Genomic DNA, 144,179 nt, shown 5'->3' with positions numbered 1-144,179 from the left:
AGCAGTTAGTGCAACACCTTTACAGCGTCAGTGATCGGGACTGGACTGGGGTTCGAAACCTACGCTCTCTGTAAGGAGTTTGTATGTTCTCCCCATGTCTGTGTGGGTTTTCTCTGGGGGCTCTGGTTTCCTCCCACCATTCAAAACGTACTAGGGTTGTAGGTTTATGGGGTCTAAATTAGATGGCCTGGACTCATGGGCTGAAATGACCTGTTACCGTGCTGTATGTCTAAATTTAAATTTAAAATGTGTAGAGTCCCACAACTTTGACCTTTGCCGACCTTTCCCAAATAACCACTTGACTACAGGTGGAATATCTTGCCTCCAAGAAGTGACCTTCAGGCAAATCCAATGTGTCCTGAACAGAGTCCAAGCTAAAAGTGTCAATTCAGTTACACACAACTGTGACACTGGGTCTTCCCATTTGCATTCCAGTCACTTGAGATAAGGCAGTCATTCCACTTAGCTTTTCGATCACTGGAAGCTTTCATGAACTGCAGTGGATAGAAGTTTTGAAGAGGAGTCAAGCGAGTTTTTTTTTTTAGCTGGTATGGCTAAATTTAGCTGCCCAGCTGTGTTCAACCTACAGCACAAGTTGAACCAGGGTTCCCAGATCAGTTCACCATTGCCTTAATTTCCTCACTGCCATCTTACTGTTTCCATCATTCCATGGCATCATCCCATTCAACCTTCATAATCTCTGCTAAACCTGACCAGACTCTTGTGCATCCCTGATCCCACCTGATGGCCCCAAGATCTTGAATTTTCTCTCTAAAGCTTTCTAACTTGTTTTCCATTCAGCAAACCTGTTTGCTTTGGTCCCCTGGCCTAATATCTCATTTTCTCTTCAGTAATATTACTTTGAAGTGCTAGAGATTTATGGAATACTAAATAAGAGTGAAAGGCTCGTCATTATTTCTTTACCTACATGCCTATATGCTCTGAATTGTAGAACATCAGTCCAACTTAATACCAAGCATTGTGTGGTCTGAAATCAATTCCACTAGGGACGTCAATGCCCTTCAAGTAATGGGTTGAAAGAGCTTGTGGATGTATTTATCTCATTTTTTGTTAGATTTTTCCACATTATTGTTTTCAATTTTATTTCATTTTCTATGGGCACAAAGAAATGTTCCTTGTGCATTAAACAGAGATTGCAGAGATGGTATGTTAGTTGTGGGTGGGAAGGGGAAGTAGAGTCCGGCAGTCTATGTTAATAAAAAGGATCAAGGAACAAAATGTAAAATATGTCAAGAGGAGGAGAGTCTGAAATTGGGAGAGAGGGATTTTCGGTGGCTGAGAGTGGGGAAGTGGGAGGGATTGAGGCTGCGACAGGGAGAGGAAGGTGTCGTGACTGAGACTGGAACAAAGGGAAGTGTCGAGGCTGAGGCTGGACTGAGGGAGGTATTGAGGCTGAAAATGAGAGGAGACTGAGTTGGAAAGAAGGCAGATTAGAAGAAATGGCCATTGATGCACTCATGGTTGCACAGGCACAATTTCCATCTAATCTGCTGAATTTGATGAAGAAATATACATGCCAATTCCATTCATCGCTGCCCACTGCCTTCCTGTGAAAGTCTGGTTTCTGACCTGTGCTGCTTCTGTCTCAATTCTTACTACATAGAGAATCTAGACCCTATTACAATCTTCAAAGAGCACAACTGTCACTCTTCTAACTTTGAAGATTAAGATTTTAGTTGGAGATGGGACAACCAGTCCATTAGCGACGGTGCGATTTGTGCAACCTCTGCATTTTTTAAGATTGGGCAAGATAACCGTCGTGCCTTTGGTTCCGTCGGTAATTTGCTTTATCTTTAGGGAATTGGACAGAAAGATCAGCTCCACACTCCGCCCCCCTCATTTTAAAACTCCAGATCACTGTTAACTGGATCTCTATCCCTCACACCCTCCTCCCTTGCAATCCAAAATTCAACAGCAATTCTGCCATTGCCCACAAATTGTTTTCTTTCGGCCTTTCAGTTGATTCCATTCCTCCCTCTCTCTCTCTCTGCTCCCTCTAGTCAGCCTGTGACTCTAATCAGAAAAAGCCCCAGAGGTTAGTACTAGATACAGGCTTGTCCTTTTTAAATTGAATTTTATTTCTTTAAACTCGCCTTTGGCTATTCATTTCCCTTTATCAATCAGCAAGCATTGTATTAGCATGGCTCTTCAGATCTCTGCTGTTGCTAGGCAGCACCCTGACTCATTCAGCTGATGACATTGGAGTTGTACTCCTGAGTGCTGCTCTCTGTCAACCTCCAGACTCTGTTTATTTCAAGAGCCCTTGTGGGATTCAATTCACCAGCCTGACAGATGCAGTGATTACCAGAGGCGAAAACCCTGAAACCTATCAGTGAAAGGTGTTAGAGAGGTGACTATGTATCTGATTGATGGTAAAATTGACTCTAATTGGATAATCGGGTGATATCCTTAGGTGCAGATTGACCATCTAATATTTTAATAATTGTATCTGAATGTCAGATTCAGCTCTGATTGTGCTGAGAGGGTTAAGTACAAGAGCTAGGAGAATGCTTGTGTGGTAACTAGTTGGCTGAATGATTAATCTTTACACTGTAGATTCCAGAATCAGAATTTATTGTCATGACCAAGTCATGAAATTCGGTGATTTGTGGCAGCATCATCGTGCAAATAATCACTTGATAACCATTTACAACATCACTATATTAAAAAAAATAACAGTGCACAAAAAGTAAGGCCGTGTCTTTGGTTCATTAATTATTCAGGAATCTGATGGCAGCGGGGAAGAAGCTGTCCTTGTGCTATCGAATGCTCGTCTTTAGACTCCTGTACCTCCTTCCTGATAGTAGCAGAGTGAAGAGGGCATGGCCTGGGTGGTGGGGATCTTTGAAGATACAGGCTACATTTTTAAGACACCGCCTTCTTTAGATGACCTCGATGGAGTGAAGTCTGGCTCCTGTTATGTCGCAGGCTGAGTTAACAACCCTCTGAGTTATTCATATCCTGAGCATTGGCACTTCCATACCAGGCAGTGATGCAACCAGCCAGAATGCTCTCCATTTAGAAGTTTACGAGAGTTTTCAGTGACGAACCATATCTCCTCGGACACCTCACAAAGTATAGCTGCTGGCAAGCCTTTTTTTGTGATTGCATCAATTTGGAGCCTCCAGGACTGATCCTCGGAGATGTCGACACCCAGGAATTTGAAGTTTTTGACCCTCTCCATTACTGAGCCTTCGATGAGGACTGGGTCATGTTCCCCTGATTTCCTCCTAAAGTCCACAATCATCTCCTTGGTTTTGCTAACATTGAGCGCAAGGTTGTTGTGGTGCACCATTCAACGAGCTGATCTATCTCCCTCCTGTACGCTTCTTCATTGCCGTTTGTGATTCTGCCGGCAACTGTGGTGCCATCGGCAAACTTGTAGATAGCATTGGAATTAGAATTGTGCAAGGCCACACAGTCATGGGTGTATAGTGAGTCGAGTGGTGGGCTAAGCGCGCATCCTTGGGGTGTGCCTGTGTTGATAATCAGTGAGGAGGAGAGATGTTGTTCCAAATTCATACTGACTATGGTCTTCCGATGAGAAAGACATAATTCAATGCAAATTCCTTGCATCCCTTTTTCCTACTTTTTCTTCTTCTCCATATTATATGACCTATATCATGCTACAGCTACATTTATACATTTTGGAAATGATCTGCCCCTTGTAGATTAGGAGATGCAGTTTTTTTTCCCCAATTCCGGTTTGTGTCACTGCTTCTGACCTGAACTAATCTCAGTTGTGGCAGGGCACAATTACCAATCTGTTCAGCTCCTTTGGATGACGTTGAACTACTTGAATGTTGTTTTCTGGAACGTATTTCATCAAAGTTGCTGCCTTGTGTCTTGTAACTCATGAGTGGTGAGTCACTCATGATAGGAGCTTCTTTTCATTGCCACAAGATTTAATTGACTGCTCTGGTTGAGTTTCTAGTCAACAGTCTCTCCCAGCAAGTGATGATGAAGGAGTTGGGAATGCTGATACAGTGAAACCCTGATTTTGCGTACCCCGATTTAAATGAATTCAGATATTAGGCAAAGGGTCGTTGGACTCGGCAGTCAGCTCATCATGTGTAGAAAAATGCTGGGAGAAGGGTCTGGGACCAGCCTTTTCATCACACCAGTTCACTGTGGAAGATGACGAGCCAGATTTGTACAGCTTCACAGAGGAAGAGGTGCGTGAGGCAGAGAAGCTGTCTGAATGGAGCTACACCAGTGGAACTCTGCCGGAGACGAAAACCCGACATATGAGCACCTGACGGCCGTCTGTAACGTGACTATAGCACCAGCAGAGGCGAGTGTACCGGTTCTTGAACCACAAGAAGATGATAATGAGAAGCCTCCACCCCCACCCCCAAAAGTGTTTAAAGCCATTGAAGCCTCAAGGCTAGCCTCCACTGGCTGGAGACCCAGGACGTGGAGCACATAAAAAGCCTCCTACACAGAAACATACTACTACATTCAAGCAAGGAACACTCGATCTTTTTTAAGAAATAAACTGTAAATGATGATTGCTAATATTTCTTGAATGTTCTTGAAAATGCTGATTTTCTTGAACCCTGATTTAGCACGACCCTGCTTTTTTCACAATGTGGTCCTCAACGATGGCATTATAATATGGCCATACTGTACTGAGGCTAAGTGGTTGAATTTTCTCTTTTTGGAGAAATGTTGGTATGAAATTCTGGCTGCCTCATAACAGGAAGGATGAGGAGACTTTGGAAAGGGAACCAAAGAGATTTACCAGGATATTACCTGGAATAGAAGGTATGAGCTATAATGAGAGGTTGGACAAACCTGGTTTGTTTTCTCTGGAGTGTCAGAGAGTGAGAGAAATTTATAAAATTACAAGAGACATTGATAGGGTAGCAGGTTGGAATTTTTTCCAGGGTAAAAAATATGGTTTAATGGAGATGTGTGGAACAAACCTTTTGCGTGGCGAGTGGTAGGTGCATGAAATGAGCTGCGAAGAGTAGTGGCGGAGGCAGATACACTAGTGGCATTTAAGAGGTTTCCAGATGGATATGTGAATATTTAGGGAATAGAGGGATATGTGCAAGAAACAGAATTTTAACTTGAGCATTGTGTTCAGCACAGACACCATGGGCTGAAGGGCCTGTTTCTGTGTTGACATGTCCCAGCTCTTGCCCGAGTATTCCCTGGGGTCTCGATATTTCCTTTTAGACAAACAGCACAGTTACAGGCCCTTCTGGCCCAGGAGCCCATGCTGCCCAATTACACCCAATTAACCTCCAACCCCAGTATGTTTCAAAAGGTGAGAGGAAACCAGAGCACTCAGAGGAAACCCATGCAGACACTGGGAGAGCGTAAAAAGAACTTGAGGACAAAGCGGATTCGAACCTCGGTCGTTGGCATTGTAATAGTGTTGCGCTAACTGCTATGGTAACCGTGCAAGGATGGATTACTTCATTTGCTGAGCAATTGTGAATGGAAGTGAACATTGTACATTGTCAATGAAAACCCTCACTTCCAATTTACGATTTAAGGAAGGTCACTGAAGTAGCTGAAGATGGTTGGGCCCAGGTCTCAGTTATGAGGAACTCCTACAGTGATGTCTTGGTGCTGGAGTGATTGATTTAACATTACTACATTCATCTTCTTTTGTGCAAGGTATGATTCATAAAAAAAGAATGCTTTACCCTTGATTCCCATTGATTTCAGATTTACCAGGGCTCCTTTTTTTAAAAGTTTTTTTTAATTAAATTTTTAATTTTTCACACCATAAACCACATTGATCAAGATACATACATTTTTCTTTTCAAATATATACAGTGTCATTTTCTCCTCCCCCCCTCTTCCCATCCCACCCTCCCTACCTCCCCTCCCATTCATTTAAAGTTCAGAATCTAAGATACATTAAACCCGTCAATGTTGTCACTCAATAAAAATAAACAAGAAGTTCCACTGAGTCAATTCTTTTCATTTCCTTCTCCTTCTGTCATTTTAGGTGGCAGATGTCCCCGGTAGGTTTTCTCTATTGTGTTTCATGTATGGCTCCCATATTTGTTCTTCTTAAATGTCACACTGATTAAGTGCTCTCCTAATGTCAAAGACAATCACTCCTATCATACAGATAGAATTACCATAAATGCTGTTGTACAAGACGACCCAAAATTCTGCCTAAAACGATGTTGGTTTTGAGCATTACCCTTTGAATAAGATGACCCCCCCCCTCCCCCAAAAGAAATCTGGCACTTTCCGCTGACAGGTCGATGCTGTTAAAAGAAAATCACATTATTTTATTAACAAATCAGTGGTTTTCAAACTGCCCCCTCAAAACTCACATTCCACCTTAAGCAATCCCTCTGCCATCGGTGCTCTGTGATTAAGGGATTGCTCTAGGTGGGATGTGAGTGGGAAGGGAAGATTGAAAACCACTGCTCTAGACCCAATTGTGACTGAAATATTTTGCTTGAGAAAGATTGTCAGTGGCCCATTTCCTTTGGAGTTATGAAACCGTGCACATAACGAGTCAATTAGGTATGATTAAAACAGTGGTTTTCAAAAGGTGAGGGAGCAGTTTGAAAACCACTGATTTAAAGGTTTAAATTTTATCTGGATATTTTCAAATAAACCACTGTTGGCTCCTGTAACAGGTTGTTTAAAGCCTTTTCAGAGCCAGGCAGATGGACCCCATGGAGGAGCGCTGAAACTTTGCAAATAACTAACGGGGCACGCAGGAGATTTGGATCAGAGCCGGCAGGAAGTCAGTGGTGGTGTTGTGACTTCATCATCAAGGTAACAACTTTAGACTCTTTGTTCAGGGCATCCCCGATTTTTAAAGTGAAAATTTTAAGTTTGGGTGCTGTTCCCAATGGCATATACACCTCTTTGCCCTGAAGTGAGGTCTGGGCAAAAACCAAATGAGTGAGTAAGTACCATGTGATAGCATTCATGTCAAAACCTTCCATTACTTGGCTGATTACTGACTGTTGGTCGATTTGTTAACAAAACATACCTGGGCAATTTTCCATATTGTCAGGTGGACACCAGTGTTGTAACGAGATGAACTGCTCTTAATTCACATCTTAAGTATTACAGCTGAGATATTGTCTGGTCCTTTAGCCTTATAGCCTTCTCTGCATCTTATGCTCTTCAATCCCTAGTACTGATCAATTATACTTCAGCAGGTCACAGTGATCATGGTGGAGAGAAAACAGATTTCTGTAGTACTTTCTAGAATTCTTCAAGTCATTCTGAAGCGTCCGAAAGCCAAAAAAAGAACAAAGGCCATTGATAAGATTACAAGTGAAATACCGCGTACAACATTAGTATACCTAAGGATATTCAGGGAAAGGGTGGGTTACGTTTTGAGGAAAGTTTGGACTGGTTAGGTTTTCATCTATTGGAATTTGGAAGAATAAGAGGACACTTGATTGAAGTATAAAGATCCTGATGGCTCTTCACAAGAGGGATGGCGATGAATGTTTCCTCATGAGAGGTTCTGGAACTAGGGGACATTTTTTTAAAAGCAACAGGGTCACTCGTTTAAGGCATAAATTGTTATTTTTCTCAGAGGCATATGTGTCTTTGGAAAAAAATTTCCTCAAAGGGTGGTGGAAGAGAGAATAATATTTTTAATGCTGATGACAAATGGGCACAAAAATCCTGAATAATCAGAACGTAGACTTGAGGTTGTAATCAGGTCAGCCACATTAAAATTTCCCCAAACATTTGCCAGGATGTTGTAGTTAGTTTCTCTGTTATACTTTGAAATTGTGCAAGATATTTTTTGTATCTTTACATGTGGAATTGATGGTGCTTTAGCCTATCAAATGGAAGTCAACACTATGGTATCAGCCTGGACTTTTCCAATAGTGTCCGGCGCTTGAACCCTCAACCATAAGCCATGGTGCTTGACATGAGGCACACCCTTCAATATCCCACCTACCTATTATATACTCTTAAAATTGGATCAGCCAGGAATTTGTTGAGTTTCAGAATTTGAGACCTCTACCAAGGGAAAGGTCAATACAGAAGCTGATAGGGATGCCACCAGCTGCAGCCATTCCTCTAGGTCAGCCCAACCTGGAAATATAGCATATTTCCTTCTTCTGATGTAAAGCATTGTATCTGGCCCTCCATAAAGAAAAACCAACAGGCACACCACCTCACAAACTCCCCATCCATCTGCTCCATCAAAAATCGATGGTTAAAATTGTCAGGAAAGATTGAATCGGCATGAGTTCTATTCCCTAAGAAAAACACTGAGGGTAATCTAATAGAAGTCTTAAAGAGTAATTTTCCAATTTCTTATATAAAGAAGCACATTGATGCTCCCAGTGTGCGGACAAGGTTTCTCTCCAGGATATGGTCTGATAATTCAGTTTTAATAATAGAGCTATTTTTACTCTTTGCTTTGTTTACCATGACAGATCCAAACAGCACAGAAACAGGCCCTTCAGCCCATTGCACTTTGCTGATCATCAGATACTAATTCCATTTAGCGTACATTGAACACAGAACATCACAGCACAGTAGAGGCCTCTAAGCCCATGATGTTATACGACTATATTTACCTACTCCACAACAATCTAATCCTTCCCTAATTCACACCCATAACTCACTACTTTTGGTAAATCCATGTGTCTTTTCTATGTCCCTATTGTACCAGCCTCCACCACCACCATCGGTGATGCATTCCAGGCACCAACCACTCCAGTCACCCTCAACAGATATCATCTGGCGTTTGTTATTGTTGCCTCAAAAAAGTGATGACTGTTCACTCTATCTATGCCCCTCATAATCTTATATACTTCTTTGTCGCCAAAGAAAAAAAGTCCTAGCTTGGTCACTCTTGTTTCATAAGACATGTTCTCCAATCCAGGCACCCTCTATAAAGTCTCTACATCCTTTTGTAATGAGGCAACCAGAGTGAACACAATACTTCAAGTAGGGTTGGATCAGTTTTTAGACCTACAGGCTCGTGAACTTAATTCCATGACTAATGAAGAACTTGGCCTATAGTCTATATCTTGGCAATTCAAGTGTTGATCCAGATGCTTTTTAAATGTTATAAGAACACCTACCTCCATCTTCTTCGCAACCAGGGTCTTCCACATTTCAACTACTATTGGTGAAAGCAAATCCTTTCTCAAAGCCCCACTAAACCTCTAACTCTTCACCTTAAACTTTGGACATCTCTGCCATGGGGTAATGTTTCTTACCTCATAATTCTGTGCACCTTTATCAGAACACCTTCCCCCCCCTCAGCCTCCTCCGCTCCAAGGCCTATTGTATCTCTCCTCTTCAATGAAATATTCCACACCAGGAATCATCCTGGAGAACCTCATCTACACCTTCTCCAGTGCAATCACAGCCTTCCTGCAGAGAGGCATCAAGAACAGTACACTATAATTCCAATCAATGTTTTAAAAGCTGTTCTCTGCTCTTGCATTCTGTGTCCTGTCTTAATGAAGGTAAACATTCCGTATCCCTTCACCGTCCTATTTATCCTGAGGACCAGGTGGTTATCAGAAGTATATCCATTTATATACTCACTCTAAGCACAGTTAGGTATGTAGTCATCATTTTATGAAAATCATATTTTTCACAGAGATTATTCAGATATCAACAGGCTGTCCTTGAAGATCCTCTGACATAGTCATATGAAAAATATCCATTTATATTTATAAATTTCTGTTTTTTTTTTGTTGTCATTGTCTTTGAACTTTCTCATTTCCAACATTGAATCCCATTTGTGTTTATTTTCCTTTCTCCTCTGCCTTGCTTTCCCTCACTCTGTCCCCTTCTCTCACTTCTTCCCACATATCTCTTTCCCCTCAAATATCTTTTTCCCTGTTGGTGTAGTCCTACTTGTCCTCTCAGGTGAATCTAAAAGATGTCTTGATACTACTTAGAGAGAAGTAGAGAGATAATTACATTCTATTATCCTGACGAGAATGTCTCTCTTTACAAACACCACTGAAATGTACTTTAATTGGTGTTTTATATTCTTGCTCTTTGTGGGAACTTTCATTATGTGGCACATAATATCTGCGGGTTTCTCTGTATGTTGGGGAACATCTAGGGTTTGTGATGCATGCTCGTTACATTGTTCTTTGGAGGCAAACTATTTTAAACTTTCGCACAAAGTTTGCTGCTGCAGGTTTGACTACCTGAGCTACAGATGAACTGGAACAGAGACACGTAATAAGATTAATGTATCACATTACTATCGGACCGTTACTCAAGCAGTCAATAGTGCTGTTTCACTGGCAGCCTGATTTAAATGTTAAGTTCTGGAGAGAAGGAATCAACAAAAAAGGTTATTGCTATTTTAAATCCAATTACCAGACCTGTCTGTGAAAGCTTATTGACTTTACAAAGGAAATACTGATTCATTGGTACATTGTCCTTTCTCTTCATTACAAAGGACCAAGCTTCCTTAAGCCAGATAGATCAGATCAGATACTATTTATTGTCATGTAATTAAACAGAAATGTAATATTACATGAAATTGCCTTTAACAGACAAAGATTTTCCATTCACGTTGCTTGGTGCCCCTTACAGTCAGAGAAAGAGAAGCAAAAGCGAATCCATTCAGGGACATTGAGTGTCTGTGGATTAGCCTCCAGCACTCCCGCAGCCTCTGCAGCCACACAAGTCTCCACGCCATATCAAACCATTGCCAACCAAAGCTCTGATCCAAACTCCAACACAATGAGAAATCCTTCAGTGCCCAGGGCTCTCACCCTCGTGTATCTTGGATCCAGTACCTTGTTGTCATGAGATCAGCTCCAGCAGCTCGCAGCCTGGAGTAGTTCCTTTGAACTCAAGTCACCAGCAGCCTGAAACCTGTGTGGGTTCCTTGACTGTAAGCTGCCAATGGCTTGCTGTCTGTGTGTGTCCTTCGACGGCAGAGCCTTGTGCCGGTCTCTCTCCGTGGTCACTGTCCTTAGGATCGACTCCTCTGCTTCGCTCCTCAACAGGGGGTGTTCTCCCCTGTTACTGAACGCCAATCCACTGCTCCCCTTGTGGCCACTGCCGAACACAGTCGCTGCCATCAGAATGGGCTGTACTCATGCAATCGGATGATAAATAAGCTTGAACTGGAATTTGACTCTGCAGTCACAGGTTTTTAAATAAATCACGGTCATCTCCTTTAAAAGGCTGCTTAAAGCCTGTACTGAGCTGTCAGCAGAAGGACTGGACAGTAGGACCCTGCAGGGAAGTGCTGTGCCTCTGTTCCCCAGTCTCCACAGGTCCGCACCAGCGGTAGTACTGCTGTAACAGCAGTTCCAGGAGCACCACCTTTATTTTCAAATGGAAGATAATCTGGTGGTCTTGATCTTGCGGCCTAAGTGCATGATTGGTGGATGGCTGATGTGCAGATAAAGCGAACAGAATGTCACTGTTTACTGCTAGGGGTATTAAACTCAGAGTTAGGGAGGCCAGGCTTGGTGAGATTACTTCTGGAATACTGTGTCAAATGTTGGTTACTTTTTTGGGGGGAGAAATGGACAGATAGAGATCCACTGGCTGCCACATAGAGAGGGGCAGATAGAATTGGGTGGTTTTCTGACCCTAAGAGAGGTATTGGATATCCTCCCACCCCTTGGTCTGCTATGACAAACCAGTGATGCAGTGAGACCCCAAGTGTTCTACTGCTCCATCCCCGAATGATCCTGAAATTGGGATTTACTTGCATTCCACTGCAACAAGAAGGACTTCAATGCTCTGAGGCAGCATTACACTTCATTGAAAAGGGCTGTACTGCACCACAGTAAGGGAAGGGGTGCATTAAACTAGTGGATGGTGACCTACAGTTTGGCTGCTCTGCACTGTGTTATACTGTATGGTGCTGCAGAAAGAATGCACTCACTTGGTGGACTGGAGTCAAGTCAAGTTTATTGTCATCTGATTGTACAAATACAACCTGACAAAACAGCGTTCTCCAGTCCTAGGTGTAAAAAGATGTAGACACCACAACCAGAGATAACACACAAACAAATAATACATATGCAGGACAAATATTATATCTGTCTGTGGGAAGAAGCTGTTCCTTAGCCTGGTGGTGCTGGCTCTGTTACTCCTCTATCTCTTCCCCAATGGGAGCAGCTGAAAGATGCTGTTTGCGTGCTCTTTTCACACAATGATCCCAGTAGATCATGTAGATGGGGGGGGGGGGGGGGGGAAGGGAGTCTCCATTGATCCTCTCTGCCACTCTTATGGTCCTATGGATTGACCTCCGATCCATTGTCTGCAGCAACCATACCACATTGTGATGCAGCCGGCCAGGACACTCTTGATCGAGCTCCTGTAGAAGGGTGACATAATGGTGGCCGGTAGACTTGCCCACTTCAGTCTTCTCAGGAAGTGCATTCACTATTGCGCCTTCCTGACAAGTGAGGAGATGTTGACTGTCCACACTAGGTCACTAGTTAAGTAAACTCCATGGAACTTGGTGCTCTCCACTCTCTCTACTACAGAGTTGTTGATGTGTCGTGGAGGGTGGTCATTCCTGGTATTCCTGAAGTCCACAATCATCTCCTTCATCTTGTCCACCTTGAGACTCGGGTTGTTAGTCTCGCACCGTTTCTCTGCAGTGCGACTCATTGTTGTTCCTGATGAAGCCAACGACTGTTGTGTCTTCTGCAAACTTGTTGACACTTTTGGAGGTGGATCTGGCGAGGCAGTGGCAGATCTGTATCAGGAGTAGGCTGAGCGCACAGCCCGGAGGTGCGCCAGTGCTCAGCGTGACAGTGCTCGATATTCTGCTGCCGACACGGACAGACTGTGGTTTCTTCGTTGGGAAATCCAGGATCCAATTACAGATAGTGCACTACACTCTGGTGGACATGTGCAAGGTACTAAAATCAGCTGGTATGAGAGATTGCACTGCGCTGTGGTGGAAGGTGTTGGACTACAATGTAGCAGAAGGAGTTGCATTACACTGCAGTGTGAGAATTGCACCATATTGCAATTGACTGGAGTGGAAGTGGTTGTACTGGATTATGGTGGAAGAGAGTCCAAGGATTGAGTTGTTCACAGCTTGAGTTATAAACCAATAGTTGTCTGTTTTAGTAGCTGCAGGTCAATTCAAATTGCAAATCATGAAGGTCCAACACGAACGAAAAGTGGCCTTTCAGATAACGTTTTCTTAGCAGAGCACCAAAGCACACTTCTTTAATTCTACCCCAAATCATCCTTGTGAAGATGAAGGTCTCAGAATTATAATGGAGACTCGTTTAAAGTTACTGGGATCACCCCAGTCACTTATCAGCTTCACACTTCTTACTGGCAGTGAGCAGAGAATGAGTGGAAGATGAAGTGACACCTGAACTTGCAGCACTTTCCCTGTGTCATGTGACCAGAGAGATCCACCACCATGATATTGACTTGTCATTGCAGGTTAACTTAGTAGTCAAAATGTTTCCTTCTTCTGTTTTCTGGCAGATAAGCAGGAAGAAGAGCATGAACATGACACTGATTTATTTATTATAAGTGGGCCCGCTGGGTCATCCCAAATCGCAGAATTTGCTACAAATCTCCTCATGTCTGAACCTCTTGGCAATCATTAATTCAAATCCAGCAATTTTATTCAAAATGTATAAATCCATCATCAACATTTTGCATCAACTCAATGTCCAGAGGGTTGTAACATGAGCAGCCAAAAGATAGTGTTTCGTGTGATATTGAGTTGAATTTCATTCGAACAGTGCAGGAGATAAAAGAGAGAGCTCAGAAGGGGTGTTGGACAAAGAATTAAAATGATAGGAGACTGAGGTAGCAATGGAGTTGTGGGGCTCAGCAGTCATCCAACTTCTGCCATCTATATTTCCACTCCTTGTGTTTTCATTTTAATTTCTATTTCCTGCTGCATTTTGCACTCCTCCTACCTTTTACACATGCTGTGCTGTGACCTTCAGTATATTTAGGTGTATCTGCTGCCCTCCGATGGTGATCTATTTGTCTTCAGAATGCAACAGCCGAATTGGGAGGTTGGGAGCAGGTGGAGAACTAGTTCAGTGATTAAAATTATATTGTTCAAGGTGATTCTAATGGCCATTTGTAATGCGAGTGTTAACAATAAAATATCGCAGTCAAATATCTGGAAATCGATCAAAGCTGGAATCCTAATTAAAAACTGCACCATAATTACACTGACTTAAACAAAAGTCTGCAGCTGCTGGGGTCGAGTGCAACACCCCTTGACCTGCTGGAGACACTCAGCAGCATCCATTGGATGTAAAGAGTAACCAATATTTCGAGCCTTGGCCTTTTGTGAGGTCAATATTGCCCCATTATTACACTACTGACACTATTAATAGACAGACGCATTTAATAAATTGACATGTAGAGAGATATAGATAATTCATGTCAGTGGTCCAGAGCAGTGCTCTTTCATCGGGTTGTAGATCTGTGCTGATGTGCTATTACACCACTAGGCCACCAGGGGCCACCACCTGACATCCTTGTAAATAAAGCGGACTGGAGCTAGGCTCCTCCATTCTGATCTAGGCTTGCACAGAGGCAAGACCTAGCTTTATATATAAGTCTATTAAAACTAGCATTTAACTTGCACTCTGTCTCGTGTGGTTGATGTTAGTCACAATATGTGCAGTCAGATGATAAAAAACTTGATCTTGAACTAGAGGTGTGATCTTTGGAAAAGATAGATCCATGGTAATTCAGTAATCAATGAACTTTTTGCATTTTTTAATTGTAGAATACACAGGCACATTATTTACTGAAGATAGTTAATTTCCTGCACATCTTGTTCATTGCTTATTTGAGTGTCATCGTTGATTGCTCTGTGCACCATCTGTAGTTCTTCATATCGAATGAAACCTGCTGCATCATCACCCGACAGTCTGATATTGATTGCAAATACAACGGAAAGGAAGGATGTCATTCCTGGCGAGAGCTTGCTCATTGTAAGATTGCTGTGCCCTAAATTGTTTTTATTGTCTTGCACTCTGCAGCCAGCTAAGCCTCTCGTATCAGGGCACAGGGATGTCCACATTACCCAAGGAAAAACGTGCCAGACACCACAGTGAGGGTAAACAAGAAAACCGGCAGACACTGGGATCTAAGGCAGAGCACAAAAGTGCTAGAGAAACTCAGCAGGTCACACAGCATCCGTAGGAAGTAACAGGCAGTCAATGTTTTGGCCTGAGCCCTTCAGGAGGAAGTCTTTTAGTTCTTATACGTGCTGTGCGACTTGCTGAGTTTCACCGACACTTTTGTGTACTGCACCTTGAGAAGTCAGTTTGTTGACGCTGCCAGCAGTGTGCAGAAGAGCATCATGGCTATGAAGTCAATCAGTGAGTGGGTGATGGTGATTTGAAGTCTCTGCTCCCATATTCCAGCACCCTGCTACAGCTCTTATGCTTGCACAGTTGAACACAGTATTAGAGGTCATGTAATGAGCGATGAATGGCGAAGTCCACCAGCCACGGCAAATAGGGAGCACCATTCCAAGCACATTATCTGCATGGCTTTCAACTTCAAAGCAAAAGACACCAAAGCAATCTCAGGCTGTTGCAGATTAAAAAAAAAGAAATTCCTAGGAGAATGTCACCTCCATATTCTGAATAACATTCTGCACTGGATGGCTGCTGAGGATTTAAGATCAGGGCAAGCATTCAACTTTGATGCATTCCTTAATCATCATTAGGTAAGTGCTTCTGGGTTCACAGAGCAAGATCCCACAAGCAAGAGAATCTCTGGCAAGTGGGAGGCTTTTAAAAGTGGGATAGGGAGAGTTCAGGGCCAGCATTATCCTGTTAGAGTGAGGGTAAAGGCTGGCAGGATTAAAAAATCCTGCCTGGTGGTGGATATTAAAGGTCTGGTCACAAAAAAGGAGGAACCTGTCACGTATAGACAGCTGGGATCAAATTAATCTCTTGAAGGGATGTAGAACTACACTTAAGTGGAAACTCAGAAGGCCTAAAAAAGGACATTGGATAACTTTGGCAGATAAGGCCAAGGAGAGTCTTAGGTGGATAACTTTGGCAGATAAGGTCAAGGAGTGTCCTAGGTATTTATATGGCCATCTATGTGTGGAGCCACAAAAAATGGGCAAGGTCTTAAAGGGGTATTTCTCATCTGTGTTTACCATGAAAAAAATCATGAAATCTGGGGAATTCAGGGGAAAAAAAAAGATAGTGATGTTTTGAAACAGATGCACATTACACAAGAGGATGAAAATGGTTTTAAAGTGCATAAAAGTGGATAAATCTCTGGATCCTGACCAAGAGAATCCTTGGCCATTATAAGAAGCAAGGGAAGAAATTTATGGGGCTCAAGCAGATCTTTGTATGATTGTTAGCCAAGAATGAGATAGCAGAAGATTGGACTCGGGCTAATGTACCCTTATCTATGAAGGAATGCAAAGACAAGTCAGCTCCAGTGAATCTAATGTCACTGGTGGGAAAATTACTGGAGGGGATTCTTACAGACAGGAACGATCTGTGTTTGGAAAGACAGGAATTGGATCGGTCAGTATTGTTCTGTGTGTGGGGAAAACGTCTCACAAATATGATTGAATCTTTTGAAGACGTGACCAAAAGAATCACGTGAACTTTAACAAGGCCTTTGATAAGTTTTTGCATGGTAGGGTGGTCTGGAAGGTTGGATCTCATGGGATCCAGATGAGCTAGCCACTACAAAATTAGCGTGGTGGTAACAGTCAGAGGATGGTAGTGGATTGAAGGCTTGTAACCTGTGGTGCTCCCAGGCATCAGTACTACATTCATTGTTGCTTGCTATTTGTAGTAACACTTTGGATGAGAATTATAGGAGGCATGGTGCTAAATCTGCTGATCACACAAAATTGTATATTCAGGATTATGGGTTATGAAATTATACGGCTATATGAGGCATTAATGCAAAGAGAACCAGTCTTCATAAAACGTGTCCTAATGTATATTGAAGTTGCAATAATCAGCTCAGAAATGAAAAGGTTAGCTTTGTAGCAAGCAGTGCTGACTATAAAGCACAGGCTGCTGGCCCATATTGGTAAGTTGGCCACTTAACATAAGGGTTATTTATCCATAAGGTGCTGGGTTATTTGACTTGGGTGTCAACCTCTGGGTGTCAACATCTCCAAAGATCTGTCCTGAAGTCTTCATGTTGATGCAATCACAAAGAAGGCTTGCCAGCGGCTATACTTGGAGAGGTGTCTGAGGAGATTTGGTATGAAACCAAAAACTCCTGAAAAGCTCTACAGGGTGTAGCGTGGAGTGCATTCTGGCTGGCCGCATCACTGCCTGGTATGGAGGCGCCAACTCTCAGGACAAGAATAAATTCCAGAGGGTTGTTAACTCACCCTGGGACATTACAGGCAGCAGACTTCACTCCATCGAGGACATCTCCATGAGGTTAGCAGAAACTGGAAAGGTTGATATTAATGCCATCTGGTTGGAGAGTGCCCAGATTCTGATGTGCTGCAGTGCTGGCAAACAAGCTCAAAATACGAAGGCTGTACCACAGGCTTCAATTAGCTGAAAACTTGCACACAAGGTTCAGGATCCCTTCTGGCTCCATGTGCTCTACTCCTACCCAAGGGCCAGCGTGAGCCTTTATGTGGGGCCGGTGATACGCAGGGAGTAGGTGGAGCCAGCTGTAAATGCTGGACATTCCAGAGGATAAAATGTTGGTTGCAGAGGTTGATGGGGTGGTAGGTGAGGATGAGGGCGATTCTACGTTTGTTGCATCTGGGGAGGAGAGAGGGCCTAGGCAGATGAGTGCGAAATGAAGGAGATACGGATGAGGGCTGAGTTGATGGTGGTGGAGGGCAAGCCACATTTGTGGAAGAAGGCAGACATTTCAGAAGATCTGGACTGGAAGACCTCTTTATGGGAACAGATGCAGCGGAGACGGAGAAATTGAGAGAAGGGGATAGAATCCTTGAAGGGTCAGGGTGTGATGAAGTGTAGTCAAGGTAGTTGAGGGAGTTAGTGAGTTTGTAGTATATGTCGATGGAAGGTTTGTCTCCCAAGATGGAGAATGAGAAATCCAGGAAGGCGAGAGAGTTGTCAGAGATAGACCAGGTGAGTTTGAGATCGGGGTGGTTGTTGGCCGTGAAGTGGATGAAGTTGATAAGCTCATCACAGGTGTTGAATGGTTCCATTTTACCTACTGTACGTACATGTGTAATAGTCAATACCAGGTAAAAGTCAACCCCTATTTTGGCCGCAAAATCTGGTATTTTCCATATAGTGCAGGTAAAGGTCAACTTCTCCTTCTCCCCCCCCCTCCCACTTATTTTTGGCCTCATGCTCCTGACACCCTGAATGTGGATTTACTACCTGGTCCTGACCACCCGCCCGTCCATCTGAGCTTCCGAAACCATGAACGAGGCAGGTACTTAATGTGGTCAAAAGTATTATTGTGTGTAATAGTCAAACCCCCTAAAATTTATCCTAAAAATTGGTCCACAAAATTCAACTATTACATGCGTATATACAGTAGGTAAAATGTTGAAATAATGCCATTTAGGTTATATGAAACTTGTACAATAAAGACCTTTAGCACCTTTACAGCTTCAATCTCTACAAAAGTTGTCAATGAGAAAGATTATCTGATGTTACCAGAAAATCTAGATCAAGTGAGAAAGTGGTCCAAGGGATAGCAGGTAGAATTTAATCAGACGAGTGTGCCATGTTGCATTTTGGGAAATTAAACCAAGGCGGGTCTTGAATAATAAATGGCAAAACTCTGGAAAGTGTTGGAGAACAGAGAGATCTGGGGAAACCGAGACATTGTGACACAGGCGGACAGTGTGGTGATGAAGCTATTTGGTACACTTGCTTTCATTGGTGAGAGTTGGGATGTCATGCTACAACAGGACAAGACGTTGGTGAGATCATAGTTGCAGTTCTGGTTGCTTAGCTATAGGAAGGATGTTAATAAGCTGGAAAGGATATAGAAAAGATTCACGACAATGTTGTTGCATTGGAGGGCTGAATAGGCTGAGGTCTGACCATATAAAATCATGAGTGAATGGTCACACTTTTTTCCCCAGGGAAGGGGATTCTCAAACTACTGAGCATAGTTTAATCTGAGAGGGCAAATCCAGAGGAGCAACTTTTTCACACATATGATGACGAGTACATGGAACGAGCTGCCAGAGGAAGTGATAGAGGTGAGTACAATTACAATATCTAACAAACATTCAGGCAGGTTTAGAGAGATAGAGGGAAAATGCAGCCAAGTGGTTCATGTAGGCAACTTGGTTAACCTTTTGACAAGTAGGACCTGGTCTCTGTAACTCTATGACTCCATAAACTGTATCAGCAAGATCAATGGTAAAATTACAATTTCTTTCAATGGCCCATCACTGCCACATAGCAGTGCCCGTCTGGTTTCACAGCACTTGGAGTCGGTCTTTGGATTTAAAAAGTTAAGAAATGGTAAAGTTATCCTTTTAAAATGGGTGTGTTCATCTCATGAGTCACAAACAACACATTTGTTTTGTTAAAGGACTTCATCTCTTGTGCTATTTAATAGGATTATGAAATGATTTTTAAAAATTGGATTCAGAAATTCAAAACAATGGGGGTATAGTGTGGGGTTTAAGAATGAATGCCTTGCAATTTAATAGAGGTGAGCAATGTTCTGGGTCAGACAGGGTGGGAGTTCTGTGTTGTGGCCTAAATAGAGACAGCATTTTCTACTAAACCTTATTGAAGAATAATCCAGGGCAATTAACTCAAACTATCCTTGGCCACATTGGGAATCAATGTGCAGCTCCTCTCAGAGGTTGTTCGAATATATAATTGCAGAAACCAGTGGCATTTACACTATTTTCTTTCTACATGTTTTTAAAAAACAACTGTTGTTTGTTGACTATAGATTTATTTGGATTAATCCCACCCTTGTCCTGAAACTCTACTTCAGATGGAGCAGAGTCCTGGAGAAAGTTCACCTCGAATATCTGTGATTATGACACTGGGCCATTTACCTCCTGATGATATTTTCCAACCCTAGAATACCCTGACTTAGTTGCAAGTTTGCATCAGCTGTTGAGATTTTTTTTTAAATCATATTGAAACATTCTACTAGCTTTATCTAATTGTCCCAAATCCCTTTTCCCCAATGCCTCATTGCTGGCAAAGAATGACAACCAGCAACAGCTCAGTTTAAAAGTTTCCATTCTTGGTTCGGATGCACTCCATCATGCCCACCTCCCTATCTCTGTGAACCTGCTTTTGTACTGCCATAATCCAATATCTCTTCACTATTCCAACTCAGATCATTTTCATAACTTTTCCCTTCCTAAATCTCTCTTTACCTCTCCAGGTGATAAAGACAGAGGTTTGATCATCTTTTCCAATATCTCTAGATATGGCTCAACTCCAAATATTATCTGGAAAACAATCTGGAATTTTTTTAATCAAGTTAATTGTATAAGTTAAATGGAAATTATTGCAAAGATGTCTACAGTTTTCTATTTCTAATTTAATTGTAATAAAATTGGGACAGGAAATAAGGAGTTGAAGGTTGTGCAAGAACTTCCATATGTGTGTGTACAGGATTTACATGACATGGTAATTTACCCAAGAGTTGTAATAAATTACATGCAGTGTTGAATTTGTGACAAATGCTTTAACCATTTATTATGTTATTTCAAGACTGTCAATTCTCATTTTGTAATTACTCACAAGTAGCAAAGTCATTCTGTGCATAAATCTTAAATAGGTTTTGATCATTTCATAAATTAATCACTCTCACACAACGTGTAGGAGAGTGATCAGAATAAAGTCTAAAGTCAGAGTTTTTGATGATAATAGGCTCACGTGAATTTAGGACTATTGACTTCTTGGAATCTACAGTTTGGAACGAATGTGCTTTGAGGTTTTAAGTCATGGATTGCATTTGGTTTATTCAGCTGGGATGCTGGAAGAGGGTATAAATCATACAAGTACAGGCTCTTAATGACTACATGCTGAAACCCTAGGACCCCAAGCAGCTTACGATGAATACGATAGCCACAAGAGACATAATTTCTAGAGCCTGTAGTCTTCCCCTCCCTCTCCCCCTGTAAACTCCTTGTAAAGGGTGTGGGATACAGGGATGCTCATGTAACTTCTTTCCCCCCAAAGTATTTGTTATTCCTTCACGGACCAGGTCACCTCCTTGTACCTTTCCAGATTTTACTCAGCTGACTTAATACGTTGGCCTTCAAGTGTGCTGGATTTTTTTTCATGGAAGGGTTAACAAGAATACTCAACACAGAAAGACCCCACGATTGATCACTTTCCCTTCTTTATCTGTGATGTTATTTTTGTGGAGGCACCACACTCAGGTCAGAGTGGATGTGGTGGTTGGGTCTGTTGGAAGACGGGCACAGGAGAACCAGATCTAATTATTTCAAAACTCTGTTTTGTTTTGTACAACTTGAAGGAGTCTGGGTTTTCTGGAAGTTACTGTGCAGTGTTGTGATGCTGAAGAGGCGGCAGTAAAACCAGGAGATGAACTGCAGGGGAGTGGTGTGAATAAATAGCTAATTAATTTAGGCCCTAATGAATTACTGGCAACCATCTCTTGTCTGATATGTGGTATAATTGCTTGTGATATGCTTTCTTATAATACTGATAGGAGTGAAGACCTTCATCTTCTGATAATCTACAACCTGATAGCATACCCAAGCTTCAGAATAATGTTAAGAAATACTCAGTTTTTTTGGTAATGAAATTCATTAGACAAGGAAACCAATCCAGAGTTGTAATGAGTTTGACTTTGCTAATTAAGTGACAGGTCGTACTGCCGCTGATGAGTGCTCTATAATTGTTCTCTAACTTCGCATCATTGCTTTTTATAAAGCTTTCTTTCTTTCAAAGTTACTTTTATTAAGTTTTGCCAGAAAAGACAACAAATAGATAATAAATCCATCGCATTGAAACTATTACACATTTAAGATAATAGCATATATTTAAGTCCAAGTGCTATTGTCATAGGCCTCCAGTCTGAGAAACAGCCATCCACTACCACTCTCAGTTCTCTCCCACACAGCCAATTTTGAATCCAGTTTACAACCCCTCCATGGATACCTAGTGTCTTAATCTTCTGAACTAACCTCCCATGTGGGACCTTATCCAGGCCTTACTAGAGTCCATAGAGACAACATCCACAGCCTTTCCTTCATCTACCTTCTTGGTGGCCTCCTCAAAAACTCTACAAAATTTGTTAAACACAACCTACCACACACAAAGTCATTCGGACTATCCTTAATCAGCCCATGGCTGTCCAAATACCTATATATCCTATCTCTTAGAACTCCTTCCAATAATTTACCTACTACTGACGACAGGATCCCTGGCTTATAATTGCCTGTTTTGATTTTTTGAGCCTTTTTTAAACAACAGGACTACATGAGCTATCTTCCAAACCTCTGGCACCTCACCCATGGCTAAGGACATTTTGAATATATCTGCCAGGGCCCCTGCCATTTATATTCTAGTCTCCCTCAAGGTCCGAGGGAATATCATATCTGGCCCAGGGGATTTATCTACCTTTGTTCGCTGATACCATGCCAGTTTCCTGAGTAAATACTGAAGCAAAAAACTGTTTAAGATCTCCTCTATTATGTAAGGCTTCACTCATAGTTGACCACCCTTATCCTCTAGGGGACCAATTTGGTCCCTTACTATCCTTTTACTCTTAATACACTTGTAGAAATCCTTCGGGTTTCCCTTCAAATAATCTGTCAAAGCAGCCTCGTGTCTTCTTTTTGGCTTCCTGATTTCTTTCTTGAGTATTTTCTTGCATTTTCTGTACTATTCAAGTTACTTCATTAGCTCCTTGTTGCCTATACTTGCTACACACATCTCTCTTCTTCTTAACCAGATCGCCAGTATCCCTTGAAAACCAGGGTTCCCTATGCCTGTTAACTTTGCCTTTAATCCTAACAGGAACATGCAAACTCTGCACTCTCAGGATGATGATGGCTTATTGGGGAGTTCAGTGATGGTTCCATGTAACTCTTGTTCCTCTCACCGGTGACGCTCACAAGTTTGATCCATTGTTGTCCTGGTGTGAAGAAGAGATGCTCTCAGCTTATCTCTGGATAGATAATTTTTCCCTGAAGAGGCATACTGATGACAGAACGATATATGATGACTGCTTGTATACAGGAGAAATGTTAGTGGAGTTAAGAGGGTCTGAGACATAGGACTTTGGGAACTAAACAAGATGAGTAACTGTGTGGTCAACTATGAAGATAGAGCATGTGGGTGTTGTGCTGAATCAAGAGTTAATTTTTTTTTAAAAAGAAATGACCTTCCATTTTTTGGCTTAGAGAGAACATTTGATCTGTTGGTGAAAAGGAATTTGATGCTTTTGTTCTTGTAATGGTACCAGTGCTACTAATATTGTGGTTCTAGTACAGGTATTGCATTTTTAAATATTATGTTCTGTTTGCACAGTCCAATTTCGCTTTGAAATTTTGATAGAGACACACAGGAGACCACACTCCCATATCCACTTGGCATTAAGTTTATCAGCTTCAAGTACGGTAAAGCCGTCTCAGATCTTGTAATTCCACTGTTCCAATACCATACTGTTTCCAGCTTGAAATTCCCAAATCCTCTCCAAGGTTATCTATACTCAAACCTTGGTTGTCAACGTTAATCCCTCAGTTTTACTGCCTTGTATCAACCTTTGTTCCCATAGAAATGCATCCATTCATTCCATGAATCTGAAACTTCTCTGTTACCAACTCTTCAGCTGATGAATAAGTTGGTGAGGAATCATTGTGCTAAATCTCTGGCAAATGAACTTCTGTTTTTACTTGCAGGAGTGATAGGAGTTAAGACTTTTAACTGATGGTGCTGGTTCTCAGGTTTGAAGGGATGACAGCTGGAAAGATTTTAGTGAGATTTTAGCTCACTGGCATCCTTGAAGTAGTCCAATTTTATTTAAGTAAGAGTGCCAGCAGAACTATTTATGTGTCTGCATTCAGAGCCTAGATTTACAGCTTGAAGGAATGAGATCAAATCCAGTAGATGGGTGATATTAATGTTTTGATTTATCTGCAATTTTGAAAAAAACATCAAGGTTATTTAAAACATTAATCATGCTCACTTATGCCCTTTTGAGGGGACACTCTGCCTTTTTGCCTATTTGCAACTTCAGATCCTGAACAAAGTTGGTAATTCTATGCAGAACTCTGAAATATACATGGAATGAAATGCAAGCCACTGATGTAGAACATAAAAGAAAAACTGCAGTGGTTCAAAACAATTATTTAACAAATCCTCAGAGAAAGGCACTAAATCTGGATCAGCTTATGCTGTCTAATTATTATGACTGAATAAAATAATCATGGCAGAGTTAGTGGATGAACAATTTAAATTAGGATCTCACCAGCAGTTAAATCCCCCCCTAAAACAAGCAAATATAAACTTAAATCCGGGAAAGAAGAAAATAAATGTTCAAAAAAGCCCACATCATCTACATTGGGAGCATAAACATTAGCAAAAACCACCATTTTGTCATGTAATTTCCCCAAAACAATAACAAAATGATCATTCATATCTGAAACAACACGGTGCATAGTAAAGAGAATATTTTGATTAATAAGGATTGAACTCCCCCTCCCCCCCCCACCCCAGCTTTAGTTGGAAAGAAGAATGATAATGCTGCCCCTTCCACCACAGCATCAGGCACAAAACATCACTGCTACTAATGTGTCACCTGCAAGATTAGCTATGGCCTTAAGTTGTTTTAAGTGCAAAGACACTGTTCTCTGCTTAACTCGATGGTTCAAGCCTTTTACATTCCAACTGAGAAAATTAATAGAGTTTTCCATGTTATTTCACTAATAAAAAAGATTGATTAACAGCAATAGAATTGATTTCAAAAATTTTAATATACAAATGCAAGTTTAAGTCTGCAAAAAATGCACAGACAGAATTCATCCAGCAGGTGGCACTCTTAGAACAGAAATGAAAAATTCAGAGGTTAAACGTAAAAAAAAGCCAAAACACAATAACACCATAGCAATGTGAAACAAAAGTAAACACCCCTTAAGCCACCTCCCTTCCTCTCCCCAGTCCCAATCCCCAAAGGCTGCCAAATAGACGAACAACATGCTGAATAATTTATCTGGAATTTCTACTAACATCTTCCTGTTAGATTAGATGTTCTAGATCCTAAAATATTTATAAACAATCCCCAAATAAAATATTTCAAACTGATAGGGAAGTCATGCTTAGGCTATATCACAGAGCACAGCAGAAAAAAAAACAATTTGGAGACTTCTCAAAACATTTTGAAGAGTGTATATATAATAGAACAAACTTGTTAATTATTTACCACTAGTGATTTAGAGAAAAAATAAATTCTATTTTTCCCACTTATTAACAAATGATAAGTAACTCAGTATGCAAATTATATATCAAGAAGGAAAAAAAGTTTATGTAAATACAATCAGAGTATGTCAATATCCTCAGACACTCTGTGCTAAACCAAATAATATAAAGCAATCAATGCTTTCCCTGAAACTACTATAAGACAAATAAATAAACCTATAAAGTAATGAAGTTCAATCATAAGTCAGAATCATCTGATTAACAAAAAAAAGTCACAAGGTGCAAAGTGGAAGCTTGATAACATATTCCTGTGCCTCATCCACTGTATAAAACCACTTCCTGTTCCCACTGGAAAGAGTGATACGAAGATGCGCTGAATATAACAAGGAAGGGTTAAACCCAAGATTATATAACTCAGACATAACTTCTCTGTAGACAGCCCAGTGACTCATGACCTCTGGGCAGTAATTTTCAATGATTCTAAGTTGCTGGCCATGATACAGAAGTTTTCTCTGTTGATGAGCTTCATGGATCACAAGTTGTTTTGTTTGATATTGGTGTAGTGTATGTACAGATTTGAGTTTTGGCAGCAGTGAGCGTTGCACTATCAATCTCCAGTGGAGATGAAACATCTCTTTTCCAAATACTGTTACAGCAGATCTAAAAAAAGATTTGATAGTTGCCCCGTCTCAGTGTTTTCATCTAAGCCCAAGATATGCAAATGTTGATGTCTACTTTGACTTTCCAAGTCAATGATTTTTGCTGTTAACTTCACATTGTTGTTAGATAATGCATAGGTAGTGTCTTCCAAATTCCAAACCTGGTCACTTAGATCATTCAATATAGATTCTACAGAAGACAGATGTTCATCTTGTTTTTTAACACAACCCCAAACATGCTCAAGCTTATCTTCCAGTATTGTGAGCGTAATGTTTTGAATTCTTCAGCAATCATCTTTTTAACCTGGACAAATGCTTCAGAGAAGTCCTCGGAAGGTGGGGTAACAGGTGTTTCTTGCTTCTTTCTATTTTTTTTCCAGCCTTGGTTCTCCTTGTATCCATTTTAACAGAGATAAAAATATATAAATATGAAATCCAATGCACTCTGAAAGTTTGAAAGAAATATGGCGGAGTAAATGAATACTGATAACACAAGAGCGAGTGACTGAGCAGCTATTTCATGTCACAGCCAACTAGAAACCATAAAACATTTTTTATTGATTCTATCATTCAAAAGATGGAGCCTGGGACTCACTGTCTGAATATGGCATCAAAGCAGCAATACTTTTAAATATATATAAAAAGTACCTGATGAACACGTGTTACAGATTCATAAAGTGTTTGAACAGTGAATATTTATATCCACCATGTATACTCGTGTAATATTGATCCCGTGTGGAAAGTCGACCCTCTCTTTTTTTGGTCCAAAGATCGTGTATTTTCCATATATCACATGTAAAAGTTGACCCCATTATTTTTGGTCCTGACCGCCCACACAACCGTGCTCTGATGCCCCAACCGTGAACTTTTGCCTCAGCCACTCACCCATCTGAGCTCCCGACGCTCCAACCAAATAATTGAGAAAACGCACCTCACTTTCCATTAATCACTAACTATCCTTCTCTTAAATGCAATAGGAATTTTCTTGGGCATTGCTAGGTAGTGGCTGCAGCTCAGCTTGGAGCAATCACACTTCAACTTCATCATATGGCAGCCCGCCCATCAAAGCACTTGACACCCAGATTACGGATTCTTGCCCCGGCTGCCCGTACACTGAAGCTCCTGATATCCTGAACGCAGGCTTACCACCCGGTCCTGGCCATTGAACTCCTGATGCCTTGAATGACGCAGGTACATACTGTGGTCAAAAGTGATCTATGTAAAAGTCAATCCCCCAAATTTGCCCTGAAATATTGGTCCCCAAAGCTTAACTATATGAGTATATATGGTATTTATTTTATACATAAAGCTATAATATATGTGTGTATGTATGTGTATATATGTATACTGTTTATTATGTGTGTGCACTGTAGTCTGTCTGGTTTTACGTGTCTTTGGCTTGGCTTCGCGGACGAAGATTTATGGAGGGGTAAATGTCCACGTCAACTGCAGGCTCGTCTGTGGCTGACAAGTCCAATGCGGGACAGGCAGACACGGTTGCAGCGGTTGCAAGGGAAAATTGGTTGGTTGGGGTTGGGTGTTGGGTTTTTCCTCCTTTGTCTTTTGTCAGTGAGGTGGGCTCTGCGGTCTTCTTCAAAGGAGGTTGCTGCCCGCCGAACTGTGAGGCACCAAGATGCATGGTTTGAGGCGAGATCAGCCCACTGGCGGTGGTCAATGTGACAGGCACCAAGAGATTTCTTTAGGCAGTCCTTGTACCTCTTCTTTGGTGCACCTCTGTCTCGGTGGCCAGTGGAGAGCTTGCCATATAACACGATCTTGGGAAGGCGATGGTCCTCCATTCTGGAGACATGATCTACCCAGCGCAGTTTGATCTTCAGCAGCGTGGATTCGATGCTGTCGGCCTCTGCCATCTCGAGTACTTCAATGTTGGAGATGAAGTCGCTCCAATGAATGTTGAGGATGGAGCGGAGACAACCCTGGTGGAAGCGTTCTAGGAGCCGTAGGTGATGCCGGTAGAGGACCCATGATTCGGAGCCGAACAGGAGTGTGGGTATGACAATGGCTCTGTACACGCTGATCTTTGTGAGGTTTTTCAGTTGGTTGTTTTTCCAGACTCTTTTGTGTACGTGTACTCAGATTATAATGAACTTGTACTTGAATTTGTACTTAACCAAAATAACTGCAGATGCTGAAAATCTGAAACAAAACTAGAAAATTCTCAGTAGTTCTGGCTGCCTCTGTGGAAAGAGAAACATTGTTTCAAGTTGGGGAGTCTATGTCAGAACTGATAAGGAGACAAAATAAACCAGTGAGGGTTTATCAGAGTGTACTCAGGAATTCAAAAGCAATGGGAGTGTTGTGTGGGGTGAATTAGGAACAATGAGGAAATTAAACCAGTTATTGGTGGCAGGATGTTGCTGGCTTTAACGAGGTACTGATGTGGACCCAGCAGTGTGAGGGCGGGCAGGTTAAGGGACCAGCACGCCTAGTGTGGTGAAGTTGAGGTGAGATGACAGGGTCCTGAAAGGAATATGGTAGTGCAGAGATCACGCACACCTGTGTGGAGCTCAAGTGGACCCAAAAGGGTGATTGAAGTGTGGTCTGTGTAGGGTGAACTAGGAATAGAAATGTAAAGTTGTTGTTGGAGATGTTATTTAATCTTTTTCCTCTAATTACTGGCCTTCCTGCCAGTAGAAGGAAATCTATTAAAGTTCCTCCTTTCACAACCCAATGAAGAACAGCTAATGGATTTTCCGCATATCACCATTTCGCCCTCTGATCAAAGCAATGTGCTCCACATTTTGCTATATCCAAACATGTAAATTAAAAACTGCACATAATGTGACAAAATGCTTCTCTTCGTCATATGAACAAGATCAAAGTGATTAATGATAGCCTGTTTCAAAGGGAGACAGGTTTTAACGAAAGTGTAAATTGGAAATGCTGCTATTCAAAACCTTTCTCTATTTGCCTTTTGACCTGTGTATAATTTGCTGCATATGTGCTTATGCAGTGCTATCTTTCATGTACACTTGGCCTACTGTGGGCACTGGACAACTTTCTGATGTGTTGCTAACTTTAATGTAGAAACCATTGCAGCTAATTTACGGACTGCAAACTCCATTGACAAGTATCGGATTAAAATTGAGAAGCAATTTTCTGACGGCACAGTTAATGTATGAGTGTGTACAACGCTATTACAGCATCAGCGGCCCAGGTTGGAATTCGCCATTTACTGTGAGGAGTTTGGGCATTCTGCCCCTCTCTGTGTGGGATTCCTCTTAGTTCTCCAGACCTCCAGTTTCCTTCCACCTTCCAAAGACAGGGCTAGTAGGTTAGTTGGTCATATGTGTGTGTATTTGGCTGGCACAGGCTCATCATGCTATATCTCTAAATTTTAAAAAAATTTGGTGCTTGAGGCATGAATATTGATTAAGACCTCTTTCCCTTCGTACTGTAGGATCTTGTATTTACCACCTGAGAGATGAATGGGGACTCAATTTAAAGTCTTATCAGAGAAATGGAGCTGCTGTCAGTGTAGTATTCCCTCGGTTTTGTGTTGAACATGCGGCCTGGATTAGGTGCTGACAATCGTGAACTGCCATATGATGAAGTTAAAGTGTGATTGCTCCAAGCTGAGCTGCAGCCACTACCAAGCAATGCCCAAGGAAATTCCTATTGCATTTAAGAGAAGGATAGTTAGTGATTAATGGAAAGTGAGGTGCGTTTTCTCAATTATTTGGACACAAGATACAACACGGATTATCTGAACAATAAACATCATTTTATGTTACAATTTCTACCTCTCCTTCAGTGGAGTGGAGTGGAATGACCCATGTCACATGAAACAGGTTCCTCTTGGTTTGTTAAATTAAGGGGCAAAGAGCCAATTCCCAAAGTCTGTGCCTGTGGTGAAACCACTGTTGTATGTAAATAACATGACCTTGTATGTTTGACCCTGCTCTCACTGGCCAGCTTATGACTCCTCCCCTTTATCCACCATAAAGGCTGTCATGCCACAACCCTGCCCCCAGTTTGAGCCCAGGACAGTGTGAACCAACAACACAAGGGATCTAATAAAAACCATCAGTTCCTGTTACTTCAGTCTTTTGGTTAATTGATCGTGCAACAATGCCCATCGATCCCCTGGTAAAACATTCAAAAATACCATGATGGGATGCACCTTTCCAATAATGCAGGCTAATTGCTTAAACAGAGCTCGAATTGGTTCCCTTGCACCTTAAGACAATGTCATCTGGCTGATCTTGTCACTTGAATCAGCTTTTCCTCAACTTCACTGGCTTTCTTCAGATTCAAGTGTTGCTCTGGACATTCGTGTGGGCCAAGCCACACCTGTCTTTCTGTGGAATATGTGGAAGAATCTTTATTTCTGTCCTACCCGGTCCCACTGCCTCAACCCTTTCTCTGATACCTCTCTACTGGTGCTACCTACTGAACACATGCAGACCTTGACAATTTTGCTCCATTTTTAAAACCAGCTGCAGTTTTTTTGATTAATGGTGATTTTCAATTACATCTGAGTATTTTATCTAATTGCAAGTTCAATCTTCAATTTAAGAGGGTTCAGTTTACTGGCAGCTGATATCAATTAGCTTTTGGATCTAAAATTCAGAAAAGACTAAAAGCCTTGAATGCTGAGATACAAGAATGCTTTCAGTGACTTGCTTGGATCCTGCTAACCCTATGCAGGCTTCCCCAAACATTTATTTTTAATACAAGAAAAGCAGCAGTTGATTTAAATAAGTATGTTGAACATATGACTGAGAAACTGTTTCATTTTGTTTTGAAATTAGAAAGCTTTGTGTTTCTGGTGAAGGAGATCAAGTATGGAAACCCTGGGCACAGAGAATTTCAGGACTGGGACTCCAACACAGACACCAGATGAGAATGTGGTGATGAACTTCAGCTTTGATGGATATCCACTGGAAGAAGAGGAGGTTCAGATCAAGCAGAGGCAAAGTCAAGGTGGCGGGATGTCCATAGTCAATGAACCAGGTGATACCTATTTAAGTGCATGTTGTGTGTGTGTATATGAGTACATTTTAATTCTTTTATCTTCCCCACTTCAGTCCATCAGGCATTGGTTCTTGTAAAAACACTATGCTGGAGAAACTCAGCAGGTTAAACAATGTCCTTTGCGTAGCAAAGTTAAAGACACATAACCATAGTTTCTGGCTTGAGTCCTTCATCAAGGTATGGAAAAATGTCAGCTGGTGCCTGGATTTAAAGGTAAGGTGGGTGGGGGAAGGAGGCATGGGGGAAAGGAGCATGGTCACAAAGGCAGGAGGTAATAGGTGGAGAAGGGAGGGAGGTGTTGTGTTCAAAGTGAATCAAGGCTAGACACATGTTATCAACAAACAGTAGGTTTATTTCTTCTTTCTTTTCTTTCTTTGGCTTGGCTTCGCGGACGAAGATTTATGGAGGGGGTAAAAAGTCCACGTCAGCTGCAGGCTCGTTTGTGGCTGACCAGTCCGATGCGGGACAGGCAGACACGATTGCAGCGGTTGCAAGGGAAAATTGGTTGGTTGGGGTTGGGTGTTGGGTTTTTCCTCCTTTGCCTTTTGTCAGTGAGGTGGGCTCTGCGGTCTTCTTCAAAGGAGGCTGCTGCCCGCCAAACTGTGAGGCGCCAAGATGCACGGTTTGAGGCGTTATCAGCCCACTGGCGGTGGTCAATGTGGCAGGCACCAAGAGATTTCAATTCACAAAAGGACATACACTCATACAGACAGGCATGTACACAGCAGACAGGCACGGTAAACTGAGAAATGAAGATTTAACTTCTTCAGTACCCACCACCCACAGGCATGGTGTACTGAGAAATGAGGGTTTAACCTTTTCAGCACCCATCACCCACAGGCACAGTTTACCCAGAAACGAGGGTTTAACTTTTTCAGCACCCACCACCCACAGGCACAGTTTAATGTGTAACTAATGAATACATACACAAGAACTTCTTCTCCAGTGTCGCTGCTGCTTGGGATCTGGGATGGACCCATTAAGTCAGCCCTCCAGAACTGCCCATGCCTCACTGCCTGGGCTTCAGCAATAGTCACAACTAATGAACACCTACACAGTAATAAAACACAAATAACTACACATCGGGTGTGAATAAATCCCTGCTAAACATTCTCAACTCCTGATTGGGATTGTGAGGGATAAACACACCGTACCATCAACTCTATCTCTAGGAGGCACAGCACACTAACAAACAATAAATTAATTACAACTAACAAGTATATCAAATGAACCTGGTCTCCAGCATTGGCCACGGCTTGAGATCCAGGATGGGCCCATTGCAATCGGCCCTCCAGAGCTGCTTGCAGCCTGGAGTTTCAGTGATGGTCTCCAAACAGCAGCAGCAGACAGAGAGAGAAAGCAGGGGTTACACATGTTCGGCTTTTTCAATTCAAGACCTGTCCACGTGACCTACGAGGACCAAACATGCATCAGCCTCACTTGTGGGCAGATCTAACCTTTGACTGGCAGGTGAGGTGAATTCTGACTAGGCTCCGGCCAGAGAGGTTACATGACTCTCTGCAATCCACATTCCCACCAGATCCTAGACAGAGAAGCCACGTTATCCTCACAATCCATACTCCCACCAGTTTCCAGACAGAGAGGCCACATGACCCTCCACAATCCACACTACAGGAGGGCACGGCAGCAAGTAGGGGCATTGCTCCTTGTTCACTCCACCGTCACCAGCCCCAAGAGAGCTTCTTGTAGGCAGAGTTTTTTTTTTCAGGTGTAAGCCTCAATAGTATGAGGATGGCAATCTCTCTTTCATCATCAGTGCTCGACATACCAGATTCTCATTCAGATATTGGGCTCCGTTGACCTTAAACCAAACCTTCAGAAAGGGAGTACAAATGGTAGCCAATATTCTTGAAGTATGAAATGCTGGTGACCAATGGCAAATATCCAGTCATCAAATGGAGATTATTGGGGTGGATATCCTCTCAAACAATCCCCTAAAAATACATGAAGACAAACCTGCCCCCAATTCATCCCATCCCAGCTTATTCCCCATAACCATTTTATCCATCCACAATCGCCTAAAGGTTTAATCTCCTGAACTCCATCCTTGGCTTGTTGAACAACAAGGGCAAAGATCTTTTAGCTACTTCCATCTTGATCCATCTCTTCCCTAAATTCTGCATCTTTTCACCTCTCTGCCCCCACCTACAGGAGCTCTGTCAAAGCCTACTTCTTTGATCGCCCTTCCTTGACTGCACCCTGACTTCAAAGTTCAAATTTACTGTCAGAGCACATACTTGACATCAGATTCAATCCTGAGATCCTTTTGTCCTGCAACCAGACAGAATTTTGATATTGCAAACTGTATCCAAAAAAATGCAGAGAGAAATGTAAATAAAATAAGAAATGTAAACAAACTGTAAATATTCAGTAGTTCTAAATTCAGTACAGAGTCATTAAAGAGTTTTTGATTGAGTTCAGCTACTCTCGGATGTGAAGTACCCAGGTTTCTGTCATTGTGACTTCAGCTACCAAATTTGTTAATTCAACTTGAAGCAGATTTGAAAGGCTAGAGACAGAAATATGATAATTAATGGTAAAACATTCATCTTTAATATCCATGCAAACAGATTAACCTTGTGTCTAATCACTCATGTGCATAGATTTAATTAGGGTTTCACTAAGCCTGTGCACATCTCTGGGGTATTGCAGGCAGCAAATAGATCCTTCTTTCTAACTATGTAAAAGCACCTTACTATTTTCCATATACAGCTCTATCTGATATGTTAGGACCATCCAGTCACGAGCATCACCAAATAAACAAGAGAACCAATGGCTTTTATCACACTTCTGTGGCATTTCCCCAAGCTGAACAGTTTTTGGATCACTCTCTTCAATAAGATATCAGGTGCCAGGTCTGCTTCTGCAGCGTGTGTTATTTGGGTGTGACTTGTACCAAAAATAATACCAAAGCAAGCCTATGCATTTCTGGCAGGTGCGGTATTGGTGAGGTTGTGAGTGCGTTCCCAGCCAAAGCACATTTTGATGACATTTGGCATGGAAGTATGTTTTTTTTCAATGCCAGTACAGTCAAACAAAAACTTACTATTCTAATGTCTGCCTCTTTTAACCTTAATCAGCTGAATATGACCCATTCTGTCCTCTAAACCCCCTCACACAGTTATTAAACAATTCTCCACCTTCTGAACCTTGGTGAGAAACAATGAAATGGACTTCTGTGACTGCAAATGAAATCTGCTGATCAAGTCAACGTTTGTTATAAAACACACACATAAATGCTGGAGGAATTCAGCTGGTCTCACAACATCCATAGGAGGAGCCCTTCTTCAAGGAATAAGCAAAGAACAGGAAGGTGTAAGAATAAAGACTGGCCAGGAAGGAGTCCAGACCAACAAAAGGTGTTAATTAGATTTGATAAGGGGAGAGGTGTTTGATTTGGCTCTGTGAAAGGAGATAGAGGAAAAAGGGAAGAGAGAGAGAGGAATGAGGGAAGAAGTGTGGGAGGGGAGAGTTCATGGAAACCAATGTTAATGCCATCTGGTTGGAGGGGGCCCAGACAGAAGATGAAGTGTTGTTCCTCCAATTTGCCTGTCTTGGCTTGGGAGGGCATTCCTTGAAGAAGGGCTCAGGCCTGAAGGGTTGGTAATGTATCTTTACTTCCTATGGACACTGTGAGGCCGGCTGAGTTCCTCCAGTTTTTCTGCACATTTTAATGGCAATAACAGCGTCTGTGGACTTTCATGTTTCACACGTTTGTTATCCATTCCTAATAGCTTTTGAATTTTGCCATTGGTCTGGTTTGGGTGAGGGTGTCAGATTTCCTTCCATGCAGAATATCAGTGAACCAGATGGATTTCATGACAAAGAAATGAGATTTTAAAGAGATACGCATTTATTTAATGATTTGAATTTAAATTCTCCAGGGGCTGGCATGGATTTGAGGCTAGCTGCTGGTCCAGTAATCGAAGCTCTGCACCCTGTGCTCCAGTCCCATTGCTCATCCCAGTCCAGATTTGGTTGCAAGTTCTGCCTGCCTGACAGGAGAAAGGCTCTGTGGTGGGTTTGTTGGAGGGAAGATTCGTTTGACAGTGAGGGGGTGTGGTGTTTTCAGGAGCCTGCCCCATTGGCCAATTCAATCAGAAATAATTGCCAGAATGGGGAGGAAGTGGGAAGAGAAGGGCTGAACACGAGGAGACCATCATCTTTGTCAAGGTCATGGCCACAGAAATAACCCCTCCTTGGAGGGTGACCACTGACTTGGGCATGTTTTACTCCACCTTGGATTGCTGTTGCAATCCCCAGTTGTACATTACCTTGTCCTCTCAAGGAGGGGCAGTTGTGTCCGTGACCATCATGGTTGCAAACTAAGCTGTGGATGTTATGTGTGGGAGGGTGCATGACTGAATGAAATTCTTACCAGAAAGTAGGGGACTGGTGGATCAACGTCTGAGGCTAGTGGTGCAGTTGCTGGGCATACCCTTTGAAGAGGCACGTTCGGGCCTGAACTACGCTTGTCATTGACTGTGTTCACATATATGGGACTTGACCTCTGGCAATAACAACCAGAGCTACTATTGCTTTCTAAGAGCTTTCAGGTCCCTGTGAATTGAACGCCTCTCTCTTCCTTGGACACCTCCAGTGCGACCACTGAAAATGATACTTCCTCTTTCCTTGTGCCATTGAGTGATGGGATTGGTGTCCAAAGGGGCTTCACTATTGATCTGAAAGGATAGGATCAAATCCCACCACAGTAACTGGGAGTTCATATTTTGGTGTCAAAAACTGGCAACAGTTATGGTTTGTCATAAACACCTTCTGGTTCATTTGTGTCCTTCAGGGTGGGAAACTTACCTTTTTATTTGTGCTCTTTGTGAATGTTTCCTGCTCTAAAAATGGCTTAGCAAGCTGCCCATAAGATTGACAATCTACCATCTACAGCTGTTAATGAATATGAATTTTCAGGATGGCAACTTTGGTAAACCAAAGTTTACCACTTATCTGCGTGTCATGGGTTTTCAGGGGCTAGCCAATTTAGCTGCTTTGCATTTTATGTGACAACATTCTCCTTCCCTTGGGTTAGAACATTACTGGTTTGAATGAACGGCTTGGGTTTAAGAAATCTGTCGTCCAGAAATGTGATTGTGGAGCAGATTTTCTAAACCCTACGCAATTTAAATTGAAAGTCAACCACTGAATGTGTTCACAGGATGCAGGTAGTTTAATAAGGCACTGTGCATACAACAGCAGTGTCAGAAATACTGCGAATACTTGTCAAAAGGCCAAGCACAGAAAACCAGATCCCAAACAAAAAAAATCAGTGAAAGGAGCAGTGATTACCTTCATTGTCACTGCAGAATCCATGGATTCAACAATGGACAAGACCTCTGATCGTTACACAAGTGAAGGCTTCACACTTTTTGATGGGGTGAAATTCTAGGTGTTTCAGTTTCAACTCGAGAGTCAGAGAGGGACAGTGCATGCTCCCATGAGACATCCAGTCAGTCTCACAAGAGTTTACTGAAGGATTTTCCACTGTTTCTAATGGGATCGCCCTGATCCCTGGCAATGAGGGGACATTGAACTAGTTTGCAGTTAATAGGAAACTCATAAAATTATGTATTGCTACTGCAGAGAGCTGCACAAATGGATCATTAATTGTGTTATTTGCTGGCCCAATAGCACTGGACAAAATAGGCCCACTTCTCTGTACAGAGCTACCTTGTGCATTTTTAAGTGGGAATGAATTTCCAAGTCCATGCACTTCAATCTTTATTTCTCTATGTCTTCCCTGTATAGTGTGTTCCATTGTAACCTCCTCCAATATTATTAGGGTCACTGAAAGACTGCGGGAAGGCTTTTCAAGAATATGATTTAAATGGATTTTGACTGCTGTCCTGCCTTTTTTCAAAATCAGTGCTGTCGACATATTACATTTATGCAGGTCTTCTATCAAGATAAGTTGTGCCACAGCTGAGCCCAATTTTTTGTTCAATTATTCTTGCCTATAGAGGTCACCATTTGTTTCTTTTATTCTATTGAGCCTGAAAAAAAAACAGTTGAGGATCATTCCTGGGACCTTCTTAGCTGCGTGGTTCCTGCTGCACTGCGTGGTGCTTTTAGCTACAAAGCCACAGACATTTCAAGGCCTAGAGTGACATCTGAAGCATATTTTCCCCCTTCCGACCAGATGGTGGCCAGAATGGGTCCAGGTATTAATGAAATGCTCCTTCTATTAATCTTTTATACTTTATCTAAAGAGCACCCTCAGAATGGAGCTCTGCAGCTCCCCTGTGATCGTTCAATTCAGCGCATTCTCCTCTTTGCTTCTTGCTGACCTTTCTGAATTATTGACTTGATTCACTGCTGTTACGAGGAAGGCCAATGCTTCAGTTAACTGTCTATTTGATGGACAGAAGCCCCGGTTTTTCAACAGTGAATTGTCTGAGCGCTTTCTCAGCAGTCTGTCAATAACTGTGCATTATCCTATTAGGCTTGGGATAAAATGTTGATCTCAAAATCAAAGATCACTAACTTGCCTGGTATTATTTTACATTTATAGTAGGGAGCATTCCTATATTTATATGCAGTAAAACCCCTGGTATCTGGCACTTATGGGGATTAGAGGATGCCGGATTAGTTTATTTTACGGTTATATAACCATATAACAGTTTACAGCACGGAAACAGACCATGTCGACCCTTCGAGTCTGCGCCGGTTCATTTGAACAACTCCATTGGTTCCTCCCTCCCACTCTCTGCCCATAACCCTCCAACCCCCTCATATCCATGTTCACATCCAACCTTCTCTTAAATGACGGAAGGGACCCTGCCGCAACTTTCTCTTCTGGAAGATCATTCCATTCTGTCACCACTCTCTGAGTGAAAAAGCATCCTCTAACATTCCTCCTAAAGTTTTTCCCCCTTACCCTTAACTCATGCCCTCTTGTTTCAACCTCCCCTGCCCTCGGGGGAAAGAGTCTATTTACATCTAGTCTATCTATTCCCTTCGCAATTTTAAATACCTCTATCAAATCCCCTCTCAGCCATCTACATTCCAATGAATAAAGTCCCAGTCTCCTTAAGCTTTCTCCATACTCCAGATGCTGTAAGCCAGGCAACATCCTTGTAAATCTTCTCTGCACCCTCCCCACCTTATCTATATCCTTTCTATAATTTGGAGACCAGAACTGAACACAATACTCCAAACCTGTCCTCACCAATGCCTTAAACAGCCACAGCATCACTTCCCAGCTCCTATACTCTATACTATGATTTATGAAGGCTTAAGATTGTGTCATTGCATGGGTTGGTGAACCAACAGCAAGGTATGCCAATTTTAAACTTGCATATTTTTTAGCTCTTTATTTTCCTTGATTTCCTTGTTGGGGTCTAGAGGTTGCTGGAAATCCAGATACCAGGGGTTTTACTGTATTCTAGTGCAAAATACATAATGACTCATGTATTGAGCTAGTTTTTATTCACATTAGTATAAGGTGGGTACTACATTGTATACAAACACATTGTATACATTCCTCTGACAATGGAATTAAATTTGGACCCGAAAATGAACTTGTGATCTTCAGATAATCAACTTCATTTTAATGTAATGAGTGCATCAACTTTCTGCAGACTGGTCTAATGAAGATGAGTGCAGAACTTGATGACTTGTTCATTGGTTGACATTTCAGTCAGGGGTAAAATTAAAATGGAGCTCCACAGAGTGTGAACACATAGCCTTCTACAGATAGTCAATCTTCCTCCTTCGATTGCTTGGGATTAACCAGCAGCCAGTTGTCCCAAGTCTCTGAAAGCATGGGCTTCTGAGAGGTGGCCTCTACAGCCATCTGCAACCTCTTTCTCTGAAAGTATGTGGTCTACCAATGGTACAGCAATACCCAGGAGCGGCCTGTTTGCAAATGACAGCCAGGAGACTGATAAATAGGGATGCTGTTTTATGCTATGTGCCATGATGGGGAGGTGGCGTTCATGTCATTATCAATTCATCGTGGTGCACAGAGGTGACGGTCATGTTCAGTCTTACTCCCCCGACCTGGAACAACTGGCATTCAAGTGCTGCCCATTCTACCTGCCGAGAGAGTTCACCGCCATCATCCTGGTTGCAGTGTACGTTCTGCCTTAGGCTAACGTCAGGCTGGCACTAGAAGGATAAACAGCCATGAGTCAGCACAACCGGATGCTTTCCCAATCATTGTGGGAGACTTCAATTAGGCTAACCTGAAGAAATCTCTGACAAACTTCTACCAACACGTCACATGAGAGACCAGAGGAACCAACCCACTTGACCACTGTTTCATCACCAGGAAAAATCCATACCGTGCCATACCACGACTGCACTTCAGCAAGTCTGATCGCCTGGCTATACTTCTGCTCCCGGCGTAAAACCAGAGACTGAAGACCACAGCACCACTGGTGAAGATGGTGAAAGTTTGGTCGAGGGAGTATCTGCAGGACTGCTTTGAATTGGTGGACTGGACGAGGACTCGTCTGTAAACTTGAATATGCAACAGTATCACCAACTTCATCAAGACCTGCGTGGACGAGTGTGTACCCATGTGCAAATACCAGGTGTTCCCCAACCAGAAGTCCTGGATGAATTAGAGAATTTTCAACTTGCTGAGGGCGAGAACAAGAGCATTTAAAGCCGGGAATCAAGATATTTACAAGAAGACCAGGTGCAACCTGCGGAAGGCCATCTCTGAAGCAAAGTGGCAATTTTGGAGGAAACTAGAAACTGAGATGGGATGGGGCAGCTAAGGTATTGGGAGTTTGGATATGTGGGCGAATGGGGTCTAGGTGAAAGTCCATGATTTGGTAGTTGGGTGCTTTGAGGGGGCGTGCGGCCAAGGCCTGAGTGAGGGACAGTGATCTGGATTGTCAGGAGCTCCAATGGGCAGATAGCCAGGACCAAAAATAGGGGAAAGGGTCAACTTTTACATGCGATTATATGGAAAATATCTGATCTTGGGGCCAAAAATAGGGGGATTGTCTTTTGCATGGTATCAACTATTACACGCATATATACCAATTATAAATTCCATGGATGTACTTTTAGAAAACAAAGGAATTATGCCTCAGATGCCCGAGGCAGATTTGACTTTGTGCATTACCCCCTTTACTCCTCCTCCTGTTCCTTTTCCAGTACACTACTGTTTTGCACAGCCTCGGTTTATTCTTCCAACACGCAAAAGGGTATTTTAAAAGGGTATTTTAATACTTATAAATAAGCATGTGGGTGAGGAACCAGCTTATGTAAAAAAAAAAACTCAAGTCGACAAAAAAGTTCTTCAGCATTTGGGGCATGGTTAGTGTAGTGGTTAGCGCAATGCCATTGCAGTGCCAATGACCCGGTTTGGAATCAGCCGCTGTCTGTTTGAAGTTTGGATGCTCTCCCCATGTCCAAGTAGGTTTCCTCCAGTTTTCTTCCATGTTCCAAAGACTTACAGAGTTAGTAGGTTAATTGGCCACATGGGTGTAATTGGAGGCGTGGGCTCGTGGGCCAGAAGGGCCTTTTACGGTCCTCTATCTCTAAATTTGCCAAGCTCTTGCACTCTTTCACAACTTGAACTAACTCTAAAAAGTAATTAATACTTGAATCATAGCAACAGGAAAAAAAAATTGTCAATGTATTTGTGAATTCCTTTTAAATAAACCTGCGTTGAGGTCCTTACTGTAAGTGTAGTTTAGCCTTATGTCTTCAAGTGAATTCATTAGCTGGAGTGTTGAATTCCAAAACAATAGCATGGATGTCATGTTGATATTGTTTTCTGTCTATTTACTTAGATTGAGAGAGCATTCAGGGCTATGTCCCAACACCTTCAGCAACCTGGCATCTGCACAGTACCTTTCACTGCAATTGTAGCACCTCCCAGAAAGTATTTATTCAGCCTGCCTTTGCTTTCTGCTTGAATGTTACTTCCGATAGCTTGGTGATAAATCCTAGGTTTCACTGTAAGAGGAAATATTTATTCACATTTATAATCTGCAAATTGTCCCCTCACACACACCTTTCCAGTGCAAACAGAAACCAATGGTAGATTTGCCCAGCACGATCATGCATGAACCACCTTGGGTCAGGATGCCATGCCGTACAGTGGATTGACCAGTCCATTGACTGGGGATACCATGGATAGTGTTGCTGAGCCATGCAGACCTGGGAGATCTTTGATCTGAGTTGAGATGGCTGATATAATTCCATGGAATGCCAAGGACTGACTACCAAATTTCTGCCAGTCCAAATCAGTCTGAGGGAGTGCTGAAGGTTTTCCAGTCACCATGCAGAGAATTACAAGCCCAAATCTATAGTCTTTCACCCCATGCACAGCTTGGAAAACAGACAACATGTCCCCATCATCTTATAACCATATAACCATTTGAGTCAAATGTTTTAAGAATAGAACTTGCATTGTTTTTAATTGTTTTTTTATTGCTTTCTTTACAATGCAGATGTTGAGTCACTACCTAAGGATAGCTATCATGGGATCTACTTTGCAATGCTTCTGGCTGGAGTTGGATTCCTACTGCCTTACAACAGTTTTATCACAGATGTAGATTATCTACACCAAAAGTATCCAGGTACAGTACTGATGAGGTGATGCACAATCATGTGGAGCATTAAGGTGACTAGGGCAAATAGCCCTATGTGAAAAGTCATTGCATTGTGTTATACCAAGATATCCTCATCAGGAAGGCGACTGCTTCAATCTGTGAACTCCTTGTTGTTATCAGCTAGTAGGCTTCCTACAGCTTCATTCCTTCTCCAATATCTCCTGCTCGGATTTATAGGTGTGAAGTAGGGAAAGGTGATTTGTCCTGTTACTGCTTTTATATTGGCGAAGATGCAGAAACACATTTTGGGACAAACTTTGAAATTTACTTTAGGCGTGGCAGCAATTGATAGAGTGAGGCCTCTTAAAATCTTGTGTGAAACAAATAGATTAAATCACCAGCAATGGCCAGATGTTCCAAACGGGACTGTAGCTACACACCCATCAGCACTGAGCTAACTGCTAGAGTTGTGTTGAGCTGCTGTTAGACTGGAGGTCAATGAGTGACACCTGTCATTACAGTCTGCTGCTGGACTCCATGAAGTCCAACACAGGTCTCTTCTGCTGTGGATACCTCAGCATAATATTTGTCTGATTTACTGTATCTGGGACCTATGGGGATGGGTGGATGCCAGAGAAGTGTATTTGCCGGTTGCTTGAGATTGTATGTTATGTGATTGGTGAACTAACCACTAGGGGGACCATTTTTAAACTTCCGTACTTTTTACTATTTATTTTCTGGTTTTTTTTTGTCAGTTGCTTGAATTCCGGATAATGGGGATTATACTGTACTTTGCTATTAAATACATTAATGACTTCTAAGTGATTTCAAAGCATTTTAGAATATATTTTACAAATTATTTACATCATTTTTAATATAAAAATTATTCAGTTCCTTGCCTTCTGTCAAAGTTCCAGGGTGAGCTCTGAAGCTTGCTCTGTCTAAAGCCTACCCACTCACCCTTGCCAGCGACCTGCAGGATTCAGAGACCCACTGAGTTCTGTGTGCTCATCAATACCAGGTTAACATGAATGTGTGCAGGCATGAAGGTTTGCTCGGGCACTGAGTTAATGTGACTGGCTAGATCCTGCAAGATTTAGCCCAATTCATTGGGAAAGTTTTCATAAAAGACACTCAGAAGGAGGTGATTGTGGTTTTCCGCTTTGGCATTGCCAGCATGCCAATTCATACTTTTCCATACCTATCACTTTAATTTTCTGACATTGGTTCCCATTGTGCACAAAATCCACAAATAGGAAGCATTTCTGTTCAGAGAATGGATAATCTAATAAGCATTACCCTGACTGCTATGAACCTTTCAAATGCAAGTTCTATTTGCTATTGATCTCCCTTGTATCTTTTCATTTTCCAATATTTCTTCCCTCTCTCGATCTTATTCTGTCTTCCATCTCATCTCCCCTCCTCCCCCCATCCCTCTCACTGCCTTCCTTCTATTCTCTCTCTGAAATATTTGTCATTCTCATTCTCCACCTCATCTAAACCATTTGTTTTTTTAGACTGCAATGTTGGGAAAATTGTTTTTATATTAAAAAAAACATAATTACTGCCTGAATGGTTGTTCACACTGGGTGCCTTTTAAGACTGCAAGTATCTGAGTGCAACAGTCCCGGGGGTTGGACATGCAGTAGAGTGGATGACCGTCAACTAATTTTTCTGCTACTGCGGGCTTCCTCCAAAAATTGTAGGGGTCCTGCAGGATAAATTACAGAGGAGGAATTGACTCAAAATTCCTGAACATTCCTCTTTAGACTGCCCATGTAGCGGCAAAATTCTTTGATTGTGCTGTTACATGCCTGCAGTCTAAACACCATAAATGTCTACTCTTCCCAGGTATTAAACTGTGGAAGAAGAAGAATGAAGTTTCTACACAAGGGAAACATCGGAGCTGGAACCTGTGGTTATTTACTTTTATTTCTTTGGGACGTAGTCGATGAAAACTTACAGCTGCTGTGTTTTTCGTTCTCCCGAAGGAACGTCCATTGTGTTTGACATGAGTCTTACCTACATCCTTGTTGCCCTGGTTGCTGTGATTTTAAACAATGCCCTGGTGGAGTTACTCAGCTTACATACCCGCATCACCGTTGGTAAGTTCAGCAAGTTAAATGGACATCACAGCTTCAAACCAGTTCTGAGCTGTGTCACTGCTACTTGTATCAGAAGATAGAAAGAATAGTGTTATAAGATGCACTGAATAATTAATTCAGACAATGAAGAACTTACTACTATATGATTAATTAATGCACTTTATTAGCCCTGACTAAGCCGTGAGTAGAAAGGTGCATATACATGCAAACGTTTCCAGCCTGGTACCCATTACACATTTAGCTTTCTGCCTCTGCTACCCTCTCAGTCAGAATGATAGATCTTCATCTTGGGGTATGTTGTTCTGAGGAGCTGGGTTTGATGACAATGCAATGCTGAAGTGCAAATATTTCCAGTTTTAAGAAAGTTCATTGAAATAAAGAACATTTGCATATCTGCATCCAATTTCTCATCCCTTCATGAAATGACAATTCAATACTTACTAAAAATCTAGTCACCGATGCACAGAGTTGTCAATTTGCATGCAGCTCGATCCAACGTGCATCAGTGTGAAAATGACCAGAAAATGTATTTAATTGTCTTGATAATGATGTAGGTATTGGCCAAAACATAATCACTCCCTACTACAGCATCGTGAGTTCTTTTCATGTATAGGAGACAGAAGAAATTAGGCTTTGGTTTAACATTACGTCCCAATCCCAGATTCTTCTCTATATATTCATCTATTTATATCTAAAATAATTTGAGATAATGTAACAGAGCAGCATAATAAACTTTAATTGAAATATTTGCACAAAACCATCTTCTCACCCTTGTTCCATTTGCCAGTACTTCCCAGTGACTACTTGTGAAAGAAGTAATTTTATCACGAGCCTTTAAAAGTAATATTTCCTTATCATGCCTGAGTTGAGGGGGGAGGGATGAAGGAGTGTGTTGGGGTTGAAGAGAAGGACTTGGATTGCTACATGAGGTGGGGGAAGATGCGATTGGAGCAGTCAGGATGACGAGAGTGTTGAAGTAGTGGCAGGTCAAGGAGAGGGTGCGTGAAGTAGGTACCCGGCCAACATTCATATTAACCAGCTGACTACCTGCATCAGTAGCACAGGAACATTCTGTGAAGTTGTCAATGCCTTTACAGAACTGTGTGTCACATTGAGTTTCCATTATCTCATTGATGACAGGTTACTTGTTTGCTTTGGGTCCCCTTATGTTTGTGAGTATCTTCGATGTGTGGTTGCAGCTGTTCACAGTGCAGCAGGCATATGGCATCAACCTGGCAGCAGTGGGGATTGTGGCTTTCGGCTGCACAGGTAAGGGTATCTTCCAACTTTTGTTTCAGTGTCATGAAAAATACTCATTCCTGTGCTTGCAAAAATTCCCCTGCATTTTTGTTTCATTCCACTTCCTTCAACTGAACAAGTGAGTCTGGATTTTATAGTTGGCCTGTACCACAGTTTACACCTTAAAAAAAAAAGCATGATTTCCCTCTCCACATCCCTCACATGTCACAGTTTCATTCTCACTGCTAATTTTCCTGATTGGTACAACTCTTCCTCTCCTCTATTTCCACCTCCTTAGCATCCTCTTTCTCTCTCTCTCTCTCTCTCTCCACCTCCTTCCATCACATCCTCACCATCTACCTTCTTTGTCCTTCCCCCTCCCTGATACAGCAGGAATAGTTCCTGTTGCATGGATCTCCCACTGCCAGCGCCAGGGAAACACAGAGTGATTTCAGCTGTGTGGGGGATTATGGGCAATGAAGATGGCCATTTTTCCCATTGATCCCACATTAAGCAAGATGCTGGAGCAGCCCTGATGAAGCCCAGTGAGGTGCCGGAATGGTGCTCCAGTGAACTCTGACAGCACTGCTCCCAGGCCTGGCGCTACCATTAGGTGAGGGGGGGGGGGTGGGGGGCAGGTGACCATCTGAACAATCGCAGGTAAGACTTTATTTCACCCTGAAGTGGCAGCAATGTTTGTTTGAATCTGGCAAAGTGCAAGGGGAGAGATAATGTGCATGGAGGGGGGGGGGGGGGAACCCATGCTTGACTTGCCAATGTTTATCTTCACCGGGAGACCCCTTGTGTTATCTGTGGCCTGCAGCAGACTCTTGCAAAACTAAGGGAGAGTCGGAGTTTTCATTGAAGTAAGCGGAGAATTGCAGCAGAGAGATTTCAAGAGTTCCTCCCAATGGCCCATGTACATGTTCTGTTCCCACTGAAGCTGGGCAGAGTTGATCCAGGATGAGAGAGGAACTTCAGACACAGGGTGTCCTTCTCAGCTCCACAGTAAAGTTGGTTTGGCCTGAGCTTGGGTGCGGGAGGGGTGGTATTCAGTCATCACTGGTCCAACGGCAGTTAACAGCAATGCGTTTACAGTTCTCCGGACAGTGCGCTCCTGTGCACGGCTCTAGAATGGCTGCATATCAATATACTGTATATTCAACACGCTGGTTTCTTGAACAAAGCAAATGAGTCTAATTGCATGGCAGGCACAGAGGCTTAAAACAGGAGAGGGAGGGAGGGAGAGAGACGGCTTCTCCCATTTTAAAAACCTTTTGACTGTCCCACGTTTAAACCTGTTGCAATGAACCTGGCTGTAAGGAACTGATTTGTAAGGAACAGTGCTGATTTAGGGAACGGGAATTCATGACCTCCGACAAAGTGCCCAATACACATGCAGTCGATCTGTGTGAAAACCACCCAACTGTCAACTTTAGGTGCACTTTTTTAATGGGGGTGGGGGTGGCACAATTTCAGTCCTTGCCATAGGCGCTATTTTACCTAGATACACCACTGCCACCTTCTCCCTTCCGCCTCCTCTTTATCACAATAATCCCCCACCTATCTCTTTTCTCCTTCTCTGCATCATCCTCTTGCTCCCCTTCCTCAACCTCCTTCCCCTCTATATCCTGACCTTCTCCAATCCTTGCCTCCCACTTCACCCATACTCTGAGTCATTAGTAAGACATTCTTTCTAATCTCCTGGTAGAGAAACATTGGACACAATGCCAATGGCCAGTTTGTAAGAAAACCTAGGGAACCATTACTCTATTCCAGGTTATGTTTGTTTATACTTTTTTAATTGTTTTCCTTCCTCTTTTGGCTTTGACCTCCTGTTGCCATGTGTGGGTGGTACTGCGCTTTTCAATCATCCTAACCTTTCTTCTTTGGCTTGGCTTCGCGGACGAAGATTTATGGAGGGGGTAAAAGTCCACGTCAGCTGCAGGCTCGTTTGTGGCTGACAAGTCGGATGCAGGACAGGCAGACGGTTGCAGGGGAAAATTGGTGGGTTGGGGTTGGGTGTTGGGTTTTTCCTCCTTTGTCTTTTGTCAGTGAGGTGGGCTCCTTCTTCAAAGGAGGTTGCTGCCCGCCAAACTGTGAGGCGCCAAGATGCACGGTTTGAGGCGATATCAGCCCACTGGCGGTGGTCAATGTGGCAGGCACCAAGAGATTTCTTTAGGCAGTCCTTGTACCTTTACAATGTTATAAGAAATAGTTGTGGCATTTGAGATGTGTGACTCATTTGCCACTGAACAAACCTTTGACAATATTGTGCAAAGTGTTTTATTCTTCAGAGCACCGTGGTGGAAAATTGGGATAGATTTGCTTTAAGATAAAAGAACAGATTCTATGGCAGGTCAACACGTCAGTCAGCAGGCTTCCCTCATACTCAGAGAGCAAAGGGGCAGGGCTGCAACAACAGAGCCCTATGGGATGAAATCGCAGCTCAAACAGGAGTTTATATTAGTTTTTTTGTAAGTATAGAGGTAGATGTTGCAGATGTGTTGAAAGGAGGGTGATGAATAGTGAATGAAGGTGCGGAGATGCGTGTGATGAAGACCTTGGACGTGGAGATATGTGGTTGAAGGGGGTCACTGAGATATGGGTGAAAAATGCTTTCAAAGGCAAGAACGTAATCTTTAAAGGTTTCAAGGGTTCGTGGAAATCTGGTATTGTTGTCCAACAAGTGAGCCTGTAGTCAGTGAAAGGTTGGGGGATTGGTTTGGTTAGGTAAGAGTATTATATTCTGGAGTTTCTATTCCTATATTCTGTCCCTTGGTAATTTCAGAAAATAGGGGAGGTGTCTGAATCAATTTTAGCAACTGAGGATGGTGAAGCTCATGATCAGGCTTAAAAGTCCACAAGGTTTTCTCTGATATCTATGTCAATGAATCAAGAGCTATTCATGCTGGAGAAACTTGGCAGGTCACGCAGTGAACTTTTATGGCAAAGAAAATCCACCAATGTTTCAGGCTTGAGCCCTTTGTCAAGATAAGTGGTCAAGCCAGTAGATAGTCAGGTTGATGTGAGAGTGGGATGGAGAAATAAAGTGGCGGGTAGCCCTGGGCTGTTGACTGAATCCAACTTGTGTTTTCTTTCTCCAATGAAAGGAGAGGAGACATTTGTGAAAATGCTATGTGCAAATGACTGAAGTTTAGATCAGTGGTTCTCAACCTTTTTCTTTCCACTCACGTACCACTTTAAGTAATCCCTATGGCATCGGTGCTCTGCTATTAGTAAGGGATTGCCTAGGGTTGTATGTGAGTGGGGAAAGAAAGGTTTAGGACCACTGCTCTAGTCACAATTGTTAATGAAATATTTTGCTTGTGAAAAATGGTCATTGGTTCATTACCTTTGGAGTTATGAGTGTCCACATAATAATTGGATACAATTAAAACAGTAGTTTTCAAACTTTTTCTTTAAGAAAAAGGTTGAGAAGCACTGGTTTAGATTCTTCCCCCAACATCTCAGTTTAGAGGATAGATAAGGGGCTTAATTGCAGTCTTTCATGTGTGATGTTTTGGAGCCCAGTCTGTAAAATGTAGCAGAATGGCTTGGGTAACACTATCTCTGGTTAATCTAGAGCAGTAGTATTCAAACTTTTTCTTTCCACTCACATACTATACTGCTTTAAGTAAGTAATCCTTAAGTCATAGATGCTCTGTGATTAGTAAGCGATTACTTAAGGTGGTATGTGGGGGGGGGGGGGGGGGGAATGTTGAAAAATTGTTACTGAAATATTTTGCTTGAGAAAAATTGTCATCAGCCCATTACCTTTGGAGTTCTGAAACCGCGCACATAACGCGTCAATAAGGGACGATCCAAACAGTGGTTTACAAACTTTTTTCTTTCCACCCACATCAAGCAATCCCTTGCTAATCAAGGGCATATGGCGTAGGTGAGTGAAAAAAAGTAGTTTGAAAACCTCTACAGCAGTTGTGAGGAAGTACATCACCATTGAAAAGTTCACTGAATGAGCAAACAGGCTATTTTAGTTGGCAACTAATGCTGTACATTTTCTTTCTTTTGCATGAAGTTCAGCAATCGAGTTTCTATGGTTACACGGGGATGCTGCCCAAACGATACACACAGGGGGTCATGACGGGTGAAAGTAAGTCATTTCTTCTAATTTAAATGACTTCAGTTTTGACCGCAATCCCAAAATTTGCAGATGTTATATAATTCCTATTTTCACTCTTATCATTGTGCGCTCAGAATTAATGAGGTTCTGTCACCATCTGTTAGGATTGCTAATGGTGGTCAGATGTATTCCTGGTGGAATCTCCACAGGAACATTTGGCTCCATTCTGCAGCACACCCCCTCCAGGTCTCCAGTCCTTTGATACATAATAAATAAAATTTCTCAAAAGATATGAAAAGCTCAAAACACAATCATTAATGTAGTTTCAATTTTTCTTATGGGCTGCATGTTGCCGTGTTGAGAAGTTTAATTTTCAATTCCTGAATTCTCCATAGCAGTCCTGGGGGGTTGTACATCCTGTGACAGCTGAACTATTGCAAGCTGTCAGGTTCAGTTCTGGCTTATAAAATTGCATCGTTGGAATGACCACACTAGGTTGGCTTTGTGCTGTGCGCTGAACTGAAACCTCTCTATTCATTGTCAACATCATCCCACACAGTGGCTTCCATTTGTTTAGAATTAAATGTTGCAGCTTGTTGGATATGTAAATTACTTGGACAGCAAGGAAAGTTGTAAAAGGGCACAGCAGGATGTAAATCAGGTGAAAATATGGGCAGAGAAATGGCAGATGGAGTTTTATCCAAAGAATGGTTTGGCACAGCGCAACACCTTTTCTGAACCAGCGATCAGGACCAAACCAGGATTTGAATCCCGCGTAAGGAATTTTTACGTTCTCTCCATGTTTGTGTGGGATTTCTCTGAGTGCTCTGGTTTCCTCCCACCATTCGAATAGGTAAATGGGATGTAAATTGGGCGGCACAGACTCATGGGCCAAAATGGCCTGTTACAGTGTTGTGTGTTTAAATGTTTAAAAAATAAATAAATGTGAGGTGATGCATTTTGGGAGCTCAAATGCAAAACGAAAGTACTCAATAAATGGCAAGACCCTGAGGATCATTGATGTACAGAAGGATCTTGAAGTGCAAGTCCATTCCTTCCTAAAAATGGCACCACGGTTCGAAAAGGGTAAAGAAGGTGAATAGCAAACTTGCCATCATCAGTCAGGGCATTGACTAATAAAATCAAGAAGTCATATAAAACTTTGGTTTGGCCACATTTGGAATACTGTGCACACTACTGCTTGTAATAGTATTGGAAGCATGTGGAGGCTTAGGAAAGGGCACAAAGGAGGTTAATTCTGGATGTTGCCTCAGTTGAGTGTATCAGCCATAAGGAAAGATTGAACAAGTTTGGATTGTTTTCTTGTGTGGCAGAGGCTAGAGGTGATTTGATCGAAGTATATAAAATTATGAGAGGTCTACATAGAGTAGACAATCAGTCTTTTTCCCAGGGTAAAAATGTCAAATATATTTGAGCATAGGTTTGAGGCAAGAGGGGAAAAGTTTAGTGGAGATTGGCTAGGCCAAGTCTTTTCATACAGAGAGCTGTAGGTACCTGGAATGTGCTGCTCGGGAAGGTGGTAGAAACAGATAGGACATTAACTGTGTTGGCATTGAATGAGTACAGCGAGTTCAGTAGCTGGATTATACTCACCCCTCAGTTTAATTGACTGAGGAATGATCGAAGAACTGCTTTACCTCCGCCGTGGCCAGTGATATTGTAGTTCCTGTTTTAATGTTAAGCATTAAAATTTAATCAGCCTGTTACAATTTTAGCTTAACTTTATGCAAAATATAAATAAAAAAAAAACACCCTGCAGGTGGTGAAAATCGGTAACAGTAACAGAAAATAGTAGGAAAAACTCAGCAAATCTGGCTGAGTAACAGAGTAACAGAAGATGGAATATTCCACCATGGAGTTGTGCTGACCTACATAAACCTATAATCCTTCTGCACCACACTCATAACTCTATTTTTCTTACATCCATGTGGTTATCTAAGAGCCTTTTAAATGTACCAGGCTTCATTACCACCCCCGGGAATATATTCAAGGCACCCAACACTCAATGCTTTTTTTTAATAAAAAGACTAACCTTTGACATTTCCCTCTAAAATTTCATTCACTTACCTAAAAACCAATGTCCTCTGGAATTTGCTCTTGTTGCCCGAGGGAAAAGGTGCTGGCTGCCCACCCTTTCTGTGCCTCTCGTCATCTTGTATATCTCTCATCCTTTGTCACTTCAAAGAGAAAAGCTTGTTAACCTTGCTTCATAAGAAATGTTCTCCAATTTAGGCCACATCCTGCTAAATCTTCTGCACCTCCAAACAAAAGTGAAATGATGCATTTGCGAGGTCTCCATCCTGCAACAAGGTGACCAGAACTGAACACAATGCTCCATAATTTTGTAGAACTGCAACATTGCCTCACCCAATCCCCTGAATAATGAAGGCCAGCACACTATATTTCTTCTTAACCGATCAACTTGTGCGGCAATCTTGAATGATCTATGGGCCCAGACCTCAAGATCCTTCTGTTTCTCCATGCCGTTAAGAATCCCGCCATTAAACTGGATGCTCTGCCTTCAATTTCGACCTTCCATTGTGCATTAGTTCATGCCTACCCAATTGAACAACATCTGCTACTTCCCTGGCTATCTTTGCATCCTGTCTGTATGCTGTTGTAACCTTCTACTCTATCCACAATACTTCCGACCTTCATATTGGCTACAAACTTATTAACCCACCCTTCCACTTCTTCATCCAAGAAACAGTCACAGGGTTGGTCACAGTACTTTTCTTTCCTTGGATGCTGTCGGACTTGCTGAGTTTTTCCATGACTTTCTGCCATTGTTTATATAGGATGTACTTTTGTACACACCCAAAGATGCATGGGGAGAGACTTGTTCAACAAAGTAAGCTTACTGCTATACCTCACTGGGTCGAGATTAAATAATCAGATTCTATATGGAAGGTACAGGGGAGTGATATGAAATAGTGCAGTTCTTTCAAAGATCTTGCACAAACCTGATGTATCAAATGTCCTTTTGCACTACAAGGTTCTGCCCTACTATCTTACTTTCACATTTGGACTTAATATTTTCTGCAAAATAGCGGAACATATCAAGTGATGTTTGTCCATAATCTGGAAAAGGAGGGAATAACTGCAAGGGTTGAAGGTCAGGTTGTGAGTATAGGGAAAAGATTTCTTTGGTTTTTTTTGTGTGGGTAAGGGTGAAATTTGCTTCTGAATTATGAACACTTAAGATATTTTTCCTCTCTTACAGGCACTGCTGGGGTCATCATTTCTCTCAGCAGAATTTTTACCAAGCTCCTACTTCCAGATGAAAGAAAAAACACCATTATTTTCTTCTTCATTTCAATTGGAATGGAGATGATGTGTTTCATCTTGCATTTGCTGGTGAAGAGAACAAAGTTTGTGCAGTATTACACTGCTCACAGTAGCAAGGGCCATGAACGGCTAAAGGGCAAAGGTCATGTGGATCAGGGCCCTGGTTACCGGGTCCATCATAATGTTAATACAGAGGAAGTAAGATTTGTAAGTTTTTACTTCAGATTGCAAGAGTGATGAACAAGATATCTCTCAGGGTGTTCTACAACTTGAAGACTGACTCCTATGATTGGATCCCCAGGTTTACCCAGGATTTCCTCTTGTAGTCATGAAAACTTAGAAATTTATGGCACAGAAGGAGAACAGTCACCCTAATGTGTCCCTGCTGGCCATAAATGAACTGTCTAGGTTATCCCCACTTCTCAGCTCTTGGTTTATAACCTTGTGGGTTATGGATCTTAAATTATTGCCCAGGGACTTTTTAAACCTATCTATATCCACCACTGTGGTAGTCTGTGTTTAAGGCTGCTGGAAGTGTGATTGAATTAATTGTGATCTGACAAAACCATGTTTGTGGATGGAAAAGAGAATGCTATTTTTGATTCAATACGTTTTCCTCTTAATAGAACATGATAGCACAGTACAGGCCCTTCAGCCATTGACGTTGTGGCGATTTATATATTCCTAACCAAAAAAAACTAAAGCCTCCCTACCGCGTACCCCTGGATTTTTCTTTCATTCCTGTCTGAGTCTCTGAAATGTTCCTTGTGTTTCAGTCTCCAGCCCCACCCCTAGCAAGGCATTCCAGGGACTCACAATTCTCTGTGTATTTTTTTAAAAAAAACTTACACCTGATGTCTCCGCTAAACTTCCCTCCCTTCACTTTCTACGGAAGTCCTCTGGTGTTTGCTACTCCACCCAGAGAAGAAAGTGCTGGCTGTCCACTTTATCTTTGTCTCTCAGAAACTTGCAGATTTCTATCAAGTTACCTTTCATCCTTCTTGCTTGAAGAGAATTTATATCACAGTATTTTAAATGGGAAACATTAATAAAGCAACATTTATTTTTGTAAAATGAATGATCCTTTCAGGTTGCTAACCTGAAGTCTGCTTGGCTGGGGAAAGAGCAATGCCATTTGAAAATGAACCTGTTAGGGAAAGCGTACTTATTACCTTGGAGGACCAGCAAAACAGTTGCTGCATGGTCTTTGATTAGCAATTATGATCAAATTGTAAACTCTGGCCTTTGCTAGAGAGAAGTATTGGTCAAGATCTCATCATCATTACTTACACTTTTGCTTGAACATGAGTGATTCTCCCAGATAAAGGGGGAGAGGACCAACTTAACTGCAGGAACTATGGGTGGCACGGTTGGCATAGCAGTTAGCACCATGCCTTTACAGCGCCAGTGATCGGGACCAAACCGGGGTTCAAATCCTCTGCTGTCTGTATGGAGTTTGCACTTTCTCCCCATGTCTGTCTTGGTTTTCTCCAGGGCCTCTGGTTTCCTCCCATCGTCCAAATAAAATGTACCAAGGTTGAGGGTTAATGGGGTGTAAATTGGGTGGCACTGACTTGTGGGTCGAAATGGCCTGTTACCATGCTGTTTATAAAAAAAAAAAAAATCTTATTTGTAGTTACATTTCCATCTATGCCAGGGCTGAGTGTAGATAAAATAATGGTTGAGAATGTGAGCCACACTTCAGCAAATGAACCAGAGGAGATATAATTGATAAGAATGGTTAGGATCAAGAGTTTGTGGTCCAGACTGAAAGTAGAATTGGTTAAATAGTTGAAGAAGAAAGAAACTGTGAGATTTGAACAGCTGGTTCAGACATGAGGGGATGAATTTTTGGCTCCCGAATGTTATTTTTTTCTCTTACAAACTTTGACAACTAAAACACCACATTCTTCTTAAAAGGGATATATCAATACCATATAACCATATAAGGTTTTTCAGTTGGTTGTTTTTCCAGACTCTTTTGTGTAGTCTTCCAAAGGCGCTATTTGCCTTGGCGAGTCTGTTGTCTATCTCATTGTCGATCCTTGCATCTGATGAAATGGTGCAGCCGAGATAGGTAAACTGGTTGACCGTTTTGAGTTTTGTGTGCCCGATGGAGATGTGGGGGGGCTGGTAGTCATGGTGGGGAGCTGGCTGATGGAGGACCTCAGTTTTCTTCAGGCTGACTTCCAGGCCAAACATTTTGGCAGTTTCCGCAAAGCAACTGAAAAACCTCACAAAGATAAGCGTATACAGAGCCGTTGTCATACCCACACTCCTGTTCGGCTCCGAATCATGGGTCCTCTACCGGCACCACCTACGGCTCCTAGAACGCTTCCACCAGCGTTGTCTCCGCTCCATCCTCAACATCCATTGGAGCGCTCACACCCCTAACGTCGAGGTACTCGAGATGGCAGAGGTCGACAGCATCGAGTCCACGCTGCTGAAGATTCAGCTGCGCTGGATGGGTCACGTCTCCAGAATGGAGGACCATCGCCTTCCCAAGATCGTATTATATGGCGAGCTCTCCACTGGCCACCGTGACAGAGGTGCACCAAAGAAAAGGTACAAGGACTGCCTAAAGAAATCTCTTGGTGCCTGCCACATTGACCACCGCCAGTGGGCTGATAACGCCTCAAACCGTGCATCTTGGCGCCTCACAGTTTGGCGGGCAGCAGCCTCCTTTGAAGAAGACCGCAGAGCCCACCTCACTGACAAAAGGCAAAGGAGGAAAAACCCAACACCCAACCCCAACCAACCAATTTTCCCTTGCAACCGCTGCAATCGTGTCTGCCTGTCCCGCATCGGACTGGTCAGCCACAAACGAGCCTGCAGCTGACGTGGACTTTTTACCCCCTCCATAAATCTTCGTCCGCGAAGCCAAGCCAAAGAAGATAACCATATAACCATTTACGGAGCGGAAACAGGCCATGTTGGCCTTTGAGTCCGCACCGGCACCTTGGCTGAAATGATCCTGAGGCTGCTTTTGGACAAGATGCTGGAAATGCTCTGTACATTTAATTCTTCTTTAGTTCAATGAGTTCCCATAAGAACAGGGAACAAGTTTGACAATTGGCACCACCACTATTTGGGTTTGGTGATCACCAATTAACTGGCTGACATTTATTTTCTCTGCAGATGTTGCCTGACAGGCATTATATTTTTAAATTGACCCTCGCTCACCCCAAGTCCTAATGCAGATCATCCCAGGTTGTAACTCCATGATTTCAAGTCTTCCCAAGCTGAGGTCTGCTTCAAATATCCAGAATGGCAAATGAATTCCCTACTGTCTCAAAGTACTGCAGATGCTGGGGCCCTGAAGTGTGAAGAGAAAATGCTGATAATAGTCTCAATCAGGCAGTACCTGTGGAGTTAAGGTGTCAGAAAAATACATTTATTCCCTCATTGTTTGTCTTTGATCCAGAGTTTATTGTCTGTTTCCCATGGTCCCCGCCCTACTTGCTGAGAATTTCCAACATGTTCTGTTTCTGTCACCTGGGGGCCTCGCTCTCTATTGAATTTTAAATTTTTTTAAAATTTAGATGTACAGCACAGTAACAGGCCCTTCCGGCCTACAAGCCTGTGTTGCCCAAACACCCCAATTAACCTACAACTCCTGTGTGATTTGAAGGGTGGGAGGAAACCAGAACAACCAAGGGGGGAAAACAAACCCATGCAGACATGGGAAGAATGTATAAGCTCCTTACAGACAATGTTGCTGGGGCTGCAATAGCGTTGTGCTAACCACTACACTAACCGTGCTGCCTGCGAACAGTCCTGATGTTTCTTTGTAACCTCTTGATTGTTCTTACTAATGTAACAATATTTGGCCTCAACAGCAATGCTGTTTATCTGTATGATAGACTTTTAAACCCTTGTAAATTCATTATCACATGAAAGCATTTGAAATTCTCTCCAAATTTTCTCTGAAAAATTGAGGGTTAAAAATCTTGCAGTGTAACAGTAAATCAGTACTTAAGTTTTGTAGTTATGCCTTTATTGCTATATTCTGCTAACAGGGAAGCTTTGTGATGGGAATTACACCTAGAAAGTTTTAAAAGAAGGCGTAGGATTCCAAAAGATGAAAGAGCTTGTCTTGTGCTTGAGGGAAATGGAATAGGAGAGATAATTAACAAGTGTTCTTGTTCCACCTCTACAAGTTAAATCTGAAGATAATGGGCTGCAAGGATGTTAAAAATCACTAATGGAGATAAACATGGAATTGGACATGGAATTTAAAAAAAAAAAATGTGTAACACAGCTAAAAATGGGAAACCGCTGAGTCAGAGCATTGAAAGAAGTTGGAAAGCAGAAATTTTAAGTCGTCGACAGAAATTTCAAAAATTCCTTTGGGGCCATTTCAGCTTGGTGCCGTCACAATTTCACAACTCTCACATTTAAAAATTTTTTTCAATGAAGTTACAGAAGAAAAGAATTGGAAGAGATGGAAATGTACTGTTGATTCACTATATCAACCCATATAATTCTGCATAAACCCTTGAAATCTGGAATTGGGTCAAATTGCTGAATATTCCACTAATGTTCAAGAAAAAAAAAATGACCTGACAAATGTCTTGGAGCTTAATTTTGTACTGCATAGACTGATGGTGAATCTTCTTGTGGGGAAATTATGGGTCCATCTCCTCTGGTTTTCTGTTCATTAATTCAGCTGGCCTTAGTAAAAATGTTTTGGTGTTGGCGAGACCTCTGCAGTCACTCTGACAGTGACAATTAGCCAAATTATCTGGAAAATTAGATTATTCCACCTTTGCTTTTGGAATGACAGCTGTGTTTCCCTCTTTTACTTCCCCAGGAAAATGGTACAATGGAAAGTCCACAGTCAGATGGGGCAGAGCACGATGTTCCAGTGACTGCAGCCTACATGAGGTTTGATGCACCAAGGTCGAAGTTGAAGAGAAGGTGGCCGGGATTCAGAGGTTGTTCCCCATTTTGGTGTAATAATTATCTTCCAGGAATCCAGTGTCTGATTATTCCTCATCCGATTCGCATGCTGGTAACATGCAAATCATCCGATTCGCATGCTGGTAACATGCAAATCATCCGATTCGCATGCTGGTAACATGCAAATCATCCGATTCGCATGCTGGTAACATGCAAATCATCCGATTCGCATGCTGGTAACATGCAAATCATCCGATTCGCATGCTGGTAACATGCAAATCATCCGATTCGCATGCTGGTAACATGCAAATCATCCGATTCGCATGCTGGTAACATGCAAATCATCCGATTCGCATGCTGGTAACATGCAAATCATCCGATTCGCATGCTGGTAACATGCAAATCATCCGATTCGCATGCTGGTAACATGCAAATCATCCGATTCGCATGCTGGTAACATGCAAATCATCCGATTCGCATGCTGGTAACATGCAAATCATCCGATTCGCATGCTGGTAACATGCAAATCATCCGATTCGCATGCTGGTAACATGCAAATCATCCGATTCGCATGCTGGTAACATGCAAATCATCCGATTCGCATGCTGGTAACATGCAAATCATCCGATTCGCATGCTGGTAACATGCAAATCATCCGATTCGCATGCTGGTAACATGCAAATCATCCGATTCGCATGCTGGTAACATGCAAATCATCCGATTCGCATGCTGGTAACATGCAAATCATCCGATTCGCATGCTGGTAACATGCAAATCATCCGATTCGCATGCTGGTAACATGCAAATCATCCGATTCGCATGCTGGTAACATGCAAATCATCCGATTCGCATGCTGGTAACATGCAAATCATCCGATTCGCATGCTGGTAACATGCAAATCATCCGATTCGCATGCTGGTAACATGCAAATCATCCGATTCGCATGCTGGTAACATGCAAATCATCCGATTCGCATGCTGGTAACATGCAAATCATCCGATTCGCATGCTGGTAACATGCAAATCATCCGATTCGCATGCTGGTAACATGCAAATCATCCGATTCGCATGCTGGTAACATGCAAATCATCCGATTCGCATGCTGGTAACATGCAAATCATCCGATTCGCATGCTGGTAACATGCAAATCATCCGATTCGCATGCTGGTAACATGCAAATCATCCGATTCGCATGCTGGTAACATGCAAATCATCCGATTCGCATGCTGGTAACATGCAAATCATCCGATTCGCATGCTGGTAACATGCAAATCATCCGATTCGCATGCTGGTAACATGCAAATCATCCGATTCGCATGCTGGTAACATGCAAATCATCCGATTCGCATGCTGGTAACATGCAAATCATCCGATTCGCATGCTGGTAACATGCAAATCATCCGATTCGCATGCTGGTAACATGCAAATCATCCGATTCGCATGCTGGTAACATGCAAATCATCCGATTCGCATGCTGGTAACATGCAAATCATCCGATTCGCATGCTGGTAACATGCAAATCATCCGATTCGCATGCTGGTAACATGCAAATCATCCGATTCGCATGCTGGTAACATGCAAATCATCCGATTCGCATGCTGGTAACATGCAAATCATCCGATTCGCATGCTGGTAACATGCAAATCATCCGATTCGCATGCTGGTAACATGCAAATCATCCGATTCGCATGCTGGTAACATGCAAATCATCCGATTCGCATGCTGGTAACATGCAAATCATCCGATTCGCATGCTGGTAACATGCAAATCATCCGATTCGCATGCTGGTAACATGCAAATCATCCGATTCGCATGCTGGTAACATGCAAATCATCCGATTCGCATGCTGGTAACATGCAAATCATCCGATTCGCATGCTGGTAACATGCAAATCATCCGATTCGCATGCTGGTAACATGCAAATCATCCGATTCGCATGCTGGTAACATGCAAATCATCCGATTCGCATGCTGGTAACATGCAAATCATCCGATTCGCATGCTGGTAACATGCAAATCATCCGATTCGCATGCTGGTAACATGCAAATCATCCGATTCGCATGCTGGTAACATGCAAATCATCCGATTCGCATGCTGGTAACATGCAAATCATCCGATTCGCATGCTGGTAACATGCAAATCATCCGATTCGCATGCTGGTAACATGCAAATCATCCGATTCGCATGCTGGTAACATGCAAATCATCCGATTCGCATGCTGGTAACATGCAAATCATCCGATTCGCATGCTGGTAACATGCAAATCATCCGATTCGCATGCTGGTAACATGCAAATCATCCGATTCGCATGCTGGTAACATGCAAATCATCCGATTCGCATGCTGGTAACATGCAAATCATCCGATTCGCATGCTGGTAACATGCAAATCATCCGATTCGCATGCTGGTAACATGCAAATCATCCGATTCGCATGCTGGTAACATGCAAATCATCCGATTCGCATGCTGGTAACATGCAAATCATCCGATTCGCATGCTGGTAACATGCAAATCATCCGATTCGCATGCTGGTAACATGCAAATCATCCGATTCGCATGCTGGTAACATGCAAATCATCCGATTCGCATGCTGGTAACATGCAAATCATCCGATTCGCATGCTGGTAACATGCAAATCATCCGATTCGCATGCTGGTAACATGCAAATCATCCGATTCGCATGCTGGTAACATGCAAATCATCCGATTCGCATGCTGGTAACATGCAAATCATCCGATTCGCATGCTGGTAACATGCAAATCATCCGATTCGCATGCTGGTAACATGCAAATCATCCGATTCGCATGCTGGTAACATGCAAATCATCCGATTCGCATGCTGGTAACATGCAAATCATCCGATTCGCATGCTGGTAACATGCAAATCATCCGATTCGCATGCTGGTAACATGCAAATCATCCGATTCGCATGCTGGTAACATGCAAATCATCCGATTCGCATGCTGGTAACATGCAAATCATCCGATTCGCATGCTGGTAACATGCAAATCATCCGATTCGCATGCTGGTAACATGCAAATCATCCGATTCGCATGCTGGTAACATGCAAATCATCCGATTCGCATGCTGGTAACATGCAAATCATCCGATTCGCATGCTGGTAACATGCAAATCATCCGATTCGCATGCTGGTAACATGCAAATCATCCGATTCGCATGCTGGTAACATGCAAATCATCCGATTCGCATGCTGGTAACATGCAAATCATCCGATTCGCATGCTGGTAACATGCAAATCATCCGATTCGCATGCTGGTAACATGCAAATCATCCGATTCGCATGCTGGTAACATGCAAATCATCCGATTCGCATGCTGGTAACATGCAAATCATCCGATTCGCATGCTGGTAACATGCAAATCATCCGATTCGCATGCTGGTAACATGCAAATCATCCGATTCGCATGCTGGTAACATGCAAATCATCCGATTCGCATGCTGGTAACATGCAAATCATCCGATTCGCATGCTGGTAACATGCAAATCATCCGATTCGCATGCTGGTAACATGCAAATCATCCGATTCGCATGCTGGTAACATGCAAATCATCCGATTCGCATGCTGGTAACATGCAAATCATCCGATTCGCATGCTGGTAACATGCAAATCATCCGATTCGCATGCTGGTAACATGCAAATCATCCGATTCGCATGCTGGTAACATGCAAATCATCCGATTCGCATGCTGGTAACATGCAAATCATCCGATTCGCATGCTGGTAACATGCAAATCATCCGATTCGCATGCTGGTAACATGCAAATCATCCGATTCGCATGCTGGTAACATGCAAATCATCCGATTCGCATGCTGGTAACATGCAAATCATCCGATTCGCATGCTGGTAACATGCAAATCATCCGATTCGCATGCTGGTAACATGCAAATCATCCGATTCGCATGCTGGTAACATGCAAATCATCCGATTCGCATGCTGGTAACATGCAAATCATCCGATTCGCATGCTGGTAACATGCAAATCATCCGATTCGCATGCTGGTAACATGCAAATCATCCGATTCGCATGCTGGTAACATGCAGCCAGGGGTCATCATGGTCTTTACTGATTTTGAGAGAAAGGGATACCAAGAGAGGGAGAGAAAATCCTGTATTTTTTTCTCTGCTGACTTAATGGCCTTTTTTTTTCCTTGCCCATCCCCACAAGTGGACCAGGGATTTATTGGTGCCCATGACTGTTGTCATCAAAGATTGCCACAACTAATTCAGCAGTGTCCAAGGCCTGTAGCACTTGCATTGCATCGCATTTGGGGAATTTAGGAAGAAAGGTGTCAGGAAGTCTAGGATTGGAGCAGGGTCCAGCAACCTACAGAGCAGAGAAGGTTGGTGTTTGGTTCAGGTCTTTGGTCAAGTAGAATGGAGGTCATATTATAGGTGGGATTGAAGACAGTGGTCAGGAGAGAGTTGGGCCATAGTGTCTGGCCCAGTTGGAAGGGCGGTCAGGTTGAGGTGATGGGGACCATTCAGCCGGGTTCAGTAGTCAACTGGGAATTTCTGAAGGGACACAATTTGACGCCAAAATTATCACAGCTACATTTTATTGTGTCGGGTTGGGGGGGGGGGGGTGTGGGTGGAAGTGTTTGAATTTATGGACATTTTTTGTCAACGCTATCAATGTTTTCCTAACTTTAGCAAGCCCTCGGTCTTTTTTCAAGAGAGAAGGTGTTCCTCTATCTCCACCATCCTCATAATGTTTACTTTGCATCTGAACCATTTCACTTTGTAACCTGTTAGAAATGTAACAGGTAAATTTAGTTCACCTAACCAAAGACTGTGGTAAGTCTAGCAAACCTTCTATTTTGCCATTCAGGATCAGTAGAATTATATCCTTGTACGTTTGTGCTGCTACTTGTGTTAACAAATTTTCTCCTCTAACTCGTCTATTTTCCAAGTAACCTGTCACCTAATTTCTCTTACCAAAACATAATTTTAAGTTTAGACTTGCAGCACGGTAATAGGCAATTTTGGCCCATGAGTCCGTGCACCTCAATTTACACCAAATTAACCTACACCCCCACCCCATTCATTTTTAATGGTGGGAGGAAACCAGAGCCCTAGGGGAGAACGTACAAACTCTTTACAGGCTACGCAGGATTCTAACCCAAGATCCAATTGCTGGTGCTGTAACAGCGTTGTGCTAACATCTAAACTAAACGTGCTGCCTGTAATACCTCAAGCTTTGTTAAATCAGTTTCCTATCTATATCTACTTGTATGCTGCCATCACTTTCAATATCCACTTTTCCTACCCCATCCCCACAAGTGGACCAGGGATTTATTGGTGCCCATGACTGTTGTCATCAAAGATAAATGCTCCAAAACCATAAATGCTTAACAACTGTGATTTCAATACTAATCTTTGCTGAACTTTGCATTTACCTTCTACCACACTGACAGCTTCCTTTTTCCATACTCCATTTTCTATTCTGAAGCCAACCTTCTGTCTGCTGATCGTCCTCTGATGCTCCATGCTCAATCATATGTGTTCTTTGGAAATCTAAAAGCATTAGTGTATTAACTACATCAAAGTGTATGAGCCCCCTTCCGGTTCTAGAATGCTCGTGTTGGTATGATTACCTTTACTTGGTTTAGCCAGACTGAGGTATATTGAACCTTTTACTGTGAGGTGCAGTTGGACAGATTGCTTCTACACCACATCTATCCACCCTAAAACATCCATAGATGGGATTGCCACTCCGCAGTATCCACATAGAGCTTTGTTGGCATGGCCCTGATGTGGGGTGTTCAAATCCTTACTTTAAGCCTTCAAAAGGCAGCTTTTAGCTGAGATTAATGGCTGGATGTCGGGGTGGGATGACGAGATAACTGCTTTTGATCTTTTGGGTAAATTAGTTTGGAATTAAATACAAAATCATCAGAAATGCACCTCCTGATTTAATTTGCTGCAGGCTTCTCATGTTTCCCAGATTTACAGACGTACAAGACGATGAAAAGTAGGTATTTTTAATGTTTTTGCTTCCCGTCAGGAAGATGTGTAGAATTGAATGACGTGGAATTTGTACTACAGAAACAGATCTCCATTACTGTTAATGCATTATCACACTCCACCACACAGCATGATAAGCTGGTCCTCAGGAGGGGAATCCACAAAGCCAAAACTGATAGTACTTTGGTCATGGGCAAGAAAAATATTGTCTTTGATGGTTTTGATATAAATCTGTTGGAGGTTCAGACATTAAATTCAGCATGAATAGGACCCTGTGAACTACTATTAGTTTCTTTAGACTTGGAAAACAATTAATCTTTAAGGCGCTATTTCATTGCTTGCATCTTTAGATTTTTTTAAGGATTGAAGCAGTTTAACAACTCTTTGAGAAACTTCAAATTATTGGAGAGTGGGTGCAAAACACTTCTGATCGAAAGGAAATTGTTGGGAATGATACTTTAATAAAGATCAATGGACTGAAAAAAGCAATTTAGCCAGGTTGTTGGCAGTCCCAATTCTCCCAGGCACCAGGTTGCAAAGCAGTTGATAAAGTGCAGTGGGGATTGAGATTTACAGCCTGTTTTCAGAAATTCATGCTGGTGTTTTGAAAAATGGAATTGTAGCAACTAATAAATAAATGAACAACACAAATTGCAGAAGTGTAAGTCACCTACAAGGATCAACACTTGTCCTTGCCTCAATGAATTATGAATGATAAAAGTGACGAACGTCATTTTGGATCTTACTTGTAGAAATCATGGGGCTATAAAATGCACAGCAGGATCAGAAACAAGGAGAACATGAAATAGTACAGCACACATACCTATCAATAAGGATGAGTGAGTTTCTATTTCTCCTTATGTCAAGGTGGGAACCTTGTTATAAATGAAATTTAATTAAATTATAATGGTAAATGCAGAAACAAAATGCTTTTTGTTCTGTTTTACCTCTGATCATTGCCAAAGACTTGGGGTTGAATGTGAATCTGGGCCAAACTTGCCTGTAGACTCAATGAAGCACAAGCAACATTTTGGGGGGATTTCATTTATTACTCTACATCCATTTCTTTTCTCTGCAAGTACCCTTGAGATAAAAACAATTTGACCAGCAATCTTTAGCAATTTATTGGTGACAAAGCTGAGAGGTGTTTAGTTCATTCTCTTTATGTCAATGTTTTTTCTCTCTCCGGAGTACAATTTCTGTTTGACCTTCCGGTACTGCTAGTATCTGAGCTCTGTTTCATAGTTTGTTGGAATTGAAGGTGTGACAGTTGTCAAGAGGGAGATTGTTAGTTATATCACAGCATTGTAAGAGACGGCACGGTATCGAGGGGTGGAGGGTGTTCCATTCGGCATTGCATTGTGGGCCAATGTATGGCAATATCTTCCATGATTTCACCAGCTGTTCAGGTTCTATGCTAGATCAGTGCAGCCCTTTCTCCACAATTATTTTGACTAGTATCCATTGCAATCTACCACATTTATTTTGACCAGAAATAGCAGTGCCTCCCATCACGAAGATTCCTGTGGCACCCACAACATGAGTGTTCAACCTTGTATAGTGTGACTCGCTAAACTGGGACTGAAACAATTTCTTGTCCCCCATCAGCTGACTTCTCATCCATCTCCAGGTTTTATTTACCTTGAGCTTGGCTTCAATATTTTGCTGAAATCCTGGATATTCTGGCACAGAAATGTAGTTTAAATATTATGAGAATTAATTGCAATTGAGCTCTGAACACAGTCCCATGCAGTACAGATGAAACTTACAAATATGTGGTTTGCTTAAAAATGTACCTGGAATAGGCCAGGCACATTTGACAGTGTTGCTACCACATTTCAACAAAGAAACCGTGCAGAAAATCAGTCCTAACACAAGGAAGCATCTACCAGTATACTCTTCCACTCAAGGGAGTGCCCTTCTTTGCTCCCACAATTTCCTGTGGAGTACATTTGACCAGACATCAGTGGTCAGCTAAGTTGCAAGAATGAATTGACCTCTTTGGTTGGAAAGGAGCAAATGAATGTCCCATCCTTTCTCTGGGTCTCCACCTTGGTTGAGAAGCATCTTGGAGAAGTGAGATTCCCTCTCCCATATCTGTCTCCCCAACCTTCAGAGCTAGTTCATCCGAACCTGTCCAGTGCAGCTGCAGTTCACCACCACAACTTTGAGACCACTGTTACATCAAATGGTATCGGTATGTGTCCAATCATGCCTCAGATTTGAAATTACCTGCAGTTAATGTGCAGAGCTACGGAAAAGGTGGAAAATCATCCATTCAAAGACTGAGACACTATGTAGCTGAACAAAAACCTTCCTGTGATAACACTGGAATAAACTGGTAAAGGTACTCTCTATAACCACCATTTCTACCCCTTTAAATGCTGCTTTGGGTTTTCCAGACCCCATTTAGGGGTTCACTTCCAAACTTCAAAAATGTTGAGCTAAAAAGAAAAAAACAGTGGAAATACATGAAAAGACAAACATATCAGGCCTATCATCAGAATTGTCTATTTGAAAAGAAATTTGCATACGCTTAGCCCAAAGTGGTAATGTTGAAATACCAGTATGTGTTTCTGTTCTTTGGTTACTTACAAAAAATGCTCTTGATTGCTCACGTTTGATCAATAACATTTCTTACAAAATTCAATATTGTAAAGACTGGATTCCTATCCCGGGAGGTCTCCCCTCAGTCCAATGTTGGCTGGAATCACAATGTTGACTTTAGTCCCTGTACCATTTAACATCCTTCCGTTTGTGACATCTGCACCTTTATTTGAGCCTTGTGCATGTGATAGCAGAAACTATTAGTCTTTTGACGGTAAAATTGTGGCAAACGAAGTACAGAAGTGGCAAAAATTCTCTCATTGGGTTTTAATGAAGAGCCTAAATTGAAGGCTGGCATGTTGTTAATGTTAATTTGAATTAACACTCCTGAGTGACAACCATTCAATAGAACGTTAGCTACTTCTGTTCTTCTCTGGCTTTTTCTCCATCAGCACCCTGTAATTTGAATGTGATGGGAAGAATGCCAAAAGCTTTAAAGGGCTCCCATTCGACTCGGGTTCCCAATGCCAAATGGGGACTTAATGGAGAAGGCCTCTAATTGCCCAGAGCTCATGGTACTATGTCAACTTGTTTGCATAATGAGTAACCAACAAAGTGACACTCTTGATTAACAAAATCTAATTCATCACTTCAACACTGCAGTAGTTATTCCACGAGGAATCTAATTATTTGCATGCATGCTGGAAATGCCTCCTCAGCATATGCATGATGAACAATGAGAATATTCCTATTGAATTTCCAAAATGGGGCAATTAGACTCTGAAAAACACATTCCATTCTGACGTATATTCAGACGTTCATGCACATAGCAGAGAAAATGGCTTCATTATGTGACTGCATTTTTAAGCATTGTTTTTTAACTGTTACTTTAGTTTTATTAAAGTCTTCGATTAATTCCATTTGCTGTCTTTTTACAAAAGTACTCACGATCACCAGGTTAAAAGGTGAGCCACCTTTTGTGATATTCCTAATCTCCAGGTCATCTATCTGTTCTATTTACTTATTCCCCATTTATTATAGGTGTGAAAGTCCCTTATCTTTGTTCTTGCACTAATCTTCTTTCTAGGGCAGCGGTTCTCAACCTTTTTTTCATTTACGTACCACCTTAAGTAATCCCTTACTAACCACACAGCACCCATGGCGTAGGATCTAGTCAATTGCTCACTTTGACTCATTGGTCTGTATTACCCACTCCAAGATCAACCATATCATCTATCAGTTGTTATCCTTTACCTCTTGATGTCTCTGATATATTTGGCTCAGACCATGCCAAACACATGCAAAGAGCTCAATCCTTCTTTTGTGACCTCCAATCCCATGGAGACTCTGTATACAATAGTGTTAGGAGAAACCTGTATATTTGGACAGTTTTCACAACACTAAATTTGATTCTGCCTTCTAGAAAATCAACACATCACTCTCATCTTTACACTATTCTACCAGCCATGCCTTCATGATGTTGTTTCTGCCTGGCTGCATCAGTGAGACCAATCCTAGGATTATTGCTTGCATAGTTTTGAATTTTAGTCTTGAATGAAACTCTTCATGCTCCAGTTGCGGGTTCTCTGTTCTATTCAATCTTTCATTCCTGGGTCCATCGTAAACAACAACTTCTGCTTCATTGCTCTTTCTTTATGTGCTTTATTTAACTCATTTCAACGTTCTTTTCTTTTTTAATCTTTTTATTAATTTTCAAGAAAAAAATATGGTGTAATGAGGTTGTTATGGCTACAGCTAGGTTATAGATCTTGGTTATAGCCCCAAGGCTGTAGCTCGAATCCACAGAAGAAAGACACACACAACCAGTAGAGTATATTCGACACTGAGTTTATTCAGCGGCAGCTCTGCCTTTTATAGTCAGCTTAGCCGCGTCACCACCGGGGCGTGGCTTGAGTGGGCCGGCTGCCGATCGGTCGGGTCCTGATTGGGCCCCCTGCGATCCACCGGCGGTGATTGGCCAGTTTCACCGGTGGCCTATGGAAACGGGCGTTTCAGCCTGCACAATGCTTTGCCAGTTGCCGTGTTCAATGGCCCTTTCTTGTGTTGGCCCGAAGTGTGGGCCGCTACTCAACCACTTCCCCCCCCCCCCCCCAACCAGTAATCGGGGCACTTTTTAGGAGGCTGACCCCTGTGCCATGGGGGTCGTGTGAGTGATGGGCTGGTCAAAGTCATAGTAGGCTGGTTTCAACTAGACAAGTGTGAAACTCTCTTCCCTACTGCCAATGTCCAAAACACAGGTGGAGCCGTGGTGTCTGAGGACACGGTATGGCTCCTCATAAGGCCCTGCACTGAACAAACATGTACTTTACAGTTAATAAAGTTCTTTTGGATGCAAGTGCAAGGGGTTTAGCAGGGGCCAGGGTGCCAAGGCGCTCGCGTAGTTGGGACAGTGTAGTTGCTGGGGGCTCCCCTAAGTCCTCAGGGGCCGTCACAAATTCACCTGGGTATAACTAGGGGTGCGCCATAGACTAACTCGGCAGAAGATGCCTCAAGGTCTTCCTTGGGTGCAGTACGGATGCCTAACAGGACCAAAGGGAGTTCATCAGTCCAGTTAGATCTGGTAAGCGGTGCCATTAAGGTTCCCTTAAGGTGTCTGTGGAACCTCTCCACCAACCTGGTGATATGCCGTGATGTGGTGGAGTTGGGTCCTCAGGGCGTGGGCTAAAGTGGTCCACAAATTGGAAATAAGGTGTTCGGGGACCCCGAAATGTGCTACCCAAGTGTTAAGTGAAGCCTACGCGCATGCTTCTGTGGAAATCTCTGATAGTGGCACCATCTCTGGCCATCTGGTCATCCGGTTAACCATTGTGAGAAGGTAACATGCACCTCTGGATATGAGTAGGGGCCCCACAATGTCAATGTGCAAATGGATGAAGTGGCAATGTGCTGGCTCGAATGTCTGTGGTAGAGGTTTGCTACAAGTCTGGATTTTGGATGACTAGCACTGAGTACAAGTTGTGGCCCACAGGGCAATGTCTTTGCAGAGGTTGTGCCAGATATACCTGTTCACCACCATTTTGACTGTAGTCCTGATGGCAAGGTGAGCCAAGTTGTGGACCGAATCGAAAACCCGACTCTTCCATTCAGCCAGAATGACAGGGTGAGGTTTACTCATCGAGTTGTCACAGAGTAGCGTGCGATTGCCAGGGATATCCTCCGGTTGTATGAGGGCTGTCCGGTACGCCAGAATGTCAAGGTCTGCTTGTTGCTCATCAGCCACGGCTGCGTAGTCAATGCCAGGGTTAGGGTCATGTACTGCGAAGATAGCTGGACAGAATAGGGCATCGGCCACCACGTGGATTTGCCGGCTATGTGTTCAATGTCCATTGTAAATTCGGAAATGTAGGTCAGGTACGGCAGTTGCCTGGCTGACCACAGATCTGACACCTTACTGAAGGCAAAGATAAGGGGTTTGGATTCAGGCTTTGCACCTGTTTCAGCCCAGTGTAAATTTTGCCTTTATGATTTTCTTTTCATTAATAGCCATCTCTAATTTATTCAAATCATAATCAGAAATCTTAGGAATATTCAATGTTTGTATATAAAAAAAAAATAAATCAGGCAAGTAGTATTATCTGGAAAGTCAGATTTGTACAGGTTAGAATAAAAATCCAGAAATACTTTATTGATTTTCTCATAATTCAAAGTTTTGGAACCATCCATTTTGCGTATCTTCAAGATTTGCCATCTAACTCCTCTAAGTTGTCCAGCTAACAATATAAAACTGACAGATCTAAGAAGTTACATCTCAAAGGGATAAGTCATAAAGCAAATTGTGTTGTGATAGTAAATCTACCCTTTAGACAAGTCTTCATGGGGTGTAACCAACAAAAAAATCTCGTCTGTTTCTTTCGTTCTATTTGCAATCTGAGTAATTTCCATTTTAGTTTTCTTTCTTTATCCTGCAGAATAAGAAATTATTTGTCCTCTAATAAAGGATTTCAATGCATCTCATATAATCATACTCGACAATCCCTCAGTAATATTTTTTTTTTAATGTGAAATTTGTTCTTTAATAAAATCTTCAAAAGCAGGATCTTGTAATAGTGTAACATTGAATCTCCATTGGGAAGCATTTAACAAGTTCTTTCCACTCTGGTACCAGAGAATCATGGCTCCAAATTAGGCACTCTGTCCCTGTTAATTATGGAATCCTACTCTGCTGTATCTACTCTTTCAGCTGTGGTTGTTTGTGTTTTTGGACGTAGCCACTTGCTCAGTGGTGCTGTGGTGAATGCAACAACTTATCACTGACTGAGGGTAATTGTAATTTGAATAAGATGATGTAAGGCAAGGTGAAAAGCAAGCCGCATTCTGATCAATTTGTGCATTTTTTTTGAATGATTGGTAGCTCTGTTGAAAATGCATGGACTGTTCCAACCTAGCAATGGTCAAGCAGCAGCCAACCTATCCGTTTTTAAACATTTAGCACAAATCAGGCAATTTTGGTTCCATAATCTGTTCTTTAATGGCAAACATAATTTAAAAGCCAATAATTATTTTCCATTGTGATCATACTTTTCTGAAAGTGTGTTATTTTGCTGTTTGTTCCGTTGTAGACATCATCCTACACCGGTATATTGTGGCTGGTGCTATTTGGCCATACATGCTCTCTATCGCTATAACATACTTCATCACCCTCTGCCTGTTTCCTGGGCTGGAGTCTGAAATTCGAAACTGCACTCTTGGAGAATGGCTGCCCATCCTCATCATGGCCATCTTTAACCTCTCTGATTTTGTGGGAAAGGTAAGTCCTTTGAACCCTTAATAAACTCTTTTGCTGCAAACCAACTATTTGAGGTTCATATTATTTGTGAACAACATTGGAAATTGCAAGTATAACAGATTCCAAGAGGTGGAGGTGATCAGGTTTCTTTTTCTGAGAGCTGTGTGCTAATTGGTTCCTGCATTTACCATTATGTATCAGCAACTGTATTTCTAATGTAAACTTTATTTGTCCATCCTGAGATTGTGAAAGGCAATCCTTTCTTTCTCAGAACAACCTAAGAATGAAAAGTAATTGTTCAAAGATTTCATTCCATGTCATTTTAAAAACATTCATTAGTCAATGAAGCATCATGCACTATCCTTTGTGAACTCTTCTCCTTTTAAATTATACCTTATTATTCTTTATTGATCATATGTAGTTCTTAATGCCTTACAGTGCAGTTCTATTAATTGCCTTGGTCCATGTACTTTCAGTCAATTAGAATGCTGTAAATATTTTAAATGATTAGAAATAGGCACTAAATTTAAAAAGTATACCAAGGATGTAATGTATTTCAGGACTTAAACTGTTGATAGGCGTGTAAAGATTTATTCTCAGTACTTTCAGTATATTTGAATTATTCATATTTACTTTGCCTACCATGCAACAATGTCTTCCACTGGTTGTGAAACTTGGTACATTCTGAAGAAGCTCGGAGAACAGGGAGATGTGGTTAACTTGTGTTTGACTGGATAACAGAGAGGTCTAGGGATTGAATTCTCTGGAGCGAAAGAAAGGCTGAGGTTGGTCTTTTATAAAATCGTAAGGGGTATGGACACAAGTGAATGCTCACAGTCTTTTTCCAAGGATAGATAATTCTAGGACTAAAGGACATAGATCTTTTCCCCTTCACCTTAAACCTAAGAGAGACTGAGAGGTAGTCTGGAACAAGCGGCCAGGAGAAACAGATGGACAGAATTACAACTTTCAAAAGATATTTGGACAGATTTATGGACAGGAAGGGCTTATGGACCAAATAAAGGCAAATGGGATTAGCCCAGAATGTCAACTTGGTCAGTATGAATGAGTTGAGCTGAAGGGCCTGTTCTGTGCTGCATGACTCCATGACTGAATCTTCCAATTTGTCCATTGGAATTATGCGGTGTGAGGATCTTTCATTGAGAAAGAGGCAGCAGAGATAGTTGGAGGCGGGAATGCATTCAAGCTGAATTGGTCATGTCCCCTTTATCTCCCATCCTCAGCCATACATAGTCCCCAAGACCCCACTGTTGCATTCTACTTTATGCTGTGAATGCGATTGCAATAGGTGAGATTCCATAAAGTCTGGATTCATTAGTACTGTGCCCTTTTAAAATCGTCTCTTGAACAGTCAGGAATCAGGATGAAAGCAGCCGCTCTTTGCTTCAAAGGATGAAATGACATTCTGGCCCTTTCTCAATAGCCCATTATTTTTTTTTGTTGCAGATCCTTGCAGCTTTACCTTATGACTGGAAAGGACTTTACCTCCTTGCCAGTTCCTGCATCCGAGTTGTATTCATCCCACTCTTTCTCCTCTGTGTGATCCCAACTGATCGGCCAGTTTTTGGTCACCCAGCCTGGCCTTGTGTTTTTTCTCTGCTGATGGGAATTTCAAATGGCTACTTTGGTAGTGTGCCCATGATCTTGGCTGCTGGGAAAGTCAGTCCGGAGCAAAGAGAGCTGGCAGGTAAGCAGCAGCTGTTTCACTTGTATTTGCTTTCTCAAAGAATCGCTTTCTGAAGGACGAACATTCCTTTTGGCATGCTGACCACCATCCTTGTCAAAAAGCACCCACTTTCATTACCTCTTCTATTTCTTGCAGGTAACACCATGACTGTGTCCTACATGTCTGGATTAACATTAGGATCTGCATTGGCCTACATGACGTTCAGCTTGACCAGTATGTCTCACACTTCATGTATTCACACTGAAACAATCAACGGTTCTTTCAGCACAGGACAGTAAACAAAGGCTCTCTTCACAATCTCACTAGGGGTGAGCAAATGTACCAAATTTCAGTTCAATTGGCCATACGGCTTGGATAAAGCTTTAAAGTCTACACAATCAAAACCAAACCGATCCCCAGTGGCTTGGGAGAGGTCAATTCATCTATATTGCTGAAATTCAACATAAGCTTTTACAGCTAAGTTTATCTTAGAATTTGACTTTGTGGTTTTACTGACGAGTTATTTGTTGGGTTTCATTGGTCAGCTTTGACACTTGGGCCTTCAACCCAATTGTGTCATTAGACTGAAGGTAAAAACCTTTCTCACTCACTCTTTCCACAATGTTTGGAGGATGCTAATGTGTATGTCATTCTGTTTACGGCGTAATATTTAAAACCACCCCTCATTATAGTAATGAATGGAAGTGTTGCTGTCAAAGTTATTAAATTTCGGCCCACAAGCCCAATTACACCTAATTGACCTACAACCCCAGGTACATTTTGAACGGTGGGAGGTAACTGGAGCACATCCAAGGAAAGCCCACGCAGACACTGGGAGAACATATAAACTCCTTACAGGCAGTGTGGGATTCGAACCCCGGTCCCAATTGCTGTTGCTGTAATGGCGTTGTGCGAGCCGCGCTGCCCTTAGACTAATCAAAGACTTGAGGCGAATCTCACCCCTTAATCTGACAATGTGGCATTGCCCAAAATACATGTACATTTGAAAACCAGGAAAAGTTTTAAAAACGGTCTGGTAGGAAAAACTCTTACTCATTACATTATGGTCAGTCATCGGATAATAAAATCATCGTCTCCAGAATCAGAGATTGCACAAGGAAAAACACCTACAGAACGAAACATTAGAGGCCGATGTTCATTGCCAAAAGGGATGTAGAAGCAGATAAAATAATAATGTTCAAAAGGAAATTGGATGAATTCATAAAAGATTAGATTTGCAGAGCCACTGGGAAAAGGCAGGGGAAGTGGAACTTATTGGATTGATCTTAAAAACAGCTGGCACAAGCAGACCGGGTGTAGTTCCTCTTTGCGCATTTTGTGTTTGTGGATCTTTTACATTTCCAAGAGTAATGCAAAATCATCCTAAAATATTAATGATTTGGAACTCCACTTGCTTAAAAATACCTGTTTATTTCTTTTCAACTAACAATGCCTGTTCATGAATTATTTAATGCAACATCACATCATAGATATTCACACAATCTGATTCTCTGAAGAGAAAAGCCGAAATGTCTCTGAAATCCACATGGTTCCACCCCCCCCCCCCCCACCAACTTCCTTCTTCCCCAAAGGTGCTGACGTGCCAGTGTGGAACTCTGTCAACCCTTTTTGAATGTCTTCCTGGAGGATTCATCGCATGACTAAACTGATGCCAACTTTCACACTCTTCATCGGTTATCTAATTTAGCTGTATAGCAATCATTAAGTTGTTTCATGTAAGCCACTCAAAAGTGATCAGAAGACCCATTTCCTTATTTTATGATTCTTGATTGTCAATGTCACAGGAATTCACTCAAGTGTCATTGATGAATGTACTGTTAAACTCAAGATCAGAACACACTTCCATATCATATACTTCAATATCAAGCCAATAATTTAACACAAAGTTCATATACCAGACTATTTTTCAGATAAATCATTGTCAATTTAAACAGTGTCTCTATAAACTCCAGCATACAAAATTCTTGATAAAAGTGGAAATTGAAAAATGTGACACATGCAGATTTCAAGATGTGGAAATAAACTCAATTCCAGCTGCCTACATTATTGGCTGATTGACAGGTGATTTCCCCAGTAATCTACTCTCTACTCCTTGATTGGTCATTGGTGGAAGGCAGGGTTAGCTCTAACTTTTAAAATGGAATTTGATAAATACATGAAGTAATTTACAAGACTGTGAGAGAGAACAGAGAATGGTATGAATGAGGTAATTTTACTAAACTTCCAGAACTGGTACAATTGGTTTACTGCCCACCATGCATACTGTATTTATGGCAAGCATAACTTAAAAATATACATAACCTTGCCTTTGCTCACTTAAAAAACGTCATAGAATCCCACTTTATATCTAGTGGAGGATACTACCGCTGGTCAGTATATCCAACCAGAAAGAACAAATTATAATAATTTGTGTGAAGATTCTCCTGTGATTTACGATGCATTAAGGGGTCTGTATTTTCTTTGCAGGGTAAATGAAAAGATGCTAAGGTGTATTCATATTGCTTTTTGCGTGCCACATCAGATACACAGACTACTTTCCCCAGTTAGTCTGGATCTTCATTCGACTGTGCCTGTCCTGTAGGATAAGACAGGATATTCAAAATGGATAAGAAAAGAGTTTGAAGATGCCTCAGGAAGAAATATTGCTTCATTGAATTCATGGATAGTATTTTCTTGATTTTACTTAAGACTTTGGCTTACTAAAGCTTTATCTAAGAGTGCCTGGTCATTACCATTTTTTTTGTGTGTAAACATCAAGCATTTTATATAGTATGTATGTCCATTTACAGACTAGGTAACTGAGTTCAGCTTTTGTGACTAGCCAGGAAGAAGTAAGAGGCAGTTGTAATTATCGAAGTTAAATTTTAAGTGTTTTCACAAAACGTTCACTAGCTTAACCAGCAGGTCGCTTGATCCATCATGTTTTGTTGAGGATAGCTTCAGTATATTTGTACCATGTTTCTCAAACAAAATCCAAAATAATGCTCTTATATTCATTAGTACTTGGGTTTAATCTTTTCCTTCATTGTGTTCTGGAATAATTCCGTGGAAGCTGTCAATAGTGAACATGGACACAGTGAGACCATTTAAGGTGGAAAAAAATCCCATTATTCATTTTCATTCACAGTGTAGCTAAGTGTTTCAGCAGTCTTGTTTCACAACAGTGACTATGTGCCCTTATTCAATGAATGATGGAATCTACCCCCCATATCTAACAAGAGGATTGCCAGTCATTCTTTCTAAATCTATTAAGTATATTTTTAAAAGACCTTCTCTGCAACTCATCTTCAAGGCATTCTGTCCAAGGTTAGAAAACTTTCAAGTCCAAAATTTCTTATCTTTAACTGAAGCAAAATAAACACATAATAAACAAATAGCTTATGCGGAGACCAGGGTGAACTGACGCCACAGGAATCGATGATGCTGCATTACAGCTCCTGCAACCTGGATTCAATCCTGACCTCAGGTGCTGGTTGTGTGGAGTTTGCATGTTCTGCCTGTGACCAGATGGCTTTCCATCACGTACTCCCACATCCCAGTATTTTAATTAATCGCCTCTTAATAGAGTTAAGTGGCAAAAAGGATCAAAGATGAGTGGATGGGCCCGAAAGTGGGAGCAAGTTGAGACCTTACTAGGAAATTATGGGAATGGGACTGGTGGAAGTGTTGTACTAGGGGCCTACTGTGACCTGATGGACTAAATGGCTCTTTGAGTGTGAACAGGAGTGGGAAGGTCTTGAAAAGTGAAAAATTGCAGATGTTGGAAATCTGAAATAAAACAGATAATGCTCAAAGCACACAGCATCTGTGCCAAGAGATCATCCTTTGGGATGTCTCTATTTGCGTGGCACATTCAATCCTGAACATTAGTTCAGAAATGTTATGTGAGTGGCCTTTGACCCTTGAGGCTTGTGAGACTTAATGAGGTGAAAATTTGACACAATGTTTAATGAAATATATAGCTAAAGCCTGGTGTTATGGTCTGATCATTTGTTTCAAGTGCCACTGTCAACAACTCACCTATAATAATCTTTAGGAGCAAGTGAAATATAAAAATTTCCCAGTCTCTGTACAAGATGCTGTGGGGGGAAAAAAGAACTAAATCTAATAGAATTTGACCAGCAATTGTTATTATTACTAATGACTCTTTAAAAAAAAAACAAAATCCTGAGCCAAGCTACAAGATGGATCTTTTGACAGTTCAGTCAAATTGTCATCCCTTCCCAGAATAGACAATGGAATAAAGAAACAGAGTTTAGTCTTTTAGCCCATCAAGTCTGGTACTTCTTCAATCTCCCTGCTGAAATGTAGGCACTGTAAAACAAGGCTGACGTTCATGCAGTGCTGAGTGTGACAATCTAACCCAGTATACTGCTAACAGAGCCCAAATAGTTGTCTAAGTGTAAACATTCACTTCTCTCCATGAAGGCTCGTGCTCCATCGGATTTTATGGAATACCTCCCACATAGAGTCCTGGGCCTCTATTTTATACTGAGATACTTGAAACAAGATCATTTGTCAGGCCATCAACAGGCAGAACATCGCACTGGAATAAATTTGTTTCAGGTGGTCTGAAATAAACCAGTGAGACCAATATTATTCCTTGGAGATCTTGGGGTGCGCTGCATTGCCCGAGAGAGACTTAGCACATCTACTAATGAATTGTGTGAGGAGACCACTGGAGGTACCTTGTAAAACCATTGGTTTCAAGTTTAAATGGCCTCCTTCCCTTACATTTGGCCCTATTAACTTTAATGTTGCAAGTAACAAATTTGTACCTTTAAATTATAAGTTGATGAGTTGTATTCCTATTGTCAGATGTTGTCATAGAACATACTACATAGAGCATTGTGGCCCACAATGTCGTGCCATCCCACTATATACCTACCAACAAAATTAAACTCTCCCTACCTTCTAACCCTCTGCTTTTCTTTCATTCATGTGCCTGTCTAAGAGTTTGTAATCTTTCCTTGTGCCTTGAAGATTCTTCCATATTTAAGAAGTAAAAGGATACAATAAAGCGCCAGAATTGTAACACAGCCTGGAATTGGGCTGCTGTTGGTATGGATTTCAAATGTTCACTTGTTCCCACATAGATGCATGGAGGAAAATGGCATCAGTGCACTTCGATATGGGACAGGAGGAAATCGTGTGCAAGGTCATCGAGTTTGGGTGAAATGAAGTAAGGTTCTTGCAGAACAGAAACACCAGCTTAGACCATTTGTGCCAAAAGGCCTTTTTCTGCGCTGTAAATACTTTGTCAAATAATGGCACGTGTGGTCAAACCTAGAAACACTTATTATTCTTAGTGACAGCTAAGATCAAAATTTGATCTTAGAATTCGACTGTGAGCAAGTCCTTGCCCTGCACTGAACATGCAGTAATCAGAGCAGCAAAGCCACTGTACTACCAAAAGGCACAGGGAAGTCATCTACAGGCAGGGTCGTCATCTACAGGCAGGGTCGTCATCTACAGGCAGGGTCGTCATCTACAGGCAGGGTCGTCATCTACAGGCAGGGTCGTCATCTACAGGCAGGGTCGTCATCTACAGGCAGGGTCGTCATCTACAGGCAGGGTCGTCATCTACAGGCAGGGTCGTCATCTACAGGCAGGGTCGTCATCTACAGGCAGGGTCGTCATCTACAGGCAGGGTCGTCATCTACAGGCAGGGTCGTCATCTACAGGCAGGGTCGTCATCTACAGGCAGGGTCGTCATCTACAGGCAGGGTCGTCATCTACAGGCAGGGTCGTCATCTACAGGCAGGGTCGTCATCTACAGGCAGGGTCGTCATCTACAGGCAGGGTCGTCATCTACAGGCAGGGTCGTCATCTACAGGCAGGGTCGTCATCTACAGGCAGGGTCGTCATCTACAGGCAGGGTCGTCATCTACAGGCAGGGTCGTCATCTACAGGCAGGGTCGTCATCTACAGGCAGGGTCGTCATCTACAGGCAGGGTCGTCATCTACAGGCAGGGTCGTCATCTACAGGCAGGGTCGTCATCTACAGGCAGGGTCGTCATCTACAGGCAGGGTCGTCATCTACAGGCAGGGTCGTCATCTACAGGCAGGGTCGTCATCTACAGGCAGGGTCGTCATCTACAGGCAGGGTCGTCATCTACAGGCAGGGTCGTCATCTACAGGCAGGGTCGTCATCTACAGGCAGGGTCGTCATCTACAGGCAGGGTCGTCATCTACAGGCAGGGTCGTCATCTACAGGCAGGGTCGTCATCTACAGGCAGGGTCGTCATCTACAGGCAGGGTCGTCATCTACAGGCAGGGTCGTCATCTACAGGCAGGGTCTAAATGCCATGTTTTAGGAGAGATGATACCAAACAGATTATTGGAAAATGGTGATCTGCTTGTTTAATAACTTGTAGCTCCATTTCAACTAACGCAAGCGGAGAATGTTAGATTATCTGCTTTGGTATTAGCATATGCTTATATTTATTTGGCACTTGAAAAATTTAGTAGCAGTTTTCAAGTCGGTCTACTACCAAGATCATTTGAGCTATGTTTTAGTCATCTATAGTGGTGACCACCTGATTGCTGTTGTCTTTAGAAAATGAGTGTGGTTATTTTTTTTTGAACAAGAGTATGAACTAAAAAGGGAGTTGATAGGAGCTAATGGGGAGATTATGCAGTTGGTACTAAGCCAATATCAGGTAGCATAAAACAGGCTACTTATTACACAACCCAGTCAATCACCATTTACAATAAATTATTTTCATTTTGCACATTGCAAATCTCAACTAGCCATTGCCCCTGGCAGCTATCCTATTGATCTTTTCCAAGCTTCCAATCCTTTGCTTCTCACACCTTGTCTTCAAAGTGGCCCGATGATACAGCTTGGGGTGCAGCGTGAAAATCCACAGATGCTGTGATTGTAGTAAAAGCACAGAACTCGGCAGATCTCGCAGCATCCCTATTTACAGCTTGATAGGTAAAGCTCACATTCCATTGGTCCCCGCACCATGTCATGATAGAAACTCGGCTTTCCCAAGACCAGTGCTACTTCAGTCCAATCTTTTTGCTCGCTCCTTGTCCGCCCTGCTTCTGCCAATCACTAATTCCCTGTAAAGCACTTGCTTCAGCAAATACATCTCACCAGGACTAAGAGGGTGTCCAATTCAAACGCCTTAGCTCCCCAGTCCTATGGTCACAGCCCTCCCAATGATTTGTTAACCTTGACCTTGTCCTGTCACCCATAATTAAATAAGATGCATAGGTGGTATTGAAGGCCTCAGTTGAGTGGCAGCCCTGATAACCACTTTGATGAACATTTAGCGTACCGATTAGTGCAACGCTGTTATGGTGCCAGAGTTCGAGTCTATTGCTTTCTGTAAGGAGTTTGTATTTCCTCGCTGTGTCTGCATGGGTTTCCTCTGTGTGCTTCCTTCCATCTTTCAAAAATGTATGGGATTGAAGGCTCATTGGTGTATTTGAGGGGCACAGGGTTGTGGGGCGGAAGGGCCTGTTACCGTGCTGTATGTCTAAAACGATTTTGAACAAAGGCCTCTGAAATACATAAATCACACATTGATCCTTGTGCTGACATATGGACAGATGCGCCTTGCTCAAGTTCAGATCAATTGGCCACTAAGATACTTCAACATAATCATTCCTTTCACCTTTCATTCTCTACACTAGTAGGCACCTTTAGGTTATTCCCGTCTGAGAATATTTTTTATTTGAATTAATTTTGTAATCAACTGTAAATGTATTTTAATTTTTTTCATTTGCTGTACTATGCATGAGTTAGAAAAATTGGAATGGAAAAGTGGGAGAAGTGGAGGAGTGTGTAGCAATAAGAGGCAGGTTTGCAAAGAAGCTTTGTCCTTTTGTAACTGGGTGGAAGTTTTGGGCCTGTTCATTCTGCTCAAAATCACTTTATAGTATTTTTCAATAAGCAAAAATATACTGCTGGAAGAACTCAACTGGTCAAAGCAGCATGTGCAAAGTCAAAGGGATAATCAATATTTGGGTCGAGACCTTGGATCAGGATTGATGAAGGGACAACTATCCCTGTCCTTCACAGATGCTTTTTGACCTGCTGAGTTCCACCAGCAGTTTATTTTTTATAAACAGCAGGTTCCAATGCATTCATTCTCTTGTGTCATCCTGGCTTTCACTGGTGACTGAGGAAGTGCACCAGCAACATCTAGTGGCCAAATGATGGCAGCAGCAACAAACATGTTACCTTTTAGTAGGTCGATTTGTATTTCAGAGTACATCATGGTCGCTTTGCTCCAGTAAATCAAAGCCTGGCGAGTGGATTATTTTTTCAATTTTTAAGAAAATTCAGGCCCACAGTGCTAAAAGGATTAATTGAAACCTAACAATGGGACTTTATTCCCTGGAGTATAGAAGATTGAGGAGTGATTTGATAGAGGTATTCAAAATGATATAGAGTCAATGTGGGTAGGTTTTTTCCATTAAGAGTGGGGGAGATTCAAACAAGAGGGCACAGAATGAGAGTGTAAGGGGGAAAAGTTTAGGGGAAGCATGAGGGGGTATGGAATGAACTACTGGCAGAGGTGGTAGAAGCGAGATTGATGTTAATATTCAAGGAAAAGTTGGATAGGTATATGGACGGGAGAGGTGTGGAGGGTTATAGGCCAAATGCAGGTCAGTGGGAGAAGATGTTTGACACAGACTAGTAGGGCCGAACTGGTCTGTTTCTGTGCTGTAAATGGTAATATGGTTAATGCAGATGTATCTGTCTGTTTATTTTAATACAAGTCTAATAATGGGTTTGACATGGTTGCATTCATTATGTTTATTACTAGATGGAGTTATTTACAAGTAACTATTAATGTAGAAATGCACATTTTATTACTTATTTTTTTCTTTCCTCTCCTTTTGGTATGTATTTGCTTGTATACAATTGATTCATTATGTAATCGTCATTTATTATGTATGCTTATTAGGTTAAACTCAATAAATATATTAAAAAGAAAAGGAATCTGTCTGTGTATTTGCATACACTCTTTTGCAAATAATAAACCCATGCAATGTTAGAAAAATCAATTTACTTGCAGTTCAGTTGACAATCTGGGTTTTTCAGGGAGTGATCTCATCACTGTACTGGCCTCCATTTCAAACACTTAATTGATGAAGATTGATCAAAACTAATTCTCTTCATGACTGGCAATCCTTTGACATTTTGTGGTTATTCTGTCTTTTGTCATAGCAACCGGAGCATGTACATTATTGAGCCACAATAATTCAATTACTTGAAATAAAAAAAAAGCCCATGCACTGTTCTTATTTGAACTTCAGTTTAGCTACAATGCTTTAATCAAGACAATCACCCAGCACTAAATGAAACTGCCTTCTTACCATCATTAATCAGGGCTGCCTGCCACAGAAACATTTTTACATCTCACTAATAAATTGAATGGTGTTTTGAAGGGTGTTTGTTCCAAATCTCAAACAAGCTTTCAAACTTTTCTTGAAATTACATCAAAGCCCAAACTTTAAACAATTGACATTTCCAATAAAGGGGCTGTTTAGACTCACCATCTGAATACAGAAACGGTTCAGAGAAGAATTTGATGAGAGAACAAGATAATGAAATGAGAAGAAAACTTGCAGGAATGTTATGAAGTGTATGAGAAGCAATTAGAAGTGACTAGTGGATGATATAATACAATTTCATTTCATCAAATAAAATTCCTACCTCACTGCTGTCAATTTGCAGACTGGATCGTTCACATATAGGCTCCATTTCACGTCTGTGGCGCGATGGAATCTAACACAACATAAAGCTTTGTTAACTTGGAAAAAGCAGGCTGAAATGAAGTACATACAGGGATTATCTAAAATTGGTTTCCTTCCATGTGGGGAGTTGGAGAATTGAAAATTAAATTGGTTGATGAGGAAGTTTCACATTAAACAGCTGTTGCTCACAATGCTTTCAAATTAAGAGTATATATTCTTAGTCAGCAGCTGTTGGCCTTCAGGTGGAGAAGGGTCTGTTGCTCTCTTAGTAACTCTCCACTACCCCATGAGAATATTCATTTGCTGCATTTAAGTATTGAACTCTTTTCCAGCTGCGCTCTTGGTAAAATGTTCTATGTGAGATGTTTGGTCCCCATTTCACAGTCAGTCTGGAGGAACAAATGTGTTTCTTTTGACTGAATAAATATGACGCTGGGATGGTTGACCTTAAATGTTCAATGCATATTGTTGAATGTGTCGATCACACTGCTCATACTATTTAGCCTCTCTCCTGACCATAGCTCTTCCTCCTGCTCCACAGCTTGGTCACCCTTACACATGTGGAGGGACTAATTTTCTAAATTGTGAGAAATCTCTCACAGAATAGTCAAGAAATTGCCCAACATGGTCATCCAATTCCTTGTCCTATAGCACCATGACTGGCTCATCAGAGGTGATGGCACAATGTGTACTGGCAGAGGAAATTCCCCTCAGCATTGAATTCAGATTCTATGAAGTCTTGTGTGATAGTACAGACCTATCACCAATGTATATAGTTACTGTATCTAGACTGTGCTTACAGCGATTGGCTGAGAGCTAAGCCACACCTACTGTCTGGGCCTTAAAGGGTTGTGTCCCTAGCCAGGTCAGATCATTCCGGACTGGTCGGCCACCTGTGAAGAGCTCCGGTCTTTTGCTAATAAAAGCCTTGGTTTGGATCAACAAGTCTTTGGTTCTTTCGACGAGCTCTACATCTTGTCACTTTAAAGCACACATAGTCCAGGAGACTCTCTCCTGATTAACCCTCTATCATTTTCCCTCATCTGATAAAAATCCCCGTTATTATGGTGCACTGTTAGCCAGAATCAGACACAGACAAGGTAAAGACTGTACAACAGGCTTTAATCCACAAAGCCTTCCACAGAGCCAGGCTGGCTGTAGCTGCAGTAACTCTGAGTGAGCTTCGGGAGGCTGGCGCAGGCTTATATCCCGGAGGGTGATTGACACCAGACTGGGTGGGGCTTGATCCCTTCAGGCTGACTCATTGACAGTCGGCCAGGTGTTGTCCTGTCCCCTTACACTCCTGCAGGTACAGAGGTTGCCCCCTGCAGTAGGCCGGTGGTGTACCACCACATTCACCCCCTTCTTTAAAATTGTCCCAGTGGGGGCAGTAACAAGGAATCACACCCACTATATACAAACAATATTTACAGGTTGAGATGAACCGGCAGCCGCCAGGGTCTCTGTGACCGTCGTAGAACTGGCTCCTGGTCACTGGTCGGAGGGGAAGTGGGGGGGCTGGCGGCAGGGGTGTGTGTGGCTGGTGTGGTGCCGCGCGGAGGGGTGGCCGGGTGAGGGGGCTGGGGTCTATATATGGGGGTTGTATTGGATGGGTGGGGGGTAGGTTCGTCTCCCAAGGCTAAAACAGGCCCCTGGTGGTCAGAGGTCCTGTGTGCCTCATAGTTGCCTGGGGTCGGGGATGTATGCCCGGTCAGCGTCTTCCTGGGCTAGAGGGTGGAGTGCTCCTGCTGGTGCCAGATCCCTGGATGAGACGATGTCTTCCCTGCCACTGTCGAATCTAACATAAGCGTAGTTATGGTTTGCATGGAGGAAAACCTGCTCGACCAGGGCTTCGGCCTTGTGTGTCTATGCGTGCTTACGCAGTTGCACCTGTCCCGGGGATGTGAGCCATGCTGGGAGGGACATTCCAGTCACCGACCTCCTGGGGAATGAGAACAGACTTTCGTGAGGGGTCTCGTTGGTAGCTGTGCACAGCAGTGACCTAATGGCATGGAGCGCCTCGGGCAGGGCGTCCTGCCAGTACTCAACGGCCCACCCTTTCGACCTGAGCCAGGAGGACTGCCTTCCAGACCACCCTGTTCTTGCGTTCCACTTGCCCATTGCCTCTCGGGTTACAGCTCGTTGTGCGACTAGTCGGGATGCCCCTTGCCGTCAGGTACTGGTGCAGCTCGTCACTCATGAAACTAGACCCCCCAGTCTCTGTAAATGAAGGCGGGGTAGCCAAACATGGTGAAAATCTGCCCCAGGGCCCTGACGATGGTGGCCATGGAGGTGTCTGGGCAAGGAATAGCGAAAGGGAAGTGTGAATACTTGTTCACTACCATGAGTAAGAAGATGTTTCAGTTCGTGGAAGGCAGGGGCCCTTTGAAGTCTATGCCGAGGCATTTGAAAGGCTGAGTTGCCTTTAAACGACTGGGGCAGGCGGAAGAACTGGGGTTTACACTCTGCGCGGACCCGACAGGCCTTGGTCATGTCCCTGACGTCCTTGATGATGTACAGCAAGTTTCAAGACTTCATGAAATGGTACAACCTGGTGACACCCAGAAGGCAGAGGGACTCATGCAATGTCTGCAGCCTGTCATCATCCATAGATGCGCAGGTGCAAGAGAGGGCATCGTTAAACTTCCCGGGGCGGTACTGTATGTCGTAGCTGTAGGTTGCCAGCTCGACTGTCCAGTGCGGGATTTTGTTGTTATTGATCTTGCTCTTGTGGGTAGTGTTAAACATGAACGCAATAGCCCACTGGTCCATGAGGAGGGTGAATCTCCTGTCTGCCAGGTAGTGACACCAGTGGCGGACCGTTTCCACAATCGCCTGGGCCTCCTTTTCAATGGCGGAGTGCCCTAACTCGGAGCCGTGGAGGGTCCTGGAGAAGAAAGCAGTGCCCCCCCTTGGTTGAGAGTAGCAGCGAGGGCCATCTCCGAGGCATCGCTGTCCACCTGGAAGGGGGAGTCCTCATCCACAACCTGCATCGTGGCATCTGTGATGTTTTGCCTGATGAGGATGAAGGCTGCCTGCACCTCGGGTAGGAGGGGAAAAGTTATAGCTTGGGCCAGTGGGGGGACATAGTCTGAGAAGCGAGGGACCCACTGCGAGTAATAAGAGAACAGGCCAAGGCACCTGCGGAGGGCCTTTAGCATGAGGGAGAGGGGTAACTCCATTAATAGATGCATCCTTTCTGGATCTGAGCCGATGACTCCATGGGCCACGATGTACCCCGGGATGGCGAGGCAGGAGGTGCTAAAAACACACTTCTCCTTGTTGTAAGTGAGGTTCAGCTCCCCAGCCATCTGGAGGAATCTCTCCAGGTTAGCATCATGGTCCTGCTGGTCATGGCCGCAGATACTGAAGTTATCCAGGTATGCGGATGTCGCTTTCAGCTTGTGTCGGTCTACCATGTGATTCATCTCCCACTGGAAAATGGAGACCCTGTTCTTGACCCCAAAGGGAACTCAGCGGAACTGGTACAGGCATCCGTCCACCTCAAAGGCGGTGTAGGGTTTGTCCTTCGGGTGGATGGGGATTTGGTGATATGCCGACTTCATGTTAATCGTGGAGAAAACCCAGTAGTGGGCTATCTCATTGACCATGCCGGCGATCCTTGGCAGGGGATAGGTATCCAGCTGGGTATACCGGTTAATGGTCTGGCTCTAATCCACGACCATCCTCTGCTTACTTCCCCCTTTGACCACCAGGACTTGGGCTCTCCAAGAGCTGTTATTGGGCTCTCTGACGCCTTCTGCCAGGTGTCCGCCTTGATGAAATCTCTGTCTGTGGCACAATAGTGCCTACTTCTGGCGGCGATCAGCTTGCAGCCTAGCGCAAAATGTGGGAAGAGTGCTAGTGGGGTGATGCACAGTGTGGAGAGGCCACAGGTTGACCAGAGCTGGTAAGATGGTGTGCTGTGTAATGTGAGTGAAGGTTGGGCCCCCCCCAAAGGCAAGGGTGAGACTCTGCAGGTGGCACTGGAAATCTAGGCCCAGGAAGATTGGGGCACAGAGTTTGGGCATGACCAGGAGCCTGAACCCTGTGTAAGTCTCCCCTCCCACAGTTATATTGGCCAAGCAGCACCCGAGCGTACCAACAGTCTTATCCTTGGGGGTGAGGGCGATCGAGCAGGTGGTGGTGTGGACTTTTAATCTCAGGGAGTGGGCTTCACTTGGATGAATGAAGCTCTCGGTGCTGCCACTGTCGAACAGGCTCTTCGTTACCTGCCCGTTGACTTGCACGTCCATCATCGAGTGCCTGAGGTCGTGGGGGATGTCCCTGGACCGTCTTGGAGTCGGAGTCATCGCTCTCCAGCTGTGTGCAACGATTTATGGCTTCCGGAGACATGGGGAGTGTCGGTAGGGCAGCCTGGTCATGCACATGTTGACCACGTCGACGTTGGTCGTGGGGTACGGTGTGTGGAAGCTGATGGCACCTGGAGGCGTGTGGAGTGTCGGTAGGGCAGCCTAGTAATCGCCCGTGTTGACCACTTCATTCTCAACGTCGTCAGGAGCCCTCCGTGTTGGCTGCTGGCTGGCCCGAGATGGCAGTGACACGTGGGGGCCCGCTGTGTGGCTGGCCTCCTTCCCCAGCCATGTCCATTGTGCTGGGGGAAATGACGTCATCGTGGCCGGCGGCAGTGATGTTTTTACTTCAGCCAGAAGTGACATCACTGTAGTTCTCAGCAAGCCGCGCTGGCGAGGACAGGGGCTGGTGCAGGTGCTCGGGGCACATGCTGCGACAGTCATTGGTGGGGCCGGATGTTGCACCATTGAAGTCGGGGAAGGCGGAAGTAATCGCGGGACAATGGTGTCACCCGGCACTCGCATGTGGGGGGTCCGCCGAGGAAGTGGGGAGGTCACAGAGGGCTGCTGAGCTGCCGGCTGGTTTTGAGAGGCACACTTTTGCAAAGTGGCCTTTCTTGCCGCATCAGGAACAATACTGGTTCCTAGCTGGGCAGCTTTGGCGCGATTGTCGATCTGACCCACACCAGGACCGACAGGACTTACAAGGGCGCCAGGCACCTGCCGCAGCGACGATCTCCTCCCCAGCTCAGTCTGGGGCTGAAGCTGCAGTGTGAGAGGGCCATGAGGGAGCCTGCGGGAACCTGGAATTGAAGGCTTCGATGTGCAGGGCTGCTGCTTCCAGGGTTTGGACCACTTCCACAGTCTTGGTTAGGGCGTAGATATCGTCTTCCAGCAGCATCTGCCGGATGGCCCCCGAGCATACCCTCAGACGAAGTGTCCCAGATCAGCCTCTCAACCTCCTCTGCACCTTCCCCGGGTTCAGCCAGACACGGTCAGGTCACTCTCGCAAGTGTCCCAGGTAAGACTCAGCCATTTCCCCGGGTTGCTGGGCTCAGGTGTTGAGGAGGTACCTTTCACAGACCGCATTCATGGGGGGCTTGTACAAGTTCTTGAGAGTGTCCATTGCGCTCTGGTACGTTGAGCAGCCTTTGGTTGCCTGGAAGGCGTGGAGACCCAGCTTTGACCGGAGTAGGACCAACCTCTTCTGACCTGAGTCCAGGATGCCGCCTTCGTGTGCCTCGATGATTGCCTTGACCGCGTGCTGCCAGATCTCGAAGCATGTCTGGGATTCCAGGTGGCGTGGGTCGACTTCAAGGCTCCCTGCGCTCAGGAGTTTTTCCATAGCAGCCGTGGGAAAATTTTGTGGATTAAATTGTGGTCCGCTGTTAGCCAGAATCAGACACACACAAGGTAAAGACTGTACAACTGGCTTTAATCCATAAAGACTTCCATAGTGCCAGGCTGGCTGTAGCTACAGTAACTCTGAGTGAGCTTCAGGAGGCCGGTGCAGGCTTATAGCCCGGAGGGTGATTGACACCTGACCAGATGGGGCTTGATCCTTTCAGGCCGACTGATTGAAAGTTGGCCAGGTGTTGTCCTGTCCCCTTACACTCTTGCAGGTACAGAGGTTGCCCCCTGCAGTAGGCCGGTGGTGTTCCACCACACCCTCATCTGCTAAAACAATTGCGGAAAATAAAGGTTTAAACAGAAATGAGTTTTGTGTTCAAGGCCCAGCACAAAATTTGAGCACATAAACCTTCAATGTAGTCCTTCTGCACCATTGTGGGTGTTCATTTTAGATGATACATTAAACGTCGGCCCCTTTTACCATGTAATGTTCATGTAAAATAACTTACTGCACCATCAAAGCATAATTTTCTTGAAGCCCTGTGCAAAATATATCTGGCCATAAGAAAATAGAATCAATGTGTTATTTGTGGGAACTTGATATGCCAGATGGACTTGCAATGATTTTAGTGACTGTAATGTGATCAGGAAGTGTCTGGTTATGAAAGATGCAGTATAAATGGTGGCACGGTTGGCGTAGTGGATAGCACAATGCATTTACAGCGCCAGTAATCAGGACAAGGGTTCGAATCCCACACTGTCTGTAAGGAGTTTGTACGTTCTCTCCGTGTCTGCGCGGGTTTTCCCCAGGGGCTCCAGTTTCCTCCCACCGTTCAAAACGTACCAGGAGAGTAGGTTAACTTGGTGTAGATTGGACGGCGTGGGCTGAAATGGCCTGTTACCGTGCTGTATGTCAAAATTTTAAAGATGAAATTTAAATAAAATTAATGCAAAAGTGTACGCAAGAAAGTCACAGCACCTGTAGACGTTGAACTATAAAATCAAAATCTTTCTTTGTCCCTTAATTTTCTAAAGAATTAACTATTTGTAGAATGTCAACAAAAATCTCCCTCCTGCAGTTTCTGAAACTCAGATTCAAACTGTTCTCATAATCTAGATACAGAGATAAGGGTAACATTCCATTTTGGTGCCTGGGTGCGTGAAAGGAGTGCAAGTAGAGCAATGAGTAATTTGGTACAGTTACAGCCGTACGCCTGCCTCTCTAAAAACAGTCACATTGGAAGCCCTATACATGCACCTGTTTGTACAGGAAGAAGGTTTGCTCTTTCCCAGTTGACACTCTGGGCTGCCTCCTGTGAAAATATGTCGATAAAATGGTTCAGTGTGCTGCGAGGGATGGGACAAAGCAAATGAGACTGGAAGGCTCAGTTCCTGCGCTTTAAGTTATCTGAGCTCTCTTTGGAAAGAAGGATCGGTAAGTCCATTTGGCATAGATAGGGGAAGGAGGCTGACCCAATTCACCCATTGATTGGAATCTTTGTTGTGCCATTGAGGATCTTAACTACATTAGGTAATATTTTTCAGGTTTCTTTGCAAGCTCCACAAATAAAATTGAGGCCAGACGCTGCTCAAAAGATGATGACATCCTGGATTTTCAACATATTTTAACAGCAATTTGCATTTATAAATTTTCCAAGATGTATTGTACAATACTGATACCTGGAAGCTCGGAACAAAGGCCAGGAACACACTGGTGCATCTTTAAAAAGGGAATGTGAATAAAAATCAAAATGTCATCCAGGGTTTAGCACCACAGGACGGTTTAATGGTGGGAAGAAGGAATTCAAAATATGCAGAATTCTCAAAAATGTTATGCCTAGAAGAAGTTTCAGAAAGTGGGAGGTTGAGACTAGGGAGTGGGAATTTAACACGAGGAGGCGAATGGACAGAGAGCCAAGTCAGTCCTCAGATAATGATTGACAGGGTCTTTTAGCTGGTTGCAGTGCTCTGTGAAAAGTAGGAATCCCAGGTAGCAAATAAACCATTAGAAGGAAATTGCGAGTCAAAAGCCAGTCCTGTATTGTCTCTCATTTATAATTTATCCTTTAAATGTGGCTGTGATGATAACCTGCTGCTGTGTAGCTCTTAGTAGCTCTTTCCTAATGCTGTATTGGGTTTCCTCTAGCTTCCTCCCACCCTTCAAAACGTACCAGGGCTTGTAGATTAATTGGGCAGCATGGGCTCGTGGGCCAAAAGGGCTTGTTATGTCTAAATTTAACATTTTTATAAAGAGATGCTGTAGCTGCAACAAATTGTAGTCCTGTCCTTCCTTTCTAATTCAGGGATCTGTTGCTTTTATTCACACACCCTAATCCTAACCCTAACAGAGTGAAGGGGCCGTGGTCTGCTTTGGAATTGATAGCCCTGTGTTTTAAATCATGAACCTCCAATCTCACATGAAACTCTGTCGTTAATCATGTGCCACAAGTTGTTTGATGACTGCAGGAGCTATAAATGAATTGCAGCATTCAGCACAATGACCACCTGAAAAAAAATGGACAACTAATCTCCAAAAGCAAGCACTTTGAGAAGTGGTTTATTGTTGCTGTTCTGGGCTGGTAGAATCACCACAGACCTCAGTGATTGGCTGCATTGGAGGAATGATGTCCTCTATATTTGATCCCACCTCCCTGTATGTAGAATTTCAAGGTTTGTCTTGCTATTTATTGGACGTATAAATGCCTTTACAATAGCAAGAAAATAGACCAAACAGGATATAGAATCCAAATTCCCGTGAAATGCCTATATTGAATTAAGGCCAAGCTTTTGCTGATCCTTGAGAAACTTGTGAAATGGATCAAGAGCTGGACAAGGAAATACAACACAAGTATTAATCAAATTACATCAAGTTCAGCTCTCAGAAAAGATTATTTTTTTTACATTTAGACATACAGCAGGGTAATGGGACATTTCAGCCCACGAGGCCGTGCCACCCAATTTACACCCCATTAAACGTACACCCCCAGTAGGTTTTGAACAGTGGGAGGAAGCCAAAGCCCCCGGAGGAAACCCACACAGACACGGGGAGAACGTACAAATTCTTTACAGACAGCACAAGATTCAAACCCTGGTCCGGTCCCGATCGCGGGGATTGTAAAGGCGTTGCGCTAACCCTGAAAGGTACTTTGCGAGACCAGGTACAATTTATCCTGTGCGTGGTAATGAAGAATGTGATTAAGTCATTGTTTGACTGATCACTCAGTCTGTTGTTGTGCAGTGGAAGTTTTATGTTCCCATCTGTAACCATGACCTAACCTTTCCACTGAGCAAGTGGCAAATTTTATTTTCCTCAGCATTTGAAAACTGGCATATTCAAATAAACATCTGCCAGACATTTAGGCTGAAAGCCCCACTTTCTCTTTATCCCTTTTTGATTTGATCCAAATTGCTTGAGCAAGTTGCAGCTCTGTAACCTAATCTCAGCCATTTTCCACTCTTTATGTACCGTAGTTAAATCAAAACTTTAAACACCTGGAGAATAAATCCTGACTGGAATACGAGGAGTAGGTGCATTAATATCTGAGATTCACCATTACAGATTTGTGAAAATCCTCCTGAATCTGCTCTCATGGTGGGGCACAAGGACAGGGGCAACTCAATCTCCGTAACATACATCATTTACCTAGCTCAGAAATTCTATACCAGTTTTCAGACAATGTCACAGCTGGAAACAATAAATGGCTAATTGGAAAGCGGATCAACAAAGAAATTGCATTTGTTTTAATAAAAAGCTGAAGGCTTTACTGACTAAAACAGGAGAGCGATAGGTCATTCAGTATCTCTATTTTGTTGAATAGTCACCCCCAAAATAAATCTGAACTCGTACACTATTTCAAATTCTTTGCTCGAGAAACCTTGATCAATCTTCATCATGGAAATTCCCAAGTTATAATTGAAATACGTTGTGAATTACATGCATTTTAATGCTATTTCAGAAACTAATGTCTTAACCAATATTCTGTAACTACAGGTAATCCCTGACTTGCGACCTACGTGATGTTCATCTATCCACATGTACAACTGAACTTCTTTTTTTAAAATATATATAAAATTTATACCATTTATGTTGTATTTGACAAACTAAAACAGGGAATACAGGGCATATATGACCCAAAATGTGCTTATTTACTTAGTTAGTCGGCCATCTTGATTCCCACGTGCATGTGCGAGTCTTCAGCTGGTACATGCGTGATGGGTTCATGTATTGAAGTTCATTTGGTGGATGCGTGAGAGTTAAGGGCGCGAATTCAATATTGTCAGGGCGCTTAACTCTCGTGCTAACTGAAGACTCGCACATATGCACCAGAATCAAAGTGGCCGCCCCCAGCCCATTGATGCCGACTAACCAAGTAAGTATGCACATTTTGGCTCTTACATGCCCTGTATCCCTGTTATAGTTGGTCAAATACAACATTTGATTTAAAAGCTTGCTTTAAGACTTCAGTACTCCACATACACAGGCAAAATTCCGACTTACATCCATTTCAAGATAGAACCAATCCTTCGGTCTCAATTACAGTCATAAGTCGGGGAGTAATTGTTATGGCTGTGCACTACAAAGATAATAATGCCTGATGATAACCAGAGATAAATAAACCAGTACGATTCTCTGTGAAATTCCTCATTATATCCTCAAGTATCTGAATAATGAGTGCCACAAAATGGTATATTTAAATTTAGACATACAGCACAGTAACAGGCCTTTCCGCTCCATGAGCCTGTGCCATCCAATTACCCCAATTAACCTACAACCCGCATACATTTTATCAAGGATGGGAGCACCTGAAGGAAACAAACCCAGACACGGGAAGAATGTACCAACTCCTTACAGACAGGACCGGATTCAAACCCGGGTCATTGGCATTATGCTAGTGTGCACTGGCACTGCCCTAACTGTGCCACCCAAGTAAATTTGGGAGGTCAGATTGAATAAATAACTTTAAAGCATCAGTGATGAGGAGAGTCTGGTGGACTGATTTTCCAGAGGCTTTAGTAAGAGTTGGTAGAGGCTTTTCTTGTCAAGTCTCTGTTTTCTTTCCCATTACTGACCATCCTGGGTAGTTCCTCTTTTGACCATAAGACATAGGAATGGCCTCAGTTTGGATGGTACATTTGGCACAGCAGTTAGTACAAAGCCTTTACAGCGCCAGCAATCGGAACCAGATCGGGGTTAGAGTTTGTACATTCTCCCTGTGTCTGCATGTGTTTTCTCCAGGGGCTCTGGTTTTCTACCACCCTTCAAAAACGTACCGGGGGTGTAGGTCAACGGGGTGTAAATTGGGTGGCAGGGACTCATGGGCCAAAATGGCCTCCTGTTACAGTGCTTTATGTTTAAATTTAAAAAAATAATTAAATAGGCTATTAAGCCCATTGAGTCTGCTCTACCATTTAGGCATGAGCTGATCCATTTTCCCACTCAGCCTCACTCCCCAGCCTTTTCCCCATAACCTTTGATGCCCCGGCTAATCAGGAATCTATCACTATCTGTCTTAAATACACCCAATGACCTGGTCTCCACTGTAATAACAAATTCTAGAGATTTACCACCCTCCAGCTGAAGAAATCCTCATACATTTCTGTTCTAAACTGCCACCCTTCAATTCTGAAGTTGTGCCTTCTTGTCCTAGTCTCTCCCATTATGGGAAACGATCTTTCTCCATCTACTCTGACCAGGCCTATCAACATTCAAAATGTTTCAATGTCATCCCCCCCATTCTCCTAAATTCCAACAAATACAGGCAGAGCTGTCAAGTGCACGTCATACGTTAACCCTTTCATTCCCAGAATCATTCCAGAACCTCCTTTGAGCCCGATCCCATGTCAGAATATCTTTTTCTCAATGAGAATCCCACAGTGATGTCTCACCACTGCCATGTAAAACCTCAACATTTTGGACAGAACTTGGCCTGCAGTTGTCCCAGTGAAGCAATTCTGCATTAACTGGGGGCTCTGGCCTCATTGTCTACTCACTGGCTGTCCTTAGTTTCACAAGATTTGGAATCTCAATGATTCCAAGAGATTCAGGGATATTTTTGACCTTCATTCTCCGCTAGGTTTTTCCAAAGACTTTGGATCTTCAACCTGTGCCTTAGTTTCCTGCCATTCCACCAAAAGTGTGCAATAGCTGGATTGTTTTTGGGGTTGCCCACTTATGAAGTTCTAAATGCCTTGGGGAGTAACTGGACTTCTGTATGTTATATTATTCTGTTGATTATTCGCTCAACTGCCAGCCAGAAGCCAAGCCTCAAATCCCACTGGGTGGCCGTGAAATTGTTTTTGTCATCAGCAGTAAAAAAAAAAGACAATGAAAGTTGTGGAACTGTTACAAAATATTATTGTGGACTTTAGGAAGGGGAGGCTGAAGAAATGTTCTTGATTGATAGGACCTCGTCTGGAGCCAACATGTCAAAGAAGAAGGCACACCAATGCCTCTACTTTCCCAGAAGTCCGAGGACAGGTCTTCAAATATTCCATCAAACTTCTGCAGGTGTACTGCAGAAAATATACTGACTGGTTAGATCACGGACTGGCATGGCAACTCAAGTACCCAGGAATGCAGAAGATTGGAGAAAGTGGCAAATGTATCCAAACCCATCACAGGCACTGACCTCCCGTGCATCGAAGATATCCGCGCGAGATGCTGCCTCAAAAAGATCCTGCTCGTGACCGCCTCTTGTTGCTACCTTTATGTAGAAGCACAGAAGCCCAGCACCTCTAGGTTAAAGAACAGTTCTTATCCAACAGCTACAAATTCACTTTAAAGACAGACCTAGGAATGGATCTTATTCATAACCCACAGACTGCCTGACCCATATTATGCCATCATATTTGACCTACATCTCTCATTACTTATCAAATCACTTTAGCAAGATTGGCCCACCTATAACTACAATTCCATCCTGTGTAGATGATTCTATGTGTCCTCAGGGCACACAGAGATGACCAATAAATAATGCATTGCCAGTGCGACCCAAGCATATTTTTAAGTACGGGTTGTCTCGTTCCACAAGTGCTGCCCGACCTGTTGAGTGTTACCAGCATCTTGTTTTGTTTCTGATTTCCAGCATCTTAGTTTTATTTCATTTTTCCTGTAAGTGATTGAGGGAGCACTCAGGATTATTGTCCATTGAGGTTAAGAATATGGTGATGAGTCTTCCAAAATCAATTTCAGCCATTTCTCTGCTAGTCCCAACTGCCTGCGATGCCTGGAGCTTTTCATTTAAGTTTGAGTTTCATGATTGACTTACGGAAATCCATCCAAATAGAAACATTAAAAACTGGACAAGTTTCTTACCTTTGGTCCTGTTGGTTAGATTTGCATTTCCTATTCCTTCTGCCCCCAAGGATTTACGAATTGGTTGCTGGAGGAACTCTACTTCAGTTAACTCAGAGATACTGGATGCACGGATGAACAGGAGAAGGATTCCTACTCCCAGAACTATCTGCAAAAACAGAATTTCATTAAGAGGCATATGGCTGTATTCATATCGCTCACAGGAAGCATTTCAGAGAGTTTGGGAGTCCTGAAATATAGCATCAATGGTCTGCTACATTTCATTTTTAGGTCAGCTCTTGGCAAGACATCTGCTTCCTTTCTCAGTCTTTCTACTGCAGATTTTTTTTCTTGTGAAAATTCTTTATGACTTTAACCAACACCTGTCTCTATAACAATCACCAATCCTATAACCTACATTCCAATTTCTCCATCCACTGATTTTTAATTTCCTTTTATCCCATCTCTCTCTCTCTCTCCCTCCCTCTCCATCTGAATTCTAGGTTCCATGGTGTAACATTTTCAACTGTCTTACTTACTATTAATTGGAGTGGAGAAATCAGAAGAGAATGTTGTAGGACTGACAGAGGTCATGGATAGAACTTAAATGCTTTTCCTTGGGGGTTTTGATGCACAAAAGCCTCATCAAAAAAAGGCGGATTTACTGTTTATGCCAAGGACAGAAAAGGCTGATCCAGCTGTCCTTTCATGTAGCCCAGTGCAGCACGCCGATTTCCCAGGGCAAAAGGGGGCAAGATGCGTAGCACAGTAGCAGCCACCCTGCGAAAGCCCTGCCACTCGGTGCCTGACAGCCCCCCTGCCCTGTAGCCTGACATCTCTGGTGCCTGACAGCTCTGCCACTCCCGTTCCCTTCCTGCTTCAATTCCCTCCCGCCTCATCCCCTCCCGCTCTCTTCCATTCTCCCTTCCTCTCACCCTATCTCCACCCTATCAGCCCCACACCAATCCCGCCGCCCTGCTCCATCCCAACAGCCCCGTCACCCCACCAATGACAGCTCTGTCAGAAGTTGTCAGCCTGAGGGAGTACCATGGTTTTGCAGTATAAAAGGGCCTTATGTTTTCCTTGCTGCGACTTCCATCTGCTGTCAGTAGGCCTTGATCTTGAAAGAACTGTTGCATTATTATGCTTTAAAATAAAGAAAAGAACTTACCTTTGTGATTTATATAAAACTTACATTTATTTATCATCCATTCACATCCTTCTACAGAAAGCCCAAAGCTCTTTACAGTACTTAGATTGTTAGAGAAGTTAAACACCTGTTATCTGGAATTTAATCAACTGGCAGCTTCAAACAGCTGGCAAAATAAAAGTGGAAAATGAATAGATAAAAAAATGGGTTTAAAATTGGAACCCCTTGCTGTTTGTTCACCAATTATGCAACACACAATCTCAAGCAACTGGAAAATTTGTTTATCCGGAATCTACCCATCCCCATTTTTTTTCCTTCTTAGACCCAATTTTCTTCTCTGTTTTCCTGCAGAAGAAAACCTACAACTTTTACCTCAAGAAGTAGTTCTGCTAAAATAAAAATAATGATTTATGATGCAAAGGTGGAACCTAAGACTATATTGATGAACATGAACTAACTGAAAGAAATGAGATCATACTTACTCTTCCTCTCAAGGTATCTTTATGGAGTTTTGCATAAATAGCTGATGGAGAAATAAAACAGATGACACTTGCCGTGGTGGTTCCCATCACTGCCAACGTACTGTGCACTGAAAGACAAAACACAATCAGGCATACGGCAAGAAATCTATTGGCAACCGGCAGGCTGGAGATTATTCTCATCCTCGGCCTTTCTTTCATCTGTGGCATAGTTCAAGCTTTAGTTGAAGTATTTTCTTTCATGGCTTTACATGGAAGTAAAGGGAAAAGCAAGTACTGCATATTAGATTTTAGAAGAATCCTAAAGGCTCAGAAGTAACTGAAACAGTCCATTGTGTCAATGCCAGCTGAATGAAATAAATGTCCTTCATCGTAAATGTGCAATTTAATTATCCACTCCCTTTTTGAAAGTTACGATTTAATTTGCTTCCACACGTTCTTTCAGTCGGTCCATTCCAGATCATGGCACTGGCTTTGGGGGAAAAAAGGGTCTCCTCACAATGCACATATTTCTCTCGCACTTAGAATCAAAATCAACCCCTGCCAGGGAGGCACATTCTTTTCAGAACAAATTATGACTATACAGTGCACATGCGTATATAAAAATATATACGCACACAGTAAAATCCCCGTTATCCAGAATTCAATAACCAGCAGTCTCAAGCAACCGGCAAAAAAAAGTCAGAAAATAAATAGGTTAAAAAATGGCAGAAGTTTAAAACTGACGCCTCTAGTGGTTAGTTTGCCAATCATGCAACACTTAATCTCATGCAACTGGAAAATTCACTTATCTGGCATTTACCAATCTCTCTAGGTGCCGGTTACTGGGGGTTTTATATTGTGCACTGGAGAGTAGACTGAGGGTCAGACATAAATCCCAGTTATTGCAAAGTTCTAGACTTGATGCAAGCTAAATCATGATGCCCCTGACTTTGGAAAGGGATGCACCAACACCTCATGATAGATCATTTATTAAAGAGCACATGTTTAAAAGAAATAGTTAAGTAGGCACAATGAAGCATGTAGCATATTTACTTCATTTGAAAAGCCACCTATACCCTCTCCGTTAAAAATAAAACAGGTGTCCCTTTATTTATTACATGATTGGGACGAATGCCAAGGACAAGTTCACGAGGTCTGCAGTTCCTCAGAATCCAGGAACGGTAATGGGCCTTGCGGCCTCTGTAAACTATTTCAGTACCACATTTAATCGTATTGATGCTGTCAGGAGGGAGTATGACATTCTAAAAGTCTTTTCAGTTAAGACATTAAACCAAGACTCTGTCTGCTTTGTCAGATGGGTGTGGAAAATCCCCCAGCATGACTTTAAAGAAGTGCATAGGAATTATCCCTGTCCTTCCTGTTAATACCAATGTTCCTCCATAAAATGTCGCTGGGAACAGATTATCTGAGAAGGGCCATATTTTATGTTACTCACTCTCCATTCTCCAACCGGTCAATTGTTTTTTTTTAATAATGGGGTCTCTGCCTTTAGAACTCTCCTTGACATAACATCCCCCTAATCACTTTATTATTAAAAGATTGTTGAGAGATGAATTCACAAAAATAATGCAACACAAGAAATTGCATTGGTAAAACATTTTTTATGACATCCCATACCCCTAGCACTTTTACATTCAGTCACCGGTGTAATAAAGGAAATGCGGCAGTCAATTTACCGACAGAGAGTGTTACAAACACTACTTTAATGGTACCAGATCAAGGTCATTAGTTTTCTTGATATTGATTAAGTAATAAATATTGATCAGGACTCCAGAGATAACTCCTTCACTCTCAAAATAGTGTCATGTGATCTTCCAAGCCCACCTAAAAAAAAAACCAGACATCATTCAATTTAATGCCTAATCAAGGCAGCGTCTCCAACAGTACTGCACTCTCCTGGGGCACCAGTCTCAGAGTGTGTGTGCAACTCTTCAGTGTGAATTTTAAATTAAACATTCATTAACGCAGAGTACTAGCGATTGAGCCAGAGCAGACATCATGGAGAAAGGAGAGAGAACACAATAGTTGCCTGCACTAATGTTTTGAAGTTCTCACATTACTGTAGTACATACCATTTGGCGCAAGAACACCCATTACCATAGTGCAGTAAACTATCAGTACTGTGCAGGTTACATGTCGATGAAAGGGCATATCTCCACTCACTGAGAAAGTGCCGTCCTCTTTCTGTAAAATATACAACCAAGATATCAATAATTACCTTTGGTGACAAAAATATTTACTAATACATTCAGAAATTGAATAAATCACAGCACAGATGTGAAATTAGCACATACCAAATGGCTTGTTCACATCTTATGAGAGATGGTGAATCTGAACAAAACCAGCTTTTGGAGGACCCTTCTGCAGCTTAGACAAACGGATTAATGTGATCACTTATCTCCTCATTGGGGCAATACACAAATATTTTATTTGATAATGCATGTCTTTACAAAAGATTCTTTCTTTTTGGAGCTTTAGTTTCACACAGATACAATTACAACTGGCAATTTTCTCCTGAATTCCAATTCGTAAATGTAAAATATTAGCCATACAAGTCTCCACTCCACATCATTTCATTGTCAAGTGTGCAATATTAAATATTTCACTTTTGAGTTCCAGTATATATTCCTTTAAAGATTGTATATTGAATCGATGTTCCGGAGATTCCGGTACAAATTGCCACCTTCACCCTATCCAGAACAGAGCGATTCTGTGTTTTGGTTGAGTTCAAGCCTCATCACAAGGTGGGATTCATGCCCAGAAGGATAGGGTCTTGATGGCTTCCAGAAGTCAGGGTTTGCATTAAAATAAGGGCAAACGTAAGAGGCAGGCAATCGCTGAATGCAGGAGCCTGGTCACAGCCAGAAAATCCTCAGCCTTTGGTTCATATGTCCAAAATTTGATGAGAAGAAGTAGTTTAAAAGGATAAGTGGAGGGGAGAGAAAGTTCAGTGAAGGAATTAACCGTTATTTTCTTTCTCATTTTTATTTCAAAATATATCTTTATGTAAAATTTTTCTATTCCTCTCAGAATTGATACAGCTTTAATTTCTTCTTTGTTACCTTGCCTGGATGCTTACTTACTTAATTAATATCCAATACAATCCATATCCAAGCCATTTTGTTAAGGGATGTTAGTGAGTGGAGTTTGTGCAGTGGTTAGCTCGTGGAGTTTCCCATAGTATTCTTCTGGGTATTATAGTTTCATTTCACATCTCACATCTCAAATACATGGACACTAGCATATAGTATCAAGCATAAATGTACTTTACATTTCTCTATGTCCAAAAGTGAAATCAATTCTGAAGTACACACCAATGGCATCATGAAGAAAGCCTTTTGCGGAGAAGCTAGTGGAGTTGTTCAAGTGAACCGGTACAGACTTAAAGGGCCGACATGGGTTGTTTCTGTGCTATAAACGTTTATATGGTTATATGGTTATATTAATTGGCCAGTGTAAATTTCCCCCAATATGTTGTTGAGTGGTAGAATCTGGGGGCTTAATTCATGGGCCCATAGGAAAATAAAATGGGATTTCTGTAAGATTAGCTTGATAATGTGCACTCAGTGGGATAAAGAAACTGTTTCTGTGCTCTAAGCTTCCATCCCTCTAAACTAAGGGAATTTCACCAAAGTACTGAAAAATTATAATTAAAAATTATACACAATTTAACATTGAATGTAATCAGTTTATGGTGGAATTGCACCAATTAGACTTCAAGGTATTTGGGTGGGATGGTCTGAAAGGTATGAGAATATAAAATTTGCATCAGGGCAATGGTGCCTGCTACATACTTGCCAAACAAATTACAGTAACAGGATAGGTCTGTAACTAACCATAGGCTATTGTTATGGTAGGTTAGGTTCATGTTGCATCAAAATGCTTTGTTCCCAAGATTCCTTGCATCCCTTCATAAGATCACCCCTCACTCCTCCTCAATTATTATTGTTATGAACTAATAAAATCTTATTAGTACTAACAAAGGAACAGCAATGGAAGATTCACCGGACAGTGGTGAATTCAAAATAGTTTTTAATTAAACTATTAATAACATAACATTTCTTACTTAACTCTAAATTTAACTCTATTATGTGCAAATGTAAGAATGTGTGTGTGTGTGTGTGTGTGTGTGTGTGTGTGTACAAAATGAAAGTCAATTTTAAAGTCCAGTTTCAAACATCTTGTTGACTCCAGGATCCTTTTATATCACAGTTCGGAAATAATTATGAAGCACTTTTAACCATTATATTTTCAGATCTCTTCAAACTCACAAGTCTCTTGGTGTGCTGTCTTTCAGGAATAGATTTCTTCTTAATCTCTCACACCAGTGATCTCCATCTCCCTCTTATCTTTTTAAGTGTCAGAGTTTCCTTCCATGATGAGGCTGCACTCTTTAATTTATGAAAAGCAGTTGGAAAGTGGTATCCTTTTTGAAATCAACTTATTTTTGTATTCCCTTTTATTAGGAGTAACACATAACAGCCCCTATTCCAGTTACTGCAATTCAACCCTGTTTTTCACAAGGGTCCAGCTCCTATATGTTCCACAGGATCTTGACCTGAGCTGCCTCAAAATGTCTGAATTTGCCAAAAGATTTTGCAAAATCATGTGGCATTACATCATCAATGAGATCAGTCACAATTCTAGTAAATCATGTGACCATTTACTGGAATGTACAACAGTTGCCAGCTCCAGTTTCTTGGAAACAATGTGACCAACCTCTGGCTTGCAGACTTCACGACTCCAAAAGATGACCTCACTTCTGAATGAGTAACCCTGTTCCAAACCTACTACATTACCAAAGACATATTTATAGGAACTATAGTTTAACATTAACCTAAATATTAATATTAACACAGATCCATTACAGTCCATTAATGTCCATTAATGGTAATCATTCTTCTTGCATTTGTTTGATACACTGACCTGCTGTTCAAAGAGGAGTGTGTTAATGGCTTGGCGACAGGGTAAAATGATCAGTGGGAAACTTGAAATGAGGGATATCAAAAATATTCCATCTGTTACAAGACTTGGAGGTAGAGCAGCAAGGATATCTCTTGGAACAGATTTGATGTAAGACAGGTAGCCACTTAATCCAACCTAATTTAAAAATGAACAAAGAGAACAGCAATATATGGAGATTATTCTCAGTATGTTTTTAGAGTTAAGCCCAAATTAATTTTATAGGGTACTTTTTAAAGAAATAACTTGTAATGTATTTTTGAAGAAAAAAAAACTTACCACTGTATAACAAGTGACCACGATGATGTTTGCTTGTTTGTAGGCCACATTTATCTGGCTTACTGGCTGTGCCCAGAAGTTGAAGTATATTGGAAGCACGAGTCTTGATTTTTAAAATAATAAAGAGTAACATGATGCAACTTAACTTACACTTGAAAGTCATTGTCTGCTTCTCATTCATCTGATGTCACTAATGACTCTAATTTTTCCAGTCAGTTCAATAACAGGCCATTCCAAAGCTACCCTCATGGATATTGATTGCTTTACTGATCTGGTACATTGGTTGACTTCCCCTTCCTGTGGCTGAACATTATGCACCTGGCAGACACCACGGGGATTCAAATACAACACAATTTGCCCTGTGCTATCTGATATCAAATCATATTTCAACTGCACTCGTCTCAGGAGATTGCCATTTTCAAACAGGACTTTCACCTGCCATTCCTTGTCATTTCTAGATGTGCTCACTGCTGTCCAAACATTCAAATGGACAGCACAAAAATGCTCTGCCAGAGGATAGCTAGGTTCTGAATGAATCTTGGCCTACAAACGCTCCTCATGTATTCCTCTGAACAGTAGGACTCTGTGACTGGAATTCAAGCACCCTTCATGACTTTCCTTTCATAAGAAAGGAAAATGAATACATTGCAATATTATCCCACGTACAATATATCTATGAGATGTTCTTATTTTAAGGGCCAAATAAGCAAAATGGGTGCACTGCATCTTTACATCACTTACGGGTGACCGCAGAACGTGGTGGTAAGTATCGGCAGACATGTAGTAATTCCAGACCAGTGCCACAGGTGGACCTTCTCCAGTTCCAGCCCTCCAGACAACGCCAAAGTTAAGCAGTTCATCATCAGCTGGAGATGAAGGAAACCACTCTTGTCAACTTGACATTGCAACTGATGCAAAATAAATCAAAGTCCTAACATCCAGCCTGCTCAGGGATTGGGTCAGTCCAGATCTTTTGATTTTCCAGATTCTCAGGCATTTAAAATTCAAATTTAAGGAGAATAAAAAGGAAAAATTTGATAGTTTATTAGTGAAACATTTTTTCATATAAATACAAAGTACAAAAAAAATCAAAGTACAACTCCAATTATCTGAATTTTTTTTAGAAGTGACGTCTTTTCGGTGCCAAACTTTTTTTTGGATAATTGAGGATTTCAGAAAATCAGAAATCCTCATTATTCCAAAAATTTTCAAAGCTGAAATGATGTCATTTTCCCTCTGAAAAGTTTTGGATAAATGAAGATATCTGAAACAATCAGGAATCCTCAGCTATCAGAATTTTTTTTTCCCCCAGAGCTGAACTAATGTCAAGGATTGAAAAAGTTTTAATTTAAAAAAATATTATTTTGCTCAGGTTGTTTTTTTTTAAGTGAGGATTAAACATTATTTCAGGCTTAAAAAGCCTTCCCCTGTTGTCTAAACACTGTTACAAGTGATTTCCTGTTGCTACTGAGCGGTTTTTAAAAGAATGACCAGTTATCCGAAAATATCATTAATCTGAAATAAGCCCTACCCCGACCATTTTGGATAATCGGAGTTGTATTTTTCTTACATTTCTGCAACTCCCACATTGTCACTTGTTGCCACTGCACATCTGTGGCATTTACGTACAGCACACATCCATGCAAAAACAGAATTTTTGAATGTCTGAGACCATGGACAGACATCTGAGTAGCCTTTTTATCATTTTCTCTGCCTCAGCATGAGCCTTCATTTATACCCCAATCACTGACTCTGTCTCTCTTTTATCCAAGGAAACCAAGTCCTGCCTAAAGAGACCAGAAAGGGAATATAACAATTGCAAAACTAAAATATCTTCCTTATTGCAAGATGTGTGGTCACCTGGCTTCAAGATGGATGCCTCTACACAAGGACCTGTATGTGTGTGTTCTGTTCTTAGTGCTGTTTGTTTAGTTAATAAATCCAGTGGTTTAAAAAGAACCCAAGTTTCTTTATTGTAATAAAAGAAACATTACATGGTCTCAGGAGTGGCAGAAACACCAGGAGTGTGCTGCTGTGACCAGGAGTGGCAGAAACACCAGGATTGTGCTGCTGTGTACAGGAGTGAAAGAAACACCAGGAGTGTGCATAGTGAGTAACAGCCAACATCAGCAGAGAAAATATAGAGAAAAATATAGCGAGTCTAAAAACTCCTGATGCAGTAAAATGGACTGAAAATGTCGACCAGAGTTAAGGCTAATTTATGCTGTACATGCCAGCAATTGGAATTGATAGCCAGAAGATTGCTACACAGAAGATTGCAATGCTACTTACCGTAGTGGGATCTAAAGCTCTAGAGGTTTTAAACACATTTAATATACTGTTTGGCTGATTCTCCCATCTGAGGATGCCTTTTGGAATTTCCTCAGCCCTGGAGCACATCATAGAAAGTATAAATGGGAAACACGTATTCATGATCCTATCGGGATCCACACAAGAACAACAAAATGCTACAACACATACAGAAGTATGGATTAAAGTTAAACAGATTGTTGTGAAGGAAATCACCTTTCTGGGAGATAAACTGTCAGAGGCAAGTGTGGAGCCAGACAAGAGCAAGGTGAAAGCAATTTTAGGGATGCCACTGACAAAAAAAAAGCATTTTGAGAGTGCTAGGAATGATCAATTTCATTGGTAAATTCATACCAAACTGTCTTCCAAAACAATGTACCAAAGGAAATTGTTGCAGAACAAACGTGAATTCAAGTGGACAAAACAACCACGAGGAAGAATGGGGATGACTGAAGACCATTCTAACTACAGAACCAGTACTTTTGATGTTCTTTGATGCATCCAGAAAGACAAAAATATCCATAGATGCTTCAAAAGATGGAATAGGTGCCATACTACTTCAGGCTATGGGAGAAGGTTGGAGGCCATTAGCAAATGTATCAAGGACAGATAGAGGAAGAGTGTCTAGGTCTGGTCTATGGACTTGAGAAATTCCACAGTTATGTGTATGGTCTACCAACATTTGTGACAGAGATGGAGGACAAGCCATTAAAAGTGATAATCAAGAAAAATCAAAGTGAAATGTTACTGCAAATCCAAAGACCTGATAATGAAGCTACAACATTGTGACTTTCAATTTGTGTACACAGCAGGGAAACTTATTGTGTTAGCTGATGCGTTATCCAGGGCAATGATGCAGAGTGAAGCACACAATGAGAGTTCCACAGAGACAGATGTGAATATCCACATGAATCTGATCACTGAAACTCTTCCCATATCTGACATGAAATCCAAGCAGCTCACAGCTGAAACAGAAAAGGACACAGTTCTACAGAAGCTCATCAAGAATCTGAATGGAGGATGGCCGAGAGGTGAATGTTAGTCATACTACAACTTCAGAGCTGAGCTAAATGTTGTCAATGGTCTTCTACTCAGAGCAGAATTGTCATTCCTCAATCACTGCAACAAGAGATGCTGAAAAGGGTGCACAAGGGGAATGGAAAAATGCAAGAGAAGGGCCAGAACCACTGTTTATTGGCCAGGAATAAATGCTAATAATGACAGGATGGTTTCAAGCTGTGGGACCTGTTTGAAACATCACACAAAGCAACCCATGATAATAGCTGATGTACCATCAGCACCATGGCAGAAAGGTGGGACTGATCTGTTCTACTTGCTGGTTATTGATTATCTATCAAACGCTCCAGAGATTGCACTGCTTCCCAGCATATCCAATATATGAAATTGATCTTTGCAAAACATGGAATTCCTCAAATTGTCTGCAGTGGCAATGGATCATGCTACAGTTATAGAGAATTCCAGAACTTTGCAGAAGAGTATGATTTCTGACATGTGACTGTTTGCTGCATCTACAGTCAAATGGCAAAGCAAAGAAAGGCGTTCACATAGTTCAATAATTGCCCAAGAAAGCACTGGACAGTGGCTCAGATCCATATCTAGCTCTACTGATCTACAGAATTTCACCACTTGAACATGGCATGTCACCCGCTGAGCTTCTGATGGGGTATAGACTGCGCACCACACTTCCCGACTCTGCAGACCCAAACAAGAACAGAGATGTCGAAGATGTCGAATGGAAACAAAAGCTTATGCAAGGGAGACAAAAGCCGAACTATGTCAAGTCAGTGAGAAACTTAGGGCCACTGGCACAACATGACACATAGAGACTCAGAGGTTCCAACACTTGGGACAAAAAGGCCACTGTTCTGGAGGCAGCAAATTGAAGATCCTACACTGTCAGAACCGAGGATGGTCAAATACTGAGGAAGAATCAAAGAAGCGATACTGCAGAAACAGACAGATGCAGAAGATTCAGCTTGCACAGAAACAGGGGAAACACTACAAGTGCCAGACAGTAGTGGACCAGCAGAGCTGACACAAGCACTTGTGCCAAGAAGATCCACGCGAGTTGTCAAAGCACCTGACAGACTGAATCTCTAAAAGAAAAAGAAATGCTCTCTTAAAAGTTTGTGCTGCTTATGTTTGTGTTAAACTTTAACTTGGAAGAATTGATGTGTCATGTTAGATTAAACATCTCAAGGGAAGGGAGAGAGTGCTACCACCAGGAGGAGACAGAGATGGAGTGGCATCTTGAGAATGCTGATGCACCTTGGGTAGATTCAAGATGGATGCTTCCAATGCCTGAGTGTGTTCTGTTCTTAGTGCTGTTTGCTTAGTTGATAAATCTAGTTGTTTAAAAAGAACCCAAGTTTCTTTATCATAATAAAAGAGGCATCACAATTCTGACATGATAGTCTGAATAAACATTGAATTTGATTGGCTTGTTCTGAGCCACAGAACTATAAATGGTAATTTAACACTAATTTCTTTATTTGACACAATGTAATTTATAGCAATTGTTGCACCTGTAATGCTCCCAGAAAACGACAAATTTCATGACGTGTGTTCATAAGAATAAATTCTGATTCTTATTCTAATACTCAGATTAATGAATAAAAACTTCTAATCTCTTTAAATTCAGATACTAATAATTTTTTGATGGTTTGCATTATTTTCTGCATTATTTGCTGATAAGGATAACACAATATTTTTAATGAATGAAGTTAGTTTTCAGAGATGGATGACAGATTTAATCTTTTTCCCCATCTTAATTTATCCTGTCTTTGTCTTGTTAGCTTCAGTTGAAATGAGAAACCTGGAAATTCAATGGCTTAGTAAATGAATTGTTCAAGAAAACACTTGCTGGCAAAGCCTTGAACAGAGGAGCTGGGGGATTTCACCACCAGACAGATCACAAAATCTTGGAAAGCCCTAAAAGGAGTAAATTCAGCAAAGAATAAGGGCAGCTGATACTGTATTAAACCAAGAAGATAGACAATGAGATAGACAACAGACTCGCCAAGGCAAATAGCGCCTTTGGAAGACTACACAAAAGAGTCTGGAAAAACAACCAACTGAAAAACCTCACGAAGATAAGCGTATACAGAGCCGTTGTCATACCCACACTCCTGTTCGGCTCCGAATCATGGGTCCTCTACCGGCACCACCTACGGCTCCTAGAACGCTTCCACCAGCGTTGTCTCCGCTCCATCCTCAACATCCATTGGAGCGCTTACATCCCTAACGTCGAAGTACTCGAGATGGCAGAGGCCGACAGCATCGAGTCCACGCTGCTGAAGATCCAGCTGCGCTGGTTGGGTCACGTCTCCAGAATGGAGGACCATCGCCTTCCCAAGATCGTGTTATATGGCGAGCTCTCCACTGGCCACCGTGACAGAGGTGCACCAAAGAAAAGGTACAAGGACTGCCTAAAGAAATCTCTTGGTGCCTGCCACATTGACCACCGCCAGTGGGCTGATAACGCCTCAAACCGTGCATCTTGGCGCCTCACAGTTTGGCGGGCAGCAACCTCCTTTGAAGAAGACCGCAGAGCCTACCTCACTGACAAAAGGCAAAGGAGGAAAAACCCAACACCCAACCCCAACCAACCAATTTTCCCCTGCAACCGCTGCAATCGTGTCTGCCTGTCCCGCATCGGACTTGTCAGCCACAAACGAGCCTGCAGCTGACGTGGACTTTTTACCCCCTCCATAAATCTTCGTCCGCGAAGCCAAGCCAAAGAAAGAAGAAACCAAGAAGGTTATGTTATTCTACAGAGCATCGATGAAACAATGTCTGGGTTAGATTATCTCTTTATTTTAGAAGGATGGGTTGTATAATGAGGAAAGACTGAATGGGTTGGGCTTGTATCTGCTGGAGTTTAGAAGAATGAGAGGAGACTTGTTTGAAGCAATAAGATCCAAGGGAATACTTACTGGGTGAATGCCGAGATAATGCTTCCACTTGTGTAAGAATTTAGAACAAAGAGCGGCTGCACAAAAATCACGATTAATACATTTAATCCAGAGCAGAGTTATTTTTCCCCAAGTGGGGTCGATAGTCTTTGGAAATCCCTTTCTTGAGCATGGTGGAAGTGGAGCTTTTAAGACAAAATTTGATAGATACCGTCGAAGATTACCGTAAATAGGTGGGATTGCGGCAATCTTTTCAGTCTGAGCAACCATGATCCTGCCCATCTGAGGGGTCACCTGACCCACTCCTGCTGTTAACATGCAGCTACGTGTTCACCTCATTAATATCGATCATTTTTGCATTAACACACAGTAAACAAGAATAATATCAGGAATCCCATGCAAGACGTGAAACTAAATTGCATAGGTATACATTATACCTGTGCCTTTTAAAGGGAAAGGTGACTACGAGTTTTAGTCACTGTTGAAAATCATTGTGCAGCTTAAGGTGATTGGAACAGACATCCCTGTTTCTCCAGTGCTGACCATGAGATCTCGATGGACAAGGTGGGCACTGGGCAAAAAGTGTAACCAGCTGTTGGTAGAAAATATTCAACAGTCAGGCAGCAAACGTGGAGAATCAACCTGAAATATTACTGTTTCTCACTCCACATATGGCTGCCATATTTGCTGAGCATTGCATTTCTGTTTGACTTCAAATGTCTCGCATCCCAGGAACTTTCTTACATTCAATATGGACTTGTGAAAAAGTTAAACCTTTTTGGGGAAAAAAATTATGAAGTTTTTGGAAGATTTATTTTAGATTGCTTTAACATTAGATCAATTACTTTTTTAAAATGGATTATACTGAAACATTAATAACTGGTTTATTACTGGATAAATTTCATATTGCATTTATTCGTTTGGTGTTAGCTGAAAATGTATTGCTGTTACGTGGAAGAATGATGTCAAATTGAGTACACAAAGATGGCATAATGAACTAAAATCATGTATTTATTTAGAGAAGATGACATAATTTCCGGCATAATTATTCCTTTTTTTGTTAAAAAGTGGACTCCATATTTGAAATATGGGTTTTGATATATTTTATTTTTCATTCTTTAAGTAAATTTACATAGTAAAATCTTCAATTTCACAATATATTAAACATTTTGTACAAAAACAAACAAAAACCTCCCTCCCCCTTCCTACAAAATATAAAACCATACACTGTCGGAGCTCATACTATCCATAAAAAAAATCTTTCAAGAATCTACATAATTATTATAATTGGACCCCCAAATGGTCGAAATATGGGTGCCTTATCTTGACCAAGTGTCATTTTTGTTTTTTTAGATCATATGTAATTTTCTCCTTGGGTCTACAGTGCCACATTGGGTCTATATTCATCTCTGCAGTCCATCGTACTATGAGTAAGTCCGACTTCCAAGTCATTGCAATACACACCTTAGCCACTGCTAAAAATACTTTGACTAAAGAAATATGGAATTTAGTTAATTTGTTACTTATTTTAATAAAATTACCCAATATATTTTGTCTACCCTGTGCTGCTTTTAAAAATATATACTTCAAAAAGGCTTCATCGTCATAATTTGGAGCATAAATATTCATAAACATTGAGGATTCTGCATAAATTTTACAACGTGGCATTACAAACCTTCTGGCTCGGTCAATCGATATATCTTCTACTACTACTACTGAACCCCTCCCTTTAGCGCCATCTTGGAAAATTGCCCTTCTCCCAGCACCATATCGCCCTTAGTCTGGAGTCTCCATCCTGCTACTATTTTTACCAAGTTCTCACTCTTTCTCAAGCTCTCTGTGCAAATTTCAATAATGTTCAACAATAAATACAAGACCATTTGAAAAATACACTTTTTACTTGGTCCCATTGTGAACTTTCTTAAGCTTCTTGTTTAATACCTTTAATCTTTTCATAATTTTTGCAGAAATTCTTCCATTTCTTTAGTCTTGATAAATTGCCATCTGTTACTTCGGCCCTCAGAGTCACAGGATATATCGAGCATTTTACATTCTTTGACCACTGTTGCCTTTTTACATCATCAAACTCTCCTTTGCTTACTCAAAGTTGGGCTAAAGCCTTGAAAGAATAACACCTTTCGGCCATCGATTTTGAGAAGGCCATTGTGTTGCTTGGAGTAATGAAATGCTGCTCCAAAAACTGCTTCCCTGTCCCAGTAACTCTAAAATCTTACCAGGACTGGCCATGGTCACTGATCGTCAGGTCTTCTGGATCCAATCTTCCACGGCACTGCCAGGTTCAGCCAGTCCCAAGACCATTCTTCAAGCATTCACTCAACATTCCTAGCTGAGTCAATTTCTCTTCTGATTTTGTCTTTTGTTGTCTTGGCTTCCTATTTTTAATTTTGCTCATTCACAGTGAAAAAATTCTTAATTTTAAACCGTCTTTTAATATTCTTCATGGAAAGTTCATCCAAGACACGTCTGTCGAGATCCTTCGCTTGGCCACACCCCCAGGGACTCTGAATGTTTTGAGAGCACAATAATGGCGTTGTACTCTCCCTTCTAAAAGCAGAGAAGTCTAAGCATGTGTACATGGCCAAGCCATGTAGCAGATCTCTAGCACTTCTGGCTTTGAACATCTTTACTATTGCTCTTCAGATTGATGAAGGTGGGAGACTTTGGGGTGGGTGCTAAGGTAGGCACTCTTACCTTACATACATCTCCCTCATTCTTCTGACTCTACTGGACGTGTTCAGCTTCCTTCCTCCTGCTCCTGGTTGTGCTGAAGGTCTGCTAGGACAACAACGAGTGCACTATATTTTGGGGCCAGAGAAGCTTTGCAGACATGTCAGCGAGGGAGAAAAATATCTTTTCAATTATAGGTATTCCTCAACTCACGTCCGTGTTCTGTTCTGACCGACTGGTCGTATCTTGAAATGAGCGTGTGTCAGAAATGCATTTTATCCGTATTATCATACATCAAATACAACGTGATGGCCACCAAGGTCAACACTTGCGTGAGGTTGGCCACCAGGCATCTCTCGCGAGAGGATGGCCATCACTGCCAAACTCTCACGAGAGGCATTTTTTCCATAGGTAGGCCAGACTTTCGCCTGTAAACACGTAATTTTTATATTTTTTCTTTATTTTAAAAAAATGTGGTCATATGTGCAGATGGCCATAAATTGCAAGGGTGGTAAGTCTGGGAATAACTGTACCCGTAAATCAATCTAGCTCAGTGGTTTTCAAACTGCTCCCCAAACTCCACCTTGAGTAATTTCTGTGCCATAAGTGCTCTGTGATTAATAAGGGATTGCTTCAGGTGGGATGTGAGTGGCAAGGGATGGTTGAGAACCACTGCTCTCGACCCAATTGTTACTGAAATATTTAGCTTGAGAAAAAAAATGGCCCATTTCCTCTAGAGACATAAAACCGTGCACATAACGAGTCAATTAGATACGATTAAAACAGTGGTTTCCAAACTTTTCTTTCCACTCACATTCCACCTGAAGCAATCTCTTACTTATCACAGAGCAACTATGGCATGGGGATTGCAAGCAAATATGCTGTGGTGAAGGCAGCAACTTATTTAAGGTGAAATTGCGGGGAGAATACTGCAGAATTGTGAGTGGAAAGAAAAGATCCCAGTGAATTTTCCTCCACTGGCATTTCCAACGAACATGCATGCAATTAATTAAATAGGATCTCCCTTTAAGAGATCCACTTTATGTTCCTTTCAAACATCGTGAATCTACCTATCATCATGGAACCTATGAGTGCTGCATCGTGGAGGATTTCACCATCCTCATCATCCAAGTTCCTTATTGTCGAGGACCCTCACTGCGAGTTCTCGTAGTGAGATCACTATTAAGAAAGTCTTTGTGAAAATTTCCCCCCCCGAGTAATCTACAAATCAAACAAGCTTATGCACAAGAACCAATTTCCACAGTATGATCAAACGGTGGCGAGTTTCATGGAACCATACACCAATAAAGTCTTCATAAGAGGGCAGAGAAAAAAAATACTCTTACCATCCAATCGCGCAATCAGGCTCAGAATCGGCACCATACTTTCCAGTACACTCTTTCTTTGTAATGGACAATGATTATAAACAGAAGCAGCCTATCCAACCAGCTATCACTTCTAGTTTTCCAGACTAATTCCCATTCTGCTCACAATTCTCAATACTCACCACAGACATTAGAAGAATGCAAAACGCGATGGAGGACAACGACTGCCAGGCTGAATTTGACACCTTTTTCTGCAAGCTCAGCGGGAGAACCGATACTGCGGTGATGATAGAGAACAATAAAACTGGGTGCCACTTTGTAATCTGTCAGAAAGTGCAAAGGAGTTGGTTAACCAGTATAGTTAAACACTTCTTTCATGCCATCACTTTTTTATAATTCAAAATATCCTGTTTCTTTGGTACCTTACAGGTGCGAACCAATCCAATTTTGCTTGGTTTAACGCCGTTATGAATGCTGCATTAAACAGAGCTCCATCCAATGTGCACTCTCAGTTGTAATAGAACACATTATTTTGAGGAAGGGCTAAGTTTCCTGGTTGATTTCAACTGGTCAGGCAGATAAATAGATCTAACGTTTCAGGTTGAAGAACCATCATCAGAATTGAAGGAGAGAGAAAACAAGTGAGTTTTATATTAGAAAGAGGATGGAGTGGATAGAACAAATAGAATATCTGATAGGGTGAGACTGTGGGGATAAGCTGCTCAGTACACTCAGATGGAAGAAATGCAAGTGAATCACCTAGATTCACCTCCGAGAGAGGGGCCGTTTGGGTCCCTAGATGATGAGAAAGGACAAGCAGGTGTGGCCTCACCTGGCATTATGGGGAAAAGAACCATAAAAAAATGCGGGGGGGGGGGGGAGCGGTTTGTGGAAGTGAAAGGGGAGAGCAGGGATAGTGCGGTCCCTTTAGGAGGCTGAGAGAGGAGGAAATGGGTGTCCAGTGGTGGAATCTCATTGTTAGTGGTGGAAATTGCAAAGCACCAACCGGAGAATGTGAAGGCTCCTGATGTGTAGAGGACAGGGAATCCCACTCGGAAATCAGAGTTGCAGGAAATCAATGACATGTGGTCGGTCAAGAGCTCTGTGAATGGTGGCAGAAGGAGAAGCAACGATTCAGGTGAAATGAGGACATCTCAGAAGCAGCTATGCAGAAAGTTTGCAGACACTATTATTGTAAAAACACACTGAAATGCTGGAGGAACACAGCCAGTCTTTCAGAGTCCATTGGAGATAAAGATATTGCTGATGTTTTGGGTTTGAGGGTCTTCAAGGAATAAGCAGATTGAGCAAAAGGCAGGAAATCTCAGAATACAGTCAGTGCTGGTTTGGGGAGGAGTCCAGACCAACAAAAGGTGTTAATGTATATGATAAGGGGAGAGGTGAGAATGTATTATGTCTATTTAAAAGGAGACAGGGAAAAGGGAGAGAGACTGAACTGGGGGGAGGCAATGGGGGGGGGGGGAGAAGAAGTAAAGGAGGGGGTATTTAATGAAAGCCAGAGAAGTCAATATTAATGCCATCTGGTTGGAGGATGCCCAGTTGGAAGATGAGGTCTTGTTCCTTCAATTTGCGGGTGGTCTCAGTTTGGCAGTGCATGAGACCATGGACAGACGTCAGCAAGGGAATGGGATGGGGAATTGAAATGGGGATGGGGGGGGTTGGCACTGGGAGATCCACACTATTGCTAGAGCTGAGGTCCTCAACAAAGCAATCGCCCAGTCTGTGCCCGGTCTCTCCGATGAATGGAGAATGAACCTTGGTTGTTATCTGTTTGACCCATTTGCACTTATCATCAATGATCCAATGAACCACTCGACATGCTACCAGAACATGGTTAGTGTAATGGTTAGTGCAATAGTATTCCAGCGCCAGCTGGAACTCCGTAAGGAGTTTGTACATTCTCCCCAAGTCTGCGTGGGATTCTTCTGGATGCTCTAGATTCCTCCCTCTGTTCAAAAGATATGGGGGTGGTAAGTTAATTGGTGTATGGAGGGGGGGGCACAGGCTTATGAATTGAAAGGGCCTGTTACCATGCTGTATGTCTACATTTAAAATTTTTTAAACATCGCGATTGCTTAAGCAAAGATATTGCTGGGAGAATACTGTAGAGAAGGGAATGAGAAGAAGTAAATAAATGAACTCAAGCGGTGCGCAAGTATTCTGTTTTCCTAAAAGTTATCTTGAACTTACTGAGGATCCAGTCAACATCATGAAGAGGCGAGCTACCAAACCTTCCAAGGCAGTGAAGAAAACAGTGCAGGTTCCCAGCAAAAGGCCGATCATACTGGAAAATCAGCATTCCACGTTATTGAAATGAAATAAAGAAGATTACCACACTTGATCAAGTACAATCATATTTACTGAGGATACAAAAGAAGTTCTTAGATTCTTTTGTTGTGCAAAAGCAACAGGTTAATGGTGTTAGACTTTGATATTTTAAATCTTCTCCCACTTCCTCTGTTGTGGTGCAATGATGAAGCACTCTTCTCACCGTAGAAAGTTAAGGGTTCAAAATACACTCTGCACATCAAGCAGGTTAATTGTATTTCGCAATGTTGAAGGAGCAAGGAGAAAAGCCATGATCACCTTCATTTTCTTAGATTGTCAGAAAATATCTCATCTAGTAATAGTTTGTAGAAGCGCAGGATTCGCCTTGATCTGCCCAATTCCCTGTCACTTATTGGCCCTTCCCCTGCTTCTTTCCCTCTTTATACATCAGAAGACACCTGGTCTGAAACGTTGACTGGAGTCAAACAAGAAAACCTACAATTACTGGGGGTGAGTACAATACACAAATCTGCTGGAGGAACTCAGCAGGTCACTTGGCAACCACAGGAAGTAAAAGGTTAACTAATGTTTCGGCCGAAGGACTCAGGCCCAAAACATACTTCCCATGGACGCTGCATGTCCTCCTGAGCTCCTCCAGCAATTCTTTATTCTCTCAAGATTCCAGCATCCGCTGTCTATGTGTTTCACAGAGGGCAATTCTTCCTGGTGTCCAGGATCATATTATCCCGTGTGGCATGCTTAAAAATGGATTTTCTGGACACACGTTTCACTGGTGATTTTGGCAACATGCGCTGCACATTCCACTTTACGGGAGGAATGGCATTCCCAGAGTGCCTCATTGTCTGAAAGCAGAGATGGGATATTATGGAAGATATTATGGAATTATACTGTATATACACTTTATCCCAAAGATTTTGGGAAAACAGTCTTCCTTCCATGAAAACAGACAGCGTGAGGGAAATTGAAATGGCTCCATGTCTTTCACAAATAAATGAGAACGAAAATGTCGGCAGTATTGAAAACACACAAAACAGCAATTTGCTCTAATGTAAATAAAGGGTCCCAATGTACTTTAGAGTGGCACAATAGAAAAATAAAATGACAGAGCATTAGATAATAGGAGCAAAAGGGTGGGTTCAAGTTAAGATTAGGGTGAAGGAGAGTCCCAAATGAGAATAGAGAGGTGGAAATTAAGTGAAATTGATTGGGAATGCTCAAATGTGTTGGCTTCTCCTGGTGAAATGCTCCGAAAACAATGGTAGAATAAAGAGAGGAGAGTGAGACAAGACCCTAAGGGAACTACAAAGTTTAGCAGGGAAAGAATACTAAATGGACAATAGGAAGTATGAGATTCCATGTTATTCCCAATATTTTTGCAGATTTTGGCCCTGAAAAATATTTTAAATGGATATATTATTGATTGAAATTAGAATTGACTAGTAGATTTCTCAGTACAGGTTGAAGGTTGAGGGCTTATAGTTGTCAATAAAGATTTGCAAGTATATGGGAGAGGGCGAAAGAGGTTCACATGATGTGAAGGTATAAAGCGGATAATAGGGAGTCAGCAGCCTGGTTTACATCCCTCCTGGGCTTTATTTTTGTGGTCTTCAATTACCTCTTACACATGTTTTACACTTTTGCACAAAATCAAATTCTACTCCAGGGAATACAGCTTTAATGCAAAGGTAATGAGCTGAAGCTTCAATGTACATGGCAGTTTCCATCTCGAGTTTTACTACGATGTAAAGCAGGCCATGGAGGGAGAGAAAATGTGCTGCAACCTCGACACTCCAAATACATTGTTGTATCGTCCTTTCCAAAGGGTGAATCTGATAGCATCTTTAGTGCAGAAACTTTAAACTTAAAAGGGATCCTCACCCTTCGAGCAAGAGAGACCAATATTCTGAGGGCTGCTTACCTTATTTCAACAATTAATTTTCCTGGTATTCCATACGAAACTTGAGCTAAAATAGAAGTCGTAATTTTGGTCAGTGTTAATTAAAAATATTCATGTGTGTCATCTCTTTGAGGAAGGAGAAATAAAGAGAGAAAATTCCACCAGTTTTCAGAGGATACATGCTGCTTTTTGGACCAAGCAGGGAAATGGTTTAATTAATGAGGACATTCCAGATGGTACAACTATTGAAGCATGGTTAAAGCTTGTTGGGTACATAACATCCACTAGTATTAAAACACAGTAATATTTCCATTCCATGCTCTGGGAGGCATGGTAAGAGTAGAGGGCAGCAGTTAGTGCAGTGGTTAGCGCAATGCAGTTACAGTGCCAGTGACCAGGGTTCGAATCCCACACTGTCTGTAAGGAGCTTGTACATTCTCCCTGTGTCTGTGTGGGGTTTTCCCAGGGGCTCCGGTTTTCCTCCCACCGTTCAAAGCATACCGGAGGTTGAAGGTCAATTGGGCATATCTGGGCAGCACGGGCCGGAAGGACCTGCTACCGTGTTGCATGTCTAATTCAAATTTAAATTTTCTGGTGTTCCCACCTTTTCAGGGTCTTGTTTGGCTTCGGTTTTAAAGGTTTGATGCAAACTTGGATGGGTTCCCTGAACACAGAGAAGGGACAAAAGAAACAGGAGTTCACCATTTAATTCCATGAGTGTGATCCATAAGGAGTGAAATCACGACTGATCTGTGATCTAACCCCGTAGTATTTGTCCCAGGATGGTTGAGGCTAATTGAGGTAAATAATCAGCCACGATCTTATTAAAGGTTATAGCAGGGATGAGGATCCAAATAGCATGCTGTTTAATATTTCTTGCATTCATTATCGTTTATCTTAAGTAGTGGCTGTGCAATCAACTCTGCTTTCAAATTTTGGTTCCATTGAAGTTAATGGATCCAAATTTCACAGTGAACAGCTGCTACTATTGAGAGATGATTAACAGAATTAACTGAGAAACATCTTTAAATTCATGTGGCAATCTCAAAACTACAATTAAACATTGTTTCAGCATCAACTGACATTTTTCGGAGAATGTACTAATTGCCTACCACTCTTTCCATGGGGCAAATTTACATGATTATGCGCTAATTTCTCGGGTACAACCATCAAAAGGCATATTAAGCTAAAGATTCCTAACACATATGCCATGGATTGTCTATGCAATGTTATTCTAATCTTGGAGGTAAGGTTAGAATAGTGGTTAGCACACTATTACACCAGTTTGAATCTGGTGCTGTCCGGAAGGAGTTTGTACATTCTCCCTCTGTCTACATAGGTTACCGCCAGGTTCTCCGCTTTCCTCCCACCAGTCAAATGGTAAGGGTGGGGTATTTGAGTGGCATGTGTTCGCGGGTTAGAATGGCCTGTAATATTTTTCAAAATTTAATTCAAAGCTAGTGGCATAAAATAGCAGATGAGGGCCCATGGATCTTTGAAGATGGCGGTAGATGTGCAGCAGGCATGACTGAGTGAGTTCGTCGAGGTGGGGACCAAGTGTTTGGGTGGGGAGATCAGGATTCAAAGGTGATTTTGGAAAATTCACTGGGGATGGTAGGAGCACAAGGATTGTGACTTTAGAAATAAATCTGGGCATGTGAGTCAGTAACATAATGTGATTTAGCTATGATCTGGTAAAGGGGTTTCCAGTAGATCCTCAGTAGTAGAGTGGGTTAAAACCTAGGGCTTAGCATATAATCCTAAAGGAATCTTACCTGTTGGAGGACTCATTTCCCAAGCTGCATGGTCAAGGACCTGGTCACATTAGGTTTCTTTTGGCAGTGTAGAAGTAGCCCTCAACTACCTTCTCTGACAAAGGATAAAGGATTGTTCCAATGACAACACAAAGCAATGCCTTAATATCTAACTTTTTTTTGAAGCGGTCTAGTAGACAAGGTTGTCCCTTATCATCCGCTTCATTTATTTTAGCCCTAGAGTTATTGACTGAGATTATTAGGAGTGATTCGGATGTAAAGGGGTTTAAGGTTGGTCAAGAGGAGCACAAAGTAAGTTTAGTGGATGATGTCTTGATTTACTTGCCTGTCCTTATGTAAACTGCTTTTAAACTTGGAAGAATATGGTAAGATCTCAGGTTACAAGGTAAATTGGGACAAAAGTGGAAGTCATGGCTCAAGGTGATTATATGCTCTGCTGAAGGAATCCTCCATTTAAATGGCCAAAAGAAGCGATTAAATATTTGGGTATATGGGTAGATAATGATTTAAATAATTTGTATAAATTGAACTCCTTACCATTGCTTAAAGGATTTTTAAAAATGGGTCACCTTGCTGATAACATTAGTAGATAGAGTAAATTATTTCCACAGATACAATAACTTTTTCCAAACTTTGCCAATATTGTTAACACAGATTTTTTTCAAGAAATAAACGTATTAGAAAATTTCTTTGGAAAGGCAAAATGTCTAGATTATCTATAAAACAATAACGTGGAAATATGAACTGAGAAATTTACAACTCCACAATTTCAAGAATTATCAACATGTGGCCCATTGAGATTCTTAATCTCCTTATTTGAGGGATGGAGAAAACAGGTATGGGTTAGAATAGAACTGGATAAAATTGGAGTGAATTTAGCAGAAGAATTTATTTATAAATGGAATTCGAAATTAATATCTGGTCCGAGGAATGGACCCTTGTTTATGATTAATATTTGGAACATTGAATAATGAAATTGGATCAGAAGGTAGTATTTCACCTAAAGCGCCTTTGTTTCAAAATAATCTTATATGTTTTACTAAAGACAACCTATTTATGCATATCTAGTTCCAAAATGGGATCAAAACTGTAGAGGGTTGTTTTGAACAAGGCCAATTGATGTCATTTCAACAATTAAGAAACAAATACGGAATTTCACGAAATACACTTTTTTGCTACTTACAGTTAAAAGGATACTTACGGGAAAAATTATGTGCAACTATGCTATTGCCAGAAATGTAGGAGTTGGAGGCCCTTATTAGGAAACGTTATACTAAGAAATTTATCTCTGTAATGTATCACTTATTACAAGCAGTCACCATTAAAAAGGGAGTTCACAAATCAAGACAGAAATGGGAAGGTTGATCTGAATATTGTGATAGTGGAGGAAAGATGGGCAGAACTTTATCATGATTGTATGACTAATATTATAAATGTTAGATATAGCTTAGTTCGATATAATTATCTACATCAACTATACTTAACCCCTCAAAAATTGCACAAAATGAAATTGGAATTATCAGATTGATGTTTTAAATGTGTGATGAAATTGGTACTTTCTTACACTCTACTTGGTCATGTTCTAAAGTTAGAACTTTCTGGGAGGATTTGGGAAAAATTTTGAAGCAAATTGTTGGCACTGTTTTCCCACAAAATCCAGATTTATTTTAATTGGGGAACATTGAAGGAACTAGACCTACATTAAATGTATTACTTCATCAAGTTAAATTTGTTAAAATTGCTTTAGCAGTGGCAAGAAAGTGTATTGCAGTAACCTGGAAATCAGATATGTATTTAGGTCTGGAGAGATGGTATTCAGAAATGCAGAAGGGGAGAAAATAACATCATTAAAGAAATAAATATTCATTTTTATGCAGATTTGGAGCCAGTATATGCATATGCAAAAGTTAGGAATAAATATGTAAGAAATGTTCTTTCAGCTTCCTCAGTAATACATAAATCTTCTTCCCTAAAGGTGACACACATATGAGCATTGTATGCAAACCTATCCTCAGTACAATCCAGAACAATGCTTTATTTTCTTATTTCAATCTTTCTTTTCTGTATTCTTAATTATTTACATCATATAATTACTATATTGCATTACAATTGGAGGGGGGTATAGGAGGGGTTGGGGAGGAGTTAAATAACAATTATTGTATTTTAATTGTTTAAATACTGTTTTTATAATCTGTAAAATTACATGGTTGAAATTTTTTTTTAATTCAAATAAAAAACAATGCCCTCTGCAGAAAGTTGGTGCCAATAGTGGAATTAATTTGAAATGAATGGCTGCACAGATAAGATTCAAACTAGAGCCAATATGCACTATTTATAATAATCCTCGCTTGTGGTAACATACAGGATGTTTTTTTTTCTATTGCGAGAACTCACCAAGGCCAAAGTACGTTTTGCGATTAGATAATATTGCCACTTTAATTAGCATCAGGCTGGAGCTGTAGGTCAACCAGGAGTAGCAGATTAGCAGGGAGGAGCCCAGGATTACCCCACACTAGGGAAATAGTATACAAACAGAAGGCTTAAATGTTAATTTTACAGCATTATTATCTTGTGAAAATCATTCTCACTCTGGTCAATGAAAATTCAGAACATTAATGAATGATAAACAATGATTCACACTTAATGATATAAAAATGTAGGAACTGGAGGCAGACAAAGTTTGCCTCTAATCCCATAAACAGAACCGATCATTTATTTTTCATGATTTTTTTTATAAATATATACATAAATAAAAGTGCATGATATCATAAAGGGATTCTTTCCTTAACTTTAAAATTATGTCTAAAGTTAAATTATCTCATTTTTATTCTGATATAAATCCTCTGTGTGACAAATATAAAATTGCTAAGACTTTTTTTTTTTTAATTGGTTTTATACATAAAGAACATAATTTTTGCATAGTCAATTTTCACACTTACCTTCTGGCGTGGCCTGGTTTGACTGGTTGTTGTTTTACACCACCAAAAGGTGATGGGTGAGTTAATCAGCTGGACTCTGACATTTCCTCCCTCCATGTATCAGAGCTCAGTTGAAATCTAGTCGCCCTGCCCAGTTATGTCATTTCACACCATGCGATTTGACCCATGATATTTCCGGGTTAACTCAGCTGGGGCTAGTGATTCTCACGAGAGTTTATGTCTTTCCTGATGCTGATTACAATCAGGCACTTGCAGAGCTGCATGGTATTGTAAGTAAACAAGAGGCCACCCACCCCGACACACTACAAATTATAGTCAGCGACTTTAACTGGGTCTGTCTCAAGAAAACCCTGCCCAATTACCACCAGCATGTAAACTGCTGTGCCATAGGTCCCAGCACACTCTGCTACACCAAGATATGGAAGGCCCACCATTCTGTCTCTAGACACATTTTGGCAAATGAGATCAGCTGGATGTGCTCATTCTACTTTCATGTAGATAGAGCCTAAAAAGACTGGCTTCAGAGATCAGGACAGCCAGAAGAATTGTTACAGGACTGACTCAAGTCGGTGGAATAAGTGGTGTTCAAGAACTCAGCTGAGGACTTGAATGATTACACCAGGGCCGTTACAGACAGTCTGTGGACTAATGTGTCCCCACCAAATCATTCAGGGTTTACCACAACCAGAACCTGCTGAGAACCAGATCATAGGCATTTAAATCCAGAGAACTAGAACACTACTCAAGGGGCAAGTACGACCTATGAAAAGTCATCTCCAGGGTGAAGTGGAGATTCCGGACAAGAACGGAAACAGCAAAGGATATACATGGACAGAGGCAACAGCTAAATGACATGACCCACAACAAAACCAAATGCAGAGCAGTAGGAGACAGCAAAGTTTCACTCCGAGATGAACTCAATGCCTTCTACACCCAATTTGTCTACCAGAACAAGGAAGTAGAACCATGCACCCCCGAGTCCCATGTTGATCATTTACTGTCAGTATTGGAGGTTGATGTGCAGATTGCCTTGCGGAGAGTGAATCCATGAAAAGCATCTGATCCAGACGCAATACTGAAAATGTGCTGACCAACTTGCCAATGTATTGATGGATATCTTCAATCTCTCACTCTGCCAGGACATGGTACCCACCTTTTTTAAACAAGCCTCAATCATCCCTGTGCCTAAGAAGAGTGTGGTAACCTGTCTAAATGACCACTGACCAGTGGCACTCACATCCATAGTGATGAATGTTTCAAAAGGCTATTGTTGCAGCATATCGCCTCCTGACTGAGTGGTGACATGGATCCATTCTAATTTGCCTACCACAGCAACAGGTCTACAGCACGTCATTGGCTATACACCTGGACAGCAAAGGCTGAATGCTCTGTATTGACCACAGTTTGGCAATCAGTGCCATCATCACCTCAAAACTGATAGGAAACTCCAAGGCCTGGGCCTTAAAACCCCATTGTGTAATTGGATCCTGGATTTATTCACCCTCAGAAGACAATTGGCAAGAACATCTCCTGGACAATCTACACCAGCATTGGAGCACCACAGGGCTGTGTTCTTAGGCTCCTGCTCTATGCATTTAACACCTATGAATGTGTGGCTCGGTATGACAATCACACCATCTACAAATTGTTAGTGGACTCTATAAAAAAAATGGGCAATGATTCAGCAAACTGGAGGGAAATTGAAGACTTGGTTGAATAATGTACAACAACCTCGCACTCACTGTCACCAAAACCAAGGAGCTGATTGTGGACTTTTGGAAGGGAAACTCAGAGATGTGCGATCCAAAGACACCAGCAGTATCCCTTGACAACACACCATATTTTAAGTTTGACGTGAACTCCTCCCTCTAGTTAAATCTCCTTACATTCCCACCCAATCCATTTGCCCCACCTTGTTTTTTTTTTGATCCTCAGAGCCTGTCTTTATTCATTTCAAGGGTTTCCACAAACAGCATTTCTTAGAGGTTTATGCAAATTGATGCAACATCAAGAAGTTGTGCATGTAATACATCTGTTTAGGCTGATGCAAATAAACCAAGTAAAAGTAAGAACTTAAAGTGCTCTGGAAAATCTCATTTGCGAACGGCAGTACATTTGGTTTTCATCACTTGTTTTTACCTTACCACCACTCAAAAAATTTCACCAGCAAACAAAGATATTAGACAAAAATGTTGTGAAGCAAGTACTGCGGTATGTACACTTGCCACCAAGCATTTAACAATATACTCAAGAACGAAAGAGGAATTATCACTTCCTTGAACTTTGGAAATTAAACACATCATCTTTGCTTGTTTGAGTCAAAGAAACTGAAATCTTTGGAAGGACCTGGCTGCTAACCTGCTTCAATTTAACATGAATAATACTTGCCTGCTGATAGCAGGAGGGCAGAGTCAGCACAGATACTCCGATAATACTGTCCACAACCGTGAGTGTTGAACTCCACTCCTTCAACGGCATTCCCATGTGTTCCTTTAAACTGTAACAAGTTGATAATGACTGGATAGAAACAACTTAAAAGAAGCTTAAGGGTGCACCTGCTAAATACTCTGATGTATTCAGTGCTCCTCATATTTCCTGATTTCTGAAATGTTTATGTTGGACTCCTCCCCAGATTTAGAATAAAGGTTGTGTGATGAATAGTTAGTTGAGAATGAAAAATTGCAATCAACCCACCTTGATCCATTGTGATAGCTGATTATTCATGGTTAAATCCTATTGTTGCTTTGGCATCTGCAGAATGTTTGCCTCCCATTCAATAATTAAACATTACATTGTGCATTTTATAATATCCATCACTAACCTCAAATCACCCAGAAGCACTCAACATCTAATCAATTATTCTTGAACTATGGTTTCTATTGTAATGTGGGAAATTAATGAGAAAATGTCTCCTATCCCTTGCCCAGAGGATGGATAAATGATACTCCTATTTGTCAATAATAATTTTACTTTCAGAAGAAAGCCCTCCCAAAACCAACCATGACAGGTAATTTCCCCATCTCGTCACCTGTTTGCCCATCCCCTTTTGGCCCCCACCTTTCTCCTCCTTCCTCTTTTATCCTCTGGCTATTTTCAATTGGTAGGACTCCCTTCTAGACCATCGGCTAAGACTTACCCCAATTTTAAAGACATGAACAAAGCTGACATTCTCATTGCAGTAACGATGGAATGCTGCAGTGTCTGATTGTCAGGAGGCATAACCTTGTTGAAAAGTAGAGGAGTTCAGTCCAAACACAACCAACCAAATTATTGTGTGAAGGTCCTCTTTACACTGGCTTCTCCATCAATGTTCCCTCTAATTCTTAGTAGACAGTATGTGCATGTTGTGCAAATGATTTTCTTGTGACAAAAGTATGTGCACGATGAATGGTTTCTTTTCTTCACCAAATGGCTTGATCACTGAAACAATAGAAGAAGCATTGCATACCTGCAGTAGAACTATTCTGAATTTGGAGTACAGAATGAGATATTAGTTGACAGACAAGGTAAAGGCTCCATTATTATCATGTAATTCTACATGTTGAATGTTACATACATGAAATTCTTTAACTTTCGTCTACTGTAAGACAGACAGAGAGCTGCCACTTTGTCCAGCGCCCCTCACAGAAACCTCCAGCACCTGGTGTTCCTAGACAGTCTCCCCTCCTGAGCCTGCTTCGCTTCCAGATCAGACAATCTCAGGTGTATTCAGGCTATTAGGCTTTATATGTCTGTGGTTTTATCACCTGTTAACGTGTGAAAATCTGCTATTTTTTTTTCAAACATGTTCTTCTGAACAATATAGTTGAGAGTCTCCAGAAATTCGAACGCATTATTTTTGTTTTGCCGGCTGTCTGGGAGTTCAATATACTTTTCCAGATGTTCATTAATGTGTTAAACTGAATGTAAAGAGTTACCGTATTCATTTTAAGAGCTAACAACACATTGTCGATAAGAACATTGATCTCCTCTGGGTCTGATCGTTTTCGCTCTTGCTCATCTGATTTCAGATTTACTGTCAGAGTACCTACATGACATCACATACAACTCAGATTCCTTTTTCCTGCGGGTGTGGCACAATCACTACCAATTGGTAGTGCAAAAATTAACTGCGCACAGAACTGCACTCCCACGTAACATGCGTAGCACTCCTGAAATTGATCATGATGGGCTTTGTACACCGTCCAAATGTGATTTACTTGCCAAATGATGCTTCAAAAAGTCAAGTTTCCAAAGTTCATACTACTTCTTTCCACTAGCAAATTCTCCAGCAACTTTCCCAACATTGACAATACAGATAACTCCAGTTTCCGAAACATACATAAATATTTCTTGCAGCTGAACATTCATGAGCAGTGGCAAATTAACTACCACCTGAGCCTCTCAGCTAAGCTTTAGTCAGGATTCCCCCTGACTTTGCCCCTCCTGCCCCACCCTTCGTTGAATAAAATAAAGTGACAATAAGTTACGTTAACTTGTATAGTTGTACTACGTATAATGTACTACATGTATAAGCAAGAAATTTAATTATAGCATCAACCCTTTCCAGACGAGCTTTCACGTAATCACATTCTGATTGGTATTGTCGAGTAATCAATTTACCCCCTCCATAAATCTTCGTCCGCGAAGCCAAGCCAAAGAAAAAGAAGAAGCCTGGTCTTCACTTGAAAACAGTCTGCTGGTAAAACAGAATGCCTTAACTGTGCTTGGAGAACACAGCCAACTTCTGATTTTTTCACCATTTGTAAGGGAGCAGTAAAATACAGACTTACTAAAGTAATGTTTCAGTTTACCATCACACTTGATAGATTTCACAATACTGGCATTTATGTTCCAACAGGCTTTGCTCCCCGTCTATAACCAGTATACGCGCATGTTAACACCAATGTAATAACACAATCTCTCAGCATTACTTCTAAATCCTTATGTTTCGAGCCTAATTTAGAAAACAAAATAGTATTTGTAATATTCCAGACATGAAAAAAAATACAAAAGTACTAAAATATCATCCAAAATGCTACTGCACCTGATCCACTCGGCTTTAAGCTTGTTATAACAATTTTCAACTGGTGGAGAAATTAAGAAGTCACATACTTCCTGCGCCACCTCCGGTTGCAAAGAAGCAATACATACGCAAAACGCATCTCCTGTGATGTCATGTTCTGGGTAGAAAATTGCACCTCCACCTGCGCAAACCATAACACCAGGTCATTGGGCCAAATGGTGTTAGCTTCAAACTGACCGCCACAATGAGCAATGCAGCTGCAGTGGTGGTCAACTGACTCACCTCCTCTGTCTCTATGTTATCCATGGGTGAAAATGTTATCCTGTGTTGACAGTAGAATGAAGTAGGACAGTAAATGTACATGAACCAGCAGATCACATTGGGGTCACCAAAGTAGAAAAAACTCATTAGTTGTGAATTTCCGACTCACTATTCCATATACAGCGTGGAACTCCAGTCAATAGTTCCATCTCCAGACTGCTGAGCTGAAGTGAGTTAATCCAAACCTGTATCACAAGTTCATTTGGGGGGGTGTGGGGGGGGAGAGGGGGAAACCAAGTCCCCTGGATCACTTGGTCTCTATTGGCCAATCAGCTTCTTGCTAATCTGAGCTTTTTCAAATCCAACTGCCTGAATCACCTGACTCCAATTGACAAGTGCAACCTTCAGATAAAATCTGTGTTGAAGTCTGCTACAATAGAATGTCAGTAGTTCAAGAATCTTTTCAGGGTCAATCTTGGATGCACATAAATGGTGGGGGGTTTTTTGACAGTGGACCTCAAGTATTGGAAGATAAAAAGTTAGCACATCACAGTTTTTTTTCCTACAACGAATCTTGCTTCATTCTTTGTTTTCACTCCATTCCAATGGATGGGCTCTGTATCCTGTATCAAGGTTCTACTCTGCCATTGTATAGCACAGTGGTTAGATTTTGGGTAGTGTATGGTTAGTGATCAATATTTGTGTGCGAGTTTCAAAACATCAATCCTTATTGTAGGAGATGCCCAACCTGAATTTCTCCAGCACGTGGTGTATTGTAAGAGGTATCAGTGGTTAGAACAATCAGTAAATGTTAAGATTTTTTTCCCTCCAGTTAACATTTGTACTTTTTACAAGTTTCTGGGTTGCAACTAATATTAAAAATCCCTGTTTTATTCAGATGGATTCAATACATTTTTTTTTAAATCACTTTTGTCTGCCCTTGGGCATTGAAGCAAATTTAATCAACTTGTTACTTCTCCTTAATTGAAGATTAGTTGACTCAGTTCACCTGCTGTTAAAATTGAGGGCTTTTAAAGGCTTTTTTTTTGCAAATCTCCATGAGGATTGTCTCCTTAAGGCAGATTCTGTTAAGGTCATAAGCAGTTTGCAGATGGGAGTTAAAGTAAATAAAAATGATGTTATTGTGAAATTGGCCACAGGTTTGAGAACAAGACAAGTGTATGGTAATCTTCCGTCTGTTGATCTGTCCATTTTTACGTGGAGCACTGAAATGTGTCAATACATCCTTCTTGCTGTAACATGTAAAGGTAAAGTACATCTTTAGAACTTGGTGAAATCTTAATTCAATACTGACAAGCAATCTAGTAAGGAAGTGATCTCGGGAGAGTGTATAACAATGAGTAAGTAATTCCTTCTCAGGGTTGATTGTAAAACATACTTATGATGAATAAAGAAAACCAGTCAAATAGACCCAATAATTAGTAAAGAATATAACTGCAAAATCAAATAAAGGAAGATTCATTCTATATAATTGGGGAAGGCACAGCCAAAGCCTCCTGTGTGGCCAGAAGCAGAAAACGAAATACTAACTTTGACAGCCAGCTTCTGCACAGTATCAACCATTAATCAAACTGCACTGGTTCTGAATAACATTATTGCCTTGGCTGCAAGACCTGGTTCATCCTTGACAAGACCCGGAGGGTCGCCACATATTTAGAATTGATAAGAAAAAACTCCAGAGGATTGTTAACTTGGCCTGCGACATCACAGGCACCAGATTTCACTCTAGGTGACATCTAGGTGAAGCATTGTCTTAAGAAAGCAGCCTCTATCCTCAAAGACCCCACTCGCCCTGACCTCTTCACTCTGCTACCATCGAGGGGAAAGGTGCAGGAGCCTAAAGACGAGCCCTCAGCAGCACAAGGGCAGTTTCTTGCCCTCGGAATAATCAATGAACCAAAGATGTTGTTTACTTTTTGTGCTCTATTATTTTTATTTTTTATATTATTGTTGTAAGATGGCTTATAATAAGAATGTTTGCTCTGTGATGCTGTCACAAAACACCAAATTTCTGACTTGTTCATGCCAATAAATTTTGATTCTGATATGATAATCAACTGGGGCTGAATAGAATCTTTTCCCTGCCAGGTTTAAATTACACAATCTAATCTGGATATGTGAGGCGCAGTCATGACTTGTTGATTTCAGATTCTTGGCAAGGAAACTAGAATGCAGTAAACATTTAAAACAAATCCTTCACCAGCATTAAAAAAGTTGCTTTCAATCTGCTCGAAATAAATGATCAAATATAAACATCACCTGAACCCTATTTTGTACATAAGATGACAGAATCTTCCCTTTGAGTACATTTTAAAGTATTTTAGGAATCCAAACCAAATGCCTGTACTGTGAAGACTCTGAATCCACTATTTCTGAAGATCTGTCACAGCAAAGATTTCTGCTTTAATGTTCAACCTTGTTTTCGAAGAACATCTTGCTGGTCTACTCCTCCCTCACAGATATGATAAATAAAGATATTGTGACATCTGGCATTCCACAAACTGGAGCACAGAGGCATCAGTTTACATTCTGAAGCTGTACTCATGCAACATAACGCTAACATGTCATCTTTTGGATGAAATGTCAAATCTATCCTCCCAAAATATTGAATTATTTCAAGTAAGAAAAGATATCTCGCTCTAAATATTTGGCTATCGTTTATTACACAACAAAAACTCAGACAATATTAACAGTGTTGCTTGTGAGAGCTTGTTGTGGCAAAGTGTACTTTTTCTCAATTCCAACCGTGTCCATGCTCTGAAGTACTTTATTTTCTCCAAGTGCTTTGAAGGGGTGCGATTTTTAAGGATGGTGCTAGAACTGGATCCCCCCACCCCCAAACACAGTAAAAGGCAGAAACAAAAGCAAAACTAGACAGAACAACAAATGAAAATGTATTCCTTTCTGACGAACTCGACGCATTCTACGTTCGCTTCAGGCAGGAGACGGGCGAGTCAGCGGCGCACACCAAGTCAATCTCTGTCACACCTGGATCCCGGTTACTGCTGCAGTTGTCAGATCGACTTTCTAAAGATTTAACCTATAGAAAGTGAACAGCCCAGACGGAGTCCCTGGATGTGCCTGTGCAGACCAGATGATGGGATAGTTGACAGGTATCATTAACTTCTGTTGGTACCTACAGTACCTGCTTCAAGAAGGCCACTATCATCCCAATGCTGAGGAAGAACATGGTAATGGGCCTAAATGGCCACAGGCCAGTGGGTCTGATGTCGACTATCATGAAGTAATTCAAATGTTGGTCCTGACTCACATTAACTCCAACCAGCCTTGGCCCACTTCAATTCACCTCTTCCTCCAGTAAATCCATGGCAGATGTCATCTTGTTGCCCCTGCACTCAGCCCTGGAACATCTGGATAACACCAATATCAGACTACAACTCATTGATTACAGCTCCAGTTTCAACACAATTGTGCTAAATCAAACACAGGTACAGACACAGAAGAAGAGGAAGAATAAGACCTTCACAGAGAAATAGAAGGTAAAACTGATGGACAGAATATAGATAAAGCTTTTTTTGAAGAACAAATGAGATCATTAAAAGAATGGTTGTCATTAGAATTTAGTGCAATTAAAAGGAAAATGAAAAGACCAGAAGATAAAATGCAAAGTTTAGAGCTGGTCACGAAAGAATTTAGTGCAATTAAAAGGAAAATGAAAAGACCAGAAGATAAAATGCAAAGTTTAGAGCTGGTCACGAAAGAAATAGGGAAAAGAGTAGAGAATGTGGAAGAGTGGGAAACGGCTGTAGAAATGGAAGTAAATGACAAGAGAAAAACTGGAAGAAAGTGACAAAAAAATTAAAGAGACACAAGAGTTGTTATCTCAGAAAATTGATATGTTGGAAAATTATAGTAGGCGAAACAACATAAAAATAGTGGGCCTAAAGGAGGGTGAAGAAGGCACAGACATGAAGGAATTTATAAAAGGATAGATCCCGAAGGTCCTGGGAATGACAGAAATGCAGGAAGAAATGGAAATAGAAAGGGCTCACAGAGCATTAGCTCCGAAACCACAGACACATCAAAAACAAAGATCCATCTTAGTAAAGTTTTTGAGATATGCGACAAGCGAAAATATACTGGAGTGGGCAAGGAATAAAGTTAGAAAAGATAATAAGCCATTGGAATACAAGGGTCAAAAAATATTTTTTTACCCAGATATAAGTTTTGAACTCTTAAAGAAGAGGAAGGAGTTTAATACAGTGAAAACAATTTTATGGAAAAAAGATTACAAATTCATGTTAAGATATCCAGCCATGCTTAAAATATTTATACCTGGGGAGCAAAACAGGCTGTTCTCGGATCCAGAGGAAGCGCAAGAATTTGCAGAACGTTTGCAGAACAGAAGAAGAGATGAAGAGATGTAACAAGAATGAAGAACGGTGATAAAGTATATATAAAGATGTAAAGACAATGTATATGTAAAGAACTAAAGAGGGAAAAGAGAAGGAAAGTAAGGGGAAAAAAGAAGAGAGAGAGCTTTGTTATATGTGTTTTCAAAAAAAAAGTGTTTTCTGGAGAGGGCTGGGTGGAGGGGGAATAACGTCACTGCAAAATCAGTTGACGCTGCGAACAAGATCGTAACCCAAATGAAAAGGGGAGTTGTGGTTGCCTGGCAAAGGGTATGGGGCAACTCAGAGACGGGGGGAACTTTTGGAGTTAAGGTATTAGTGGTTGTGGGAACTGCGGGGGTACTTTATGTCTTAAATGTGTTGTCGTATATTAAGTGTAATAAAAGAAAACTAAGAGATGAAAATGGGGAAAAGGGGGATGGAGGTGGCGAAGAAGTGGAAAAGAGATGTATGCAAGATATAAGATGGCTATGTTGAACTATATGACTATAAACATTAATGGAATACATATCCAAATTAAAAGGAAGAGACTACTAAATTTATCGAAGAAGGAAAAAATAGATATAGCATTTGTGCAGGAAACTGAAGTAGAACATAACAAATTAAAGAGAGACAGGGTAGGATTCCTACTATTCAAAAGCTAGAGGTGTAGCCATATTAGTTAACAAAAATGTACCAAACACAATTGTGCTAAATAAACTCCTTCCCAAACGCCGTTCAGCACCATCTCTGCAAATGATCCACAACTTCCTGTCCTGCAGGGTGCAAGGTTCGATGATAGTAGCTCCTCCATAATTTGTCCTCATCCCCAATGCCCTACAAGGTTTCATGCTCAAACTCCTTTTGTACTCCCTGTATACTCATAATCACGTAGCCAAACACCACTCCAACTCAACTGGTAAATTGGTGTATTATACCACAATCATAGGCAGGATCTCAAATGCTTCTGTATGTATGGGAGGGTGAATGCAAAAGCAGGGGATTCTAGTGTTAGTTAGGAGTGAAACACAAAAGTCTACAGACACTGTGGTTGTGGCAAAAGCACAGAAATGCTGGAGGAACTCAACAGATCTCGCAGCGCCCATTGGAGGTAAAGATATAGAACAGGCATTTCAGGCCTGAGCCCTTCTTCAAGGAATAAACAAAGAACAGGAAGGCACCAGAATAAAGACTGAAGACTGTCCAGGGGAGGAATCCAGACCAACCAAAAGTGTAAATTGGTTATGATAAGAGAAGTGAGAATTAATGTTGGCTTTGTGAAAAGAGATGGAGAAGAGAGAGAGAGAGTGCGAGCTGTGGCAAACGTGACAGAGGAAGGGGAGGGGGGAGGCTTTAACAGAAACTGGAGAAGTTGATGTTAATGCCATCCATCACAGAAACTGAATTAAATTAGGAACTGCCTGATTAACTGGTCAAAATAATGGAGTACTTTGATACTTCTGGCTATGTCACTTCAGGTGTGTGGCTGTGAGCTGTACTTCTGTAGTTTATATCTTAAGATGACAATCGAGAATGTGGAAGAGAAAATTCATCAGGTATCCAATACTAATTTGTATTCAAAGATGCCTGCCAACAAAATGTGGATTTTAATGGAAGGAGAGAATCTAGGCAGGAACAGTGAAGGTTGCCCTGGTTGGTAGCAGTTATAACTTCCCATCTATAATGAACAAGAACATGAGTTGTGAGAAATTTATTACCCACACCTCAGTGTGATTGCCTCACTGAGACATTTAGTGCCAACGAGATGAGGAAGAAAAATTAAATAAAATATATAATTAGGCAAATTGACTCTGCATAAAATATAAACTGAGTTGGTTCTATTTACAGCATTAGCTTTTTCATCAAATCCCATGGTAATATATGAAAGTTAATGGCCCTGCAACTAGGGACTTGCTTACCTTGACAGAACAGTCCCAAGGGGATATTTATCAACACAGACTCCTAATCCATTAGGAACAGTCGGAGCACGAGGAATTGACAAGCTTGGTGATGAATGAGGCTCCTGCTTTAAAGTTAGTCTCCAGAGATCTGTCCCAGTGCAGCCAAATTCCATTCATCTGCAAGTAATGCAGGCAATGGACTGGAGCCATTTTGTTTCTCTGCAGTAGAGCAACCTGGCGGGAAGATATTTCTCTCTTAATTTTGGAACTTCTGTTGCAGAGTTGGTGCAGTAAATTTATCTCCTATTTCACACATTAAATTATTCCTAAATGTTGATTTCATATAAACCCTACTTCAGAATAGCTTTTTGGGAATGCCAAGAGAGCAATCCAATGATCGCACTGGTGGCTTTATGTTTTCTTATGCAAACGTTCGTCAGGAAAGTTAACACATCAGAGGAAAGACTAGACATTATTCAGTATCTTATTGCGGGCTGTACAATGAAATATTTCTCAAAATTCAGCAATGATCTTGTGCATAAATATTGACAGCCACAGTTTGCTCCACAGACTATAGAACAATGAACAAACTTCTAATTAATGTTGGTTGAGAAATGTAGGTGAAGATATTGGGAAGGCTCGCAAATCTTTTTAAAATTGTGCCAATGGACATTCTGAGAGCACTTGAATAAACAGGCAGGATCTCTTGCATTTAAAAGAAAACTCTGTTGACGCCACATTCAGACAGTTTTGTGCTTAAATGTTAGCCTGCCTGGTATGTTCAAGGTCTGTGGTTAGAACTGACTTTATGCAACAATGAGTTGGCAGCCCTGACCTGCCCAGAAAGTCACTCTGTCCAATCCTAAAGTGGAGTTTAAACCCAAAACAGAGCTTGAGAAAAAGGATAACAAACAGATCAAGCTCGCTGATACCATTGGTGGCTCTTGCAACAGCTGGGTACATCAGAAAAGCAGAGAATCCAGAGATGCTGGGTCCAGGACCATTTTAGTCCATGATTTTATGGTTTCTTTGGGTATGCATAAAAGCCTGTGGATGAAAATGGGGATAGTTATATTTGCATGTAAACGTGAAACAAGTGTGTGCCCATGTGGAAATGCGTGAGAAAGAAAGAATGAAGGATGGAAGAAAGGGAGGAAAGAAAGAAAATTTTGCTCTCTGTAGCTGCATTCCCCTCCTCAAAAAGTCTTGGTCTACAGGCAAGGAAATACTCTTGTAGTATAATCACTATGCAGAAGCTAATTTGAGAAACGTTAGCTTCTTTTGTACTGACAATAACCACACCAGCAGTGCGAGTATAAGACAGCTTTAATAAACTAATATGTACACTAAGAGGTCTTGTCTCTCTGCAGGACGAACCTGGAAGGCTAGACTGGAGCTCTGGACTGCTCTATATACAAGGTCACCGGGAGGACCCCTGGTGACCTAGTGGTGGAATTACATATCACCACAGTCAGGTTTTATCAATGTGAAAGTCTGTGTGCCTGCGAACATGCAAGATCTTGTGTGTGTCATTATACGTTTGTACTTGTGTGTATTTTGTGCATGTATTCCCTCTAACACCATCCTTATATGCATGTTTTGCAGCACTGAGCTTTCTGTCAGACAATTATACTGGGAAGAATTTGACTTAGCTCTAAGAGTTTTTAATGTCAGTTCAAATTACCAGCAGAACAGAAATGACCATTATACATGAAATCCAGACTGAAATCCAGCCTGCCTGAATCTGCAATGCTTTGACCTTTTGACACATTCTCACATTCTAACATTCTATCCATCCTCAACACTATGAACACAAGAGCCTGGGTAAATATTTAAGGAAAAGGTTTTGTTTTGACTAGGTTAGATAGGGAGTTCCAAAGTGACAGTAACTTGAAGGCTTGTATTTCCATTGGTATATAGCATGAGTTCTATGGTCAAATTGATCAATCATCATGGAGCAGTAAAGCCAAGATTGGAGGTGAGTTTGTACGAAATCGATCAATGTTGTGCTTCTTGTTATATTAGTGAGCAAAAATAGTTTATTTCTTTAAGATTTCACTGTTCAGATTTGGTAAAACTTCTACAGAAATAGGCATATACAGAGTAAAACCCTTGGTATCCGGCACCTATGGAGATTGTTAGATGCCAGATACTTGAATTTTCTGGTTGCTTGAGATTATGTTGCGTGATTGGTGAACTGACCATTGGGGGCACCAATTTTTAAAATGTATTTTTTTAAAAACCTATATATTTTCCACGATTTTTGTTCTTATGTATATGATTTGGATGAAAATACTTGTAGACCACACAAAAATTGTTGGACAACTTCCTCACTGTTCTCAAGTCTATGAATACATCTGCATTATATTTGTCAACATTAATGGGGTATTAAAGCCAGGAGGTTGAATAAAACTTCAGTTCAGGCACATTTGGAGTGCTGGGTGCTGTTTGGGTCGTTAGTTTGCTGGGAGATCAGCAACATTTCCAGAGAAATAATGAAGGACATACTTCTAGTATCCCTCCTTACTTCTGCATTGGCCTTCTGGTTCTTGCCAAAGTGAAAGCCAGAAATCCAACTGAACCAGGTGCAGCGGTAGCAGCCAGATTTCAAGTCCCAGTGCCTCCAAGCTTGGCAAATGATTTCTCACTTTGTGCCGTGAACACAGTAAAACTCCTATGGAGCTTCATAGGAGAATAATCAGACAAAATAACAATTCCTCAGTCGAAATAGAAGAGAGAGTCGGACGTTTTATCAAAGGGGTAACATTTTGGAGGGGATATGAGATTATCAAGCTTTTTGTTACCCATGTATAAACTTTGCAGCCAGTGACAAGCCATTGAAAAGCCGTATGATATAGTATTGGATAAGAATGAGAAAGGAAAGGTTTTTGGGTGGAAATGCCAAAAATTGGCTCCTAGAGTGTTGAAGGTGGAATGAAGGAAATCAAAAGGTGTGAGAACTCTGCTTTGAGGCCAGAGAAAATTCTGCACTTACCTTTTTTATAGAGCAGCCCTAAAAGGCTGTTCCAGTGTTGCTTTTAGGTAGAATGGTGCATCCTCTGGAGCTGATGTAAGCAGGTCAAATGTTGTCGTGGTACTGCCCATCAACATGACGGCATAAATACGTGGCGAGCAATGGCCGTCTTCATTACCCATAATCTCCCATGTAGCTGGAAAACTGGGAAACATTATGGGTAATGAAGTTGGCCATTGATCATTCTTCTGCCTGACCAAATCTGTTTATATTTTTTTAAAATCTAGCCTATTCAATGGATTCAACCCCTGACTGACAGTGTCTTCCTCCGCTTGCTCCTGGGCACCTTGGCCTTCAAGGTGGAAATGTGACAGTGTCTGTAGAGGTCTTGACTCGACTAGGACCTGGGTCGTGGGCTGATGGCATCATTGGATGTCATCAGCCCACCCCTAGCCAGGCACTTGCAGCGGCTGTACATTTATGAAGCGAGGTGGAGCACTCTGCTCCACCACTGGAACTACCCCCTCGGAACGATCAGAGTCGGCATCTTGGAGTCGCTCCTGGAGCATTTATGAGAGTAGGGTCAGAGACGTGAGGGTGCAGAATCTCCGTCTTTACATTCACTTTTTTTTTATCCTATAAAAGGGCCTACTGTATCCTTCACAGTGCTGCCATTGGAAATGAAAATGACTGACCGATTATTAAGCTGGATTCGGTCTCAAAGAGAATTATTGACTGCATTCTGTTCCATGATGACAATACCATTTAAAAATAATGATTGAATGTGTAGTATTAATGGCACAACTGCAGTGATGGAACATATCGACTGCCACTACTGGCCATTATCAAAACAATCGCCTGCACTGACAACAATGAATTCAACTTTGTAGCTTGCCAATGCACAAATTGTAGATGTCCCCATTTCTTTCACAGGTGCGTGGAGCCACACACCATTCAAATCAGAAACGAATGTTACTGGTTGAAACAAAGTGGGAGCAGAGAAGCAGGATCTGCATATCAGATTATTGTGGCGCAGTTTTATGTCAGAGCAGATAAATGTAGCGACCTGTGAGATCAACCAAGAGCTGATTTTAAGCCTCATTTCCCTCTTGTGCTCAACAAGGTCTGGATAGGATGGGATGTAAAGTTAAAATAGAGTTAGTTCTTTTATCCCAAGGATTGACATTCCCTTTGCACTCACTGCCAGTTTAGCATTTTGTTTTGGGCAGCCTAATGGATCTATGTGCTGGAAAATGCCAAATAATGGGGCCTTGTGGAATTTTAAACCCAGAGGGGTATACTCAACTAATGTTGAGATCCATAGTCAAATAAAGAGTACAAAATGGAAGATATTTTGTATCCTTTTTGCAATTCAACCTCTGCTCTTCTCTATCTTGGGCCTTCACCTTATGCTCACCCAGATCCTGATGGTCTCCTTGCATTCCCACCCCAATCCAACTGTCATAACTCTCAGTGGCATTACTGCTAGAAACTGGAGGCACAACTTAGCAGATTCAGATTTATTGTTAGAGTGCATACATGACATCACATACAACCCTGAGATCCCTTTTTTAGCAGAATTGTTGCTAATTGGTAGTGCAAAAAAAACTGTACATTTAAACAAAGATCTGTAAACTGATAATGAATGTAAACAAACTGTGCAATACAGAGAGAAAAAAATATATCAATAAAGTGCACTCGTAAGAGCCCTTGAATGAGTCTCTGAGTCTGTCGTTGAGTCTGATAGTAGCAGCTGTTTTTGAATCTGGTGGTACGAGTCTTGTGGCACCTATACTTTCTTGATGGCAGCAGCGAGAACAGGGGAATGAGCTCCAGTTGTTCAGGTTGGTGGATCCTTGCTCCGGTGTGCCTGTGGGACCTCGACTCATACTTGGCCACACCCCTACACTACACTCTCTCCTCCTTCTACATTGGCTTGGTTTTGAAAACACCAGGCAGAGGGCTTCCTCCTTCTATTGGCAGGGAAGTGGAACTTCCTTTTCGATGGCCATGAAAAATGACATGACACGCACAGGTGATTAAAAACCCCACCATCTGGGCCCCTGCAACCCCACCCTTTTCCCAATATAGAATTGAAAATCTATGGAAATTTGAAGCAGTCGCCTGTTTCCCTCTGTCAGGGAAAACCTACTCTGTATCAGCATGTCCTAACTACAAGCAGCTTATTTTCAATCACATTAAAGGAAGGCAACAAATAAGACACAAATCAGGTACAGATAGAACGAGTTCAGCACATTCCATGGATTTGATGCTGAAACCCAGCAACCAGTTCTATTCCAACTCTTAGCTTTTTGTCATCCCTTCTCATTGTTGATGATCCATGGTCCCTGACTAACCAAAGGTTTGGCTTGGGCTCATTGTTTTTCAGAGGAATTTTCACAATTTGTTTTAAAATTCGGTCTGCAGGACTAAAATCTGATTGAATTAATTAATCTCAGGATGTGGCTAGGCATTGCCTTGTGGAGGAAGTTTACATTTCAGGCTGTCTGTATTTTAAACTGTAGTCATTGTACGAATGCGTCAATGTTTTCCATTTTTATCTGCTGCTACTTGTTCCAACAGATTAGATTTTAAGTTAAAGTGGAACTAATTTGCAAATATCAAAATTTGTTATGTGAGCTCGCTACAGATTGAACAGCTGTTCCAAGGAGACTTGGAATTTGTCTAGGGTTGCCAGAAGCTTGAAAATGGAAAGTGAGAATGTTTGAAGTGTTTACGTTCAAGTCCTTACGCCAACCCAATATACCAGTCTGAATACATCCAACATCTCTGCACTTTGGACCATGAGTGGCTAAGTCCAGATGTCGTAAATCATGGATACTTTATTTTTACAGCCAGTCACATAATAATCACAAATAAACCATAGTGGTTTGCAGGTTCCTTGCAAATATATGTGAAGGGATCAAAGTTAGCATCTTGTTACTAAAATTCGGGCAGGGTTCAAAATTTTTGGTTTACGGTAATTCCCAAATGTCAGGATGTGGTGAGGCAATGTCTGTAGAGGGACTCATTGCTTCAGGCTTGAGACCTTTCATGTTGAAACCCTCCTAGATATGTCTTATTTATTTTTTTCTGTACAAAAACTAACATTGCTTCAAAATTTAATCAAAATCGACCAGCACATACGGAAGCTGCTCTTTCTTTCCTCCGTTAAGAGAATTTGGGAGATGTGGCAACAGGCTTCTAGGCAGTAACTTTAAAATAATAATATTCTGTCGTATTAATAGATGACTTCGAAAGTTGATCCACTTCAATTGAAGATGACCGTCAGATTTTTTTTGTTGCATTGGTGGATGAACGTGAGCTTTTAGTGTATGTGGGTCCAATAGGCCCATGCACTCGGATAGACTACCACTCCAAAACACTAGATGGTGCAAGCAGCCTGTCTGTTCCTTCCTTGTAAACAAAACAGGAAATGCAGTAATGAAACATGTTTCAGCATTAAAAAAGACCATAGTAAACTATGAGGCATCAGCGAAACCAGAGTGCTGCACATGCCAGATATCTGAAAGAAAACAAAATGTTGGAAGTACTCAGCATGTCGAATAGCATCAACAGACGAAGGTACAAGAACATCAAAATCAGGACTGCCAGGCTGGGGTATAGCTTCTTTCCGCAGATGAGAGACTGATGGACAATATCCTGCCACCGTGAAAATCATCCCACCTTTTTATATATACTTATCTTGATTATTTATGTGATCTTTATGAATGGTGCATTGGGTGTTTCTGGGCATGCCCATGGTTTGGAGAGATGCTGTTTTGTCAGGTTCTATAAGCCTGAATATACCTGGGATTGTCTGATCTTGGAAGCTAAGCAGGCAGAGGTGCTGCAGGTTTCTGCAAGGGTTGTTGGACAACGTGGTGACTGTCTGCCTTATCGTAGACAAAAGTTAAAGAATTTCATGTGTGTTACATTTTAAATGTAGAACATGACAATAATGGAACATTTACCTTTTCTATCTTTATATGTAGATAAATTAACTTCAATTAGAAAGCAAAACTGGGGCAATCATAAAATATTATCTCTGCAGACACATGGGATACTGCAGATGATGGGATTTGAGGTTAAACATGCTCTACTGGAGGACTCGTTGCATGGAGCAGTGGGAGAAAAATAATGGTCAACATTTCTATGTTCATAACGTTGGGCTATAGACTGCCCAGGAGGAATACGAGGCGTTGTTCCTCCTCTTAACTTTGGGTGTGGAGAAGGTCCAGGACAGACAGATCAGGGTAGAAATGGGAATGGGAGTTGTATGAAATGCAACTGGGGGAACTGGGTGGACATTGTGTAAATTGTGTGACATTGTGTATTTGGTCTCACTGATGTAGAGGAGATACATTGGGTGCATCGATTGCAGAAGCATCATAGAGCATCACAGGACAGAAACAGGCCCCTTCGGCCCTTCTCGTCTGTGCTGAACCATTTTTTTTTGCCTAGTCCCACTGACCTGCACCATCCATAGCTCTCCATACCTCTCCCATCCTTGTATCTATCCAAATTCTTCTTGAATGTTAAAATTAAGCCTGCATTCACCACTTCAGATGGCAGCTGGTTCCACACTCCCACCCCCTCATGTTCCTCCTAAATGTTTCCCCTTTCACTCTTAACCCATATCCTCTGGTTTGTATCTTACCTAACCTCAGTGGGGGAAAAAAGCCTATCTACATTTTCTCTGTCTATCCCCCTCATAAAACACCTATCAAATCTCCCCTCATTCTTCAACGCTGCAGGGAATAAAGTCCTAACCTGTTTGATCTTTCCCTGTAACTCAGATCCTGAAGTCTGGGCAACATCCTAGTAAATCTTTTCTGCACTCCTTCTATCTTATTGATATATTTCCTGTAGTTAGATGACGAAAACTGCACACAATTCTCCAAATTTGGCCTCACCCATATCTTGTACAACTTTAACACAATATCCCAATTCTTATACTCAATACTTTGATTTATGAAGGCCAATATGCGAAAACTCTTCCCATCCCTATCCATCTGTGACACCACTTTCAGGGAATCGTGGATCTGTATTCCCAGATCCTTCCGTTCTGTCGCACTCTTCAGTGTTCTACCATTTACCATGTATGTCCTTGGTTTGTCCTTCCAAAATGCAACACCTCACACTCGTCTGCATTAAATTCCATCTGCTATTTTCCCAGCTAGTCCAGATCCTTCTGCAAGCTTTGAAAACCTCCTTCACTATCCACAACACCTCCAAACTTAAAGTCATCTGCAAACTTGCTGATCCAATTTGCCACGTTATCATCCGGGTCGTTGATATAGATGACAAACAACAATGGTCCCATTTGAGATTAGAGAGGGTGCATCTGAATCTTAGGCTCAAGTGGAAGGGCTGTTTGGGTCCCTGGATGGTGATGAGGGAGGATGTGTAAGAGCAAGTGTTACACTGTTGGTTGCAGGGGAAATAATAGGGGTCATGGAGAGGTAGATGCGAAGGGATGAACGGACAGGGGAATCACAGAGATTCCTGTAGAAGCCAAAAGGGTTGGGAAGTGGTAGTCTCTCTCTAGATTCTTCCTGACCTGCTGAGTATTTCCAGAATTTTCTGTATGTATTCCTGTTATATGCCATTGGTTGCTGTGAACTAATTGATTCAGTCCATTACCTTCAGCAGGCCTAAACTTCTCTTTACTACTTTATTTCCCTGGTCCACCACTCAACACCCCTCACCTCTGGCATTTAGGACCTCTGTAACCACTGTTCAAGGCATTCAGCCATGAAACAGTGTGTGGGAAATGGCATCAGAGAGCCTTGTGTTCAAGATGAGCTTTCCTCCTCAGTGTCCATGATATTTTTGCCTATCATGGTTGTTTCCTCTCTGAATATGATTGCAAATTCCTATCACTGCATGAATTAAAATGAAAAAACAACAACGAAATTACATTTGTAAATCCTTCCTCTAATTCAGGGTGTCCAAATATTTTACCATCAGCTAAGTGGTTCTTTTAAAGTCCCTGCTGCAATTCAAGAAAAATGGCAGCCAAATTTTCAAGTCCAGTTTATTTGTTATCTGATTGTACAAGTACAATCTGACAAAATAGTGTTCTCCAGTCCTCAGAACAGAGCACACAGACATGCAACCAGACATAGGACACACACAAATAAAATATATGCAGGACAAGTACAGTATTCATATGTATAAATAAATATTGTGTGGTGAATATGAGAGTTAGTTCAGCATTCTCACTGCCCGTGGGAAGAAGCTGTTTCTCAACCTGATGGTGCTGGCCTACATCTCTTTCCCGATGGGAACAGCTGATAGATGCTGTGTGTGGAGTGGAAGGGGACCTCAATGATTTTGAATGCTCTCTTCAGACAACAGTCCAGGTAGATCTCGTCGATGTTGGGGGAAGGTGGTGAGTTGATGGCAGGAGAGGGAGACTAGAGACTCCAGTGATCCTCTCTGATACTCTTATGGTCCAGTGGATCGACCTCCAATTCATTTCTCTGCATCAACCGTACCACATTGTTATGCAGTTGGCCAGGACACTCTCGATAGATCTCCTGTAGAAGCCTTGCCTGCTTCAGTCTTCTCAGGAACTGCAGTATCTGATGTGCCTTCCTGACAAATGGGCAGATGTTTGCATGATAGGAACTTGATGCTCTACAAAGTTCACATATACATTCAACAACAATGATAATTATGGCTCTTCTGTTCAGAATGTTATGTAGGACTAAATGTTAGACTTGCTGTCTAGGCCCTACGAGGTGGCCAAGTGGGTTGTGGCATCTTCTGGGTTATCAAGTGGGTGCCCTCCTTCCCCTGTCTTTCACTGATAGACCCATGACCCCTTCAGAGGGTTCAGCGGTGAATCCTGGCATCCCAGGCTCACCCCCTAGATGCCATTCACACACTTGGGTGCCCAGGTGGAACCCTTTCTCCTCATTCAGAGCCACTGACTACCCTCTTCAGCAGCTCTGGAGAGATCTTTGACTGCTATTTCCCCCCCCCCCCCACCCCAATTTAGGCTAGTTCTAACGATAACCCTGGGACCCAAGATGGCGGCTCCTAAGATTGGTAGCAGCTACAATGGGTTGTAGTCTCTAAAGAAGCAGAAGACTGGCATAGGGCACCATAAAAACTGGGGGACTATGCCCTGTTTGAGAAGGAGAAGCAGAGGAGATGACCCATGGGATGGTGACCACAGTGACGTACCAGAGAGGAGATCTGAGGCTGAAGAACACACAGGTGGTGGGTCATTGGCAATTAGAAGTGAAAAACCATGCAGGTTGTGGGCTGCTGGCAACTGCAGTCAAGGGACTCACACCAAGCTACGGACTGCTAGAGTCTGGCTCATGACTGAAGGGGTACCATCAAAACCAGGACATGAGAAGGCTTTGTCATCATGTCAGAGGTTTGCATCTGCAGCTTGAGTTGCTGATTGTTTGGACTGAAACCTGTGTAGCTGCAGGAGTACTGGAGGTGAATCCACGGATACTCAGTTATGTTTTTACATAGGCGCTGCATTCTGGAAAAATTATTCCCATTTTCCCAGAAAATATGCTGTCTAAAAAGCTCAGAACTGGGTGCCATTCCAGTTCTACTTCTTTACTCCAAGACCCCTTGTCATTTTCCCGGAACTCCTGCTGTGTAAGCTGCACTGCATGCATTCTGGGGCCATCTGGCTAATAAATGACATGTTGATGAAGGTGACCAGTCATTATTGACACAGTGGCGCTGTACGTCCCAGGTATGTTATACGTCGCAGTTGACATCGATGCAGTGGTATTGCACATCCGCCTCTTTACTCACCGCAATGCTGGTATGCCATCTAAAACAGCAGACAGGAAAGGAGATTTTCAGTTTTGTCACTCCTGTGTGAACGTCCAATGCCGGGATATAGACACTCTTCATAGCAGTAAAATCCTGCAAGGTCTGTGTTTAAATTTAAAAAAACATAATTGACTCTGAAAAGACTCTCTTTTGCTTCTCTTCCTCTAATTGTAAGGGGTGCCATGCAATTTCTGCCGGTAGCGAATCTTTTATAGTTTTTACACAGCCACTGGCTAACAGGAAATTTTCGCAAAATTCCCACAATGCAGGCTGTGTCAAATGTTCGGAATGGAAATGGTGACTCATTCCCCTTCCGAAATTTTTCGTCCAGCATCCCTAGACAATTGAACTGCAGGTGGTCTGCAACAATGAGCTAATGAATACGATGTACATGATGACGCGCGATGGTGCGTTCAGCTCACGACACTGCAACGCAGGATTTTTAAATGTGCCTTCATGAAATTCAGGTCTATTCAAGAAATGCTATACATACTGATAACTTTAACAACATCTGTGGATCGAGAGCTATTTTGCTTTTCTGTCTGGAGGCTTTTTTGGAAGCAGATGCAGTGACGCTGTACGTCGCACACAGGGTCTACGTCACGGTCAACGTCGACCCACGTCCAGCCTATGAAAATACTGCAACTCTGGTATTTAGCATAAATGTCCTTCCTGTGTAAATGGCCACTCCAGAAGATAAGTGTGAAAATTGTCTGCCTTGCACAGGACTAAAGGAAATTTTGTGTAATGTGACATTTCTATTTTATTACAAGACAATAAAATAATCTTGAATTATCAAGATCAAGTGTTGATCTTCAAACCTCAAATGGTATCAGTGATTGCATAACCAAAGTATCTAGTGCTGGTAAAACCTCCTTGTTTATTCAGGAAGATGGATTCTGCAGCAACAAAGAGTATTTGAGAAGTGATTTCTTTCTACTAGTCCCACACCTTCCCTTTTGGTTAACAAAGGCCAATAACATAAAGAT

General features: G+C 41.8%; 2 protein-coding genes across 9 annotated transcripts; one reads left to right on the top strand and one right to left on the bottom strand.

Moving 5' to 3' along the window:
• Positions 1–30,744: 30,744 nt before the first annotated feature.
• Positions 30,745–77,606, top strand: LOC138747595 (equilibrative nucleoside transporter 4-like). 2 transcript variants are annotated; one of them, XM_069906964.1, is made up of 11 exons: positions 30,745–30,940; positions 41,407–41,535; positions 43,500–43,613; positions 44,754–44,882; positions 48,892–48,966; positions 52,181–52,443; positions 57,059–57,182; positions 70,258–70,445; positions 71,892–72,132; positions 72,268–72,345; positions 74,599–77,606. In XM_069906964.1, the coding sequence occupies exons 1-11, from the start codon at positions 30,772–30,774 to the stop codon at positions 74,601–74,603; spliced, it is 1,515 nt and encodes a 504-aa protein (XP_069763065.1). In that variant the 5' UTR covers positions 30,745–30,771; the 3' UTR covers positions 74,604–77,606. The 2 variants fall into 2 exon arrangements, with proteins under 2 accessions (XP_069763065.1, XP_069763064.1); XM_069906963.1 differs by having other exon boundaries at positions 52,181–52,452.
• Positions 73,543–123,450, bottom strand: LOC138747596 (putative sodium-coupled neutral amino acid transporter 10). Of its 7 annotated transcripts, none has more exons than XM_069906967.1 (14): positions 123,250–123,450; positions 120,317–120,434; positions 116,169–116,214; positions 114,152–114,245; positions 112,123–112,263; positions 102,424–102,548; positions 101,683–101,785; positions 101,368–101,541; positions 98,514–98,625; positions 96,442–96,548; positions 95,857–95,955; positions 94,831–94,978; positions 81,812–81,883; positions 73,543–75,184 (listed from the first exon to the last, which is right to left on the bottom strand). In XM_069906967.1, the coding sequence occupies exons 1-13, from the start codon at positions 123,343–123,345 to the stop codon at positions 81,861–81,863; spliced, it is 1,386 nt and encodes a 461-aa protein (XP_069763068.1). In that variant the 5' UTR covers positions 123,346–123,450; the 3' UTR covers positions 73,543–75,184; positions 81,812–81,860. The 7 variants fall into 7 exon arrangements, with proteins under 7 accessions (XP_069763068.1, XP_069763066.1, XP_069763067.1 ...); XM_069906970.1 differs by lacking the exons at positions 73,543–75,184; positions 81,812–81,883 and adding exons at positions 87,615–87,842; positions 117,923–118,016 and having other exon boundaries at positions 120,317–120,378; XM_069906965.1 differs by lacking the exons at positions 73,543–75,184; positions 81,812–81,883 and adding an exon at positions 87,614–87,842.
• Positions 123,451–144,179: the final 20,729 nt, after the last annotated feature.

This window comes from Narcine bancroftii, chromosome 12 (genome assembly GCF_036971445.1).
Source record: "Narcine bancroftii isolate sNarBan1 chromosome 12, sNarBan1.hap1, whole genome shotgun sequence".
Lineage (NCBI taxonomy): Eukaryota > Metazoa > Chordata > Chondrichthyes > Torpediniformes > Narcinidae > Narcine > Narcine bancroftii.
Note: the sequence above shows the minus strand (reverse complement) of the source record. Positions and strands in the feature narration are given on the sequence as shown.

Excerpts from the sequence above, each read along its gene's own strand:
- LOC138747595 (XM_069906963.1), top strand. The coding sequence starts at position 30,772 with ATGGAAACCCTGGGCACAGAGAATTTCAGGACTGGGACTCCAACACAG. Across the intron at positions 41,536-43,499 it reads TCTACACCAAAAGTATCCAG|GAACGTCCATTGTGTTTGAC; the intron begins GTACAGTACTGA and ends GTTCTCCCGAAG. Across the intron at positions 57,183-70,257 it reads AAGGTGGCCGGGATTCAGAG|ACATCATCCTACACCGGTAT; the intron begins GTTGTTCCCCAT and ends GTTCCGTTGTAG.
- LOC138747596 (XM_069906965.1), bottom strand. The coding sequence starts at position 123,345 with ATGGGAATGCCGTTGAAGGAGTGGAGTTCAACACTCACGGTTGTGGAC. Across the intron at positions 120,435-123,249 it reads TGCCCTCCTGCTATCAGCAG|TGTGGGGTAATCCTGGGCTC; the intron begins GCAAGTATTATT and ends CTATTTCCCTAG. Across the intron at positions 101,542-101,682 it reads TGGTCACTTGTTATACAGTG|GTTGGATTAAGTGGCTACCT; the intron begins GTAAGTTTTTTT and ends TTTTTAAATTAG.